The sequence below is a fragment of the Phyllostomus discolor genome, chromosome 2, assembly GCF_004126475.2.
Source record: "Phyllostomus discolor isolate MPI-MPIP mPhyDis1 chromosome 2, mPhyDis1.pri.v3, whole genome shotgun sequence".
Taxonomy (NCBI): domain Eukaryota; kingdom Metazoa; phylum Chordata; class Mammalia; order Chiroptera; family Phyllostomidae; genus Phyllostomus; species Phyllostomus discolor.
Genome location: NC_040904.2, coordinates 63,153,697 through 63,297,875, shown reverse-complemented (window position 1 = coordinate 63,297,875; position 144,179 = coordinate 63,153,697). Strand labels below are relative to the sequence as shown.

The window sequence follows — 144,179 nt, the reverse complement described above, 5'->3', positions numbered from 1 at the left end:
CTGATATTTGCTAAATTTATAATCTGTATTTTTACTACTATTTAAATGTACATTATTCCATATGACTAATAGTATGTGCATTGATTCTACTGAAAAGTATCCAGCAAGGTCCAGGTAGTAAGCACTGACTTCAAAAACACAAGTAGTTACTCCAACACCTGAAAGCAAAACATCTAGATTGCTGCTGTGACCATGACGATTTTAAGTTAGTGTTACCCATAAGAAAGCAGCTTCTAAGCCAAATCACTTCATAATACACTTTAGGAACTTAGCCTCTCACATGTACACACATTAGATTTTAAAAACTGAAGCAAATTTGAAAAATGTTAACTTAAGGAAGTTCTGCAGAAAGTGTCCATGATTTCATTCCCAGAATGTCTTCATCAATCCCTTTCCCCAGAGTCCTTCCAGGAAAGTAAAGTTGCTGTCCTCTTAGCATGAACTCATCATTTCTCACATAGCGTTTTCAGAAGGAGAAATATAGTTCCTGTAAGTCAGACTCTCAAAAGTTGTGCTGTTAAGGAAATGCAGAACAGTATAATTTTGGAACAAAGGATAAGTAAATCAGCACAGCTTTTATTCTGAATTGCTGTCTAGAGAGCCTAAAGTTCCCTGCCTTTTATAGGCTATGGAGGGTACCAAGCAGAACCCCAGATTACACACAGGCAGCGATACCCTCTGGTAAATCAGAGTGAAACAAATACACCTCCCCCCCCCCCCCCCCACTTAGAGGGCAGGCTTGCCCTGTGCAACTCTATACCCAGACTCCCTACTTCTACACCTTTCAAATCCCTTGAGTTGGCTTTCAAGGAGGTGGAAGGACAGAAGGACAAAATGAGCTGACAGAAAAACATATAACTGTCTAGAAAGCACATAAACACATACATGATGTGTATATTTGGGAAACTTCCCTAAAACCCAGTCATGCCAGCTGAATTCCATCTGAATCCCCCCGTCCTTGCTGTGAGAATCACACTACCCACTGCCCATCCTCCCACCCCCAGCCTTTGTAGCCACAGCCAAAATCCCTCAGTACCAGACTTAGGGGGAAAAAATTGCAAAGCCGGCAGCACTTAGGGAGCGAAGCAATCTCACGGATTCAAAACCTTTAGTTAAGACTTTTCAGTACACCTCTCTGTTTAACTCACCTGGACTCAGGTCTAGGTGGCAGCCTCCGCCCAGAGAGACTGGGAAGCAGCCCCAGGAAGCTGAAGCTCAGCAGTGTCTCCCTGAAGAAGGAGGGCAGTGCAGCTGAGCAGCACCCTGGTCCTGCTGCTCTGGCTGCTCCCAGATTTCTTGCACTCCCCACCCGAGCGTCCTTCCTTTTCTCTCCTCTTCCTCCCTCTCCCACTGCTACTGCCTGCGCTCCTCCAGGCGGTGGCGCAGGGAGCCAAATGCTACCGCCTCACTCCTCCAGGCAGCAGAGCTGTCGGAGTATCCTAGCATCCCAAAACGCAGCTCCTGGGCAGGTCGTGCTGTGCGCGCCAGTGCCCGCTGTGACACTGGAGTCCCAGAGCAGAGCTGCTGAAACGCCCTGTGAGGCCACCACCGGAGAAATGGGCTGGAGGAGGCGACCAGCTGGACTCCCTGGCATCTAAAGCTCGTTTGTAGGTTTAAATAATCGATAACCTGACTTATTCCTAAACATCTCCAGTAACTCATAAGTGCCAAAAAAGTAAATGAGGGGCTTGAGGACATACCCGTATTAGCATTATTCTCTGTACAGAGAGAGTAACTCCACTGGATTTTAGGACTGAAAAGTCCAAGAAGTGGCATAGGATTCCTGTTGGTTGTTTTGACACATTTGGGGTTTTCTTGGGGGCTTCTTACCAAACCAGCAATCTCTTCATCATGACAACACAGATTCCTAAGGGAAGGAATCTTCCCTCACTTAGTGAGACACACTTACTGAATGGCAGGTTCTTCATTTAATCCCCTACTCTCAGTTCCTCTTTATCACAATTCTGTGAGGCATTATTAGCAACTCCATTTTATATTTGAGGAATATGAGAGATGGAGTAGCTTGCTCGAGGTCCCAGAGATTCTGCTTCTGAGGCTAAATAACAGCTAAAATCTTATGTCTTGCAGTCCATACCCTGCATTCAATGACTTGCAGCACCTTAGATGACACTGCACGATTGAACCAATAATGACAGTAGAACTATCAACACACTCATACCAGGAGCCTGACGAATACCCAGACCCCTAGTGAGACTTAGGAGTAGTCAAGCACTCTAAATAGCAACAGTGCAGATGCATGCTAACCATGGTGAATAGTTATAAAAGAACAACAATCAGAATTAAGAAAGGCAGATCATATTCAAAATACTCAAAATCAACTTGCAGTCACAGGTGAGCTGAATTTCTTACTCTAAGAAAGAAGTCAGGTAGGTATTGAATTTTCCAGGAAGCCTACCACAGGCACGGTCTTTTTGCAATGGAAGCAGGCTTAGTAAACCAACAACGTTAAGAGTGGTTGATTACTAATTCATATTAAATTTTCAAAAAACCACCAGTGGTCCTTTATTTCAACTAATCTTATATAAAAGTTCACTCACGCAAGTTTCCAGAATGATGTAAAATAGCATTGAAAATCAAATTTATGTAATCTACATAAACATAGACAGTTAATAAGAAGTCAGTCATTGACTTCTTCGCTGATAAGTTATAGTGTAAATTTCTTCCTTAGGGAAAGAGTGAGATTTCCTTCTGTGGTGTAAAATACTATAAGTTTTATATATTTCTTTATAGAGATGAAAGCATTAAAAAAAGAAATACAGTCAGATATCTTGTAATCAAATCTAATCTGATTCTTCATCCTATGGTTCACTCCAGAAATTATTCAAGGAGTGCTTTAATTCTCTTATGTTCAACTCAGTTCAGGAGTTAAAAACAAAAAGAAGTTATTGGTTCCCAAAAGGTGAGCACTTTTCAAGCATCCACATCAATGCCAAATGCTAATTCAGAGTAAATTTTATTTATCAACAATCATAAAAGACTGCATTCAATATATGACTAACTGCATTCAACTCCCTTAACATTACTTCTCCTAAATAAATACACAAAAGTAATGTGTGCATTTACCTTCTTCCTCATTTCTGAAATATTTATTGATTTTGGCATAATATTATCATACCCATCCTCCAATACTCAGTATACATGTACCCATAATTCTTTCTCTGAGTTGCCCAGCCAAAAAAAATGTTTCCTTCTTAGAATGTTTTTATTATTTTGTAAATTCTATTTATTATTCAGAAATATTCAAAATTATTCAAATCTTATATATTTTACATTTCTCCAATACTTTATGTTGTATTCTCCATGTTCACAATTTTATCACCAATTAGTGTTTATTTCTTACAGTTACACAACTTCAAGTTCAAATTGAGTAAAATATTTTTTAATATTTTTGTTGTTCAAGTACAGTTTTCTGCCTTCTCATCCCACCCCTTCCCACCACCCCAGCCCTCCTCACCTGCCTCCCCTATTTCCACCCTCCCTTGTTATTGTCCATGTGTCCTTCTTAGAATGTTATCATTCCATTTGTTCCTTCTTTGCAATGTTCACCCTCAGTTTTTTATATTTCTGTCCACATATAAACTCTCATATCAATTAGCATTGGATGAATAATAGAAATCTCTATAAAATGTGTTTAATACATAGACAAAAGATTCATACTAAGTTTTCATTACTTACAAAGGCCTAATTATTTTTCCTTAAAATTTTATGTGCATATATTTTATCCATCCAGTTGATAATGAGCTTCTAAAGGAGAGTGATTTTTGTCTACAGACTTTATGTTTTTCACATATTATCAGTATAAAGCTCTGGACCAGTGTTGGGAGCCAAGCATTAGGTTAAACTTGATTTATTCATTCTTCATTTTATTTGAAAAATACGAGCCCATGCTCATTTTTTCTAAATCCTGTGCAAGATGTGGAGTACACAATGATGTTCAAACTTAATATTGTTCTTGCTATCATGGAGTTCACAATGCAGTAATGTAGAAAAATGAACAAATAATGGATTTATACATTCTTCCTGAATAAATGAAGCCTATCTAAACTCCGTGGCTGAGGCTATAACGTGAAAGCGAAAGAGCTGTCTGCCTGCAAACACAAAAAGTAACACTCAGAAGGGTCTCTCTTTTGAAATAGTACATCTCATTATAGAATAAAGAGAAAAACTAGAAACTGTGCAGATGGCAGCAGACATGCATCACGCATCTTTGTGGTTTTGGACTTTTTGGCTTCCTTAAACACAAGACCACAAATCTTTTAACACCTTGAATAGTGTTAATCTTGGCAATTCATTCTGTTTTTCTCTACAGTGATCTTAATTTTTAGTTGAGCCCAGTGGATTTTCTGGAAACTATATTGTACTGAACAACTGTCCAGTGAAAGTTGCTGTGCATGAGCCATCCTCCTGCTCTAGCTTGTTTTTCTAATGCCCGCTGGCCTTTAGTTTACAGTGATAACATGCCTTATGTACTTTGAGTGGTAACCATCACATGGTAACACATGCATCCACATTTGATTGCATTCGAGCTTGCAAGTGTCTACTTTTATATCAGGAAAAGGCAGAAGAAATGAGGGGAAAGATGTTTGGAAGATTATCTAAGGGACTATCACAGCATCTCAGAGAAGAGACTGATGGCTAGACTCTAGGATAGCTGAGGCAGCCTACACCTAATCATTTTTCATGATCAAAATTTTCTCCAAAGAACTAAAAATATTGTAATTTTATTGTGTATAGGTGTTCATGAAATGGAGTTAGGGAAGGCAGTATAAACTAGTAAGCAGTTTGAAGAAAGATTCCATAAGTATCAAAAAATTTCCAAAGAAGTAATAAAACAACCTATCTATTGTGAATGGATTTGAAAAAGCTCATAATTCATAACTCTATCCATTGTCCATAGGCTTAATAATGTAAAAATAAAGGTACAGAGAACTTAGAGAAGGATCTCTACTGGATCCAATTCATAAAGTTTTCTACACTATTTTTTAATAAAAGAGGCATGCACTTACTTCTCAGAAAATAAAATTTGTTGTGTTATCAACATGTACAAGAAAGAAAGCACACCTTAGTGCTACAAAAATGAGTGGTCACTAGGACATAGCATGGCCTCCCATCTGCCTCTCTCACAGGCTAACACTTTCACCCCTGCAGTCAGGCCTCTGAATGTGGCAGAGGATTGCTACTAAAGGCGAGTGTGTTTGGCTGAGAAGCAGAGTGACCTTCAGGCTATTATATTATTCATAAAACTTAGCATACATATATTAGTTACAAGTATTCACATTTGTTACATAAAGTAACAAATATATTGGAGGGTCTACTATACACAAGAAAAAAAAGAACCATCTTGCAAAGTAGACATTACTTGAAGAAATGGAACTGAGAGATCAAGTTTGTTGGTGAGAATGAAATCCAAGCAGGACCAGACTTCAAGGAGGACAGGCTGTTAGGAGGTATGACAGTTTTGGAGGGGGTAAACAGGCCTGGTAAGGGCTGATATTTTAGAAATGAGTTAATTTAATAACTCTGATTCTCAGTTTCCTCATCTCTAAAATGAGTGAAATAATGCTAATTATTTCATAGCTCTTTGTGAGGATTAATGTATGTAAATAAAGCACATATAGTTCATGATGTGTAGTATGCACCATTTATTATTATTATATAAAGAAGCTGAAAACTCTCAGAAATACTATGATATTGCAACAAAAATCAAGATATAAGGAAGGCTCATAGTTTACTTTGACATTCGGCTGACAGCTGCCTGGGAAAATCAGCAAAATTATTGTTACATGTAGATATTGTTTGGGATCATTCCCATTTATGCTGAACTCCTCTGGCTCTTTGACTAGAAATTTTATTGAACTTTTAAGTTTCTCTCTTGAATTATGGTTACCTATGTAATTTTTAATTTCCATAAAAATAAGTTTATATTGGGATCTTAAGGAGCTAAGGAGCTATGTCGAAGTAATTTTTCTACCTCCTACAGTAAGTAACCCAATAGCAGTAACCCAATGTTGGTTGTACAACTAAACATAGTAAAATTATTTCAATTGTTTTATTTGCTGATTTATAATCTGAATTATACCATCAGTTCTGTGAAGACATAGAGATTAGTATTTAAATCTATTATTTTGCACTATTTGATAATGACATATTTCCACTTCTAATGAAATCATGACATTGGAGATAAATAGAAAGTAGACAGATGATAGATAGATAGATAGATAGATAAACAGATAGACAGATAAATGTGGCCTGTGTGTGGAGCAACAGCACCAATGTCCCCTGGAGCTTTTCAGAAACCACAGCTACTGAATCAGGCTTTGCATTTTGACAAGGCCAAGGCTCTTCGTATATACATTTAAGCTTGAGAAACACCATTTTATCATCTCCTTTATGTCCACATAACATTATCAATGAAAGAATGTACCATAATTATGATAATAATGATCATAATATTAACAAGTGTAACTAACATTTAATAATCTTATAATTCCTATGATCTTATTCTTCCAGATACTAAGTGAAATCTTCTATAAACGACCTGTTATAATTCTATGAAGTGGCCATTATAGCATCTACTAAACTAAGATTCAGAAATTTTAAGTAACTTTCCCAAAGTCACAAATCTAGTAAATAAATCACAGACAAGATGTTTAAACTACACCTGCCTCACTCCAAAGCCCATGCTCTCCTTTGCATATGGTTAATATATTTGCTTCCACCTCCCATTTTCTGTGGTTTCCTTTCTATTTCATTAAGTTTATTTATACATGATCAACTTTTTAAGCCTCCCCAATAATTTTGGGAACCCAGTGTATTATATAGTAACAGTAATATCCAAATATCATCCAAGAGAAATTATAATGAAGTAGCTCCAAAAATATGCAAGTAGTAAAATGAGTCCGTTTTTTAAAAAATATTGTCGCAAGACATGTAGCATAAAACTGCTACATGTAGGATATTTCTACTTAGAATTTCTATCCTGCATTTCTCAAGTGGAATAAGATTATTAAATGAAAAAATAATTATGTAAACAGCCTAAAAATTAAGAGTAAGAATTGTTATATAAGGGGAAAAATGAGCACCATTATGCCACATGACTGATAGTGGTAAGAATCATGGGAATTCTATTTGGTGTTTAGTATTTAGTCCCATTCTGCAATATGATCAAAAAGTGTGATATTATATACTGTGCATTGTAGGTCAATGAATCACCTCCTTAGGCTCAAAGATATGTAAAGACTTATGGTGTAGGGAAGTCTAGCAGATACTTTCACCTCTAGACCACATCTCTCCCAGCATCTCTCTTTTCCACTGGGAAGGTGCACGTGAAAGCAGTAACTTCAAACCCAGCAGTGAGTGTTGCTTCTGAGCAGCCAGACATTTTAAAGGAAAGATTGGCTTCTAATAGGGTAGTGTGGTGACCTTGGTCTTTTTGTTGGAGAGAAGTATTCTCTAGCCTTGCTGTATTTTTCCCACAGCACCCTTGTGTTGCTATTCCTGTATTCCTAGTTATCACATGCCCTTTCTGAGGAAACTGTAGAAAGCCCCCAAAGGAGACTGAGAAAAACACAAAATATGCTCAGAGCAGCAGAAGTCCATGTTATTAGTTAATATTTTCATATGAAATTCAATCTTTAAATAAAGACACTGCCATTTACCACCTAGAGCACACAGAATCTTAAAAAGCAGAAAGGCCTTAAAAGATGGGATTTGTCAAAGCTGCCTTATCAGAGGTGAAGGTGATAAGATCTGAACACAGGACAGGACTCACCTGAGGTCACCTAGCTAACTGAGCAACAGCAGAATTTTTTCCCCTCTATAACATGTATTATTTCTTTTTAATCATCTCAGTGTATTTCTGGTCCGTAGTGGGAACACAATCTCCAATCCAAAGGCCTCATTTTCTCTGTGAATTCCTTTTATATCTCCAGCTTTTTAATACCACTTTGGAGTATTACAGGAAATAATTAGCATCATTTGAATGAATATTTTGAGATATACTTGAAAAATTACATAAAAATCAATGATTTAGGAACCTCAGAAATTAAAAAATAAATGCCAGATAAAGTAAAATTATATTTAAATTTTCATGTGACATAAATGGCAATTTATAATAGTTATACTTTGTATATTTGCATATACAACAATTGAAAAAATTTCAATACATACAATGTAAATACATAAAGATGAAGAATTTTAAAAAAGTGAAAATCAGGCCAAAAACTAGCACTGTGTCATCCTCAGACCATAAAATGACTTTCACCCTGAAGAAACAGGAGAACTTGAACATGGGAAGAGCAGTCAGCTAGCCATACTGGTAACTGGACATATTTCAAAAGGCTTTTAGAGAGGATGGAAATGTTCTATTATGTATTCAGTAAAGTGCTCCTGTGGTGTTTCTTGACAATCAGCTATTTTTAAAATTCCCATAGTCTGTCTCTAGATGACAGACAAAGCTGCATAAATATGGGGGGAAGTATGTAAGCCTTACAAAGGTGGTAATACAATTCTGTTTTCAACTGCAGATGTTTGTAAGCACACATTCGCTAATCATGTTGACGTGTATTTAATTTCTTTCTCACCTACTCCTGTCAAAGTGGCTGAGGCAATCCTTCACAAGAAGATCAATCTTTTTATTTCAGGCAAAGTTTTTTTTCACATAATACTCTAACATTTTATTTTATTTGAAAAATAGTTCCATGATATGTACATATTTACTAGAACTCTAGCTGTGTATAAAATTAAAATGTATATTATTTTAAAGATGATAATTATTTATAAATATTTTAAAGTTTTGAACTATTAATTACTATTATTTTATCCATAAAGATTTATTTCTACATATTTTTGTTTGGAATGCATTATCTTAGTTTAACTTTTAGTACCTCAATTTCAATATAATTTTAATTGAGTTTTATGTAAAATTCTAATAATGAAAAGTAAAAATATAAACAAATTGTAAATAAAATGTTATTTAGAACTAAGATTAAGGATTAAATAAAATGGCTAAAGTAATCAGAATTACTTTAATAAACAAGGTATTACCCTAATGGGAACATTCTTTTGGCCTGCTAGATGATTTTCAAAGGTGTCTATAGTTTCTGAGCCTTAGTTTGAGATGAGTTTGCTCATCTCTGTAGTGCAAAGATTGGACTAGGTACTGTTTTATGTTCTATTGAATTCTTGAAGCTATTTAATAAAATTGTGTTTATACTTCTCCACTGTATTTCATAGAATAGAATTGTCTTCATTGCTACCATCAGTCCCTTCGCGTGGATGAGCCTCTCCAACTTTCCCAGAGAATTCAGAAACCCCCTGCTGTCCCGCCATGGTCTCACGCAGATTCTCAGCCCCAAACTTTAAGTGCACTTGTTGCCATCTCTTCCTTCACAACCTTCTTATGCATATTCAATCTGTGGCCCTACCATTTCAAATTTGAAAAATTGTGTCTAATGCATCCATCCAGTTCTATTTCCATAGTAAGCACTCTAGTTCAAACCACGGTCTACTTCTAAATTCAATACTCCAGTGGGTCTGTAATGTATCTACATATTTCCACTTTTTCTCCACCATCTATTCTCTAGATAGCAAAGAGTAATCATTTAAGAAAAATGGGAGGGTAATTACATGATGTCACTGTTTTGGTTAAGCATTTCAGAAGTTTCCTGATGCTTGTGGAAGAAAACCCACACCTTACAGCAGAGCCCCTAGCCCTAACCATGCCTACAACCTCATGGCATGCCCCCTTCCTGCTTTATTTTCCTCCAGTTACCCATACAGAAATATCCTCCCGTCACGGAACCTTGGCATCCATTTTTCTCATTCCCTGGAATTCTCATGTCATCTTTTCCTCTTTCAGTCCTCAGTGTACATGTTATTTCCTCAAAGTAGCCTTTCTTGGTCCTACTTTATTTCACTCCATCTTTAACTGCCTATCCTTCACTGTACTTATTTCGACAGGTAAATAACTTGCCTGTTTGTGTGATTCCTGGTTTTCACTTAGGAGAGCCTTTTTAATGACATTTCAATATGTCAGGGCTCTATCCCTTTGTCATCAACACTTAATCACCAGCACTTGGCCCAGAATCTGGAACAATAAATGCTTATTGACTAGACAATGAGCATCACAAAGATAAAATCAAAAAAGCCTTGGGGAATTGCAGGCATGTTCTTTTATACTCTTAGGCTAAAGCTGAAAATAGATTCAGGCTATGTAAGAAAAAATCCAATTATATTAGTACAAAAGAGAACTCTTTTTAAATCCATATTCCAGGTTTGATTGGGTTACCTAAGCATCTGAAATGGAGGTTAGGATACAAGAAGATTATTAGGAAATGTCCTTGAGATTAAAATCTATAAAAGGAAAAAAAAAACAAAAGAAATAATATTGGACAGAGGGAGAAGATGAGGAATGATGAATCCCAACAAAGCCCCCAACCAAATTCACATGAACTTCTGGAGCCGAAATGACATTCATAGGTGTTCAAACTGGAGCTAGAGGAGTGGGCCTTATACCCTACACATGGATCAGTCATTGGATGAAGAATGTTCTGTGAAAAACAACCATGGGTGAGGTGGCAGCTCTCTGTAAAAAGTGAAATTCTAGAGGAATGCTGACAGCTGAGGGTTTTCTGTCTACAACACTCTCAGGAGCTGGGAAGGTAAGTCCTTTATCCATGAAGGGCATCAATGCAGAATATCAAAATTCAGTATAATCAATATACTTTACCTATATTTGTCATAATTAAATCAGAATTATTGTGTGTTTTTTTCTACCAGTCATATTAGCTCACAAGTATGACATTTGAGAAACAACAAAGTGGTAGATAAAATTCTGGGTAATAGTAGGAAAAAACCTTAACACACTCCTGTAGTTGTCATAAAACATTTAGATAATAAATCTAGATCTCTTTGCCCATCTACAAAGTCTAAGAACTCACTCAAGCTGAAGTTTAGTTCCTTGAAGATCTATTTTAAAATACTATTACAGACAGATACCTGTTTGAGATAAATTACCTTTTTAATTATTTTATTGTACATGTAGCAAGCCATCAACTACTAAATGGGAGAATTCTTGAGGAGATGGTGATATTTCTTATGTATAGAGCATCTTTCTCTGAGTAGCACCAAAGTGAAATAAAGTCTTGACCAAATCAAGAAAACAAACTTAATCAGAAACAAGGAAAGAAAATAACCTCATATACACTCCCAAAATAGTGACCAAATACAATCAACTTGGGACAAATGCGAGAATAAAAGTTAGATACTGAAAACTTCCCTTGCCACCTCATTCTTTTCCTAGATGTCTTCATTGCTTTTAAAAATTCTTTCTCTAACCTTGACATATATTTACCAGAATTTTTTACAGTAATTGCTTCTTAGGCTTCATCTCAGTATCCTTATTGCCAAGACAAGTGAAAAGTTTTAATCTAAGAACAAAATATTGTATGCCTAATGCCATTGTCCTTTATGAATTCCCAGATCATAGAAAATCACCGGTCAATAAGAATAAAAATCAGAAAATAAATCACCCACATAGACTTTCCCTTCTAAAGTCCACTTGAGGATGAAAAGCAAACCAAAATGAAGAACTAACAAATAAATGTGTTAGGGTAAAAGTATTGATATTAACATTATCTTAGTAAATAATATTGCCTTTAAAAAATAGTGCACTTAGAGAAATAAAACAGGATGTAGTTTAACATGTCAATAATCTATGGTTAAGATTTCAATATGTTTACCCCCAAGGAATGAACAAAAAGAGGTATATGTGGTGTGAAAGTGTTATTTTACAAAATATTATTTAATTCTTATATTAACATTTTAGACATAAATGTTCAAATATACAATTAAAGTATAAATTTAATCAAAATTATTTTTAAATCTTATTTTCTCTCAAATTATTTGAAAATGACAGAATATTGCATAGCTATATAACAATAGCATAGAATCAAAACAGAAAGCAAGCATTAAAAATAGAAAAAGTGCCCTGGCTGGCATAGCTCCATGGATTGAGTGTGGCCCTGCAAACCAAAGGGTCACTAGTTCAATTCCTAGTCAGGGCACATGCCTGGGTTGCAGGCCAATTCCCCAGTGGGGAGCACTTGAGAGGCAACCATACATTGATGTTTCTCTCCCTCTCTTTCACCTTCCCTTCTCCTCTCTCTAAAAATAAATAAAATCTTTAAAAAAGAGACAATGTAATGCCATAAATTGGACAAAACTACTTATAACAAAAAAATGGAAAGAAAACTTACTTGTAAAAAGAGACATAATTAATATGTGTTATAAAAATATCAATCACCCAAAATGCCTATGCCCTATAAAACCAATAAGAGTAACAAAAGCAAAAACTAAGATGATAGGTAAAGATATAACCTGGGAAATACACAAAGGAAGAAATAGGGGTTGAAATGATAGTCTCAAAAGATAAAATCCATAATACATAATAAGTTTATGTTCCAAATAAGACAGCATTGAAATACATAAAGGAAACATTCCAAAAACACAAGGAGAGATAAAGAAATGTGATACTATAGACAGACTTGGCCTAACTCACTGACAGATAAGACTAAGTGAGGTAGAGAGGACCCCTAAATAATGACATCAGTAAGCAAAATCAAATAGCTCTGTACTAAGCCCTGTGCTTTATAGGACCTACATCTTTTTTCTGAGTACAATAGCATAGTTATAAAAATTACCCCTATGTTGGGCCACAAAGAAGCCTTTAATATGTTCCCTGAATAAGCAAGCACACATGTAAAACATGTAGAATTATGGTACAAACATTAAGAGGATATTTCTGTTTGTGTCCACAATTTACATAGGAGGAGACAGCCTTCTAAGGCTAAAATGCTTTACCCCTTTGAGGGTTACAATTGCTGTAACTTACTTTGATGCCCAGCCAAGGCCAAATGGGAGGAAAAGGCAGTGAGGCTTCTTAAAAAATAAGAAGATTCATTGTGAGAATAAGAAAAGAATGAGTTCACTGATGGCTTCTCAAAACCTAGATGGAGAGAACATTCTCATTTGATGAATGTAAAGCAACTGACACCACAATCTCTTCTAATCCAAACATCCTAGTGGCAGGAGTGTGTGCCTGAGAAATAGATTTCACATGAATTCAAAGAGTTTAAATTAGTTAATGCTGGGATCTCAGCATTAACTAATTAATGTGGTATTGAACTCCCAGCATTAAACATAATGGAGACTGGGGAGTGATAGTGGTGGGGGAAGTGGAGACAACTGTGCTTGAACAGCAAAAAAAATATAGGTAAAAAATAAATAAGGTATCTTTTAAAAACAAAAATACATAAATATACATAACAGTGGAGGAAGGAACATTCTTTGTTTTCTAGAAACAACTGTACCAAGGCAAAAACACTGAACAATAGTATGTAAAGTTACAAGGTGCAGTCATTGTGTGTAGCCCCCAATGGCCCACCTCTTCCAACTCAAACAGTTTTCATAGGCATCAACATCAAGACTTTATTTTTCTGGTGGCTGCTCTAGCAATTTGTGGAAATTATGAGTGCCATGCCTATGTGGGAAAAATTATTTTTAAAACCATGTTTATTACTAGGAAAATTGAGTCTCATTTTTCAAAATTATGCACCACAACAGAAAATCACTAATAATCTGTCTTTTATACTTTACGAAAAGACATTGACAGAAAGTAAGGTAAACAGTCTTTATTGGAATTGAGGAAAAAATAAAACATTTTTTTAGACATTAACCAAGAATAAATTGGGAGAGAAAATGTTACTGTTAGTTTTTAGTTAAATCATAGTGGCTCTGAATACTCACTTTTAACAGAGAAAAGTCAGTGCATGAATATCAAAGGAATTTATTAAGCAAATGTCAGTTTAATTGAATTCCAGAATATCTTCGTGAGCTTCACTTTATAGGGCAGAAAACCTTAGTATTTGGAGGGCATGCTGATGCATGAGGGGAGCAGGAGGAATGCAGTAAGGGATTAAGAATGTATACCAATAGGAATTTATTATTTATTTTAATATTGAAAAACAAAACTGTTGATAATTTGCAAATGATTCATTCATCTATTAAAATCATGTTTCATTTAAAGACATCTTCTCAGTAGTTTATCATGGCTCAGAAGCCTTGATCCCAAGTAGAATTATTAACTCTCCTTGGTAATCTCACAATAACCTCTACAGGCATGTTTTGTATCACCTATAATAGTGTGTAAGTCTTTTTAAGTACACCTGTTTACCCATCAACTGTATTATAAGCTCCATATGAATTTTTCCATCTAGAGTGCTTAATAAAATATCAAAGAATGAATGAATGATTTTACCTAGCTTCCTTGATTCCCATTTCTCTTATCACAAATATACAAAGATTGTGTATGTACACAATAACTTAAAAGTCTGCAGTTCAGAATTTTATTTTACAAATTAATGTGTTGCTACATGAAACACAATTCTTAACACATCTATCAGTGTCTCTTCCTTAACAAAATAGCAAGTAAATGACAAAGGGTGCCCTGACTCAATTTAGCATTGAGATCCTTGTGAAGTTACCCATAAGAGATAAAGAACCAAGAGACAGGAGACTATAAAAAGGACACATAGCATTGATCTTTATTCTCAGGTAGAGACTGTAAGAAAACAGAAGCCACCAGTGTAAATTTCAGCCAGGCCTTCACAGATGATGTCCTAAGTGTGTTTTCATCAGGCGAATGTGACTTTTCATAGGTTTGTCCTGTTGGCAGTTGGGATACACTACTACAGTGAGCAGGATATGGTGGTGGGATAGTGGAGTAAGATTTCTATTAAAGAACATTCATACCCCTTTAAATCAACTTGAGAAAAGACAGATCCCCATATAGGTGATGAGAATAGGGAAGGAAGGACTTCGAAGAACAGGTTTTTAACTCCATGTGAATTCACATTGTAATGCTTCAAGTATTCAAGCCCTCTAGTGGGTGGAGTTAACCTACACCCTGGTAAATGGAGCAATTGTTTAATTAGGTACACAGGTTTGTTATTAAGCATTCTCTGATCTCACTTAATGGGTACTATACTCTTATTAAATAACAACCTCAGTGCAGTGTGTATCTTCCTGCTAAGCTTTGTTCACAGCTTAGTTTGAAAGACTGCTTTACTGAATTTTTTGGACTGTAAGACACACCATACCATAAGACACACCTAGGTTTTAGAGGAGGAAAATAGGAAAAATAAATTTTGAAGCAAAAAAAATGTGGTAAAATATTTAATAACATGAATAACATAGGTGGCTGCCCTCCCACAGTGAACCGGGTAAGCTACATTCAGACTATAAGATGCACCCCCATTTTCCTCCCAAATTCGGTGGGGAAAAAGTGCATCTTACAGTCCAAAAAATACGGTACATTAATGTCTCAGTCCTCATTCAGACTGTAACCAACATGATCGCAGGCATCGTTTCTGTTTTGCATATCATTCATTATATGTCTGGTTCTGACCACATAATAGATTCTCAGTAAATATTTGAAGATACATTGCCACATAATAATATCATAAAACATCAAGAATTTTGTAGACAATTTTCAGAGAAAAAAGTGAAACCTGAAACACTTAAAAAATTCCCATAGCTACCTAATTAATGTGTTATTCTTTGATTATTGCTTGATGAACTATATTTGCAAGGAATACTTATAATTAGCAAAAGGTTTTCATAAATATCTGTTAATTGCACATCTCAGTAACAACGCTGTATCTTTTAAGACCTTCCATTATAGACCAGATATTTTAAATTTAATTGTTTTGCCCATAACTTTGTATCAAACAGATTGTATTGGATCACACTTTTATTTACCTGTTTTTTGCTACCATAGAGAGAAACATCAATTTTAAAAGGCTAAAATTATACATTAATACTATTTCTTTAAAAGTGGCAATATTTCCTGAGAACCAAAGGGTCACTGGTTTGATTCCCAGTCAGGGCACATGCCTGAGTTTCAAGTCAAGTCATGCCCCCATAGGGGGCATGTGAAAGGCAATCATACATTGATATTTCTCTCCCTTCTCTTTCTCCTTCCCTTCCCCTTTCTCTAGAAATAAATATTTTTTAAAAATAGCAATATTTTAATAACATTAAAATAAGAGACTATAACATTAGTAAGAGGCCTTATTAAGGAACTCTACTGTTTTGAGATAATAAAAAATTAAATATCTATCCCTCTCATTTTAGAATAAACAGAATAGAAAATAATCAAGTATGATACTGAAAGATTATTGCATCTTTTATGAAGGTATCAATCAATCTCAGAAAGTTGCTGAATGAATTCTGTTACTAAGTTAGTATGAGCTGATTAACTTATTCATTAATTTATCCTTTTATCAAATATGTTTTTAATTTTTTAACTAATTTGTTTTTTATGGAGAGAGGAAGGGAGGGAGAAAGTGAGGGAGAGAAACAGCTCAGTCGCCTCTCTCACGCACCCTGACAGGGAACTGGTGCAAAATGTCACTGAACTCCACTTTTTCATGTATAAGCAATGTTAAAAATACCTGTGTCTTAGTTTGTGGTGAAGAGTAGATGAACCACATGTAAAATTCTAAATCCTCCAACTTAACATATGGAATTATCTTGATAATTATTAGGGTTTTTTTCTGGTTGCTCATGACTGCATAATAGCCACACTAATCTCAGTGGCATAAAATAGCAAACATTGGTTGATCCTCAGGGTTCTGAGGTTCAGGAGTATGAACAGGACTTCAGGAGAAGAAGGCTTGTCTCTACCCACAAAATCTGGGATCTCAACTGGGAAAACCCAAGTAGCCAGAATCATCTAGTGACTTCATTCACTTGTTTTACAGCCAAGTTGGAATCACTCAAAACTGGATCAACTGGAGAACCGATATGTGTTTTGTCCACATGGGCTGTGCTTCCCATAATGTGACATTGGATCCCAAGAATGCACACACATGACAATACATTCCAAGAACAAGCATTCCAGGAGAATCAGGTAGAAGCTGCAGCCCTTTTTGACCTAGCCCCAGAAGACACATGGTAACACCTACTTCTGAATTGTTACAAGTTCACCAAGATTTCCATGGGTGGGGAATATATACCCTACTTATCAGTGAGAAAAGTTTCAAGGAATTTGTGCCCAATTTATATTGCTGTCACAGTTTCCATTCTCCAGTATAGGTTAAACAAGCTGATTGTTGTTAGTGCTTGCTGAAATTGTAATGGGTACAGAGTGGGGGTCCCCTGAAAATGACAGAGCATATTTCCCACAACCCTTAATTGGGGGAAGGACGAAGTGGATAGTACAGAGTTTAAGATACTTTGCATAACGATGGCAAGATAATAGCTGTGCTTTTCCTGGAGGGAAGAGGACTGCCTCCTAGGGCAGGAAAGGTATACATGACTTTAAAAAAGTGTGTAGTTACTCATGACATAGCCAGAGGAGGTGGATACCCACCCTAAATGTCCAGGCATTGCTGGGAACTTTTTCCCTGACTAAAAATGGCAGTTAAAAGAAGGCAAAATATACCGAGGAACTGGCAAAATGGTGGACACTAACATGTCATAGGAAGGGCCAGATATGAGGCCACGCAGGAATTTCTGGGCTGAGCATTTAAATGAGGGCAGGCTGAAAGGGCGTAGGAGGAGAGGAGAGAGTCTGCCATGAGGTCTGGTGTGTAGGAGAGAGAGGGTCCACCACAAAGAGGTCCCAAGTGAGTGAGAGAGACATGGGGGTCTGCCATGAGGCCTGGGGGGTACAGGAGAGTCCACCATGAAGAGAAGTGGTCCAGAGTCAGTAAGAGCATGTCACAAGGTCTGGAGTAAAAAAGAGGAGGCCTGCTGGAAAGCCTGACCGGAGAAGAATGTGGCAGAGCTGATGGAGCTGCAGGGAACTAAGCTCAGATCCTGGGAGGTGCTTGAAGCTGAACTGTGACTGGGAATGCTGAGTTGCAGACCTCTGCTTCTCTGAAGGAGGTACAGAAAAGTCACTATCTTAGGGCTGTACCTCCCTGTACCCTGCCATGACCCAGTGTCACATGGCATATATTTTCCTGAACCACTGCATGAAGGCTGAGACAGCTCACCCCAAATCCTGAAGGAGAGAGCTGCTGTGAGAGGATGGTGACTCTGAAATGCACAAGTGCACATTCCAGGGGGGATGACAAGCTGTTTGCATGGCCAACTTAAGAACAGATGAGGATATGGGGAACTTCTGGGCATGGTTTTTGCTGGTAGCCTTTTGGAGAACAGGGAAGTGCTGGTTCTTTTGTGGAAAAGGAGGGCTCTGTATAGGCATGTTCTCAGCACCCCCCCCACCACCCCGGCCCTAAGGTTGGAACCCTATTAATAAAAATCTATTTCCTTCAACATTAATGGTTGGGTCATATGTCAGGGCACCACATGGCTGAGCCCCAGTTTGCTCAGTTACAGAGTCACTGCCTACAAGTATTTTGCAACCAGGTGGGGACAACTTCTCAGGTCACAGCTATTAGAAGTCTGACCAAATCAATCCTTGAAAATGTGATTTGTGATCCTGTGCCAGTTAGAAGTGAATGCAAGCTGCTTTAAAAATGGACTTATTTAGTTTTTGAATGGCAATGTTTTAATTTAATTTTTTTCTGTAATTGTTCTTTAATTCCATTTTTCTGTGATTTTACACAGTGAAAATTATGTGTCATTCAGTTTATATACTATAGATAGGGACTTTTGTAATAATGATGATGTGTACTTTTATGAATAAGAACTTGTAAGAAGTTGAATACTGAACTCAGAATTTCACTGAGTTTTCAAAAAATGTCCAACATGTTAGAAAGCTAAATTTATGCTAAACATGGAAGAAATTTTCAAATTTTAACAATTCAGTTAGCACAGTTAAGATTATGAATTCCATGTAGTACATGTAAATATTTTTCATTTCTTAGAGAATATATATGACTTTCACCATGACCAGTGTGGCTCATTTGGTTGGGCATTGTCCTAAAATGTGATAGGTTGCTAGTTCAATTTCTGGTCAGGGCACATGCCTAGATTGTGGGTTCAGTCCCTGATTAGGGTATACACGAAAGGCAACTGATCAATATTTCTTTCTCACATTGATGTTCCCTCCCACTCTTTCTTCCTCCCTTCCCCTCTGTCTAAACATACATACATACATTTTAAAAAGAAAGAAAATATAAGGGTTTTATATTTTGAAATAGTTACTAAAGTTATAGTTTTATAAAATCCTTACAGTATGCATTTTATAAAGTATAGTTTGAGAATTGCTAATATTAACCTCATTATTTTGAACTACTTTCATTTTCTGTTGTGGTAAACTAGATGACTTCTTCTGAAAGGCACATGCCTGTGAAAAAGGCTACTTCTGCCTTCTTCTATAGTGTGAAGAGAAGGCTCAAATGATGAGGGTGAGTCTGTTGGGTGGCTGAGACTATCTGAGACTTGGAATCTAAAGCTGCTGCCATACGATAAGTACCAGCTAAAGAATTCCTTCTCATGACTCAAGCCTTACTCAGTTTTTTAAATCTCTATGTTTTGTGCCTTTTAAAAAGGGTGGTTGTCAATTCTGATATACTGGTAAAAAGCTGTTCTCTTTTTCAAGGACTACAGTTTTCTGACAATTTAGTCACGTAGGCAGCACGAAACTGATGAAATTTTCTAACATGACTTAACTAATCATGGCTTTCTTTTGATCATTAGCTTCTAAGAGCAATGGTACTCTTTATTTTGATTAGAATGTCATATTAACATGCTAAAATGTCCAGCAGCTAATCACTTTGTTGTAGAACTTTGTTGCTGAAGGTGACAGGGGTAAGCAGAGGAGAGTGGTGAAGGGTGCTTAGACCTTAATTAGCTACTAAAGATATTAAAACCGCAAAAAATCTTTCCTTTTTAAGATTTCCTTTTCTAAGATTCAGTGCCTGCCTCTTCAGTGTAGTTGGGTGAGAGTGGGCAACAGGTTTGGAAAGTTACCTACTTGCAGATAAATCCAAAGCCCTGTAGAGGCTAATTTTGTATATCTCAGGTAAACTTTAAGTTTGAGAACAGGAAAAGACAACATCAGACCCTAAAGGTAGAAAGATTATTTTAGAAGCATTGTGTAGTATGTACTGAAGGGAGTTTGCGATGTAGGGAAGGAAATGATTAAGAGGTTTCTAAATTAGTCCTAGGATGGAGTAATATAAGTGACAATCAAGAGTATGGAACTAGAAGTAAATCCTTGAAATGAAAACAGTTTAAGCCCTTGGTAATATTTGAGAACTGGTTATAGAAAGTAATTTTGAAATATTAGACATACAAAGAACTAAGTTTTCCAAAAATGAATTGGACTAAAGATGAAAAGAGATGGAAAGAGATAAAATTTAGACTTTGAAGACTTGAAATTTCTAGTTTTATATCTCACCAAATATGTCATCTCAAAAAAGAAAATTATACCATGGAACAAATGAATTTTAAAAAGATTTTCAGAATATACAGATTGGAAAGAGATCTGAAAGATGTTAAGGTTGCATGAAACACACAGCCAGATGTGGTGGTCCTGAAGGACGAAAAATAAGGGAGAGGAGAAAAGAGAGCTCCAGACAGAGGAAATAAGACACACGATCCAGGGGCAGGTACCACAGCACAAGGTGAGATTGGGGAGCCTTGTCCCTGCGATAAACAGTGATGCCTTTACCCTCCTAGTAAGGGGAAGCCACTGAAGAATTTTGAAGCAGCCATCTCTTTCAGAGGGTGAACAAACCATAAGGAGACCAAAAATGATACTGAGCAACGTAAGAGACTGACTCTCAGTGGTACTCTTGCCACAATGTAAGGTGAAGGAGAAGCAGATGAAGAACTATCAACCTCCATGGACAAAAAGATAATGCAAAATTTATCACTTACATTACTGTAGCTTTCACCATTGTCAGGGATAATTGAACATTATAATAGTCTCAGTGATAGTGTTCAATGTCCAATTTTACATTGTTATAATAATAAAAACAACAGTAGTAGCCCTGGCTCATGTGGCTCACTGGATTGAGTGCCTGCTGAGAACCAAAAGGTCACTGGTTCTCATCAGGGCACATGCCTGGGTTTCAGGCCAGGTCCCTGGCTGGGGGCATTGCAAGAGGCAACCAATCTGTGAAATCCATGTATCTCTTGCATGTTGATGCTTCTTTTCCTCTCTTTCTCCCGCCCTTACCTTCTCTCTAAAAGTAAATAAATAAAATCTTAAAAACAATAGCAATAACAATTACAACTTCATTTATTGAGCAAACACTGTCCAAGATTTATCTAAGTACTTTACATTTCTGTTTTATACCAAGAGAGTGGGGTGAATTTTACTACCTCAGTTTTATAACTGAGGCTAGTGAGGCTCAGAGAGGTATAGAAACTTGGTCAATGTCACACAGATAGAAAGTTGAACAATCTAGGCCCCTCTGAATTACAGGCCCAACTTTTAACAATTGATAACTGTTCCTTGCTGTAAGATTGGCACTATTCTTTCTCCTCAATTGCATCATTCCCCTGCTCTTTTCCAACTCACTTATTTAGCAGATGTCAATTTTTAAAGTTTACAATTTAGCTTATATCTTATTGATTGCTTTTTAGGTTACCTCTTACCTAGGGACCTATGGAGAAGTTCCTTAATTTATTGGCAACATATTAAACTATAGTTTGTATTCGTTTCCACTCATAAAATGTTTTCTTAAAGTCAACAAGTCCCATTCCAAGTGATTGATCCCTATAAAATTAAGATAAAGAGCTGAGTCTGGTATGCTCATATATTCATGTCTTTTTCCTTACACATTGATTTTTTGAAAATCTTAGAATCCATCTACTTCTGGGCCTAAAGAAGTGTACCCATTAACAACAAATTCTACACGGTACATTTTTAATTTAATCTTATATGTTCATATATCATGATATGTATTTAGGTAGATAAAAGGTAAAGATAAATTTAGCTGTAATAGCTTTTTTGTTTATTAGCATTTATTATTGAAGCCTAGCTAGTCTTAAAATGATCTGAAATGGCAAATGAGTCATTTACTTTAAAAGCATAGCTTAGCAATAAATAAGGGCATCCTAACATTATTTTAGTAAAGTCTTATGACTGCAAAATCACTGTTTAAAAAAAATAAAGATGAAGAATACAATGTCATGTTAAATTTATCTTTGTGTACTTTCTAATGGCTTAATTTATTTAGCAGGTACTAATCAAATTGTACTGGGAGTAGAAATTTTACTCAAATAGACTGGGGCCTATTGAGGGTTACCATTTTAATCTGAAAAATATAAACTGTTTCCAAAAAAACTGAAAAAAAATGAGAGGTGCTTTTTTTCTCACATGAAATTTAGTAGTAATTTTCCATTATACATACAATTTGGGAATCAGTCAACTTTTAAATATAGTCTTTGTCTTGGTTGCTTGGACCATAGCACATATTGACTAGCCCAAAGCAGGGTTCCTTCAGTTCATCTGTACTCAAAGCTTCCACATGGTTGTTTTCAAATCCCTGTGATATTACAATGTGAAAATTCCAATGCTCACATATATACACACATGCCTCAGATGATATCTGTGTTGAGGCAAGATTGCTGCCAGAAAAAAGGAAAAGTTATATAAAGATATTTTAGATATTCTTTTTAGGTAAACCTCTAAAAAGTATTAACTACACAAAATTTTCAAAGTTACTTCATAGGTTTGCAAGGCAAACACCCCCACAAAGTATAATATCTATGTAATATAGGCAGCTGTATACAATTACGATCTGTGAAATTTACTCACAGGAGTTTAATACTATTGTAAGGAGTAAAATTTCTAATATATTTTCCTAGGAAGCAGTGTTTTAAAACTGCACATAAATAACTTTGTTAAAATCTGGAATAAATTTATGGTTATAACTTTGACCAAAACACTTAAATGATGTGTGTTAGTATGTTATATAATATTTTAAATGTAGGAAATTACCTATATGGCCTCATCTTAAAATCTTCCAAAGAATCAAGCTTACATTTGTGAAAGGAAAGTAACACATAATGATGTTCTATATTGTTTATCCAATGCCAGACACTGGTCAAAATATTTAGATATCATGTTATTTTTTTAAAAAATTTATTGAATTTATTGGAGTGACAATGGTTAATAAAATCATATAGTCAAGTCTCCTTCCTTCACCATTTACCACCCTGCCTTTACCCTCTTCTACCTTCCCACACTCCTTTTGCCTTTGGTTAATAACCATACTGTTATGTGTCTATGGGTTTGGGGGTGGTTTTCCCCCCTTAATCACCTTTTTCACTGAGACCACCCAAACCCCTCCCCTGTGACAGCTGTCAGTCAGCTCTCTGTATCAATGTCTTTTTTATATTATGTTAGTTTGTTTTTATTAGATTCTACATATGAGTGAAATCATATGGTACATATCTTTCTTTGACTGCCTTATTTCATTTAGCATAATACTCTCCAGGTCTATCCATGCTGCCACAAAAGGTAAGATTTCATTCTTTTTTTTACAACTAAGTAGTGTCCGACTGTGCAAATGTACCACTGCTCTTTTTTTATTATTTCCATTCATCTAATGATGGGCACTTGGACTGCTTTCAAATCCTGACTATTGTAAATAATGCTGCAATGAACATAGGGTGCATACATTCTTTTTAATCAGTGTTTTGGGTTTCTTTGGTTATATTCCCAGAAACAGAATTGCTGGGTCATAAGACAGTTTCATTTTTAATTTTTTGAGGAAACTCCATACTGTTTTCCACGGTGGCTGCTCTGATTTTCATTCCCACCAACAGCACACAAGGGTTCCCCTTTCTCCATATCCTCAACAGCATTTGTTGTTTGTTGGTTTATTGATGACAGCAATTCTGACAGGTGTGAGGTGATATCTCACTGTGGTTTTAATTTTCACTTGTGTGATGATCAGTGATGTTGAGCATCTTTTCATATGTCTGTTAGTCAGCTGTATGTCCTCTTTGGAGAGGTGTCTATCCAGGACCTTGCCCATGTTTTAATTGGACTGTTTGGGTTTTTTTGCTGATGAGTTTTAGAGACAGCTGGATACAAAGATGATCAACATCACTAACCATCAGAGAAATTCAAATATATTAAGTTATTTAACAGAATGAAAAACATAATCTGTTTCAAGATCAGCTAAGTAATTTTAACGACCAAGCAGCTGATATAAAAATAACTGGCTACAGATGGAACTACAGAGTTTACTTAGAAGTAAATGTTCACCAGTTATTGGTGTGGTAAAAACATAGCAGGCGTGATATGACATTTTTATGAAGCAATGAAATGTACTTGCATTTGGAAATGTATTAAATGTGAGGACAGTTTTAGGTTTCATTGAGTTTTTCACTGGCTTAATTTTTTCAAGAATCTGATCATGACATTACATATGCTGCTTTTTATAAGTTTTCTTCTTGCTATATTATCATGCTTAACAGAAGGAGTGTGGGTGAATCTATCTACTGCTATTCAATCAATTGAAAAAGATACATCTTGCTACCTACCACAGTTCTGAAATTCAATAGAAAGAAGCTTAACTTGATGACTCTACCAAAATATCTGTCATAAATAATGACAAAATGGTTTGAAATATCCACTACTGAAAATATAATTAACTCATGATCAGGCTTCTCCTTTCATATCAGTTAAGAAGCATGGTAATTTTTTTTTAAGTAGGACTTGATACAATCAATTATAAATATAAACCAAATCAAAATAAAGTATACATCTAAGAAAAATACAAGATAATTATATTTTCATATGTAAATGGCATACATAGTTTATTTCTAATCATAAGGATGAATGCCTATCAACACAAACCACTGCTAAACCTCCAAACATGTCAACACACGCGTCTACTGTAATAATGAGGGTAAAGCTGTCTCTGTGTGTGCATGTTCCCAATTATCCCACTCGATGTCACATTAAATAGTCTCCATTTTACTCATAATATCATCAACATTGCTTAACATTTTTAATCTGAAAACTGCAAGCTTTGAAAATAATCTAATTTAGTTAAATGTTTTCAGTATGAAATAAGAAGTTAACTTTAATTTAGAATGTTAGAGATAAAATATCTCATCACATTGAGTGTAAAAACATCACAACAGAGTATAAAATATTTATGTCCAGCACTAAGAACAGTATTATAAATAGGTCACTAGTGGATTTTCACTCAGACCAACTTCAGCTGCTGAATAAGAGTTGGCTATGACACAGGCATCAGACAATCAATGCTCCTTAATAGCAACCATTATAGATCTCACATCTTAACCTGAACCATCCATAATGATTGCTAAAGAGGTTTTCAAAAAGCCAAATTGTGGGCTGGTAAAGATCATTTACCAGGACATCAAGAGGCTGTATACAATATAGTGGATCAGAACATGCACTTCAGGGTAGGTTGCTAAGGTTTGAATTTGGCCCTAATTCCTGTCTAAATTATGTGGCTTTTCTATTTCTCTACTTCTCCATCTCTAAAGTGAGCATAGTCCCAGAACCCACCTCTCTGAAACATTGTGATATTACAGTTTTAAAATGCAAGAATTTTTAAGTATTACTAATAAGTTGGCTATTGACTAGTTTAATTTATATTAAAATAACAAAACTCTAAATCGTGGTAGCTTCCCTCAGACTAATTCATTTTAATACAAATGTGGAATCTAATGAACAAACTGAACTAACAAGGACAATGGGGACGGATTCATGGAGAGCAGGATGACAGCAAAGTGGCGGGGGAGAGTAAGGGGAGGGCTTGAGGAAAAAGGACTCAGGGACATGGACAACAGTGTGGTGATTGCTGAGAGAAGGAGGGTATAAGGGGACTAAATGGTAATGGAAACAAAATACAATAAAGATTAAATTAAAAAATAAAAGTGAAAAAATACATTAAGGTGAAAGAGAATCAGACTTAGAAAAAATATTTAATTCAGGTTGAATGCAATCAATAGCTGACTGCTTAATGCAAACTCACTAATAAAAGCCATTGACCTAAGAATCTTATTTCTTTAGTATTATTCCCATCTCCAAATAAAATTTTAAGATACTTTTTTTCTCTATTTGTCTTTCTTACCTCCCTTTCTTTTTCCCCCACTCATGTAATTAGTCTTCATCATATGCCACAATGCCCTGATCTTTGTGAGCTTTTAATGTCTCAATTTCTCATCTAAATAATATAAAAATTATTTTATATAAAATTTTGATAGAGTTTAAGGTGTGCTATTAAGAGAAGTATTAGGGGATTTTTTTGCATTATCTGGTCTTTCATTTTTCAAATGAAGGCCTAGAACTAATAAGACCTTAAGAAACTCACACCAATTAAATATGTGTGCAAATTTGGGAAGATATCTTAATTGCAAAATTATTGATTTCCATTGAGAAATAACTTTCCATAAGAATCAAAAGGACTGAGCACTCTATTCCCTTCCAAATCATAACCACCTAGCTTTGGCCAACACAACATCAAAACACAAAGAATTTTCATCTCTGTAAATACTTTCAGTTTATCAGCCCTCCAAAACAAAAATAAATAACAACATTTGCTTGGGCTTTTAGTATTGATTTAAATTCTTTTCTTGTGTGTCCAAACATAAAACTCCATTAAACTCCTTATGTTTACAGCTCTTGTGGAATTATAAAACAAACTCAATACACATATAACCACATAATCCATAAATTAAAGTAACATAAACTTAATATAATGAGTAATGTTGCTTTGTTGAAACTAATTTGACAATGGTTGATTCAGTGATAAATAATATAGCTATATTTATTTAAAATATTAAAAGTAAAACACACATTTTGAATTTAAACTAAAAATCAATGTCAGGTACTATAAAATTATCATTGAATGTTCTAATAATAATAATGGTATAGAATCCAAAACAAGACCTGTCCAAGTTAACTCCATGATAAAGTGCACTTATATCCATGTTATGTAAGGCAGCATCCTAGAGCAGTAAGAGGTTGACTATTGAATTAGACAGCCCTGATTTTGAATTTGACCTGTGCCACTTACGGACTATAATCTGAAGAACATCACTGACTTTTTATAAATCTGTTTCCTCATCTACAATTGTTGTTACTCAATAAATTGTAAGGTATATAAGATTTAATTGACATGTATAAAGCACCACCATGGTCCTAGTATTTAGTAGATATTCAATAACTGTTAGCCACAACCATTTATTTTCTTTTGGATTAAATATTTAAGTGTTTACCATCTGTTACACTGTACAATTACATTTACATAAAAAGAATTTACCATATTTTGCCATACATAATGTACATGTCTTTGCCCAAATTTTTGAGGGAAAAATAAGGATGCACATTATACATGAGTAGTACTAGTTCCATATCTATATAAATGTTTGTCATTCTTTTATTTATGCTTATGCATTAAAAAAATGTAATTCTAGAAAGCAATAAAAATATCCATATGCAAAATAATACCCTGGAATACAATAATTGGTTTTGTTTCTAAATATAAATTTAAAAATGAATTAAAAATTAAAAAGAAAGATTTTTTTGAAAGTATGGCCAAAAATATGGGTGCATATTATACACAGGAGAATATTACACATGGCAAAATATGGTACTAATTTTGTTTTACAATTTTCCTATACATCTAAAATAAGGAAAGGTAGCTTTTTAGGAACTATGTTAACCTAATAGTCAAATTTTCTGGGTGCATATGTCTGAAGGAGAACATAGAACTTATATGCTACAATTCAATAATTTTAAGTAAGAACCATGATCTAACTTTCTAGTGTTTCAAAAAAGTTATTTCACATATTCACAGTGATTTCTTTGTTTTCTCATGACAGAAACTTTATAATAGAAATATCCCACTCCTTGGTGATTTAAATACATCTTCAGCCCTAGAACTATGGTCAGAGATGAATAATGCAAAAGCAGATTGGATGAGTGCAATAATGCAAAAAGGACTAGATTGTATAATCAGTCTCATATAAATCAGAGCTTATCCATTTCCACATTTACTAATAATTTCAAAGTAACAATCATGAGACAAAGATAAAGCAGAGAGAGGACTAAGGACTCCAAAATAACTGTCTAGGCCTTTTCTTATCACATCAGGATGCATCCTAGCACAGATTAAAATGAGATTTCCCAAATATATATACTGCCATATCAATTACCTAGAAGGAGCCATTTCTGATAATGAAATCTCAACATTTTGTATTCACATAATCATGTCCCATAAATCCATGGATTCCATGTTATTTTTCTATTGACAATTTTAGACAATCGCAATTCTTGCCAAAGCATTTCCAAGATAAGAACTCTCCCACCAGCAAATGCCATCAGTTATTTGCCAGAAGGTCTGCCATTATATTTACAAGTAGGTTTGATTGGGTCACTTTATTTTTCATGTATTTCATTTCCACTGCTTAACTATTTGATTCCTAAGAGGATAGTAGGATAAAAACAAATTTGTCACCCAGCCCTTTAAATGAAGGAAGAGCCTGAAGTGAGGCATATATGGAGACAGTCAGCCCATGGCAGCTATAAATAAGTTGTGACAACTGAAATGATGCCAAGTCAGAATCAATGCACAGAGCAGAGACCAAGACATGGCTGGAGAAATGGCAAGTATGCAACCAGGAATAAAGGTTATACTACAAATGGAAGTTGAGACAAAGAAGTCTCATCTAGTGAGGCAAAAATCGGGATACCTGGAAGGAGATAGTAATGAGAAAGAAAGACCAAGGGTCTATAGAACTCAGAGGGCAGACCAAGGTAGAGCTCAGAAAACACACCATTATCTCGGCATCAAGGGCATTGCAAGGCATAGTCTTCTGCTCTACATATTACTATAGCAAAAGCCTGCATCAAGCAGGTGGGAGCAAGTACTCAGTTGCTCCAACCTGAGAAGGAAACTACATATAAAAACTGTGCCTTTATATCAGGCATTTTAACCATATACCACACAATCAGCAACCAATAAAAATGAGTTTTAGAGAACTTGAAAAACAGAATTTTCCTTGATTTCTCCTTCTCTCCTGTTCTCTACTTTATGCCTGTGTTTAACTACCCTTCCCTTTTGCTAAGATTTCAATCTCATAAATAGCACTTTGCTAATCATTTTATCTTGATTATAGATTCAACTTTTCTAATCTTCACTCTCTGTACCTTCCATAAATAGAGCTTGACACTCACCCAGGATGGTCTGTCTATTCCTATCCACACGGAAAATCTGTCCCATTCTACATGGCCCCAATCCTGAATCCCAATCTGTAAAATATAATTGATGGCATCTCTTCCCTGTGAAATGAGATTTTTCCCAGCTGCACTTGAGGAAACATCAGACAGAATGGGTCAACGTCAAAGTAGGTTTGATATATGTAAAATTATAGTTATACAGTCATAGGTTAGCTGATTCAGACAACATACCTTCATTGAGAATCAACCAAATGCCAGGTTCTAAGATACTGCATTTACATTCATTATGCAGGAACACATCTTCTTTCTTTTAATGAAATAACATTATGTTCCTTTCCTTATTTAATATATACTGTATTTAAGACATCTGCAATACTGTGTGAATTTTGATACCATGGGGAGCCAGGACATGATACTAATTGAATAGATTCCTTAGAGACCTACTGTCAACTGTATAAAGATTTTGTAATGCAGTGTTTCAGTTCATTGCACAAAACATCAAAGCCCCAAGATCAGAGTAAATGCAAATATATTTTAACTGATACTTAAGCAGAAAAAATACATTCAACCCCTCAGAGTATCTTTGAAGAAAAAGGAATTATTCAAAATATGTTCTATCTTCAGGCCCAAACAGTAAAGTTCTGTGGTTAATTATCATTTAAACTAGTCACCTAGCAATTTATTTTGATTCCTTGGTGAATATTTATTTTTCTTGTCACTATTATTATATGATAAAAGCCTAAAGTACATAAATTCACCTATCTACAAAAGCAAACAGAATTGGTAGTATGAACCCAAGGGACTACCTGGGAAAAAAATCATGAAAACTAAATACATTTGCATGCATTTAACTATGCAGTTCAGCAGACCAATTATGCAGTTCCCAAAAGGCAGCTTAGTGATAGAAAATAACTTCAAATGACTTTTTAGTGTATTTGATTGATTATGCATACCCCAGAGATAGCAGTTTGGATTTTAGTGTAGATTGTGGCCTATGGGCCACATGTGGTTCGGGATGGCTATGAATGCAGCCTCACACAAAATGGTAAATTTACTTAAAACAGCCCTGGCTGGTGTGGCTCAGTGGATTGAATGCCGGCCTGTGAACCAAAGGGTTGCTGGTTTCATTCCCAGTCAGGGAGCATGCCTGGGTTGCAGGCCAGGTCCCCAGTATGGGGTGTGCAAGAGGCAATCACACATTGATGTTTTTCTCCCTCTCTTTCTCCTTCCCTTCCCCTCTCTCTATAAATAAATATTTCTACAAACAGAACATTATTAGTTTTGGGGGGAGGATTAAATCACAATGTATTTAATGTGTGACCCAAGACAACTCTTCATTTTCCAGTGTGGCCCAGAGACACCAAAAGACTGGACACCCCTCCCAGGGAGGTATGTTACTCAAAAGAGCAAGTACACAGAGGACTACATGTGCAATTACTTATTCCATAAAGATGAAAATTAGTTTTTGAGCAACCACAAAATGAATTGCTTTATATTTCCAGACATTGATTTCAATCTAAGGAATGAACTGAAATCACCTTGTGTCAGCCTGGAAGACAGATTGAGTAAATAGCATCACAATCACCTTAAAACTCAAAGGAATTTGCCCCCAGAATGACTTAACTTCAAGGATAGGTACTTACATAGTATAAAGAAACGAGTTAATTCCTTTGGTTGCTCTAAGTTATGGACCCAGAAGTAAACTCAGTTGGCTTCCTGGATAGTTTTATGCTGCCATCCTCAGCTTTCATTATCTCTCGGCTCCAGAAATAGATTTTGAGGACCCAGATTCTACATTCTGGATTTCGTTTGTGAGAGAAATTAACCTGACTCCTCTTTATCTCACAGAACCCAACTCCATCACCTGTCTATCCTCTTCCCGTGACTCAGCTTTCCCCTATGCTTTGTTTACCCTGAAGGAGTTAAGGAAATAATAACTATTAAAAAAAACAAAACAAGCAAACAAACCAAAAAGAAAACAGAACCAAAATAGAGTCATTTATGTTAAGCCCAACATCACCAAGCCAAAAATGGAATCTTATACCAGTAAATCAGAAATTGCCTGGTTAGTGCTAGTTAGGTAATCTGCCTGATAGGCCCCAGTGGGACCCTAAAGGAAAGTAACCTTATGATAATTAACCCACTTATTGGCCTCGTACAACTTCCTTGTTCTCACTTCCTTCTGCTTGTGAGTCTTTATTTTTTTCAGCTCCCCAGAGCTTCTTTCTTCCTGCTAAACTGGAGGCTGCCCTTGTCTGGGATGTACATCATCAGATTTTCTGGTTCTCAGGCCATAAACTCAGACAGGAATGACACTACTGGTTTTGCAGTAGCTTCAGTTTGCATACAATACATGGTGGGACTTCTCAGTCTTCATAAACACATGAGCCAATTCCTTATAATAAATCTCTTCATATCCTATTGAAAACCCTAATACATCAGCCGTAATGGGGATATGTGTCTTAAGTACCCTTGTTCTGCTTCCTTTTCATTTTAGAGAGAGGTTTCTAGTAACACATCAGGATGCCACTTTCCTTTAGACATTGCTTATTCATTATTTTTTCAATGATGTGGATAAAGATGTGGACTGCCAACACATGTTGGGTTATTTAATTCAAAACCCAAAAAATAAGGCCCTGGGTGGTGCGGCTCAGTGGATTAAGTGAAAGCCTGTGAACTGAACGATCGATTCCCAGTTAGGGCACATGTCTGAGTTGTAGGCCAGGTCCCTGTTTGGGGGCTTGCAAAAGATAACCGTTTCTCTCACATGTTGATGTTTCTCTCCCTCTCTTTCTCCCTTCCTTTCCCTCTCTCTCTCTCTAAAAAAAAAAAATAATAATAATAAAAAATTTAAAAAAAATAAAAATCTTGTTTAAAAACCCAAAAATAAGATGCTAGAATGTATGAAACCAAATTTGGTAGAAACAAGTATCAAGTTCTATATTTACGGTTATGAAATATAAGTACTTTTTAAGATACCCAGACTCTAAACACATGCCACAGTGCTGTATAGTTTTGGTTCATTTGTTTTGTCCTCCCTATATGATAAGCATAAAAGTTTCATATTTTTCTTAGTATTCTTAGCAGCTATAATAGTACTTATTACTTAGAATTTGTTTAATAATAGATGTTAGATGTATTAATGAATAAACATAGGATGAAAAAGTCAAATATTTTTATTATGCAAAAATCTGAATGAATTTGTTCACTATAAGCTAAATGTCTGCTAATACTAAACACAGTTAAAACTACAGTAAGATTGATAAAAGTATTACACTATAAAAGAATGATTAAAATATTAATGTTTTATATATATGTGTTTATACATAAAGTTTACCAGACCATGATACTAATATTATGATTATATTCTGAGCCTCTAACTACAAGGGAGATGCTAAGAACATCAGGAATATACTACAAGATATGTGAGTGCTTTGAAATTCATGACAAATGTAGATAAATTTAGGATGTTCTATGTTTAATGCAAAAAAAAAAATGGTCCTTGTATATGAAAGCCACTTCATAAAGAATATTAGTAACAATTATATCAGCTACTTCACAATGTTCACAATGTTTTGTTTAATAAGATTTAAGCAGATTGCCTTTCACAAATGTCAGAGGGATCTGTTTTTTACTGAATGACCTCTAAGAGCCTCTGAATTCCAAATTCAAGGTTATGTGATTTGATCTAATCACAAATGTGATTAGTTCAATGATCTAAATAATTATACAGAATCCTAATGTATTCATCCTACAGCCTAAGGTTAATGTTGTTACTTAAATATTGAGAGCTCTACCAAACTCAGGGGTTGACCATTTGGAGATACAGAATCTTATCTTGTATAATAATACCTTAAAGTCAATTTAAAAAAAATTGTTTAAGGAGTTCCTACACTGTGCAGACAATGGCACAAATTGAAGACCTCAGGAAAAATTAACATACATCCATTTTTTAAAGGAGCTTACAACCTGGCAGAGGAGACAGAACAAATGTAACAATTACAATAAAGTACACAATATTAAAATAGAGAACTCAAGGACATTCTATACCTTCATTTGAAGGTATGTAAATGATAATGATTTTTCAGCTGTTTTGAATACATATCATGCAGGTTACTGAGGAAGGGGGATTAGAGATAGGAAGGATATGGAGAAGAAAGGGTATGCTGGCCAAGAATCATGTGTGAAAAGTCGTAGGGGCTTGAGCCAAGTGCAGGAGGAGCATTCAGGCCCCTAAGTAAAGGAGGGTGGGTGTGAAATCTAAGAAAAGACTGAATCAGAGATGTCAAGCTCTTTCTGCATATTTGGACCTTTTGGGTGTTTTAGAAATATGTGTGCGTAAACCCTACTCCAAACCAATTAAATGAGAATTTCAGGGACAGTGTCCTGGGGGCCTGTGTCTTTCAAGTGTCCTAGGTGTATGGGGTACAAAACCAAAGCTGATAACTGCCATTTCTAAAACCTTAACTACCCCCATTTCAAAATAAGAGCTTTGTTTTTTCTGAAAATTTGAAGGACATAGCAGTGTAAAAAAACATAGATTGTAGAGGAGGGAAAAAGGAAAAGGGAAGCGGATCGACTAAGAGATATATAATATAGTCCAGGTGAGAGGCAATGAGGCATGTGCCAACAAGAGAAATGAAAGTAGACAGGAGTGAAAGATTTCAGAAGTAAAATCAAGAGGGTTTGGTGAGTTATGGGATGCAACTGGGACAGGAGGTACAATGAATGGATAGGGGATACAATGAGCTGAAGCATGTGGCTTTGATGGGCAGTGTGTGGGATCTCAATGACCAGCATGGGCAAAGCAGGAAGAGGAGAGGTTGCAGTAGAGGGTGTGGCAGCGGGACAAGAGATGGAGCTGAGTTCAGTAATGGGCATTGTGAGCTTGTGATCACTACAGGACCTCCTGCTGGAGAGACCCAGAGCAGGGCCACTCAGAAGTATGTAGCTAAAAGAGATGTTGAAAACATGGGTTCAGGTTCAAGAGTCATAAAATTAAAAGTGTTTCTGAATTGTGGTTGCAAATCACTCAACAGGAGGTATATATTGTAAGAAAAGAGAATCGAGGGCCAGCTCAGGGACCTGGAGGTGAGGGGGCCTTGAGGCATTTTGTGGGTTACCTTTTGACCAATTAATTGCATTTTTTAGTCTCCTTTACCAATTTGTGTGGGAGTAGTTAACATTCATACCTGTAAACTAGATTTCTTAAAAAGAGAGCACGTTCTACATGTAAAAACACTCTTCATTAATCCATATAAATTGACAAGTTTAAAATAGCAAAGATAAAAATGTAAGAAATAAAGAGATCATTTATTGGCTAAATCTCCTTACAAATAAAACAATAATAAATCCTACACTGTTGTAAAATATATGAACTGGAAAATGCTTCATGTGTGTTGAGTAAAATGGTGCTTCAAATTCAAGGTATAATCCATAACAAAACAATTTTTCCAGATTCAGTTTTTATGGCAGGATGCACTTGCTCATTTATATATTCTGCATTTTCTGATTCAAGATATTTAACAATTCTAAAAAAGAACCAAAATAGAGTAATAATTACAAAATAAAACAAAAAGAAATTGAGGAAGATAATTGAGCAGCTTACTCTCAGCAACCAGATTTTTAAGCAATAAAAAAATTCACTGAAAGTACAGTGTAGTTATTTAATCAAGGCTAAGATATAAGAGTATGCCCTATGTGTGTGTCATAGAGAAAAAAATTCCTTTTGGGAGAGCAGAGTGGTTAAATTTCTAAGATTTATTGTTTAACCTCAGAAGGACTTTCAATTTCTTTGTATAAAATGTATACATTTAATGGAAAGCATGCTATGCTTTTTACAAGAATTTCTTCCAAGTCTTTGTGTATAATTAATGGCATGCCTACATATTTTTTCAATAAAACTATTCATGCAGAATTTTAAGTAGGCATTTTCAATACCAGACTGAATATATCTTTGTGAAGATACCATTTATCTACCATAACATCCGAAGCATAATGAGACTTTGATACACTGCCGATTTAGAACTGACTTGAAAAATAAAGCCCCCAAATACTGTCCTGTCAGCACAAAGTAAATAAATCCATCACATACATTGAGATTTAAATTTATAAACTTATCAGCAATGAAAGTAAAGTGATTTTTAATAATTTTCTTGACTCCAGATCATATGGTTACAGAATTTATTTTGGAATCAGGAAATCAATGTATATAAAACTTGAAATAAAGAGCTTGGCCTTTTAATTAGACATACTATAAGCAAAGAATTACTGACGCAGTGACTGAAAACCATCTTCTTTTGGCTATTCTTTACAAGGACAACCTCTAGAATTTATTTTGTAACAATAGAGAAGGAATTTTCAGATATTTGCTTAATTTAACTCATGATTTTGTGCTTTGACAATATTATCAAAATATGAAAAGAAAAACTTGCTTTCCTACTATATCAGTAAGTAAAAGGTTTTTTATTTATATTATCTGATAGAAAATATGGGATATAAATGTAGATAACTAGTAATTGGAATTGATCATTTATCTGCTAAACCTCTTACAAAATCATACATAAACCTTTAAACAAAATTAACTTTTTATATGGCATGCTCCAGGAAGAAAAGGAAAATGCCATTCAGAGACCCAGGTGCCCTTACTTAGTTACTGAGTTTCACTAAGGAAGTGCAGCGGTTAATACAGCAGTTAAATACCTGACTCCCAAATTTAAAAAGTTAAAATGTTGAGAGTAAATGATCAATTATCATCTGTGAATCATAATGTCTGAGTCCTTTAAATTACAAAGACACATAGAAGGGAAGTTCTTATACAGAGATCCATGGGCAGAACCACAAAATTTTGTCAAAATCTGCATATAAACACTTCTTTTTGTTTGAGGGTTAGAGATTCCAACATATGTTCAAATATATCTGTGACCATTAATAACCATCATCAGTTTTCTGCTGGAGCTGACTCCTGTTGTTGGCCTTTACCTGCTTGGGTCAGCTGATAATTAAATTTTTAGAAATTTTGTGAGCTGTTTGCTAAACTGTTGATAGCTTGAAATTGGCCATGGTGATAGCATTTACATGATAGAAATGGCATGCTTTATAAATCAGGGCTTTTCTCCTTTCCCTGCCTACCTCCCCTAGTTGGTTTGCCAATGCAGGACAGGTTATCTTTATTGTCAGAAGAAGAAAAAAAGATGTCTAATATGAATAGAGCTAAATTATATGCTTTTTTGTTGCATGCTTTCCCATATCCACTTAAGCTTACAGTGCTCTAACATCTCATTGAATATATTAACAGTAAACTAATAACAACATATCTTTGTTCATTAATCCCCCTGAAATATTGTGGCACTGGTTGTGTGGAATGATAAAAGAATGTCAGTTAACTTCCCAGAAATTTAAGAATATTTTTTCAGGAATTTATATACACAAGATTTTAACCTATAACCAAGTTAATTTATCATTTAAAAACTAATTTTTTAAATTATAAATAAACTATTCTATTCACCAAGCTGCTGAGACATTTTACTTTCTGGTATTTTAACATGAAAACAAAACATGAGAACTTGCCGACGAAGCAAGTGAAAATCAAAAGGGTACAGACTTTTGCAAGTATCATGAGCTAAAAATAAAATGAAAGAGTTTGAAGTCTTAAAAACAAATCTGGAACTAAAAGCCGAGGCAGATAGAACCGCAATAAATTATGAAAAGTTAGGGGGGGAAAAGGAAGTGACAAACAATAAAGTAAAAATTCCTGATAAAGCCAAAAAAAAAATTGGATGGCAGTAAAAAAAGAACTGTAAGAAAAAACAAACCTTATAACAAGGCAGAAGTGTAGAAATGTATTTTCTGGAAAATTGTAATAGAGTTGTGAACTAGTGTGGCGGATAGACAATGTTACCCTTTAGATGACTAAAGGCTGTTAATATAATTATAAGAATGGGAATTCTTATAATTAGCTGAACATATCAAGCCTGAAATATATTATGATATAGTAAAATCAAAGTTATTTCTACCATATGTACCTATTTTTCAAGAGGTAATAATGCAAAGTAGAAATTCAGTAGAAACAAGCAAAATAGAGACAGACTCATGATAGCAAGATGACTGCTATCTTGCTATACTGCTATACTGGGGGCATGAGGTTAGGGGATGGAGGGATCCAGCACAAAAGGAAAAGGACTCATGGACATGGACAACAGTGTGGTAATCACAGGGGGGAGGGGGATATAAGCGGGTTAAATGGTAATGGAGACCAATACAATAAAAAATAAAGGTTCAGTAGAAAAAGTTCAAATTTTCCATTTGTCAACCAATCTATTTTTATTAAGTGTTTTGTAGCAATTAAACTAAAGAGCTACCAGAACATAAGACATTCAGAGATTCTGCTTTGCAAAAACTGCACATAAATCTAGAAGCTTTTTCAGGGTATAACCAAAGTCGGAGACTGTATAATATTTTAAGAAACAATTAGGGAAGTTTTTTTAAAATATAGACTATATATATTGATCTCTGAGATAATTTTTCTGAAATTTAGTTCAAAGTCTGGGTTTTAACTAGATGTGCCATTATAAAATGAAATCTAAGCAAAGCCAGAAGCAATATTTATAGTGGTATTGTCACAGAGCACACACATTTGTATAAAGTTATTTATATGTAAAGTTGTCTGACAAAATTTAAATAGATAATTTTAGCATTTTAACAATGTTTTTAGAGACCGGATGGGTACATTTCTCAGGAACAAAGTTTTTTCTTAAACTACTATTAAAAAGAGCATATACATTTTATGATATATTGTTTCAGTAGGTTGAAAAATATGAATGACAATTATCACATAATCATCAGTAGTTCTTGCGTAGTATGGACATTTTATCAAAAAGCTTAAAAAATTTAGGTTTATTTTCTATATCCTCAACCTTTCCTTTCTGAGCCCTTTTCTTCCATGGGGTATAAATTTTTCTTAACAGTAGGCATCTGGGAAAGATCTGGGTTCTCTCCACTGATAAAGATGATGACTGGAGTTACATTTGACCTGTGAAATATGTTTTAAATTAAATGTCCCTAAGTGAAATGTGCCTGGTAAGCCTTTTATTTCTAATTTCTGAGTGAGGGTAATTTTTCACCATCCTTGGTCAACTTTGAAATCTCAAACCCTAGTCAGCTCTCTGGATTGGCAAAATTTGCTCCAAATGAGAATGGTGATGATCCTTTCCAAGGGGCTCATAGTAGTAAAATGCTTCCTCAGTCAGCAGCTTCACCCAGAGTCTGCCCCGCCTTCATTTTCTCCTAAGTCCTCCCTTACCAAATGCACTTTTGAACCCCAGCTCTAGAAACAGACTCTGTAGACCGGAATCTAAGCTATGTTGTAACTCCATTCTCATGACTTTTACCTGTAAAATAAGAATCATCAAATAACGCACAGATAGGAGTCATGTCGTTCATGTATATTAATAAGGAGAGGGCAGCCTGTATGGGTGCACATTTACTAAAGTGGTAATAAATGGTCCTTGGAGTCTGTGAAAGTTCTCTTCCGGTTGAGTCAGTGTTCTCAGCTAAGTAGAACTGCATCCCCTCCCCCCCAAAAAAGTGATTTCCAGGGAGGTGTGGGAAGTATAAGAAGAGACAGGAGAAGCTGTAAAAAACATTAGCCAGGTGAACTATAGAGTGACTACATAGGGACATATATAGTAATCAGCCCTTCTTATCCATGGGTTTCACATCTGCAGATTCCACTAGTCACAGATGAAAACTATTTGGGAAAATAGTTTTACATTGTTGTTGACGTGTCTGTGTGGTAAAGGCTAGAGTGTTCACATTTCTCCTGAACTTTTCTGCCATTTCACAATGTTAGAACTTTCATAATTTTTTCAGTTTTCATATTTTATAATATTGAACAAGCTGAATTGTTATCAGGCTGCCTGAGGAATAGAGTCCTCTGTTCAATATAATTTTCTTACTATTTAGACAAGATCTTTGCTGTTGAGAATCTTAATGTTCCTTTGATAATGCAAGTTTCATAGTCTAATATCAATGATCCATCGAGCTCTTGTGAAGTGCAGCTATGCAATAATTTGGGAATCATGAGGGAGATTTTGGTCAACTACTCACAGCAACCTTATGCCACTATGTCGCTGGACATGTGCCCTAGCTCCCACATTACTACTTTTAAATGTCAACTACTTAAGTGGAGGTTTTGCTGCCTATTTTTGCTTTCAAAGTTTAAAGATAATTCTCTTTTTGTTTGATTGAAAATTTTGGTTTTTAGGTTACAAAAAGTTTAATTTCTTCTCTGTTCAGTATGGAGATACAAAAGCATTTGACTTTTGGAATCTGACAAACGAGTTCTACTGTGGTTTTTTCCTGTTGTAAGCTGTGTAAGCAAGTTAGTGAAGCTTTCAAAGCATAGAAACTATAACACATGGGGAAAGTGATGATTAAAAGAAATAGTGTGAGTATAATCTCTGGAACATAGTGCTTATAAATGTTAACATTCTTTTTTTTAAGATTTTATTTTATTTATTTTTAGAGAGGGAAGGGAGGGAGAAAGAGAGAGAGAGAGGCATCAATGTGCAGTTGCTGGGGGTCATGGCCTGTAACTCAGGCATGTACCCAGACTGGGAATCGAACCTGCGACACTTTGGTTTGCAGCCAGCACTCAATCCCCTGAGCTACGCCAGCCAGGGCAGATTCTAATGATCTGTATCCAGTTCTGATGTATGAATTCTCTTTCCCTATACCAAGCAATGCTTTTACACTAGCTCAGTGTCCTACAATTCAACTTGATTTTGAATTATACAGCAAAGAATGATTCCAGGTTGTCTGATTCCATAGGTTAAGGGCTGAATCCTAGAAGACTGTCCCCACTTCAGATGCTCATCGCAAGTCCAGTTGTTACCTGTGCTTCTGAAAAATTGGCTATAATTCAAAAGCTCCCAAGATTTCCTCCTTTGGTGTGATTAATTGTCTAGAGCAGCTCATAGAACTCAGAAAACCATTTTACTCACTAGACTATGAGTTTATTACAAAGGATACAAATAAATAGCAAGATGAAGAGATTGAGAACAAGGCATGGGAAAGGGGCACTAGCTTCCATGTACTCTGAGTGTGTTGCTCTCCCCAGATCAACACTTGTGCAGCAACACAGAAGCTCACCAAACACACCAAACACCCCTCCTCTTTGGGGTTCTTATGGAAGCTTTATTACAGAGACATAATTTATTAAATCAATGGCCAATGGTGACGTATTAGATCTCCAGACCCTATTCACTCCCCAGAAGTCAGGGCTTAGGACTCTAAGTTTCAACCCTCCATTCTTGGTTGTTGCTCCTGGAAACCAGCCTCCCACCACCTTTAGCAGATTTCCAAGTTAATTCATTGACAAACTCAGGTGTGGTTGAAAGGAACTTGTTGAACAACAAACACTCATTGCACCTGTATAGCTCTGAAATGATTTTCAGAATTGAGGACAAGAGACTAAATATTACAACAAAAAATGTTCCATTTCTCTTATTGCTCAATAAGTTCTGAGGTTTTAGGGAACTGTGAGCTAGGAACTATAGGCAAGGGCCAAAGTATATATTTATGATAAATCACATTACCACAACATCTAAATGGAATCCAGGTGGCAATTGCAAGATATTAATTAGTAAGTTGATAAAAGTTTGTTGACAGACCTTCAACCATTGAGACCTTACTTTATAAGAAGCAAAATTAACCAACATTATTATCAAACCCACACAAACTCTTAAGGAGACAGGAAGGAAGTGTTTCCAACAGAATGGAGACAGAGTTCTGTGTACTCATAAGGAAGAGAAGAATATGAGGGAAGAATAGTTTTACAATCAGGTGCTCTCCTTTTACTGGCAATAACATTTGAAGAACTTAAGGGCATAAGAAATAGACTTTAAATGGACTTAAGTGCTGGGAAATTTTCATAGGGGTGTTTTATTTCTTCTGTGGGAAATCTGGGAACCAACAAAATTGCTTTGGTAATTCATTATGTTCTTTCAAAGTGAAACTATATATATTTTACATTTTATAGCTATGCTATGCTTTGGCATTAATAATTATGATTGAAGATAAATAATCTCCTTAAGGAACTTGGGTGTGAAATGTTGGGGTAGTATTGTACTATGATTAAAAAGAAATCATTTAAAAGTGAGAATAAGGATGTAGTTTATTAACACCTCATTTTGTGGATTGTACCTGCAAAATTAAACCTTTCTTTAGGGGCAAATTGAAGTTGATTGTATATTTGGAAGTTAAATTGGTAGTGTCTGTATTTTACTCTAATTATTTAAAGATTAATATAAATTTGCACTTCAAAATCCTGTAACAAATTAGCTATGTCCAGTGCAGTTACTCAGAAGTGTTAAAATTGTTATCATTAATTAGAAAATAGGCCTTTGGCTCATTTTAAGATATTCCTATGATCCAATGTTGAAAGACAGATTTAGCAATCTTGAATCCTTTGAAAAGGCAGCCATTCTCATAAGGGCACTATTTGCAGAATACTACTTCTGCTTGAGCACATTTTCATTTATAATGTACTTTGTAAATGTGAAAGGAAGTGGAATACGCTATACCAGAATGCACCACTTTGGTATGTGGATTATTTTGAGAAGGCAATCAAGATCCATCAGACTCAAGAAAAACTTTTACCTCTCTCTTAAGAGCCTAAAAGAATTTAGATAAGGGCCTGGTCCAGAAAGAGAGGTTTTTCCAGAGATAACTTTGTGGTCTGAAAATTTTACTGTGTGACCTGGCAAACATCTGATTACCAAATAACTGTTCTTACCTTCTCTGAATTGCCCTTCTCTTCTTTGAAGCCTCTTATCCCCTTCCTTACCTCAGGAAGGCAAATAAGTCTCAATTGCCCAACTCACCCTTGAGTTTCACATCTTTGGGGCTCCCATATGTATGAAATGAAATTTGTTTTTCTCCTGTTAAGCTGTCTCACACCAATGTAATTATGAGAACAGTTAAAGGACATAGAAGGGAAGAAAGGAAAAAATTTTCTACCCCTAGGAAAGTTAACAATGTAAATGCTTCTCACTAGCAGGTGTAGCCATCACAGTAGTGTACAATTATCCAGGGATGAATTAAACATGTCAATGGAAAGAATTTAAGGGTCACAAGAATATATTTTATATCAGGCATTTCTTATTCTGCATTTGGGTATCATTTTTCTGACAATAAAAAAACAAAAATAGGGATATCTAGTTAATTTACTTTATGAATAAGCTATGTGTGAATTAAGAGCATAAAACCTCTACATTTAAAAATGTCTTAGAGAAAAAAAGGAATCAACGTATACAAATAGGCAATAGGCTATGGGTGCCATTGTAAGACTATGAGGGAGGAGACAAAGAACACCTGGAATTATCTTCTGGAGGGTAGTCCCCTTTAATAAAGGCTTCCTCCACTAGATGAGTGTTCTAGGAACCCATCCGAATCAATGTACCAGCTGGAATTGTTGTGAGAGGCTGCATTTGGTTTCAGTGAACTTTTTAATTTGGAAAACTCTTTCAATGCATCTGCCTATTTCATGATGAGTGATTGACCAGCACACATGCCCTCACCACACTGAGTGTGAAGCAGTTTTTGACCAACAATGGCTTGACTTCCACACCCTACCCTCCCTATTCACACAATCTAGCCCCAAGCAATGATAGACTTCTTTTGGTTCTCCAGATGAAAAAGTCCTCAAAGAAAAACGTTGTGCCAATGTGGAAGAGGTGAAACAAAAAATGGCAGAAGCACTAAAAGGCATCAAAATTGATGAGTTCAAAACCTGTTTTGAGCAGTGGAAAAAACTTCTGAATAGGTGTATTGCATCAAATGGAGAGTGACTGAAGTTTAAACATGTGAGAATAAATACACAATTTTTTATATATAAATTCTGGGAGGGGCGGTTTGGTCCTCTATCATACACAGTCTTAATGTAAAAACAAGAGGACCTTGGGTACCAAAAAAAAAAGCCTACTTAGCCACTTACCCCTGAAGGCCATAAACGCTGACATCAGTTTTTACTTACAAAGGCAGCTGGTAAAAGTTGAGAGTGATATAGAATCCCATGCATATTTAAACCAAAGATTACCAATTATCACTTAAAGTCAACTTGGAAGATCTAGAGGTTGAAAAATTTGACCTGCTTCTAGAGAAGTTCCCATTAAAATAGCAGTTCTAAATGGCCTCTGGAGATTTAATTTATTGTTTGAAGTCTTAAGGCAGTTTACTCTTAAATCTTTTGGAAATGATACACATTCTTGAGAGAACAGAAACTATCTCACTTTCTTGGACTAGTCTAGATTTGATATTAAACAGTTCAAATGCCAGGTTGGTTTATCATTATTAATTAACACATCAGATTAGCTATTGTTTCAATATAAATTTTGGGAAAATTCCTGGCAGGTGAAGAAATATTCCATAGTTCGGGATTGGCATTCAAAGTTGATGATGGCACTTTTAGGTAAACTGGTAAGGATGATCCCTTTTACTGACTAACTACACTTTATAAAACACTGTTAAGTCAAAATCAGGGTTGAGTGACTATTTGTAATGATGATAAACTATTACATAGAATGAGAAAAGTATTATGTACAAGAAGAGAATATAAACAAATCTCTTTCACTATAGGATTCTGATTTAAAAAGCTATTTTTATTTTATTTTGGGAGGTTTTCAATTACTTTCTTCTCCTTCACAACCCATATTTTTAGTTTTGATTCTATGATGTGAATATTTCTTATATTTCTTTTTTATTTAATCTTTGTTTTATTTTTCCATTACCATTTAGTCTGCTCATACCCCCCTCACCTTAGCAATCACCGCATTGTTTGCTTCTTTTTTATTTTCAGGAAGCCATAGAAGATCTTTGAGAAACTATCTAGATTATTTAACAAATTAAAAAAAAATTAGGCTTGCATAATTCAGTTACTGATCAAACTTGTAGGTGACACCTTATAAATTTTAAAGCCCTATAAACTTCAATGAAAGGAACACTTTCCTAAAAATGTTAAAATGCTTGAAAATTACCTAGACTGTCCTAAAACATACACACTGTAGTATGTTTTACAGAATTTGAACAGTTTTACATACCATGTACAATTTATACTTACACTGAATTTAAGTAAATAATGAATTACTTATTATTGGAGGAAGATAATAAACTCTCACCAGATCTCATTTGCATAAATACAGCTTAAAATATCATTAATATAGAAATTAAACAACATATTTAACCCCAGATATGCAAAGGACAGAGAAAATTTTCAAAGGAGTTTGGCTGCTAAACTCCTTTCCCCAAAGGTCTTTATGTAAAGAGAGCTCCAGTCATCACCTATCCTCAGAATATCATATCCCAAGTCACATTTCTATTGTATCCCTAAAGTAACCATACATTAAACAAATAAAGATCCACGTAGGTGGTTATGGTGCACAGGGTCCATCCACCGGGGGTTTGCCCATGGCAGTGGTAGGGAGTGAGCCAAATGACAGGCAGGTTATCAGAACAAAGCAAGGTAACAGGTCAATAGCAGAGTTCCATTTATAACTGGAGCCCTGGTATATGACATTGGATCCCTGGTTTTCTTAGTTAGAAGCTAGGGTGTTAATGTCTAGTTGTAGTAGGCAGTTAGATAGGCATGAGGAGAGCAGAAACAACGGGTCAGGTGCAGAGTGTTGCCAGGGCAGAGAGCCCCAGGTGCCTAGCAATGAGCAAACCTTGCATGATCACTCCCATAAATATTAACCCCAGGAGATGACATCTAGGCCCCAGCTGTGTTTTGGCTTCAGGCCCAGACAAGCTATGAACCAGATAGAGCAATGCCATAACTAACATTACGACCAGCTACAATGACCAATGACCCCTCCCCCTGGTACTGATCAATCAGTGGAGAACAGGGCCCTTCAGAGACACACTGGGAACGCTGATGGATAGGCTGTTGAAATCTTCCCCTGAGACCTCAGATAAAAGCCCTCAGCATGTGGGACCCAGCTCTCTAGAAAGCCTACCTGTGCCTTTCCCCACCCTCTTCTTTCCTTAGAGTATGCACTCTCTCTCATTTCCAGAGCAAGCCTGTGCCCCTCCTTTCTGTTTGCTCCCTCAAGGTACATATCTCTTATTCCTCGTTCTCCTAAGCTCCAAGGGCCTTTCCACTACTTCTGTAATTTTCTAAAGAAACTTTCTCTTATAGTTGGAGTCTTGCCTCTGAATTCTTTCAAGCAAAATTCAAGTACTGAAGTTGCTGAACCAAGTTCCAGTCTGACTCTACCTTTCTAACACCTGGTGCCATTTGTCTGCTGCCAACACTATGAGGTAGAGAAAGTGCCCTTAATTCTTTTTTTTAATTTCCTCCATAGTTTAGGACTATGCCTTGAACTTAATATCTATTTCTTAAGTAAATGAATAATTAATGATGACTAAAATCTGTCCACAGGTCATGTATAGTACTGAGAAGGGACTTCAGCTCTTAAGGTATCAATTAGAAGCCTTGATTTCTAAAAAGCTTCTAATGAATTATTGATATGTATTGCTCACAATTTAACTTTCACAAGGTAGAGAAAGCAGTGAGGTTACCTGGCCTCTAGACTCCTCTTGCTTTGCTTTCCTTTCCTCAGCCCTCATGCCTGGTCCACAGAGAAGCATTTTTGTGGCTCTCAATTCCTTTTGTGTTTTTGCTAGAACCTCTTTCCATCCTCCAGTGCTAGCAACTTGCCCTCTGCCCAACATTCACTCACAGAAGAACAGACAGCAAGAAGAAATTGTACTCTAATGACAAAAGAGAGAAAAATATCATTTTGGCAAAAATGAGTATCTTCTACGCTCAAATAGATATTTCTGCTGGATTTCAGTAATGGTTTCCATTTAGTCAATACCCCAAATTGGTTCTCAGTAGAGGAATAAAGAGTGGGAACTTATTTATCCAAAATTTCCCTAACCTAATAAAGCCAAACAAATTAAGTTTTCAACTTACCATTCCTCATTTCTCCCTCTCTGGGTATTTGGTGATGTTGGAAGCTTGACTCCTAATGACCCATGGTTCAAAATCCTAGTAACTTTGCCCTACCTTTTTCTCCCATGTTCTATTTATATCTCAAAGTGCTAACCTTCCAGCACCTCAGCTTTAAGCCCATCTGCCCCATCATGCACCTCAGATGCGCTTTCATCACAGCCAACTTCAATTATGACCTATCAAGACCAAACCAGAGGCTGGAGTTTGACTACCTGACTTGCTGCCATTATGGTGGATGAAAAAAAAAAGTCATCTAGCATCTAGAAAAGCTGTTTTGTAGGCACTACCTGATAGAGATAATTTATTATATAATCAGGACAACATACCTGGGATCAAATAGGTTTATATTTAAGGGGGCTAAGACTATTTGAAGAAACAGTGCTAACTAATTTTACACAGAAACTTTTTTAACATATTGATTCCCATATGTCTTTTAAATTTTACAATTTGTTGATATGATGCTATCTTCCCTAACAAAGTGTGTTTTTTTAAATAAAAAGGGAATGGAAATATACTATAATATTTATATCATCAAAGCCATGGGAAAGAGATCTATATGGCTCAGGAGCCTCCATCATCTGCCTGGTGGCCATTTACCCAAGTTAAAATTAAAATACCAAAAAGATAAATATAATTTGTGTTGTATTGTGCTTCCTTATAAGCTTCCAGGCACAAATCTATAAAGTGAGGAGAAACTTCCTAATTACATGTAATTTCCTCTGTGGAACTGAAACAGATGGGTTATAAAAATGATTCCATGATAAACAACTAAATGTGGTTACTACCTTCTGTGCTTTCTTGGTTCATATTTTTATTGTTTTTTTTCTTTAAAGTAGATAATACTTTTTTCTGTAGCAATGCAAAATTTGCAGCAGCACTGGAAATGTCATAGTCTATTTTTTTCTTCACTGTAGGTGTCTCTTTAAAAAGGTAGAGAAAAACAGAGGAAAGTTCAGTGTTCAATAGAATATAGAAGAAGAAAGAAAAGAAGCTATTTTTAAAAAACTCTTAGGAGAGAAGAGAGTTAATTAGATTAAGTTTCTTTTCTAGTTGTTCCAGCTTGTTAATTTCTTAGAAGAGGCTTATTGGTAGAAGAAACGAAGGGTATAAAAAGGAAATACTGAGGTGCAGTGATTGACAGTCTCATGAAGACATTACTGAAGACGCACCTTCTTCAACATTAGTCCGCATGGTATTACGTATGTGTGCATATGCAAAAAGCGAAAAGAGGTTGACACGCATCGTTAGATGGGGGATCAAACTATGATTTCCAGAACAGAGCCAGACACAAGTTCATTTCCCTCTTGATATTCCATAATCTTAGTGTCAAAAATTAAAAATTCAGATGAGGTTAAATATATATATAATTGTTCCTAAATTAAAAACCAATAGGAGCCTATTATTATAGATAACTGTGGTTGGCATGTGTTTCATTTCACAGTAAATACTATAGAACATCAACTGTTCTATAGAATTAAACCTGCTGTTATAAATTTAAACAGTATGTCCATAGTTAATATAGCCTAATATTGGGTGTATGATATAATATTGCTCTTCAAACATGCTAGCTTGTCTTTAAAGCAATATTATGGGATAATTTTGCAGATACAAAAAATAAATGACATTGTGGGTTAAGGTGAAATATATTTCTGCTCAAAATTGCATGATCCTGAACAAAATTGTTATCTCAGAGACATAGCTGTACTCCCATGAGTACAAAATATGAAAAATAAAATAAAATAAAAAAGAAAGAAAAGAGCATTCTCAAATTAAGATAACTTAACAAAGGTTTATTTACAAAAAAAAGACCACTTATAAAGACCCGTGGGAATAGTAGTAGAAGAACCACAGTAAGTAGCACAGTAACTCTGGGTTAGTAGCAGCAGAGAGGATCATGGGGAAGAAATCACTTTGAAAGGAGAAGGAACCTCTGACCTTATGAGAGGCATAGGTAGGCTGGCCAAGAATACCTAGCAGGGAAGAAGTTTGTGTGATAATCCCTTACCTCCTTTTTTTTTTCCTCTACACCTCCAATCTCCTGAACACTAACAGAAGCCAAGCACGGGGGAGCTACTGACATATCCAGTACAGGTCAACCTACTTGGATAAAAGCAAGGTAAAGGGTGGAGTATGAATGGGGGTGAGGGACAAACGGAAGCTCTCTACAACACGTCACAGTCCCAATCAATCGTAGCAATGATGGGAAGGCATTTTCAGTCTCTGAGCTCTCCGAGAAAATTCACATGCTTTGCTGTATTTGTAGCTTGGCATTTACAATGATTCAAGATATGGGTGCAGGCACAAAAAAATTTATTACTATCCATAGTACATTTAAATATGTAAATGCTTTGATACAAAGCATTTTTTAAAAATATAAACTAATACAAAATTACGCCTCCTTTATATTGGTTGTGGCATTGTAATAATTTTTAACCACTGGAACATATGCACTATGCTTTCACTAGCACTTTAGAGTAGTGAAGAAGCCATTAAAGAATTAGTTATGAATTAGAAATATTGAGAGAGATGGAGCTAAGAACCATTGGCTTAGATTTATCACAACTTATTCTAGGGATGAAGAGGGCCTGTTGAAGCACATGGTGTTCAATCACTATATGAAATGGGAGTTCTATTGACCAGAGAAATAGAGAATGTCTCTTGTGTGGGTAACTAGTGTGTCTTCTATGGCTTAAAACAATAATAATTATATTAATTAACATTCAACTAATTAAAATTTAAAGTCTCTATAATGCGAAAGACATTTGGTAAGTACTTTAAGACAAAAAATATGCTCTGTTTTTTTCAAGTAGTTGGTAGTCTAATTGCTGACATAAGATAATAGGCCTTTTGAAGAACTTTAAGAAGTATAGAATGTAAGAAACGTATCCCTATAACAGTGTTTGCAGTGTGATCCTACTGTGCATCTTGTTAAGGAAACATTCATATGATCTAATATTAACTGAGCATGGAGAAGCATAAAGGATAGCTTAGTATTTTATATATATATATATATATATATATATACTATACTATATATATACTATGTTAGATAGTATATATATATATACTATCTAACATAAATTTCTAGATAAAAAGTCAATTATCTTTTCCTCAGGGATTGGCCCTAGGGAAAGCTGTGGGCAAAGTCACAGGGCGATTAGAATCCCCCACAGTGACTCTTCCCTGGAAATATTCATATTACCTGTGTCTAAAGTCTAATTTTTTCTTATGTCAGGTAACAAGGTCACAGAGGTAAGCTTGGCACGTGTCACCACAGAGAATCCCTGCAGCCAACTTTTTATCCTAAGTGCTCTCAAAGCACCCATTTAATGGTCCTTCCTGGAATGGTCCTGAGGATCAATATAAAGCTTATTGATACAGCATTTTTGGAATTTACCATATGCTCCTTTATTATACCTGGGATAGCTACCTATTTTCAGAGTTATAGGATTTTAACCTCTTTTCATGACTTTCTCTAAACCATCCACATTGCTTCCAACACCATTCTTAGAAGATTTGTTAAGTGTACTATTCTGTCACTTGAACTCTTAGAGAAATGAGAATCTAATACTATCTCCCTCAACCTAAACTTACAATTACACAGTTTATATTGTATTTTTTTATTGAACTTAGTGTGGTGACAATGGTTTGCAAAACCATACAGGTTTCAAGTGTATAACTCAAGAAAACATGATCCACATACTGTATCACATGCCCATCACCCCAAGCAAAGTCTCCAACCCCATTTTACCCCCACTTGCCCTTCTCCACATGTCCCCCAACCCCCTTTTCCTCTGTATATCACCACACTGTAGCCTGTGTATATGTGTTATACATATGTATATATGATTTTTTGCTTAATTCTTTTTTCATAAATCCCCCCAACCCCTCCTCCCCTCTGACAGCTACCAATCTTTTCCCTGTGTCCATGCCTCTTTTTCTGTTTGGTTTGTCAGTTTATTTTGTTCATTAGATTTCACATATGAGTGATATCATATGGTATTTGTCCTTCTCTCTGACTGGCTTATTTCACTCACCATAATACTGTCCATGTCTATTTATGCCGTTGCATAAAGTGAGGTTTCCTTTTTATGGTCCAGCAGTATTCCATTGTGTAAATGAACCCTTTTTATCCTTTGGAGTACTTATCATCCGTATTAGAGATTTCTCCTTTTATAAATTCTAGTCACAGAAATAATTTCTATTAGCATCTATATGAATTTAAGTGAAACCCTTTATTCATATTCTGCTATTGTCAGGATAACATAATATACTGAAGGTTAAAAACTGTCCAATTTTATGATTAGATTACTTTGGAAATTGGAATATGTTATTTTGTATCTTTTCCTAAGTAGGCAAAGATCCTAATTTCTCATGGAAAAATATAGGCAGATTTAAAGCACTCAGCCTCTGAAATTCTGAGAGACTTGATACAACAAGTGGAGTTTATCTGAGTTGTTCCACTTTCTAATTACAGTACAGACATATGAACATAACAGGGGGGAAAATCAACTGATTACTCGCTAAACATTGTCTTTGTGATATCCAAAGGAAGCCATGTGTCCTTATGCTTGGGTTCATGGAGCAGGAGCACTCGGCTTGCTTGGATGGCACCGTTTGAGGCTTGTAATTATGCATCCAATTCTAATCTTGTGAGAAGCACACATGGGGAAAAGAGCACATGTAAAGCTCACTGTTTTTTGATTTGGCATTCTTCTGGATTACATTTAGTACTTTCTTTTAAATTCTCTCCTTTTTGCAGGTCATATGTGATGGATATCCTCCCAACTGTGTAGCTATATATCCAGAGCTACTTCCATAGGAAGAGGTAAAGAGCCCTACACCTAAAAAAAAGTATTTCCTTAATTCTACTCAGCTAGAGCACATTTTAAAGTTGTGTTCAAACAATGTTTGTCTGGATTCAGATAATTGTTCACCCAAATATGCCCTAAAATCTGATCAGCTTATGGCATTTGTAAACTTAAAACAAGAGGTCCCAAGTCCAGCATTCCTAGACTTCAGATTTTGACCAAAAGTAATAACAATAATTCTATGTTGAAACTAAAAGGAGGTTTTGTTTTCTTTTACATGGTCACAACATTGTGTTGCTAACTGCCCTCTGTGAGCAAAGCCATACCAATCATAAGTGCATACCCTTAAAGAGAGATGTTTTTGACTGGGCTATGAATTCTTTAAAGACACTGCAAACTTGAGCCATCTCTATGTCCATGACATTTCTAGCAGGCCCCCAAATAACATTCTATGGGATGTCAAATGCCGTGACTATAAAATAGTAAAAGCTTTAAGGAAATAAAGAAAAGCACAGTACATGTGCAGAAGGTATTAAAACATAAATTTACAGTTATGAAAGCATATAATAAGGAGCATCTTTATTCTGAACTCCAATTAAGTCAGAACCCACCACACAGGGAATAAAAGTGACAATTTAACCATTGTACCAACAATAACAAAACTCTCCCCTACATGGCAGAATTTAGCATTTACTGCCAAACACAAAAATAATATAAAATGCTTATGAGAATCCTTCCACCAGCCTTAAGGAATGCATACACTCTTGAGGAGACTTAAGTCTCTGGCAAAAAAACAAAAAACAAAAAACAGAAAAAACCCAACACACACACACAACACTAACAAGCAAAGTAAATATTAGTCAACAACAACTAAATAACTAAATTTATTTATGTGATATTATGTTGAATACCATTAATTATATTCAATAGTATTATTAATTATTATTTTATTTATTCATTGAGCCAAAACTCACTTAACATCAACCACAGAAAACATTGATGTACTATTGAGAAATTGAGAGCTTGCCATCTTCCATTTCCTTCTATAGTCTTTACATGTGATGTTTCATGAAATCCTTGCAATACATCTATGAGCCATATACTGACTTTATAATCTTACAAAGAAGGAAATTGAGTCATATTGAAAGTAAGTTATAATGACTCCCAGATAATCAGAGGCGTAATTGAGATTTGAAGTTACTGATTGGTAGAGTACAATTTAGAGAAGCAGTACAAATGATTGTTGAGAGCATGGGCTATTGTCAAATTCTACATCATCCCCTTAAAAGCTGTGTGATTCTGAGGAAGTTTCCTTACTTCTTTGAACCTTAGTTTTACATGTGAATCAATTCATGCCTTTCTAATGAGCTGGTGAGCATTACGCTAATTTTTGTTAGTAAGACAATTAGAACAGTAGCTGGCTCTTAATAAATATTAGTCATGTCGTACTATTTGCTTCACCTTGAGTTGTTCATGGCCTGATTAAAACCAGTGTCAACATGGGCAGATGCTCATAAAGACAACAGAGAGAAATACAAAACCATATAAACTGCCCCATTTTGCTGGAAAATGTATTTGAAAGTATGTTAAATTGAGAAGGGGAAGAGAAAGTCTCTAAGGATGAGATCACAATGGTGAATCAGTCAGTGACTGGAAACTGATGAGTGTCTGGAATGTTCTCATGGAGACCCTGTGGATTTAAAAAGTTTTGAGAAAGGGAAATGTTGAGTATGACTCATAGTTCTTGGATGACTCAGGAGCCGGTGGTAACTTTCACTAAGGATTGAGAAGTAACAGACAGAGAGGTAAGAAGAAAATTATTGCAGAGTTATTTTCCTTTTTAGTAGAAACCTAAGTAAAACTTATCAAATACTTGCTCTTTTAACTGACCACTAGTTATTTTTCTCCCTGGATTAACTTTTCTGTCCAAAAAACTGCAACCACTTTTGGTTGGCATGTTTCTTGCTATTATGAGCAGACATTTCTGCTAACACCAGCTGAGTGACAGGTTTACCAGGGGTGCCTGAGTTGTTCCCCACCGCATATACACGATTTCCTCTTATCCTTGTTCACACAGCATTTAATTAAAAATTATGAACACCAATAATTTGAATGTAATTATAAATGCTATAAAGATTAAATTGATGCCTTTTCAAAGGTTGTTATGTCTTCGGTGCTCGGTTTGGAGTATGTGTTTCTAACAAATGAATAGTTTGCTTTAGTCATTCTGACTCATGACTTTAATATAGAGGAGAGGCTTTAATCTTGCCCTGAAACTTAAAAAACATAAGAGGAGGGAATGGTGATTCAGAATTTTCATCATTTCAGCATAAAATACAATTTATCAGAGTCAAACATTGTTACTTTCTGATATTACATTTGTCAATATTTAAAATTTACAATTTTAAAAGAACATTAGTCTCAGAAAGACTAATCTGTGGATGAATTGAGGAATCTGCTTGAGCACAGCAATTCTAATGATTTCTATCATTACTGGTCCCAAAAGCAAGCCCGTGGAAAATCTGCATAGGGTGATTGTAAAGGATGTGCAAAAGTACATATCCCTAGCTCTGTACCCAGAGCTCTAGGAGAAAGGAGGAAATACTGCTCAATTATAGATGATGGATAGATAGGTGATAGATAGATGATAGATGATAGATAGATAGATAGATAGATAGATATCTCTAGTTCTACCTGTATTTCTATACAGTGGTGTCAGTGAAGGATCCTAACAATGCCTCTTCATTGTGCTGGATGTGATAATTAAAATGGTTGGAAGATAGACTTGCATAAATGGCACTTACTATTCATCACATCACAAACTAAAAGAATATTTACCAAACTAAATATCATCTTTTATGGTGAATAGACATAAAATCATGACCTAAGTTCAGTCCATAATAACTGCAAACGTGTAATACAGACAAACGCCCACTCTGTTTAAAGATGAACAAGAAAGCACACGTCCTTATAAGGTAAAATTTTCTTCATTTGCTACCAGGTGATCTTCATTAATCAGTAATCAATAATTCCAGGATTTATCTGAGATTTCATATTCTCAGGAAGCAGCATCATTTTGATACAACACCCATTAGGACAAGAAGGGAGTCAACTTTTATTTCAAGTGATCAGAATTTAGCAAACACAGTTTTTCTTCTGTTAAAATTACAATGGACATTTCAATACTATTACTAATTAATTATTTCCTTATTACATAATACCATGGGAACTTCATGTGGAATAGGCACTATTGCTTCAAACAGAAACAACAAGGTCTTGTGTATGACAAGAACCTCATGAAAGCCCAGGTGCAAGATGACAAAATCTTCCAAATATTTTACTTAGGTCACAAACTGCTTAAAGGGCTTTCTCGAATCCTCACTAGTTCACGTTTGCTGTCATCATTCTATCAGTTGTTACAAAAATGTCTTACATTAGCTTTCCAACTACTGTTTTCTAATATGTCACTATTGCTGTCTTGGGCAACAAAAATAGAGCTCAGGTGACATAGATTCTGGCTTGTGAAGTCTCTATGTACAGCACCATTTTCTACCAGCACTACAGCCACCTAGAGAATATTGAAAACGGAGAGTCCCTGGACAAAACAGCGGTTTTGAGGAGTTGGTGCAGGATCAATGGGATGCCTGGCCTCCTTGTTAGCCTGAGTCCACATAGATTCAACATGGTGGTGCTATTCATGCCTCTTCAATGGTGCCAAATCTATTGATTTCTGGGCTGCACCTTCCACTGTTGAGGCTGCTTAAGGTATGGGAAATATCGCTGAATATTTGTAACCAGCCTTTTTGCCTTTGACTGCCAATGATGTAACTTGTGTGTTCCAATGATCTAACTTGAGGTTGACCCCAAAATTCTACTTACCTTGATAAGGCAGAGCTGTTAAGACTGTTTATTTCTTAAGTATTGTTACACTAATAATTGAGTTACTAAATTCCACAGTGAGGCTAATAAATCTCTTGCTAATAAATACACATGTCTTGTAACCAAGACACATTTTAACAAGGTATGTTTTTTGTCTTACTATGTACAAGAGTGTGGACGCAGAGTGATATGTGGCATTGTAATTGTTGCCCATAAGACTGATGGGAAACCAGACTACTGAGGTTTGCTAACACATGACACATTTCCAACTAGCAGTTTTGGGAAGCTCACCTATCTTTTGATACATGGATTAGCTCTGAGAAAGAGAAAGAAACTCTGAAACGAAACATCAGATATTTGCAACTTTACCTGGAGTTGGACCTGTTCCAAAACTTTCATATAACTTGTTTAATAAGCAACTGTTGTCCATTGACACATATGCTACATAATATACATTATCAAACTTCAACAGAGGGGAATAAAACTTATATGTTGTGTTTAATGAAAGTTAATTTTAAAATTTTTAAGCTTATATTCTCTTAAAAATGCTATTATTTGATTTTTAAACTCTAGGATAAGCCAATTAAGAAATTTGTTCCAATTTTATTAAACCAGCCCCCCGCAGGTGGGATACTTAGTTACCCATCACAGTTACATTGATGACCGTGGATCTCACAGGATGGTCTTGAGAGCATTGCTCCACCAACAAGGCCATAAATGAAAATACTTGTAAAACTCATTCGTTCAGAAGGAAGAACTACAGTGGCCTATTTTTCACTTGTAGGATCCAAATAATGTTTACCATTTCATATTTTATCCTGGTAGGTGCTCATCTTACAAGCTTAAAAGGAAAGTCATAGTTGAATCTTGCTGAAGTCATACTTTGATGGATGGAGCTGTTTGGAGCTGAGCTTTTGCCAACTAGACATTCCTAAAAAATCTGTTGGAGGATTTTTTTTTAGATCACCACACCTCCTAAAATCAGGGTTACTGCTTTTAACATAAATATAAATAATTCATCCACTATCAACCACTTTCAAGACTTTAGTAAACAGCTTTTATTGCCTGATGTGCTGGTGCGATCCACACAAACAGGTGATCTGCCGTCTTCTGTAACATTTAGAAAATGCTACCTGGTAAAGTCAAGTTTTGAAATTAGCTCCCATATGATAATTTTCTCATAAAAACATTTCCACTTAAAGGCTTGTTTCTATTTGTTCCTCACTTTCACCTCCACCCCATCATTTGTCTCTTGCCTGTACCTACTGATCAGTGCCCTGAAGCATTATATATTTCCAAAAATCCTTCAATATGCAGATATCACATATGAAAAAAGTATCGTATGTGTCTAATTACTGTTTATATGATTTCGTATATGCTAGGCACTCTGGAGGCCTGGAGGCTGCTCACATCTTAATGACCAGGTAAATGCAAATGCTCACCCCTTTGACTAGAACAGACACCAGAAATCCTTTAAAAATTAACATTTTCACTGTTATAAAAAATCATATAATCATCAGAGTATGAAGAAAAAGTAAAATAATCAATTTTAACATTTGCAGTATTTTTTAACCAGAATGGGCTTATATCTTTACTTTCTTTGTATCTTTTGAGTTTAAAAAGGAAAATATTTGAAAACTCAGGTAAATAAATTAATGTTGGCATTTATTTGAGGCACTTTTAACCTCCCCAAAAAGAAAACATTTTGAGAATTCACTGGCCATATATCACCATAATGCAGGCTACTAATAAATGGAAACAATTCATTGCAAAGTTTGAACCAATGATAGCATGATTAGAAATGTTTGTTACCCTAGAATGCATAATTAGCTCTAGAGGTGAAATGAAAGACGAAATCACTTCTCATATTAGAAAAAACAAATGAGAACATAATTTTATAAACCACCATGTTCCTTTGCTATTAAGAATCAATGAAATCTCTAATTAGGGAACATTATGGAAAGGTTAAAGATGAGAATGCATGCAGTTTATCTACAGGAAACCTAAGCTGCTTAGGTTAATGAAATGTCTATGAAAGTCATATTAATTAGCAGGTTCACAGGGACCCGAGGTTTATAAATACCACAACAGAAAGTCTGAAGGCTGTGTGCACACAAATGTGCCCCAGCTATATTACCGCTCAGTGCTTACCTCTTTCAAACCATCCATTCTCCCCCTGATGATCTATATTGCATATTTCTGGAAATCCTTCATGAAGTAGAAATTTCATTTAATTACATAGCTTTAAAGATAAAGAAAAACAATAGAAACTTTCTATTTTTTAGAAAAGGGGATTGTTGAATTTCTGAAGTTTTATTAATAAAATGTTATGACATATTTCCCTATTTCCTCCTTGTTGTTATTTCTGTGCAACGTCAACCTAAATCATCCCTTTCATTCAAAACTGAAAACTTTGCCCACTAAAATCCAGTTTAAGCTAGGAAGCAAAAAGTTAGAATCAAATTGTGTATGAGAGATTGTACACTACATAGGTAGTAGGACCAGAAACAGAGGCCAGTTAGAGTTAGCACTTAAATAAAATATACAAACCTAAAATATTATGAGAATCAATCACTACCACCATACCAGTTCCAATCCTATACAATGAAGTTAACCTCTTATCCATAGGGAAAAAAATTCACTGAAAACAGAATTCTCTAGTGAAAGCTTGTTATTGTTGTCCTTCCCTGCGTTGACTAAGATGATACCTGCAGACAGTGCCTTCTCTCACTTTTATTTCTTTCAAATATGTGATCATATCCGAATAGCTCTAAGTTTTACATGCACATCTACCTATAAGGGAAATTGGGAATTTGAGCCTTGATTCTATATAGTAGATTCACAACTAGAAAAATTCTGCAACTATAGAAAGATTTTTTAAAGATAAAGACAAAATATTGAAATTACAATGATGTAGCTGATCTGATTCATACGTAACTAATCCAAATGCAGAAGAAAAAAATACAAACTCTAGTCAGACATTTGAAAGCACATTTTATGTCATGGAAAAAACAACAGAAAATAGAAATATGAAAGTATTTAACCATTAACAAAGTATTCAACTATTAAAAGAAAATAACTGCCCTGGTTAATGGCATTAATACAGCCATACATCTGAAGACACCCTGCAGTCTGTGAAGAGCTGGATGGCTACAATGGAAGCAGCAACTTTTCCAGCTTGAGGAGTAAGAACCCAAGAGCTGAGGAATTCAGTGGAATGAGAGAGAATCCCACACAAATGCCAGAGGAGAGTGTCACAGACAGTGAAGATCTGAAATATGCATCTGAGTAAACAGTCCATTCAGACTATGGGTGACCCCTAAGCTGCACATGCATGCGGGAACTCCAGAGACCCCAACAGAAAGCAAGAGCTAGGGAATTAGAATAGAACACACCACTATACAACACAAAGAAATGAAACTTTGTGTTTGAGTACAGATAGATGGGCAACACCAGAAAAGAGTCACTCTTCAAAGTAAAGTAATGGAACTCAGAGTCCCTACAATGTATCAGCCACAAAATCCAGTATGCAATTAAAAATCACTAAACATTACAAAGAAACAGGAATATGTGACAAAGTCAGGGAAAAAAAAGGAGACAGTAAAAAGAGACATTGAGATGACCTGGATGTTAGAATTAAAATACAAGGACTTTAAGTGAGCTATTATAGAAATGTTAAAAAAGTGAGTAGATGGTCATATATATGAATATGTGTATTTCAAGTGAGAATAAAACTATATTAAAGTAAAACGCAGAAATTCTAGAGCTTAGGAATATAATACTTGGTATGGAAAGTTTACTAGATGAGCTTACCAGAGATGACAAGAAAATATCAGTAAATGTCAAAACATATAAATAGAATTTTTCCAACATGAATACTGCAGAGGGAATAATGATTAAATATGTTCTAAACAATGAAATTTAATTTCTCTAAATTAATTGGGATGTTTATTTTCACATCATGTGCCCTTCCCATTACTTAATCTGATGATTTTCAAATCACCATAGATTTTCTTGAATGTTTAAAAATGGAAGTGAGAACTAAATTAGTATCTTTAGGAGGTACCATGGTGGCTTCTAATTCTGTATTTCTGCCAGTTTCCCCTGTATTTCTGCATGATTCCACTATGCAGTCAGGCTTATGAAGCTCTGCTTTGTTTAACCATATGCTTCTCATTTAACTTCTCCAAACTCAACTTACTTCTGTATCTGAGAGCCAGGTTTAGACTTGACCACTCAGTCACTCTGAGAATACAATATATTCATTTATCCAACCAAAACTCATTAATAACTGATTATATTTTCAGTTACATGTTAGCACCAAGTTCATAGCTGAAAATTCCCTAGGTGACTTTGCTGTTTTCTAAAACACAGAAATAGAAGTGCACTCATTCTAGAATGAAAAAGAAATTTACAAAATGGCACTATATTGTTTCATAAAATTCCCCACTGCTTTATCACTTAGGCTCAAGTCCTGCTAATACACAAGGAATGACTGTACCATGTCACATACAAATGGTGTAAATTTCAGGTTAATGCTTCCCAGGTGTTAAAAACCTATGATCAATGCCTTTGAAAACTATTTAATTTATAGGTATTTCTTTGGGCGTTTGCTTATCTACAAGCCCTTCTGTCATAAATTGATAAATAAATTCATCTGGTTACATTCAATTAATAAAATACTGAGTACTGAGGCATAAAGCTTTGAATTATAAATAAAGTTCACATCATATATTATATATATTAGAATATTTTATTAGTAATTGTCTTCAGTTTTAATCAGACTTTTTCTAGTATGAGAAAAACCATTCTACATGATATTTTGCTAATATACTATCCAAATTCCCTAGCAATTTATAATTTAACTTTTGCTTTTAGTTTTTTTTAAGAACTCAACCAGCTTCTCCCCTGATATAAAATAAGTTAATGAAGCTCAAAATGCATTAACATATTTATATTTTACACTAAAAAGTTAATGAGTTTACTATTATTTTTATTATCAGCAAGTAAATGTAGATTTTTTCTTAAAATATTTTTCAATTACAATTGACATGTAACATTATAACAGCTCCAGATATACAGCATAGTAGTTATACATTTATATAACTTACAAAGCGACCCTCTGACAAGACTCTCTTGGTACCCTCTTGGTACCATACAGAGTTACTACAACATCATTGACTACATTCCCTATGCTGTACTTTACATCTCTGTGACTATTCTGTAACTGCCAGTTTGTACTTCCTAATCCCTTTACCTTTATCACTCAGCCCCCAACCCCATCTGGCAACCATTACTTTGCAGTTATTACTATTTTATTATTCATATTTCTCTCCTCCCCCTCCTCCCCCTCCTCCCCCTCCTTCCCCTCCTCCTTCTCTTCCTCCTCCTTCTCCTTCTCCTTCTTCAAGAAGTCCCTTTAACATTTATTTCTTATAATACTAGTTTGGTAGTGATGGACACCTTTAGTTTTTTTTGCATCAGAACAGCTGCTGCCTGTGCCCAGCCTGGAGCCACCTGCAAGGAGCCACAGAGTGATTTGTGGTGTGTGTGCGTGACTTGGCAGAGTGAGCTGTGTGTGCTGGGCTTGGAGGATCCTGGGAGAGGCTATGCTGTGAACCAAGGCTGGCTGCCACAGGTATAGGGCTAGAGGCCACTTAACAAGAAGTGCTGGGCACACAGAGGCCACCACAGCTTCTTTGGGGTGTGGCATTTCAGGGATTTTAAGGAACTCCACAGCTTGGTGTGAGGCCATCTGCACATAAGTAATAGCCTCTGAGAGAAGTTTGAAGTTTGGGCCTGTGAGTTGAGTGGGGCTGATTCTCCAAGAATCACTGGGGTAGGGTAAGTTTGAGGGAGACTCAGATTTGGTGCCAACTTGCTCCTGCAGGCTGAGATGGGTGAGAGCTCAGCAAAGGGACAGAATGGCAGAGAAAGTTGCCCCATTAGCTGTGCCCTAAAGAGAATTTAGTTCCTTCCCTATGTCCCTGGCACTTTTAGAGATGCTACCCCAGCACTGGACAAGTGCATATGTCAGTGTAAGTACGTTCATCTGTGGGCCTTAAAAATGATGCCTGGGTCTGCAGCAGCCCTCTACCTCACCCAGAGGCAGTCCCTGCTGATTCCCACACCAGGCGTTTTCCCGACACCGGTGGTACAGGCTGGGAACAGAGTGTGGGGCTGTGGCCCTGGCTCTTCAGAGAGGATCTCTGCAGCTGAGATCCCTCCCAATTCTCTTATTTAAGGATTTTTTATTTATTTATTTTTAGGAAAAGGGCAAGGGAGGGAGAAAGAGAGGGAGAGAAACAATGATCAGTTGACTCTTGTTCATGTCCTGACCAAACCTGCAACCCAGGCATGTGCCCTGACTGGGAATCGAACCAGCAACCTTTCGATTTGTGGGATGACACCCAACACACTGAGCCACACCGGGGCCCTCTCAATGCTTAACTGTCACAGGTGGGTGTGAGGCCATCCCATTTTACATCTCAGCCACTCCTACTAGTCTCCACGATGCAGCTTCGTTTACATCCTTAGTTTTAAGAATTCTGTTCAGCTAGTCTTCAGATGTTCCTCCAGGGTGCATATACTTGCTCCTCCATATTGATTGGATGTCCAAAATGTAGATTTTTAAATCTTACTAGTTTAAATAAACTCCACACTGTCTTACACAGATTAGCTGTGAATATGGTATTAATCTCTAGAAATAAAAAATGTATCTTGCTCCTTGTTTACATCTGTATTAACAGATGTGTGACTTTTCCTATCACTTCATAAATTTATAAATGCGAGGATCTCTTTATATTGAGAAAGCTCTTCCCTCCTAGTAACAACTGAGGATTGCTCTAAGTTGCTTCCAAATGGATGGCAGTGGCTGGTGCATGTATGTCACGTATACAGCCACTAGGTGGCGACATTTAATTGTCAGTTCGTGTTCATTCTTTTCCCAGAGTTGCATCTAGTTTCTACGGACCAAGGAGGGGTTTTCTGTGTTGTGGGTATTTTGTAGTGGGTAGGAGGTAGCACAAATGTTAACCATTGAGATAGACTTGCCCCCATTGGGTCTTCCGTCATTAGTTCATGGAGATCACTGCTATGCTCTCTTTGTCCCAAGCACCATCCCGAAGCCTCTTAGATTTGCTGGGTGGGTGGAACGCAGATTTCCCATCTCAGGTCCACGGAAGACGGTGAAGCTTCTTGTCCTTCCACCTATGGAGGAAAGTGCACTCATTTGACTAAGTGCCTTGCTCTTTTTTGAGAGTCATGTCTAGGATGAGGTCACAGAGAGACTCCTGAGACCAACCTGATTCCACAACGTGGCTGCAATTTCTCTTGCCCCTTCTGAAGCTGGCACAAGGAAACCTTAAGATCTTAGTTTTTACTACTTTTTTAAAAACTTCCAAGCCCATATCCAAGCACCTCCTCCATACCAGTCTCACTCGGAGGTAAAGAGAGGCACCCACCACCAATCTCTAAGCTATCTTAGAAAAGGCTACCTCAGCCGCTTCCCCTTTGTCTCCTTCGTCTCCCTCACAGTCCAACCCAGGGAATCAAGGGAAGGATAACTTGTCTATGTCCACAGTTCCAAAATGTCTAGATCTTGACCTAGGGAGGCTTTAAAACCTAGCAAGAATTTAACTGGTTACTTTATTTTTTGCCCCATGTAATGTCATCCATATCCAAATTTAAAAAACATATAAAATTTATAATGTTGCCAATCACCCAACAATTGGTCTCCATAGCGTACTCTCAGTATCTTATTTTGAAAGAAGTCCTGCTTCCTTCTAATAGCATATTTTTAAAATTCGTGGTTAGATAAATTTTAAAAGGGTGTAAATAGTAACATAATTTAGTTTTCTCTCAAGGAACAAATGTTTCATCTGGATTCCTAAGGCAATTCCCAAACTTTTTTTAAGTGCTCAGTTGGTATCAAAATAGAAAGTCCACTTAAAATTCCCACTTGCAACAAGAGAAAGAGAGAGAAATTAGTGAGAAGAATGTTTCTTCACAAATGTTTTAAAAGAGAAAGAACTTTCAAAACCCACTAACCAGTGAGTAAAGCTGAATGCTGAACAATTCGATATTCATCAGAAAAAAATAATTCCTTCCAGCCCCTTTACACTACAATTCCATATTTAAGTCAAGTTTCTGGCACAGTTCTGATCAACCCCAGATGCTGGCCTGACTCATGAGCACAGCCTTAGAACTCTGTGAGGGAGTTCTACTTACTGAGCACCAAGGGGAAGGCCTGGCTCTGACACAGAATCCACATGTGGGGCAGAGAGGGACAGCTGCTGTGACATCCCTTACAGATGTGGCAAAAAAAAGGTCCTTGCTACAGGAAAGTAATACAGGTTAAACTAGTTCAATTACATTTAAGATAAATGGATTGGCAGTACTGTCTAAGATGAAAAAGCATATCGCCCCCAAAAGGAAGTTGAACATAGTCAATACTATGAAATTTAGACAGAAATTGGGCTGCTAGGTACAGTGAATCTAGCAAGAATGAAGCAGATTCAGTTTTAGGTTAAAATGGGCCCCTATGAAAGTTTGTACCTGAAAAGCCAAGGCAGAGGCTGTGCTCTGGGGCTTCCAGGCAGTGAAAATAACTGTACTACTAAACCAGCTAACCAAAACCAAGAATTTAGCATGGATTTTGGGAGGGTGGGCAGGAGCTTACTTACCAAATTACTGAGCTAATTATGAGGAAGACAGTGGTAGAGAAGAAGGCCAAGGGACTGGAAACTAATGGGTGAGCCCATGATCATAACTGGAAAATTCATAACTGTCAGAGATAATGCAGAAACACACTTCAAATGTGAGCTCTTTCAATCCCTCTGCCATAGACATTGGTTCCAGGGGCAGGAATCATAGCCCACAGACGGTGTGTGTGTTAGAGGACAGAGTGGGGGTTGAAGGACCAGACTGTGGATAAGAGAGAGGTAGATGCCATCTTTAAACCACATAAAGTGATTTGGCCTTTGTTGCTGTCTGCCAGTAGCTTCCCCTAGTTCTCAGTCAGAATCTTTTGATGGGATGTGGAAACCACAGTTGGCTTGGAAATTGTCCAGTTCAGTAAGTAGAGAAAGCAAAATTGGAGCAAGGTGGGGCCAGATGGGGCCAGGAATGCACAGAGCCATGGGCTGACCCAAGAAAGGATGCATGGCCTTGGGAGAGGTGACTGTGCCACTATCCTACAGACCAAAACTTGTCGAACACCAGACACCATGCAATTGGTTCTTAAACAATATGCCCAGTAGCACTGAGTTTTTAGACACTTCAAAAACAAAAATCTGAAACATAAAATCCAGTCACAGCCATTTGCCCTTGGCTAATACATCATTCTGGATACTTCCAGCTTGCCCTTGCTTGCTTAGAACTTTGAGTCGATCAGAGAAGTCACATTTGGTACCGTAAAAGTTTAATGCACTCTCCTCAGCCATTGACCTACTGTCCTGGTGTTTAAAAGGCACAGTCTATGTAAACACACCTTTCTACATGGGACGATTTTAGTCCTTGTTTTTCTTAAAGAGTTTAAATAGTTCAGGTATCAGTAGTGCGACGACAACAACAACAACAACAAAACCAGCATACATAACACAAAGTATCTGCTTAAATGTTCTGTGTTGTTTTGTCATCGTTTATTTGCATGGATTAAAGTAACTGTCTGGAATTTTAAGAAATGCCTACAAATTGAAGAACAATTCTTGTTAAAAGGCTGCCCTCTTGTGACAATGTGTTGTATGTTTTCCTGGAAAAACGTGACCCCATACCTTCTACAGTCTAACTCCTAACAGTCCTTAAAAGAAACAAAACCTTATTACAGTTTGAGATTTAAACATATATATTTCGCTTATGTGGCATCTTTGGATAATGAATAGTATTGATTAGATAGATGTTCCAGGAACTGAAAGTCTAACTGCATCTCTGTATTTAACTAACATAACTAATATATTTCCAACATTTACACCCCACTTATCTACTTCTAATAAATTGGTTAAATTTCTCTATAAATTGAAGTGTCAGTGACACATATCATAAAATTTAATAAGTCACGTTGTCATCTACATTACCATAACTACGAATGTCACCCTCAGACTGAACAATCAGTGAAATAATAAACATTAGTGATGAAAATAAATAGTATGTCTTCTGGCTTTGAACAGTTCTTCATCTAATGCAGGAGATAGATGATGTATACAACCAATTAAAAAGAAAAATTGCAAATGCTATAGTACAGATATATATACTAGACCTGAAAGCATAGAAGAGGAAGTACTTTGCTTTGCAGAGCCAGGGGAATTGATTGGGATAAGCTCCCACTAGAACATTATTAAAATTTGAAAAAGCCACACTATTTTATTATATGTTGTGCACCCTCAAGAAGCTGGGATTCATTTATGAAAATATTTAGTCCCTACTTTTAATGAAATAAGATGTAATGGAGAAATCATACCGTAAACAATTTAAATGCAACATGATAAGAGCTACAATGTTCCATAGATTTTCTCTCCTTGGTTCCTCTGGAAACTACCACCATCTCTTTATGTCATCACTACACCATAGAACAAATACAGCAATTATACTGTCTTGTGATGTTAATTGCTTGGGTTCCTTTTTATCTTCCAGCATTTCCCTAGGTCTGCTTCCCAGGTTCTAGAAGCAAAATTACTCTGGACTCACTGATGTAGAGGAACAGAAAGAAAGTGTTTCATGGGAGGGAGTAGTAACCTGGAATTGTTTCTGATTTTTGTCTTCTATAAACTTAAGCCTTTGCGAGAATTTAGAAGGATTATGGTACTGGTGCACATAAGGATTTTGCTGAGTGAGATAGACGGTGTAAATGTGAAAGAAGAAAGACTTTTATCCAGATTAGAAAAAAAAATCACTCCCCATACCTCTTCATGGTTGAGAGGAGAGGAATACAAAGGGATCCCTTGGTGAACGGCAGAGACCTGGGAGTTCTCTAGAAACATCCCAAGAGATGTAAAGATACAGAAAAAAAAAAAAAAACCTAAAAGGATGTCTAGACATCAGGGGCCATGGACAGACCCTTGACAGGAATTTTGTATTCCAAATATGATCAAGAAGCATCAGTGAGTCTAAGTGGGCCTAAATGGGCTGTGCTGAACAAAGGAGAGGCCAGAAGCAGGTACTGTAGGCACAAGGCTAAGCCCTAAATGCCTAACCATCATCCATCCCCTGAGCTCCATCTCTGCTTACCAGGGCTGTGCTCTGCCATCCAGATGCCTTCTCTGGGACTAAAGCATCTTTCTCCCAGCTCCTGGGAGTTTTGACGGCAGTCTCCTTGCAATCACACTGACAGCTGAATAAAATCATCTTACTCAAGTAAGTTGATAACCCCTTCCCATGGACAGCCTTGACCCAAGGACTGGTCAACGTGGGCACATAAAGGCCTGGCTCCTCTACCCCAATGCAGGACAGTTTTAGACACATAAGAGTCAGGCTACAAAAGCAGAGAAAACTAAGTTAGCAAAGACAATAATTATTCCTAGTGGTGTGACATCAAAATTGCATTAAATAAGATATTTAATGATCACTTAAAACTAGTAGTTTAGCCCTGACCAATGTGGCACAGTTGGTTGGGTGATGTTCCACTAAGCAAAGAGTCAGTGGTTCGACTCCCATTCGGGGCACATGCCTGGGTTGCAGGTTCAGTCCTTGTTTGAGGTGCATGTGAGAGGCAACCAATTGATGTTACTCTCTCATATTAATGTTTCTCTCTCCTCTTTCTCCCTCCCTTACCCTATAAACAAACAAACAAATAAACAAAATTAATAGTTTAACTCCAGTGAGATATATAAGAAATTGATAGTAGCTTTGAGTCTAGGGCAGGGAACTCTGGATATAATGTCTGTCCTTTTAGTGCATTTTGATTCTGCATCATATTGAGAGAAACCCTTAAATAAGCAATAGAAAGATCCCTGTGAGGACATTACATATACAGATTCTAAAAGTTATATAACATAGATACCATCAATAGAATAAAGATTATGATCTCGAAAACCCTGTTAGTTAACTCTAAAGGAAGTTCAACTGATAAAAAGGCGTTGATATAAATATGCATTTGAAGAGTTTAATTAAATTGTTTCATGAAATGTGAGAATTTTTAAATCATCTTAAATAATAGGTATAATTAATAAATGTAAGTAGATAACTGACATTTATCCACACCATAACTTATACATTCAATTTTATTCACATTTAAAGCTAGATTTTTCTCAATAGGAAAACTTGGGAGATCACTACCCTTCTTCCCTTTCCCCATCCAGAGTCATAAGTAGTCAATGATTTCTTTTAAGATTCCCAGGAATTAAGAAAAAATAAAATAACATATAAGATCCTTTATCATGATCTATCTTTAAAAAAAGCTGAATAATGGAAAAATACCCTGATTCTGGAGAAGGAATGGCAGAGATATGATGAAGTTTGGGCCTAGAGAGTACGGATCTAACTCATTTAGGATATATATGATCGGCAGGTATGAATTTGCAAATCACATATTAGTGGTCCTTCAAGTAGCAGGCACCGTGTCCTGTTAAAATAAACCCAATACAATTTTCATGTAGGTGGTATGCACAATCCTTAATCATTTCTCTTGTATTGTCCATTCCATTTGAGCCCACTTACAGGTTTTCTGCTAGCTTTTCCCTTTGATGGAGCTGGAAAGGGGTTAAGGGGGGTCTTAATGTGTTCCAGAGAAGGGATGAAGACAATTACGTCACATTAGAGGACTACATTTTCACAAAACATGAACTTGTCTTTTGCTCTTGCCAAGCTATTGTGGCAAAGCTGTACTGCAGCCCCTGTTGAATCTCTCCATCTTTATTGCCCTGGCTTATGTGAATCTTTTTCATCCTACTTCAGTATGTCAGGACCCCAGCAAAGAAGTTATTAATAAGCTTTCCAGTAAGGCATGTGGGAGATCTATATCTTATTAAAAAAGAAACACATATATGCGCATGTCCTGTCCTTACCCAAGAATGTTAAATAGCCCCTGACTAGAATAACTCCACTTCTGTGATAATACAACACTTCACAGAACCTGACCACCTGACCTGCCTGCATCACATCTGTCTTCCCTTTCTGCCTCATAGTCTGCAAAGCACCAAGGCACATTTTCTTCTAAATAGTTCTCTCTGCATATACCAATCTTTAAACTTTCATCAAGAACCAATGTAATCATTTCTATTATCAACCAAGCCTTCCCTAACATCCTCAGTGCTGCTCATACTGAACCTTGTCCCATACCACACCTTGGAATTATCGTTATTTCTGCAAGCATCATATGGCATTGCAACATGTTTATATAGGTAGCTTTCCTAATACAATATAAGTTCCCTGAGTCTAAAAATTTGAACTTTTCCTTTGTTGAAATGATTGATTGGGATAATTAAGTACACAATAACTGTACTTCTTTCAAAGAGATGCATTAGAAATACTTGGGTGTTTGCAAAATATGTTAATGCTGCAAATGCAGGTCTTCAGAGATACACTCTAAAAAATGAACCAAGGAATGGCCAACACAATACAGAAAAAAAATGAACAAAGTTGAAAGACTGACACTACCCCAACTTAGACTTACTATAAAGCTACAATAAGAAGATGGTGTGGCCAAAGAACAGACTAATAGCTCAATGGAACAGAATAGGGAATCCAGAAAGAGACACATAGTCAACTAATCTTTGACAAGGGAGCAAAGGCAATAAAATGGAGCTATTATCTTTTCCACAATGGTGCTGGCACCACTGGAACCCACATGCAAAAAAAGAAATCTAGACAAAGACCTCACCCTTCACAAAAATCAAATCAAAGTGGATCATGGACCTAAATATAAAATTGTTAAACTCCTAGAAGATGACAGACAAAAACTCTTAGGTAACCTTTGATATGCCATTACTTTTTAGATACAACATCAAAGACATGAACCAGTAAAGTGCTAATTGATAAACTGAACTTAATTAAAATAAAAAAAACTTCTCTTTCAAAGGCGATATACCAGGGGAATGAGACAAGCCACAGACTTGAATAACATATTTGTAAAAGACACATCTGATAAAGTACACATTTAAACAAATAATTCTTAAAATTCAACAATAAGAGAACAACTGAAAAATGTTTGAAGACCCTAGCAGACACCTCATCAAAGAAGATGTTAGGATGGAAAATAAGCATCTGAAAAGATGATGAACATCATATGTCATTAGGAAAATGCAAATTAAAACAACAGTGAGATTCTACTACACATCCATTAGAATCCAAATTACAGAACCAACACCACCAAACGTGAGGGAAGACGTGGAACAACAGGAACTGTCGTTCATTGCTGGTGACAATGCAAATGGCACAACCATTTTGTAAGACAGCTTGGTGGTTACTTTAAACTAAACACACCCTTACTATATGATTCAACAGTCATGCTCCTTGGTATTTATCCAAAGAAATTGAAAACTTGTGTCTACACAAAAATCTACACATGGATGTTTATGATAGTTTTATTTATAATTTCCCAAACTTGGAATCAGCCAAAATGTCCTTCAGTGGGTGAGTATATAAATCAACTGTGATATAACTGGACAATGAAATATTATTCAGTGCTAAAAAGAAACATCTATTTTCTTGACTTGCTCATTGGGAAGGGATATAATGGTGATCAGCACTGTTGGTTGCCATCATCATATCCCCAGAGTATCTTCCAAATAATTTTTCTTTCTTTGTATTAAAAGCTGTGTGTGTGTGTGTGTGTGTATGTGTGTAGATAGATAGATGATAGATAGATAGATAGATAGATAGATGATAGATAGATAGATAGATAGATAGATAAATAGATGAAGTATTATTTTGGGGTACAGGATAAGAGGAAAAGTGTTGAAATAAGATTGTTCCTATGTTCAACAACTCATTATTTAACAGAAACTGTATGTTTTCTTTTAGAATAAAAGTTTGGGGGGGACAGTGTCCTAGGTCATGTGGTTCTGAGAATATGTTTAGTTTGATAACTAACAGAAAATATCCTTAATAAACTCTAATTCCCTCTTTTTCTTTGTCTCTGTCTCTCTCTCATCCCATATCTCCCTACTTAAAGAGTGAACCCACTTTCTAGTTCATTTGTCATTCACTTTGAGAATCCTCATCTTGAAAGACATTTTCCCAATTAAACATCTCTATCAAGGGTTACAGGGTAATGCAACACAACAAATATTGGAGAGTAAAAGAATCCTTTGAAAACCATGACAAGTTCAGCTAGCAAATCCAGTAATTTCAGAAACTATACCTGCAGTCAACTTAAAAAAAACAACAACAAACTTCAAATGGTCTCTTTACCGAGAATTATTGAGGAAATACCTGAAATTTATAATTCTGTGCATTTAGAGTGTTAATTAATATTTAATGCTTTAGTGATATATATAGATTTTTTAAAATTCAGTTCTAAATGAAAATAATTCTTAAACGCTATATTTGTCTTGACTAACATCATCTAATATTAAAATCTGGACTTAATACATTCTTAGAAAAGAGCTTAAGACATGGATAATTTTTAAATTTGTTTTGCTAGGAGAGCCCTTTGATCTCTAACCAGAACCACTTGTAACATTTTGTTTGTTCTTCTGAATAGCCTGCACAAACCATTCTCTGCCCACTCTTCCCCAAGTAAGCTAAAAATTTACTGCTTCATTTATTTAATTTTGCATTTACCATTCAAAAAATATTTATGGAGCCCCTGAAATAGGCCAGTCATTCACCTGGACCCCGAAAATACAAATTTGTATAATACAAAATTTCCTAGTCTTGGGAAAATCACATTCTAGTGATGAATACAGACAAGTAAGCAAAGAGCTTTATACCCAGTGCTGTAAAAGATATGAAATGCTATTTCTGGGAAACAGAAGAGGAGACAAAGGCAAAGAAAGAAGTGACCCTGGGAGAGGTAACACATTAACCATGAAAAAATCCCAAGAAAGGGTCCAAGTAAAAAGAAAGGTGTAAGGGCAAATTATGAGTTAAGAACTGGAAGGGGCGTGTGGGGAGAAAGCAGGAAAGCTGGAAGAATATTCTGTAGGGTCTTAGTCAATCTGGGTGAATGATCTGTTGCTTTGAATCTTCAAACACTTTCTGTAATATTATGTTACATTTAAAGCACTTTAATCATTACTGCTAGTCTACATGCAAACACATTCTTCCATGTCCCTGGGAGATATAATTCAAATCCCAGCCAAGAGCCTAGGATTCCAGAAACTTAAGCCATAATACAGAAATCCACATTCAATTCATCAACACCATCTGCATAACCAGCTGTTCACCTCCCCTCCCATATTTTTTTTTCTCTTTTCATGTACCACATGTTCCTAGGGACAAAAATTATGAATAAAAGTGTTATCTGTGATTTGAAGTCCTGCATTTCCTATCCTCAATTTCATCCCCCTATTGATTCTGACAATGCTGTTTATGCCCCCTGGAGAAGCAGCTTGTATTGTCAGAGGTAGGACTCAAGTATTCGGTAACTTCTAGCAGTTTCTTTACCCTAAAATCTTAAAAGCACATGTCAGAACCCAGCACCTGCATCTGGAGATTTGACAGAATGGTCACATTCAGCAAGCTCCATGGCATTCGACTGGCACTCACCAGCCATATCACCGTGTGGGAGCCAGGCTTCCCCTTCTTCCCTATGCTGCTTCTCCAGAGGGTTTGACTTCCTGCCGGCCCACCCATCCATCTACCTGTCCTGAGAAACTCACATAATGCCTGTTACATACTCAGCAGGTAATCAAACCATATCAACATGTATCTTTCAAGTCCTTTCAATTGCCCAAAGGACTCATTTCTCTTTTTCTCCTCTCAGACACTGAGAATGATAAAAGTTCATAATTATATGACATTTGTAAGGAATAAATGAAATATTGCAAGTCAGACTTGCAGATAGTATTGTGAGTCACTGTGCGCTTGCTATTACTATATTAATGTGAAAAAACAGGATTTATGTGTAAACCCTAAGTGTTATGACTCACAAAAACATTTTTATGAATATAACTAATAGTAAGGTTTACATAATTGTGCCTCATCTGTACTGGACATGCACACACAATGAAACAATTATCCAACAGATTAGAACAATATTACAGCCTCTCTGGAAGTACAATTTGTTTTTTAAGGATAGTTCATTGAAACAAACAGAATCCGTTTGGCCTTTGATTATTTCCACTCATCATATCAGTGAATACTGTGGGTAACAAAGGTGAGATTTATTGCTTTGTTAGTGATTTATTTTTCATGTATAGTTTATTATTCAATGGAAACTCAAAGAAGGCATATTAATAGAATAGGTCATATTATTTAATTAGATAAAATCCTAAAATTAACTTAAAAATAAACTGCACTGATATTTTTATTTTTAAAAAGTTATTTCAATTACCATTGATATTTAATATTACATTAGTTTTAAGTGTACAGCCTAGTGGTGAGACATTTGTATATCTTACAAAGTGGTCCCTGAGTCAGTCTTGCGCCCCCTGACGCCATATTGTTACTACAATATTACTGACTCCCAAACTGTCCTCTACATCCCTGTGACTATTTCGTTAATTACCAATATGTACTTCTTAATCCTTTAGCCTTTTTCATCCAGCCGTCCAACCCCCTGCCATCTGGCAACCATCAGTTTGTTCTCTGTACCTGTGAGTCTGTTTTGTTTATTTATTTTGTTCACTAGATCCCACATGCAAGTGAAATCATACGGTATTTGTCTTTCTCTATCTGACTTATTGCACTTAGCATAATACCCTCTAGGTCATTCATGCCACAAATGATTATATTTCATTTGTTTTTATGGATGAGTAATATTTTATTATATATATTTAATATATATGCCACTTCTTTATTTATTTATCTTTTGATTTGAGCATTTAATCCATTCACATTTAAAGTAATTATTGGCAGGTATGTAGTCATTGCCATTTTATTAATTGTTTTCTGATTTTTTTTATTTCTCTGTTTCTTTCTTATTTCCTTGCTCTCTTCTCTTGGATGTTGCTTGATGACTTTCTGCAGTGTTGTGTTTGGATTCCTTTCTTTCTGTTTCTTGCAAATTTCTTGTAGATTTTTGGTTTGTGGTTACCATGTGCTTTGTATATAATGAGCTATGTTTATGGCAGTCTATTTCAAGTTGATGGTAGCTTACATTTAAACACATTCTAAAGTTACTACCATTTTACTTACCCCACCACATTTGTAGTTTTGTCATTCCTTTTTACTTCTTGTGTGTGAGCATGTTTGTGTGTCTCATCTGTCACTGTTGTAACTGCACATGATCTTCCTACATTTGTCTTCTAACCTTCACACTAGCTTTCAATGTTGGTTGCTCTACTACTTTTATTATGTGTTTGCCTTTGTCAATTAGAATTTTCCCCTTTATTATATTTTCTCATTCACATTTTTAATTTTCTCATCTTCTTAAAGAATTCCTTTAACATTCTTGTAATACTGGTTTAGGAACAATGAACTTCATTTTTTGGGGGGGTCTGGAAAGTTCTTTAACAGTCCTTTGATTCTAAATGATAGACTTACTGTCTATCTTGGTTGTAGGGCCTTGCTTTTCATTATTTTTAATACTAAATACCAATCTCTTCTAGCCTGGAAAACTTGTGTCGAAAATCAACTGATGGTTTTATTTTTCTCTTGCTGCTTTTAAGATTCTCTCTGTCTTCAACCTTTGCTATTTTAATTATGTTGTGTCTTGGTGTGTACCTCTTTGGGTCCATCTTGTTTGGGACTGTCTGCACTTCCTGGATTTGTGTGTCTATTCTTTTTTACCAGATTAGGGATGTTTTCAGTCAATGTTTCTTCAAATAGATATTCAGTCTCTTCTGTTTTCTTTCTGGTCATGCTATAATGCAAATGCTCATATACTTGATGTTGTCCCAGAAGTCCCTTAAACTGTCCTTATTTTGTAAAATTTAATTTTTTTGAAGCTCTGATGGTGTGGTTTTTGCTACCTTGTCTTCCAAACCTCTGATTTGATACTTCATTTCAGTTGTTATATTCTTCATTTCTGACTGGTTCTTTTTAATAACTTCTATCTTCTTCTTAATGTTACCTATCTTTTTGTTGAAAAGAACAGAGATTATCTGTTCTTCCCCTAAGTTTACTGAGCAGCCTTATAACCTGTGTTTTGAACTCTACATCTGGTAGGTTGCTTACCTCCATTTTGTTTAGATCTTTTTCTGGAGTTTTGTTCCATTCTTTCACTTGGGTCATTTTTCTTTGTCTCCTCACTTCAGCAGCTTCTCTGTGATTGTTTCCATGTAATTAACAGATCTGCTACATCTCCCAGTCTTGGTCTTATGTAGTAGGTATCCTGTTTGGCCCAGGGGCTCAGTCTCCCTCGTCACCTGAGCTGGGTGCTCCGTAGGTGCCTCTTGTGTAGGTTGCAAATGCTCTTCTGTTGTTGTTGAGCCTTGATTGATGTTGGCAAATCAGTACACGGGATTGATCCTCAGGTTGACTGGTTATGAGGACTGGCTGTGACTACAGCAGACAAGCTATTGTTTGTGAGATAACCCCAAGAAGTAGGGTTTGCTTTAGTAGGCCTGTGTTGCCTGCAAAGCCCACCTTTGGGGCATGTTGTTTGTGAAGCTTACTGGCTGGTACTCTGGTGTGGTCTGAAGCTGGCCACCAGGTATTTGTTCTGTGGCCTCTTGGGAAGGGCTCTGGTGCAGGGTAACATTAACTACTGTGTCTGTGCTGGGGCCATCTGGTAGGACCTGTAAATTGATCTTCGGTTGGAGATACCTGTGCTGGACTTGGAGGTGCCCGGGTGTGGTTATGCTGCAATCTGTGGCTGGTTGCCACTAGTGCCAATATTGGGGTCACTTGGCAAGTGTTACGAGACTGCTTGCTTGGGGTTTGTGAACCTTTAAGAGATTTGAGGAAGGTCTGCAGTGCAGGCCCAGTCCTGCCACTTGTGTGCACTAGCTTCTGAGAAAGGTTTGGGCCAGGTGGGTGAGTTGGATGAGTATCACCAGGGTGGGGTGGGAGCAGTGTTAGCCAGCTTAATGGAGAATCCAACTGGGTGTTCCCCTGCCCCTGCCATCCATGTGTGTAAGACAGGATCAACAAGAAACAATGGTACCTGCCTGCTCTTTAGTTCAGAGAGAGCTGTGCCTCCAGCCCTTGCCCAAGCCAAAGAGTTCAATTTCTCACCTTGTGTTCCTGGTGCTTTTTGAGCTGCTGCCCCTTCTCTGGAGTTTAGAGCTAGTATTTGAAGACACTTTGGTCTACAGTATCCTTCCATCTCACCTGGACAGAATCCAGAATCCCCACTGACTTTCACAGTCGGCTGCTGTGGGGACTTTGCCTGACACTGGTGCTCCAGGCTAGGGAACTTAGTTTGTGGCTAGTACCCCTTTCTCCTCAGTGAGGACCGCTCTAACCAAGGTATCTCTCCTGCTTCTTAATCACCACACACGCATGTGGGACTAGCCCGTTTTGGATCTCCACCCCTCCTACCAATCCCAACATGGCTTCACCTTTTTAATCTTAGATATAGAAGTTCTGTTCAGCTAGTCTTTAGGTGGTTCTCAAGAGTGATTGTTCTATAATTTAGTTTCAATGTCATGTGGTCATGTGAGGAGGATAGCACAGCATTTGCCCATTCCACTCTCTTGACCTAAAGTCCTCAAAATACATTGTGGGTGGAACTTTTAAAAACAATGAGTCCAATTCTGTGACCCGTATCAAGCAGCCATTCTGAAGGTTAGATAATTTAAATACCTCACTTCTGTTTTTTATGTATCTGATCTGGGACGGCATGTCTTCAGAGCAGCCTGGCATAACATATTTTGTGCATAATAGCTATTTGTTCTTTTTTTCGGACCAGATTATTGCTACAGAATACCTGGGCTTCCTCATGATCCACTGAAAAATACATATTTTCTTCTTCAGTTTTGATATATGATTTCCACAAATTTGAAAAAAATAAATATGATTAAAATACTCCTTGAAGACTATAAACTTGAGTGTCAGTGGAGTTTATTTCCCTCACCACCAAGATGAGCTCCAGAGGCTCCCTTTCCCCATTAACCTTGATCTTGACAAAAGATGTGTAAGGAATTAGGATACTAGGGAAGATGTAAAAACCTAAAGACATGTTATAAGGGTATGTGTTTGTGTTATCCTTGAAAGATTCTATCACCTATGGCAAGGAAGTTTTTTTACAAGGGTTAGGGGACATTTACTTTGCTATGAGGCAAGTCAGCTGCTGTTCCTCCTCCACCCAGAGGCCCTAAGCAGTCAGACAGACGGCAACCGGGTTTCTGCTCCTGGAAACACATGTATAGTGCATTTTATTTAATTTTAAATGTCATCAAAGCCACCAACTGAGATTCAAAAGTTTCTGGAGATATTTGCCAAATTAATTAGGTGGGACTGGAAAAGTCAAGTTATACAAAGGTTTATGGTTTTGTTTAGGAATGCAGGAAGTTTGTGAGCAAATGCCAAAGTGACAGAAGAAAAGCCATCCTTGTGGACTGGAGTCAGAGGTCTGTGGAGTGACAGGCTGTGGCCAAAACTGAAGGAGTTGTTTTTTATTTATTTTATTTTTTAAAGATTTTATTTGTATTTATTTATTTATTTTTAGAGCGAGGGGAAGGGAAAGAGAAAGAGAGGGAGAGAAACATCAATGTGTGGTTGTCTCATGCACACCCCCTACTGGGGACCTGGCCTGTAACCCAGACATGTGCCCTGACTGGGAATCAAACCAGTGACCCTTTGGTTTGCAGGCCAGCACTCAATCCACTGAGCTACACCAGCTAGGGAAGAAGTTGGTTTTTAAAAATGACTGTCAGACAGTAGAGGGGCAGGCAGCCCTGCTTTCCTCCATAAACAAAGAAAGAAGCTGCTTCTACTTATCTCTACACAAGTAGGACACACATCCAATATATCAAGGGTATTCACACATTAGTGTTCCCCAGGTAGGCACCAACAAGGACTCCCATTTACCTTCAAATGGCTTATTAGGAAAAGCTCATCATTGTGAAGCTAAGGAGTTGAGACAGGCATTATGAACTGAACTGTGTTTCCCCAAAATTCTTATGCTAAGGCCCTAACCCCCAGTACTTCAAACGTGACTATATTTGGAGATAGGCCTTGAAAGAGGTGACTAAATTAAAATGAGTTCATTAGGGTGGGCCCTATTCTAAACTGACTCATGTCCTTATACGAGAAAATGTGGATACAACGGAGACACAATATACAGGGGAAAGACCATATGAGAACACAGTAGGGAAGGAAGCTTTAGAAAAGTCCAAACCTGCTGACATTGTGATCCTGGACTTCTAGCCACCAGAACATTGAGAAAATAAATTTATGTTATTTAGGCCACCCTATCTGTGGTATTTTGTTAAGGCAGCCCAAGCAATGCCTCCTGATACAGAAGGAATTCAAAAGCATAGAGGCTGACTCAGTTAACAGATTGGTTTAGAAACATATATAAAGCAAACCTTGCAAACATTCAGATATAAGTTAGAGAGACCTACAGCCCAGGAACTCCTGGGCTGAACAGGTAAATAGGACAATGCCAAGGACATGTAGATTATCATTTTGAATGCAGTATTTGTAAATACAGATACTGGCATGTGTTGAACTGTGGAGGACACGTTATAGGGGTTAAAAACATGGACACAAGGGCCAGGCAACTTTGATTTTGATTATGGTTTTGAGCATGGTCCTAGATAAGTTACTTAACATTTCTGTGCCTCAGTTTCTTCATCAGTGGTGATAACAAGGTCAACCTCATAGGGGTTTTATAATGATTAAATGAATAGAAATACAGTGATTTATGTGTTAACTATCATCATTTTTGCCATTAGCATTACAGGCAGACACTAGCCAAAGCACTAAATCAATCTTCACAAAAATTCTAACTGACTGAAACAGAATGAGATAAATCTGGTTACTTAGGATAACACCATGAGTAGCAGCGGACCCAGGATCTGACCTTGAGCACCATGGACCTGTAGATTATTATGCTCCTAAAGATTTTAGAAAGAAAATCTTTATTTACAAAGCATTACAAAAATGCTAAATAGGTCACTAAACAGAAAGTGCATTTATGTTTATAAGATTTACATTAGTCCAAGTGGCTTCTCCAAGTGACAAATTTACAATTAAAAAATATTCATATATTTTGCCATTGGAGTCTGAGACATGGAGAATGTTTAGACAGTGTATTGAAGCAGTAAGATTCTCTTTTTTCTAAAGACATATTATCTATTAATAATAAACAAGGGAAACATTCTATGATAAATGGTTGGTTGAGGTAAACAGAAATAAATAGCTTTTAGAATGAACTCAGAATGCTTGTCACATATATTTTTAAATTTTATATATTTTTGATTTTTAAAAGTTTATTTAAAAAAGTAGAAATATCTGAATTCCAAATTGAACAATGCATTCTAAAAGAAATATTGGTTACATTGTTCCCAGTTACAACTTCTTTAATTCACAAGTTGTTACAATTAATGAAAGAAGGCATGTCATATTTCCTCTGGTTTGCAAGTACATGGATTGAGAAATACTTCTTTGCTTTCTTTAAGTACAAAGTCATACCTGCAGAGTGGTGGTCTATGAGAGAGAAAAAGAGAAGGAAAAAAAACTATTAATAAAACAACAAAGTTTCTTTTTCTCATAAATATTAGAATATGTTATGCTTTTAACTAACTAGTTTTCCAAATGCAGGGAGTGGGAACAAACCTATACAAAGGTTTCCACTCTCTTATTGGGCTATGCTGGGATGAAGCAGACACAATGTTTATGAAAAAAAAAAGAACAGAATAATTTCTGTGTTTCACCTTCTCTCCTTGCTGCTCCACTGAAATATGTACAACGCATGGAGATGCTGCCGGACACCGAAATAAATGAAACCTGAACTCAACTCAGTGGCTAGGCTGCCTCTCCTACCACTGAACTGCACAGACAAGTGCTGATGAAGTGATTTAATCAATTATCTTTGCCACCTACTAAAATGGAAGTAAGAACATGTGAAGTATTCTATATCTGGGAGGGATTGTGTAGTTGGCAATTGAAGATTTTTGAGAAGTCATCACTGTGGTAAACCAAGCATCTTGCTTAGTTATCATCCTCTTGATATCTTGAAAATCTTCAAAAACACAATTAACTAGAATTAAAAAAAAAGATTGGGAAACATTCAGGAATGGAGGCTAAAGAAAAAAATGGTAGTGATAAATAGAAATTTCCTATGTCAGCCACAGGAACAATCAAGAAAAAGGGTACAACTCAACGTCACAGGGGCTGGTCATTCGCCATTATTTGTCTCATGCACTTCACTGGTTCAAGGGACACAAGATCCCGGCCTTCTAGCTTGGCTGAGATGTCACTGAATACGTTTTTAAAATATTCAACAGAATTTTCAGGTTAAATTATTCAATTTTTAAATAAACCACTTTTTCTGCTAATGTATCTGAAAGTAATAAAATGTAGACATTCACCTTTAATTATAAAAACTGATATAAAATACTATAGTATTTTACATTTAAAATAATAAAGACATGTTAAAATTTTAATGTTAAAACTATAGCAGTAAATGTACAATAAAATGATAATACTTTAATCTCTTAAGACTTTTTAGATGTTAGCAAAATATCTTTTTATTACATTATTAGAGATCAGAATATAATTGAAAAATCAAACTCATCTTTCTCTATTATTAAGATGTAAGTAGAGGAATGACTTTGCCACTCCTCACCCAAATGAATGCATATTTATATCAATTATTTATCCCACTACATCCCTTATTCCCTGAATGTGACTTCAGTGTTCCGGGTCTCCCTCTGCCTCCTTGTTGAACTTGCCCTGGTAGGACAAGTCATTAAACTTATCAATGGATAAATGACCTCATCCATTAAATAATACTGCTGTTCACATATTGTAATATACAATATTAAGATAAGTTTTTTCAATTCTTACACAAGAATATTTTATTATTGATCTGAGAGAAGAGAGGAAGAGGGGTGAAGGGGGGAGAGAGAGAGGGATGTGAGAGAGAAACATCAGTCAGTTGCCTCCCCCACACTCCCCACCCAGGGATGAACCCAGAACATAGGTGTGCACTCTGACCAGGAATTGAACCCACAACATTTTGATGTCATTTTGTTGTCCCTGACAACACTCCAACCAACTGAGCAACACCCCAGGGCTAGCTTTTCATTTTTTAAATCCTCACCAAGGATATGTTTTTCTTCCATTGATTCTGGAGAGAAGGGAAGGGAGTAAAAGAGAGGGTGAAAGATGGAGAGAGAGAGACAGAGAGAAACATGGGGGTGGGGCAGAAACAGTGATGTGAGAGAAACATAGATCAGTTGCCTCCTGTATGCACTCTGACTGGGCTTCCAACCTGCAACTGTGGTATGTAGCCTTACTGGGGGTCAAACCTGCAGCCTTCTGGTGCATGGAATGATGGCCCAACCAACTGAGTAACTGGCCAGGGATGGTTTTCTTTTCTACAATAATATAAAACCTCTGAACCCTGCTACTAATTGAAATACCGTCAATTAGTAATATACTAAATGTATACTTATAAGTAAGTATTCCACAGGGTACAAAGCCTCTACAAGCATTACACACAGTTTAGGCAGGTTCCTAATGGTTACAATGTTAAATTTCACCAACACATATGAGGAAAACCAAGCTTATGTGTCGTTACGTTGTGAAAAGCCTATCCAGTCCTACTGTCATGTCTTTCATTTTGACATAATTTATTCTGTTACTAATCATTCCTCCCTAGGCAATAAAAAAGGTTTTTTAAAAACCTATATTTTATTTTAAAAATCTGTGGTACATGTTGAGTTACCATGGGACAAAAATATTATGCTTTCTTCAATTGCTGAAAGAAATTACTATGGTATTTTAGTGCTTTGCTTACCACATGTTAGCAGAAATGAACACACTGCATTGATAAATTATAAACTTTAATAAAATAATCCAGTGATAATCTCTCTAAAATTCAATTACGATTAGTTTTTTAATGCAATCCATATATATTATGACAAATTACAAGAAATATACATTCTTTCTCATTTCAAAATTCACCTTATGGCTTTTGCACAACATATCAGCACATCTGTGCACCTAATATTCTCTTAAAATGTTACCTAAGATTAGGTTTCCAGCACTAGCACATGTGCCTGTCCCCACTGGTCAGATGGGGAAAACCTGTAACTCAACAGGTCTCTGATAAAATGAGTGAAGAGGTCTTTCCTCAGTAGTAAGAATAATGAACCTTGAACTGAACACTACTCCAGTATGCCTAATAAATCTTAAAAGCAGGACTTGAAAGAATCAATTTGTTTGTAGGTAACTAAACAGCATCTTGAGAATAAACCTGAAGAATATTCATAGAGGCTGGTTGTTCACCATTATTTGTCACATGCACTTCATGGGTTCAAGGGGCACAAGCTCCCGGCCTTCTAGCTTGGTTAAGACGTCACTGAATACATCACTGAATACATCCGTGAATAAGCACTCCATGTGATAAAATACACAATGTCTGGCATGTAATCGAGAATTTCCAGGTGTGCAAAGAAGTAGGAAAACAGACCCAACATGATGGTCAATCAATTGAAACCAACCCAGAACTAGCAGAGATGTAAGAATCAGCAGGCAAGGATATTAAAAGAACTATATAACTGTATTCCATGCATTCAAATAGGTAAGTAGAGACATGAGAGATACAAACAAATTCAAATCAAACTTCCAGAAGTGAAAACTACAATGTCTGTTATGAAAAGTGCCCTGGCCCTGGTTAGTGTGGCTCAGTTGGTTGGGCATTGTCCTGCAAACCAAAAGGCTCCAGGTCTGATCCCGGTCAGGGCACATATGAGAGGCAACTGATCTATGCTTCTCTTTTACATCGATGTTTCTCTCCTTGTCCTTCTCCCTCCCTTCCCCTCTCTCTAGAATCAACAAAAGTAAAATATATATATATTTTTTAAGTACCCTGAATGAGATTCATATCACATTAGACAATATAGAAGAAAAAATGGTGACCTTAAATACATCGCAATAAAATATATTCAACATGAAATAAAAGAGGAAAATAAATTAAAAAATTAAGAGACCATCAGTAAACAGTGGGAAAATTTCAAGCAGCCTAATAAACTTGACATTAGAATCCTCAAAGGGAGAGCAGATAAAAAGGAACACAAAAAATGATATTTTAAAAAATAGTTAAAATTTTAAATAAAATTTGATAAAATGTATGAGCCCATGGGCCCCAGAATGTCAACAAGCTCCAAACACAAGAAGTATGAATAAAATTATAAGTTATAGCATTATCAAACTGTTTAATGTCACTAATGACAAAATCTTCAAACCAGTCAGAGAAAAATGGCATATTTTCTTCACAGGAACAAAGGAAGGATAGTAACAGATTTCTCATTAGGATAAAGGCATAGTAGAAGACAGTACAACAACATCTTTAAAGTAGTCAACATAAAAAAAAAATTAAAAGCTGTCAAACTGGAATTTTATAACCTGATAAATTATCTTTTAAAATGAGGTATTAGAAAGCTTTTTCAGACAAAAAAGTATGAAAAAATTCACAACCAGCAGACCTACACTACAAAAAAATCTTCAAAGAACTTATTAGTCAAAAGATAAATTATACCACATGAAAATATGCATCTAATAAGGTTTAGAAGTCTACTAGGAATGGTAACTAAGTAGATAAATACATTAATTTTCCTAAGTATTATAATCTCTTTCATAGCTTGACTCTTTAAAAATGATAGATTACATCATGGAATTTTTAGCATATATAAAAGTAAAATGTATGCCTACAACAAAATAGAATCTTGGAAGAAATGTAATTATATTACTATATAGGTTTTTTGTTATATGGTAAAATTCACTTGAAGGTAGATTATGATAAATTAAAGATTATAATATCAATCCCCCAAAAAACATCTAAAATATTTTTAAAAGAGTTATAGATAATAAACCACAAAAGAAATAAAGTGGACGCATAAGACTACTCAGTTTATATAGAAGAATGCAGACAATGAGGAAAAAGGAAACAAAGAACAGAGGGGACAAACAGAAGACAAAACAGCAAGATGACAAATGTAAACCCAACCACATTAATAACCACGTTAAATTAAAAGATGGGAATACCCTTAATCAAATGGCAGAGGTCATCAACATAATGTGTCAAGTTAAACCTAACACTTACAAGATGATTCAGCAATCTCACTCACAGGTACTTTTCCAAGGGAAATAAAAACTTACATTTACATAAAAATATGCATGCAAAAACATGCAAATATTTATGTTGGTTTTATTTAGAGACAGATATCAAAAACTGTGAACAAACCATGTCTTCCAACTGGTGACTAGACCAACAAACTGGGATATACCATACATAGAATACTATTCATCCATAACATTCCAGTGATATAAGAGAGAACATGGATAAATTTTAAATGCCCAGAGCTAAGTGAAAGGACCCATATTTAAAAGGCTACATACTATATGATTCCATTTATATAACATTTTGAAAAAAGGCAAAACTCCTACAGTGGAAGTAGAAGTGGGGAATGTGGTTGAAAATGAAGGTGACAGCACCAGGCAGTTTCTGTGACTGATGGAAATGATCTGGATCTTGGTTGTGGTGGCTACATGAATTTATCAAAACTCCTAGACCTATATGCCTAGAAGAATAATTTTACTGTAATGTTTTTAAAGGCAGCTTTAGTCCAACTTTTCTCAGGATAGAATCTTGGAAGAAATGTAGTTGTGATAATACCCAATCACCAACACTGTAAATATATCTTTCTGTTCCCAAATTCCAAGGCCCTGCTCTCTGGGAAAACCCTAGAATAGAAGTACATCACAGTCTTTACTGCAGTTTGTTACAAAGAAATAATCACTGGTTGAGCACTTACACAATTCAACCTGGACCATAAGGCATCACATTTTAATAACTCATGTTCCCAATAATTTGGCAGTGCTAATTCTCATTAATTGCACATCATCTGTATGGATAGATCTAAATAGGAAAATCAACTAAATGGTTATGACAATTATCTAGGTAATTAAACCTAAGGCATACATTTCATCCAAGCATCTATTAGCATCTCCATCCAGCAGGGGATGTTCAGAGTTTTGCTAAACACCCACAGGGTATTTTAGTTTTTTTTTTTCCCCTGAGTAGAAAATTTGGTAAATTTGGTAAATTTTCAGTGTATCCACTAAATTTTACATAAAGGTTAGTTACATTCATGCTTACTTTTTGTTCTGTAACATATCCCTATGACTTCACCCTATTCCTTACTTAACTAATGAATGAGTTGCATAAAACATTTCTCTATGTAAATCATAATTAAGAGCATAATGAGTCAAACATAACAGTAGTCACATCTGTCTGCCCTTCCTTTCTCCTTAAAATAAGTCACTCGGAAATGCACGAAGGGAGAGCACTGGCTGTCAGTAGGCTCACCAATACTCTGTGTCAAGGTGTAAACATCATGTGGTGAGGTGGAAGATTTGAAAATGTGTCTTCCCCTTGAAATGTCTTCTATGAATATAAAACAAGGGAACTGTTCAAAGTGCAGATAGTTGTCTATGTGTAACCAGTGTTGATGATAAGCAAACACTGAGGACAAATGAAGTATCTGACAAGAGAAAAACTAAGTTGATCATTCCACAAAAGACAGTAGCCACTAACTTATGACTGGAAAGAGTAAACTGCTTATAACCAAATTCAGGATGTTGCAAAGCTTCCAGTACATTATGATGGTACTGTTATCTATGTGAACAGTGACCCTTGAAACTATTGCAGGGAATAACCTAAATGATTCTACAAAGTTTAAACAGTGAGAAGTGAATCTAGCCTTGGCATTTGCCCATATACATACACATAGGGCAGATTATCCTTGGTTCCTTTTACTGTTTACATGTATGGAACTAAATTTATCTTTCTCATTTTAAGCTCCTGCACTGTTATATGCACAAAGATTCTAACTAAATTTTTGGTGCCTGGACAAGATTTACTTTGTGTACTTCTTCTACACTATGGAGGTATTGCTTTTGTTTTTCTTTCTATTTATGGTATATAGGAAGAAGACTTTATTCCTGGATAATATGCATCTAAATGCCAGAAACAGAATGTAAGCTAAAGCCTCCTACTTCACTGTTTATACTTACTTTTCTTATGCTCACAGAGGTATTAATGGGGGAAGAGAGATTTAAGGAAATATGATGGTGGAACAACCCTGGCCCTTTAAAACCTAGCTTTTGGGGATGGCAAAAATACAGTTGTCCCTTGAACAATGCAGGGATTAGGAGTACAGATCGCCCACACAGTCAAAAATCTGTGTTTAACTTTTGACTCCCCCAAAACTTAATTACTAATAACCTACTGTTGTCTGGAAGCCTTACTAATAACATAAGTAGTCAACTAACACATATTTTGTATACTATATGTATTATACTGTATTCTTGCAATAAGGTAAGCCAGAGAAAAGAAAATATTAGGAAAATCATAAGGAACAGAAAATACACACATATAGTTTATGATTCATGACATACCTAGCTTTTAAATTTTTAAAATTTCAATGCTACATGATTCCTCTATAGCTTTTGTCAAACTGTCACAAATCTTCAAAAACTTTTTAAATATATTTATTTTTTAAAAACTATCCATGTATAAGTGGGTCCATGCCATTTAAATCAGTCTTCAGTCCTTCAAACATGACCTCATAACTCCCCGAATATACTTTGTCAAGGAATAATGTTGCTAATATTCTTAACTAAAAGTATCCATATATTTTCATATTTCAAAGGAAAAGGACAGTAAAACTGTCCCAGTATTTTTCCATTATGACATCTTCCTTATTGGCTTTTGAATGACTAAATATTCTTTATACCAAGTTACAAAATAACTAATACTTTCAAGAATTGTCCCCACTCCCTCTATTGATATGTATGTCATCTAAATAAATATTATTACTTACTATTTTTATTATTTTATTCTCCAAAAATCCTTATTTACTAAGTTCAACATTCATAGATAGGCAAATAGGAAATCAAATATATTAATACAGAGACATAGAAAAATAAAAATTAAGTGTTGCCCCAACTAAAGAACAGAGATTTCTAGCAATCCAGAAACCTATTGCTGTTGGCACACAGTTGATGCTCCCTGTGAGAACACCTCATATTCAAACTGACAGATGATCAACTCACTAAAGACCTCTGAGTGGTTCTTAGTGCTTTAAAACAGGAGCGTTTTTGCGGAAATATGGGTTCTGCCATGGTGAACGTGTATTGATACATCAAGACCATGAGGACAAGGATGTTGGGAAAAACCTCCTTGGTTGTGAGAACATGAAACCAAGAACAGCATATCAAATGGGCTTAGGAAAATGCTATTAAGAGTCTATTGTCTTTAAAAAAACCATACTCACACAGTAATGCTGGTGTTATAATTTTTGGAATAGAGATATTTGTGATGTTACTGACAAACCAAAACAGGGGACTGGAAAATTGCAGAGGGGAGCAGAGTATAGGGGGACTAAATGGTAATGGAAAAAATACAGTAAAAATTTTCTTTAAAAGTGTAGAGTCAGATTCTCCTCATGTTGTTATTGTATATATGCTAAAGTCTGAATCCTGTCAGCATACTCTCAGGGTTGAATCTCTAACACTTTGTAGAATCTTAGCTACAGCGGATGAAAATGGACATTATTCTCTTCTCAGATAAAGAGTAATAAAGTTAGGCAAAAGAAAAGATCACTGAAAATCATGATTTATAACTTCTGCAATTATATTTCCTACTATAGTCCTTTGGACCTCATCTAAAGGTTTGTATAAATGGACAATAAACCACTCTGTAAATATATATGTATATATAGAAATTATTGATAAACTTCTAAGGCAGACATTTGTCTTACTCTTTTCATTTTTGTTGTATCTCATGCAATAATTGTGTGTGTTTTTCTTTGGTTGTATGATGTGGTTCTAAATGAATCTTCTCCAAACAAAAAACAAAATGCATTTTGTACCTTTTAGATATTCTAATAAAATATAATTTGAAATACATAAAAAACAGATATTTGAGTACTTGAATTCTTAAACCATTTTATAGCAAACCAATATTCTCAAGTTTAAAGGACAACATATTTAAATCAAAATTTATTTTCTTACCTGTCTGGATATGTAAGGGATTTTAACATGAGACGCTGGATTCTATATTGGCATGTGGAACATCGCTGTTTTGAGCTCTGATAATATGCCAAACCAATGCTTGAAACATTTACGACATCATTTAAAAACTGAGCAAGAATCTTGACTTCTTGAACTTTATAAAGTGATTTATTATTCCTAAACAGAAAATTTGACATACTCAGAATATCAGTACTTTGAAATATAATTTAACTCTAAAATCAATATAATATGAACAATGCAGGATAGAGACCAATGATATAGGAAAAGGCCAAACAATAAACATTATTTAAGTAATTATTTAAATAATTTTAAGTAATTATTTAAATAATTTTATTTAAGTAATTAATTAAATAATTTAAGCAGCAATTTAAAACAATATATATAAAATAATAATATTTCCACCCCTATACATGATATTTGGAGAATACTTTTTGAAAAAAAGTGGGACATCTTATCTGTCTGACTAGATGTTTAGATTATTCCTCTGTCTAAAATTAGATAAGTCATCTTATGCTCCTTTTTTTAGACCCCTAAACAACTATCAGAGTTCCTTGAATAGAATGGGTGCTCAAACAATAATCCTTTGTTGTTCTATGCCACTTTATTAAATATTTGTGAATTAAAGACACAATTGTAAAAGCCTGAGTTTCTAAAGAAAAAAATAAATTCAGTATTTAATAAACACAATTTTCTGATCATTTCCAATGTACCAAGAACTACAATAAAGCTTTATATACCTTGATCTTATTTAGTAATCTCCACAACTCCTTTTATTAGGTACTATTTGTGTTACCATTTTACAGGTGAGGAAACTGAGTACCAGAGAATATAAATGCCTTTCCTAAGTAAGTGAATGCAAAATTGAATGCAAACACAGCCACATCAACACTCTTTACCACTTTGCTCAATTCCTTATCCATATGTGTCAGAAATGTGGGGCCCTGGGGTCATTTATGTCAATATGGGTCTGCTGACTCCAAATGGAACTCTGAGGAAAATGAAAATGAGAAAAAAGAGGAAGAGGGGGAGGAGGAGGAGAAGGAAAAAAGGGAAGGAGGGAAGGGAAGAACAGGAAAGAAGGGGAGGGGAGGAGAGAAAGGAGATAAAGAGAATGTTTTTTAAAACTGTTAAAATAATTTCCTTCTTTGATTCAACGTCTTGCTTGTGCAAAAGTCTCGATCACACATAGAACAGCCCGAGTGCAACCAGCTGGCTCACAGCACTAGTGCCATCTTATGTTTATTTCTCCTCTCCTTTTGAATCTCCACAGCAAGTCAGCCCCAGATGGTTATCACTCCCTCAAAGTTTATCTCTGTACCCTCCTGGCTGAGTCACTACGTCCTCTTTCACAGAATATGTCATTGGTCACACCTCTAATTTTTGGCCAAGAGCTTATCTAGATTTCTCAGAGATATTTCAAAGTAAGCACATCCAGGTGGGGATGTGTTGTCTTACTCCACAAATTTACATCCACTCCAATGGTTTCAAATACCTTGGTTTGTGACCACCAAATCTCTGCCTCCAGCCTGGTCCTGTCTACTGGATTCAGACATATATATCCACTGTTATTCACCATGTCCACCTGGATATACATCTTGAGGGTCCCTAAAGCTCAGTAGGCTAAATCTAAATGACACTGTCCCCAACACCTACCTCACAAAACAAACAAACAAACAAAACAGCTAAAATCCACAAATTTCCTTACCATTTAAAATTGCAACCCCTGCCTATTCCCCAAACCAGACAACTAGCGTTCACCCTTCATAGTATCCTCTCTTTCATTCGCCACACCCAGTCAATCATAAATTCCTACTGGCTTTACTGTGAAATTCCTCAAATATGCTTTGAATTCATCCTCATTTCTCCATTACCACTGCAAACACTCTTATCTCAGGACCATTTCTTGTCCATATTCTTACAACACTACCCTGTCTTTCCTGCTTCCAATCCACTGTGATCAAACTGTTTTTCCAAAATAACAATCCAGTCCTGCCCCAACCAGATAGCCTGAGCTAAAACATGTCAGTGGTTTCCATTTTCCCTGTGAATAAAATATAAATCCTGGAACATGCCCTACAAACTCTAGTCCCTACAGAACCTAGGTGCTCTCCACCTCTCCCAGGTCTCTCTTGCTTTCCCTGCCTGTATTTTCAGATGTAATGCTCTTTGTTCAGCTCCTGAAATCAACTCTGCTTCAGGATCTTTGCCTGTATTGGCCTCTCTGCTTGGAATACAGCAAAGCAGACTAACTGCAGCTCATAATTTAGGTCCCAATCAATGAGTATAAAACATCCTTGAAGAAATTTGTAGTGGCCCCACTAATTCTCATCTCCTCACCCCAATTTTATGTTTACTTTCACACCATTGTGTGCCTCAAGACACATTATGGTGTGTGTGTGTGTGTGTGTGTATGTATATATATATAATATATATATATATATATATATATATAATATATATATAATGGACAGATTTTATTTACATATTTTTATAATCATTTAATTACCTTTATATCTTTCATTAGGGTAGAAGCTTAATGAGAGTAGGACCATGTCTATTTTTTCTTATAGCAGCATCCTCAGAACTTAGCACAGTACCTACTTCCATGTGGAGAGTCATTAAAAATTGTTTGAACAGAAAAATGACAAACATCATTTTATTTGTATTATATACTTGTAAAGTCTCTCTGCTGCACTAGACAATATAAGGATGAACATCTAGTTAATCCAAAATTTTATCCCCAATTTTTAGTGCAGTTACTGGCTTATAGAAGCTTTCAAGAATTTTATTGAATGATTAAATTGATTCCTCTCCAGGTTATCTTTTGTCTCAGAGAATGGCACCATAATTTAAGTAGTCATAAAGATTAACACTTGAAGTCACTCTAGATTGTTTTATTTCATTCATTTTCACATGGTTAATTATAAAAATAGATCTACCCTAAATCTTAAAAACCCACTTTCACTTACTTGGTTAACATCCCCATCATCTTTCATATCAATTATTACAATAGTCACCTTCCTATTCTTGTTCCTCTGATTGCCCCATTACCCATCCATCTGGGGAATCATTCTCACCTGAATATCCATTATTGATATCCTGTTCAAAATCCTAGATTGGCATATTAATATATTTAGTATCCTATTTTAATGTATATGACTTTAATGACATAGAGAAAAGCGATCACAGTATAGCATTTACATAAAAATCAAGATACAGAACAACGTGCAACAAGATACTAATTTTACTAAATAAAAAAGTAATATTTGTGTGCACAGGGGCATGTACTAAAAGAAAATATAGGACAAAAAGAGGAGGTAAAAAAAGGAAAAGAAGGAGGAATTGTTATAAATCAAACGGTAAAACTAAACATCCCTAAATAATATAATTATAGATGATGCTCATTTTCTACTGTATAATGTGACATGTTTTTTATAGCAAGCAAATATTCCTATTTGAATTTTGAAAAGGGAAATACAAACTCATTTAAATGTCTCTAACTTCCCTGGCATCTAGCATAGTTTACATCCCAAAGCATGACTAAATTTTGGTTGAGATATTAATGGAAATATAATAAATTCACTGGCCAGACTTAGATGGACAGATTTACCATAGATAAGTAGTCCATTTTTTATATTCCTTTATTAAAAATGCACTAATTCAAGTATTTGAATAAAACACCAAAGTATTTCAGGGTGCTCTGCACAGGACGTGATGTTTGTAAAAGAAATGAAGACTCAAAACCTTCTTGCCTTCTCAGCCAGTTTGCAGAACCTGTTCTGGGGCTGCAGTCTCAGTGGTATTATTGAAATCGGGCACATTCCTACCGCTATACTTTTGAAAGCAGCCTGGTGAAAAAGGTTTACATGGTTTGAATTATCTTCCAAAGTGGATGCTCAAGAAATCAAATATTTTATTTCTGAAGAAAAATAATACTAAATTATACTTACGCATAGAGCCTTGGTGCTTCAACTCTTCCAAGCTGGTTTAATAATCTAAATGTAATAATGCCATCCTTCATAGTGTCATCCAAAACAACAATGCTGAGCACAAAATAATAGGCTACAAAACAAAAATATAGAATGCAGTTCACATTTTTAAAAAATTGTTTTGGTACATATGCAGATGTATATGTGTATAATCTAGGCACATATTATGAATACAAATAACATCAAGAGGCACTTATTTGGTACATGGGTAATATATTTTACTTCTCGTCAATTTTTACGTGGACTTGGAAACAAAGAAGGACAAAGTCTGCCAGACAATGAAGGGTATGCTGAAGAGGTGAACAAATAATTAGTGAATACTAGCTGTTCTACAAACCAAAAAATCTCAGAATTTAGGTAAATTAAAGAATCTTTTTTTAAAATAGCACATCTAAAGTAAATATGAGGTTCTTTAATTATTGATTAATAGTCCTAGATAAGCTTGTTTGACAAATATAATTCCTAATTTCACTGGTTGTTTATGAATGACTATGAAATTAAATACTCCTAGATAAAGTAAGCTCACAGTAGTTCTCATTCAAAATGCTCTTATTAATAATTGATAAATTATATCTTTCAGAGGTTGGGCTAAACAGAAAGTTCAGACTTTCTGTGAGTTTTCCCAAGTACTGAACAACATGTCCTAAAGACAATGCATATAAACCAAACACTGAACACATGAAATTTTCTTGTGAGAAATATATGTACTAAAATTGTACATGCTAGCTGTTAAATGTTGCTGCTAAACAGCCAACAGTAACTTGTCTTTTGCCTGATGCTCAGCACTATCTCAGATAACATAATGGATGCCTGACTGGACCTCATCAATTTCTGACACAAGAGATATATAGATATGCCTCTTTCTTTGAAGTGACTGCTCAGTGTTACACAAAATACTTCAGTGCACCTCACCCATAAAAGGTGGGAGGGAGTTCAGACTTGCTCAGGTGATTTCTGGCAGCACAACATGTGGAGATGTTACAGAATAAGCCCTCTTCCTGCTAAAGCACATAGACATTCTGGATGTACAATCCATAAGTCAAATACACAACCAAGCTCAGATGAAGAAGGGAACTATCAGGAGGCATGAATGAAATTAAAGACAATTCTAAAACTATAAGAAGAACTGACACCCTAGATCCCTACAGAACTTAAGAACTGGGTGTAGCATGGAGACAAAGCCTTAAGTGTCAACTTCTGCTGGAACAGAAGATGTGATGTTAAGTGACAGAGCTAAAATAAAAATCCCTGCACAATATCAGGGTTCTTATATTTTTGTTTTGACACTGAAAGAGGAACATGGAAAATTCCCCCCATTGGTTGTACATGGGTATTAGGCAAAAAAAGTTATCTGAGATTAAATAAAACTCCACATTACATGGAATTTAAGTTTACATTCATCACTGGTGAAAATGTCCCTCCCCTAATCTATATGGAAAATGCTCCATGATTATGTTACCTAAGTTCTGGGCATGGAGGAAGGGAATCCAACTTTCTCTGATGTGAAAATTTTGAAGAAGAGTGACTGTTAAGAATTTTCTATATTAAAAGAAGACATGGATTTTTATTTTGATAACACAAATATTTTATCTTTAGTTATTAATTGAAAGTTGGACTGACCATTAAGACTAGAAAATGATAATAAATCATTCCTAGAGAGGTAGACAGGTAGATAGACAGACAGATAGACAGGCAGATAGACAGACAGATAGATAAATAAATAAATTTAACCAGAAGAAAACTACACATTTCTGTATGGAACAATTAAATTGACAATAAATGAAAAAAAAGGACTTTATCTGAAAAAGAAGAGAATAAATACCTTCAAATTGCTAAGTGACTATAACTCTCAATGTAGAACTCTATCCAGAACTAACTTTACATTCCAAAATAAGGAAAAAATAAGGTCACTAAGGGTATATTTCAGCAAGGTAGAAGTTAGACCCAAAAGAAAGAAGTAGGACATGGCAACACAAAAGTGTAAAAAACTGAAGATCCAAAAGAAGGCACATTAATTCAAAGGCTTCATGAGGCAAATTCTTGTGACAAAATCTAGTTAATTATCTTTGAGGCAAGATGCATTCTTATATGTAAAACAAAAAAGAAGCAAGTCACCAAGAAAATAGAACAACCCCCCTGGCTGGCGTAGCTCAGTGGATTGAGCATGGGCTGCGAACTAAAGTGTCGCAGGTTCGATTCCCAGCCAGGGTACATGCTTGGGTTGCAGGCCATGACCCCCCCAGCAACCACACATTGATGATTCTCTCTCTCTCTCTCTCTGTCTCCCTCCCTTCCCTCTCTAAAAAAAAAAGGGAATAAATAAAAGATCTTTAAAAAAAAAAGAAAGAAAATAGAACAACCCTGAACTGTTATATATCAAAAAAATTACAACCTCAGAATACATAGGCAAAAACCTAAATAATGTGACTGACTACCTGCTAAAAGTAAATATTTAAAATCCAACTCAAATTCTAAACATAATAGACAAAATGTCCAGGATATGGTTGAAAATTACTCACTGTACTAAGAAAAAGAGAAAATCACAACTTTGGTGAGAAAAGACAATCAACTATTGTGGCGGATACTGGGCAACAGTATCCATCTCTGCTGCGGATGCTCATCGAAACATGAGAAAAACATACACAGAGACAACCAGGTCCTGTGGGGAAATAGGGACAGAACAGCCACTCTCTCTAGTGGAGAGTGCCCCATTTCTATTCCCAAGCAGATTTTTATTAAGAATACAGACTTAGTTTGTGGATTCACAGTCCGGCAGAAAAGACCAAAAGAAGTAGGTGACTTACAAATGTTCAGACAGAACCCCTGCTGTGATTCTGGGCAGAGTTTGGGGTTTTATCACTACAGGACCTAAAAGCTAGTCTCGTTTCCTGCCCGTGCCTTCATATTCTAATCTAATAACATCCTCCAGCAAGCAGGTCTCACAGGACCTTGCATTTTCTATGTTCCAGGCCTGATTACCCCAGGGGTCCACTGTCTCTGGTCTGGGCTGCACTGCCCCTGTTATTTCCGCAGGCCTGAGTCAACAGAGGAGACAAAGGCAGCCAGGAGACTTGGATTACTCACTTCTAAGAACAAGGACTCAGGCTTTGACAAAGCCGAGGGGGCAGGGGTTGATGTCCATCACCCCTTCATTTCCACAGCCCTGAGTCTCTTCCCAGAGGCCTCCTTGTGATCATGCCTGTCTTAGACAATTCCCTCCATGGGAAATCTTACCCATCATTGGCTAACTGATCAAGCTTAGGAGGTCAGGCACAGAACAGGCAGTGTTCATGCCAGGGAAATAAGGTTTGTCTCCTTAGTGGCTCCTTGTCTGGACGTCTCTCACTCAGCCTAAGTTACAGGGGGTTACAGCTTCCTGAGACCAGGCAGGGTGGTCCCCAACAAACTATGACTAACACTGAGATGAAAACTGAGAATTATCTGACAAAGATTTTAAAGAAGCCATCATAAAAAAAACTTCAAAGTCAGAGTCTGTTAAAAAAAATAAATAGAAAAATCTCAGCAAAGAAATAGAAGCTATAAAAAAGTAGAAATTACATAAGTAAAAAATATAACAGATGCAAAATTCACTGGATATGCTCAATAGTAGAGTGGGGATGACAGAGCACAGAAATCAGTGAACTTGAGGAAAGATTAATCTGCAACCCAATCTGTACAACAGAGGAAAAACAGACTGAGAAAGAAAATGAACAGAGTCTTAGGGACCTGGGAAACTATAAGAAAGATATAATACATGTGTTAGCAGAGTGCCAATAGGACAGAAAAGAGAGTGGAACTGTAAGAACATTCAAAGAAATAATTGCTGATTTTTTTTAATTTAGTGATGGAAAAAAAAAAACACACACAGATTCAAGAAGCTGAGGAGAACAGGATAAACCTGAAACAATCTTCACCAAGACATATCATAATTAAACTTCAGAAAACTAAAAATAAAGAATAAAATATTGAAAGCAGCCAATGAGAAATGAGGCATTATCTACAGAACACCAATCTGAGTCACAATAGATTCCTTATCTAAAACCACAAAAAGCAAAGGTAAGTGGCTCCCCGTCTTTCAAGGGCTAAAAGGAGGAACTAACTCTGATTCTTATATCCAGCAAAACAATCCTTTGAGGAAAAAGGAGGAATAAAGATATTCTCAGACAAAGAAAAACTACAAGAATTTCTCATTAGCAGACCCATTCTTAATTATTGTAAGGTGGAATTTCTTTACACAGAAAGGAACTGATGAAGTAAATAATCCTGGAGCATAGGAAACAAAGGGGGAACAATAAAAAAGAGAAGATATATTGGTACATACCATAAATTAATCCTTTTCCTCATGAATTTTGTAAATCTTATTAGATGATTAAAACAAATTATCATACAATCTGATACCCAAGAAAATAATATTTAAAAGTGGAGAACATAAAGGGAACCAAGTGGAAGTGAGGTTGCCACATTTCACTGAAGTGGTAAAATGTGGATACTCAGTGGCCTGTGAAAAATCACACAAGCATATTGTAATTGTGGTATACCTCCCCAAATATGTCATATACTAATCTCTGGAACCTGTTAATATGCAGAATATTAATTATTTATTTATCCTTTGATATTAATTAGCAGAATTATGTCCTAATATGTAGAAAGCAGAAATTATAAATTAAAAATATTGGACATTTAGCTCAGGAGATTTCTAGGCAAAGGGTTGAAAGTGTGGCCTTATTTGTTATTGGTGTTTATGGTTAAATATAAGAGAAAACACATAGATTGAGATAAAAGTTTTAAAACAAAGCAAATCTTACCCTGATGATCTGAAAAATCCTTATCTTACCAAGTTTGTAAAAAATGCTACAACGACAAGATTCACCATCAGAACATCATGCTCTAGAGAAAGAGCTAGAACTGTGGCTGGGCAATCTTTCACCCTTAGAAAGATCCAAGTCAGAAACTCAGTAACACAAAAGCGTCTTGGAAAAGATGAAATGTGTGACTTATAAACTCCCTTAGCCATCTCAGCAGAAGCCAAAAATACAGAAAAGATATTTCAAGGAGCCTTTTGTCTAATGGGTCTCTGTACCATATATGCAGAGCTACAAGGTTTTTTAAAATGTAGCAGCATGAATACTACTGGCTTGGACTGATAGAGACATAGAGAGTACAAAATGAAAGAAGATATGGGGCCTCCACAGTTCTACAGGCAAGAAACAAGCTGATAAAACTATTCGGCTGCTAGCACAGGCTTCCATTCATATAAAAGTAAAAAAAAATAAGGAAAAAAGATGACTCTGAGAACTGAGAATATGAAGTTGGGAACCTGAAGGAAAGAACCCAGGGTGAATGAACCACAGGGGATTATTCCCAGACCTTGAAACCCAATGAAATTTGCCTCACTGGATTGCAGATATGCTTGGGACTATTTTCTCCATCTGCCTTTCATTTCCTCCCTTGTGAACAGCAATATCTGTAATGGGTATCCTTTGCCTATTTCAATACTCTTATTTTTAGAACGTACTGTAACTTAACTCTTCAGTTTCATAGGCTCACAAATAAGACAAACTGTGCCCAAATTCCATCTAGAGTCTCACCCAAATCTGACTGACATTTAGAATTAAATGACATGATTTGGAAAATTTTATCTGATGAGATTAGATAAGATTTTTAACTTTGAGTCAGTAATACCTGGGACAGACCAACAAAATCTTATTGACATGTATAGAACACTCCTCCCAATAAACACAGAATACACATTTATTTTAGGTGCTTATGAAGCATTCACTCAAATAGAGCATATCCTAGACTATAAAAAATACTTCCATGATTAAAAAAAGTAAAATTATATAGTTTATCATCTATCCATGACACCAAATGAGAAATTAATAACAGAAAGATAGGAAAATCTCTAAACTGTGAAATTAAATAACATGCCTAAAAAATGGCCAAAAGTGTCAAAAAGAAATATATAGAACTAATTAAAAATGAAAATACAATGTATCAAAGCATGTGGGACACAGCTACAGCAGCACTAACAGAGAAATTCATAGGATTAGAAATGAAGAAATATCTCAAACCAACCATCTAATATCCTGCCTTAAGAGAAAAAAATAAATACAAAAAAAATAGGAAGAAAGATGTAAGAAAGAGCAGAACATAAATCATTGAAATTTAATCATGGAAAAACAATAGAAAATCAGTGAAATAGAAAGCTGATTCTTGGGGGAGAAAGAGTAATAAGATTAATAAACTTCTCAACATAGACAAAAGTAAAAATAAAGAGAAGACAAAAGTCACCACTATAACCAGTAAATTAGAAGATATTACTACAGATCCTATAGTCATTTAAAAAATAATAAAGAAGTAGTACAAACAACTTTATGACATAAATTTGCCACTTCAAAATAATGGACTAAGTCTGAAAATTACAAACCACAAAAATTCGACCAAGGTGCAATTGATAATCTGAGTAGTCCCATGTCCATCAAAGAAACTGAATTTGTAATTAAAAAGCTCTCAAGAAATAAAAAGAAATTTTGAGGTCCAAGTGGCTTTCCTAAAAAATTCTACCAAACACCTAAAAGAGAATTAGCACAAGTTTTTCACAATATATTCCAGAAAATAATAGAAGAGAGAACACTTACCAACTCATTTTATGAGGTTGTATTACTCTTGTATGATGACAAGAATAATCAACTTAGACTCAAAGTCCTCAACAAAACATTAACAAATGGAATCCAACAACGTATAAAAATACTCACTATAGCCAATTTGGATTTATGACAGGAACACAAGACTGGTTCACATTCCAGAAACATCAATATAATACAATATTTCAACAAAGTGAAGAAAAAAAAATGTATGATTACCTTAGTAATCTAGAAAAGCATTTGGCAAAATCCAAAACACATTGATAAGAAAAAAGTCTTCACAAGTTAGGTACACAAAGGAATCACTTCAACTTTATAAAGACCAGACACACAAATAGTTCAGGTAAACACATACTTCATGGTGAAACACTGAATGGTTTCTCTCTAACACTGGGAAGAAGGCAAGATGTCTGCTCTCACCACTCATTCAACACAGAATTGGGAGTTTGAGCCACTGAAGTAAGTAAAGAAAAACAAATAGGTAAAAGACAGATTAGAAAGTAAGAAAAAAGTTTCTCCATTTGTAGGTGACATGATTGCCACATAAAAAATTCCAAAAACTCTATTTTTAAAATCCAAGAAATAACAAGCAAATTCTGAAAGATCCCAGAAAACAAGTTCAATAGAAAAGATTCAGTTCCATTTCTTTATACTAACAATGCACATGAAAATCACAAAAAATTTAAATATCATTGACCATCACTCAAAAAATAAAATACTTAGGTGTGGATGTAACAAAAAAGGCAGGAGATCTGTATGCTAAAATGTATAATGTGTTAATGAAAGAAATCAAAGATTCAAAACAAATGGAAAGGGGACATAACATGTTCGTGAGTCAGAAGATTCAACATTGTAAAGACGTCAGCTTTCTTCAAACTGACCTATAGGTTTAACGTAATTCCTACGAAAGTCCTAGTTAAGTTTTTGTAGACATATACAGTGTTATTTTAACAGTATATTAAAAGGCACATACCTTAGAATATCTAAAATAATCAAGATGAAGGCAAATAAAAAAGAAATAATCATTCTACCTGATAATAAGGCTTACTATACTACACTCTAGTAATTAATACTGTGTGGTCTTAGAAAAAGGATAAACTCATACATCACTGAAACAGAATAGAGAACATGGTATAGACAGAATAGAAAGAGACCTAAAGAACTATGTTCAACTTATTTTTGATAAAGGTACAAAAGCATTTCAATAAAGTAAGAATAGACTTTTCAACAAATGGTGCTAGAAAAAATGAGCATCCATAGGGGAAAAATGAACTTCAACCTCAAATATGATATAAAAACTAAACTAAAATGGATTACAGATTTAAATGTAACACATAAAACTATAAAACCTTTAGAAAAAAATTGTAGAAGAAAATCTTCAAAATCTAGGGCTCAGCAAAGGTTTCTTAGACACCAAAAGCATGGTCCATTAAAGGAAAAAAAAAGATAAATTAGACTTTATCAAAAGTAAATACATTTGACCTTGCAAAAGCCCTTGCAAAGAGATAAAAAGATAGTCAAGTTATAGACAGGGAGAAAATGTTTGCATATGAAGTAACCAAAAAGGCTACTATCAAAAACAGATAAAGGGGCTTGGCCAGGTGGCTGGGTTTGTTGGAGCGTTGTCCCATACACTGAAAGGTTTCCGGTTTGACCCCTGGTCAACGCTCCTTCAGGAGGTAACTGGTCGATGGATCTCTCTCCCATCAATGTTTCTCTCTCTTTCTCTCTGTCTCAAGTCAATAAACATATCCTTGGATGAAGATTAAAAATATATATCTAAAATGAACTCTCAAAACTCAGCAGTTTAAAAAATCCAATTGGAAAATGAGCAACAGACACAAACACACATTACACTAAAGAGAATGTATTGAAATGGTATACAACATCATAAGTATTTGGGGCAAAAAAATCAAAAACTGCAACACGGTTATCACCATGTGTTTATCACAATGAATATTTTTTTTTAAACAATGATAACACCAAATGCTAACAAGAAATCAGAGGAACTGGATCACTCATACTTTGCTGAGTGGAATGCAAAATGGTACCACCACTCTAAAATCATCTTATCAATTTCTTATAAGGCTAAATCTGCAATTAGCTTTGGACCCAGCAATTGCATTCCTAGATCTTTATGACAGATGAATGAAAATTTACATTCACACAAAAACTTGTACACAAATATTCACAGCAGCTATGTTGATAAGGGCCAACAACTAAAAACATTCTAATGCCCTTCCACAGATGAATAATGAAACAAACTGTAGTACATATACACCATGGAATACTACTCAGCTATAAAAAGGAATGAATTATTGATACACGCCGCAACATGGATAAACCTCCAGAGAATTATGCTGAGTAAAGAAAAAAGCCACATACTGAATTACACCCTTCATGTAATATTTTCAAAATAAAATGTTAGAAATTTATTAATGGATTACAAGGATTAGAAACAACAGTGCCACCCAATGGATACTTGTGGTAATAAAATTGTTAATATCTTGACTGCAGTGATAGATACATAGCCCTATGCATATGATTAAATTGTGCAGAGCTAAACACACACACACACACACACACACACACACACACACAAAAGCACAAGTCTATGAGGAAGTATGAATAAGATGTATGGATTGTATCAAAGTCAATATCTTGCTCTGGCTGGTGTAGCTCAGTGGATTTAGAGTGGGCCTGTGAACCACTCTCAGTGGGGCTGAGAGTGGTCACTGGTTCAATTCCCAGTCAGGGCACATGACTGGGTTCTGGGCCAGGTCCCTAACTGGGGGCACTTGAGGGGCAACCACACATTGATATCTCTCTCTCTCTCTCTCTTTCTCCTTCCCTTCCCTTCTCTCTAAAAAATAAATAAATAAAATCTTTTTAAAAAAGCAAAGTCAATATCTTAGTAGTGATACTATATTTTATAGTATGAAATTTTACTACTTAGGAAAACTGAATAAAGTGTACACAGGGTCTCTCTGTATTATTTCTTATATATGTGTGTAAATTTAAATTTAACTCAATAAAAAAATGAATTTAGAAAATGGACAGGTCAATTCTGGATAAACAAAAACATCACTAAAGTTTAAAGAATTATACTATCTTATAATTGATAGAGATTGTGACTATAAAACATTGACAATGACTGATCTAAATATTTTTTAAATATGATCATCTATTTTAAATATTTATCTCCCAAGGTCAATGACAGTGACTGGAAACTTTTCTCACAAGATTCTTCATGTAATATAATAGGATCTACTGTTATTCATAAACCACTTTGAGCTTTTCATCTCTAAACAGAATAACTTTGCTTTCTTAACTAGCCCTTCATAAATCTAATTATTTAATATATTTCTAAAAGATTCTTGTTTTTCAATTATTTTCTTCTTGTCTAACTCTAAATATGTTAGAAAAATTATTATTTGCATTTTTTGCATTTATATAGTTTGGTTTTAGTTCCCAAAAATGTGGTAATAATGTTGATAGGTGTCTTAAGCTCTGCCTGTTTTATGCTGACATAACTATAAGGGTGGGAAGGATAATCATGTAAATTTTGGGGAAAAGAACAAGGACTTGATTGTTTCTTTGGGAAAATGTTACCCAAAACATATGTTCATTTTATCTAAAAATCAAGTCCTTATTTAAAAATTTACAATTGGCTCTAACAAGTTTTAAACTTTCTGGAAGGTGCATGATGAATTTGAGTGGGTAGAAGAACATTTTAGATAAAATATAAATTAGTCCATAAAAGCAATCATTCATTTATTTGCTAAAAATGTTAACTTACTACAGAATGGATTTGTGCCAGTAGTATCCAAAAACACAGTGGTCCTAAGAGATCTTCTTTTTCTTTCTTTTAAAACATCTTTCCATAGCTCAGCTTGATAACCTGAGATTTGAGAAACAGCATTAGAAATCAGACTTCCATCAAATAGCATGCAAAATCTTCTGATTCTTAGAGAAACTAAAGCAAAATAATAAGCAAAGTATAATAATAACAACAGCAATAATAATCAAATATTTTATAACATCACAATTTTCAAATAATTTTAAATTTTATTTAATTACAATGATAATACAATCTCTGGAAATCTTATCAGGGCTTAGTGTACTCCATATGGCTACAGTCCATCTATAGACATTTTTACAATTGTATTACATGTTCAGAATTTTACTTGTAACTCTTTTTAGTAAATTCAGTGGAATAAATTTATTAGATAAAACTTGAACACTAAATTTAGCTTGATGAATACAGCCCCCAATACTTCTATACTTTACATACATTCATATAAATATAGTATGCATATGTATACATTATATACAATATACATTATAGATAGCATCTACATACACTGTATTATTATATGTAATATATATTTTAGATATGTAAGTTATATGTACTTAAGAAATATGTATTATACATACACACATATTTAAGATGTTTTCAATTCATGTATTTGTCTATTTCCACATTGCTACCTCCAAATTTGAGATCTGAATATACACTTAACTGGGAATTCAGAGGTCTAAGTGAGTTCAGAACTCACTAACATGAGTTCTCACTTGGGCCCTTAAGAAATCCATATGTTCATATGAAGTCACAATTTTCCTATGTATATGGAAAAGCAGTGGGAGCAGAAAAGCAATCCCCAGCATGAGGTCTGAAGAAAACCAATTCTACAAAATGACTTGTGAACTGACAGGTCTATAAGAAAATAAGTCTGGCAAGCCTGCTTATTTCCTATTTCTCCTTAGCAATTCTGTCCTTTAGTATAAATCTCCTGCTGAAGAAAACTGCAGGAGGCTGTTTAATTCAGCCTTTGCAATTGCTACCAATTTCACTGAGCCCCTTGGGCTTTGGAAACATTTCTGGCAGATCTTGCCATGATACTGATCAGATATTTACGTGCTCATGACATGCTTGGGGTCTACTATCCTCTTTAGAAAACGCTGAACAAACAGCCTTGAGATTCTTCCCAGCTCTAACATTTTATTTTTATGCAGAATCTTTTTTCACTAAATTTCTCACTGGCAAGCTTTTGTTTTCAGAAATGACAATACTTAACTGCTCTTAACCAAGCTTTATCAATTTCGAAAGTGTGAAGAACCATGCATGAGTCATGTCTACTTGTTAATAGCAAATGAAAAGCTAACTATGCTTCATACCTTTTCACTTACTCCTAACACTTCACATTAAAAAAAAAAAAATCAGTGCCAGTAAGATCGCACAAGTCTGTTTCTTTAGTGGAGTTAGAGAAGGATTACAAATAGATAACAAGATTCTTTTGGATACCAAGAACAAGGATCATCATGAAACCACCAAATTTGTCCATTACATATACCACAGAAAGGCAGTTGCTCAAGTTCCCCTCACTAAATATGCTAAAAATATTTAGTAGGAAATAAACTATTTTTTCTGGTTGTTCTACTGATAATTTATCCATAAATGTTGACATATAAATAATGAAAGCATCAAGCAGAAAATACTAACAATTATATTATATTACTCATTTCCTACAAAAATTATAGTAATTATAACAATCGCTCTTACCTAGCCTAGGGCATGATTTTTTCTCAAAGTCATCACAATCCACACATGAACCAGTCTGGTAATCTTTGTATGAATGACAAGGAAATGAAATAAAATTGCAGTTTGTTTCCAGAGCTGCCAAGAACAAGTGAACTGCTCTCTGGTGGCCGCATTTAATAAATTTTAATCCTTAAGTGTTAAAAATCAAGCAAAAGAATTGTAGGTGTATTAATCTAAGTTCAAGGAAATTAGAGAAAAATTAAAGATTAAGTTCCACTCAATACCGTGTTTTATGAATATTAAAGTGTTGACTATAATGCTGTGTTATCTTAAGCAACTAAATAAATCATACCATTAAAAACTTAAATTTAGTATGTATTTTACATGATATTTATAAGAAATTTTTCTAAAGTAATATTAAAATAAAATTTAAAAATAAAGTAATAATTAACACAGCAAACAAATGCTTAATTTCAATAATTTAATAAATTCTGCAAACATGTTTTCACCATGCTTAATAACTAGTGAATAGATCTATCCATTCTAAACCCACATCCTTAACATATCTACTGTGTCAGAGATGACTATGAAAGCAGGTGATTTTAAAACTTTATCAAGTCCCTTTCCTTTCCCAATGTCTCATATCCTTATCCCTTTAACCAGACTTCTCTAGCTGCAGTGGCACTTAGCAACGTGTTACTTGACCAGATGCCACCATAGGACCCAGAACATTTCTAAGGCTCTGGAGTTAGCCACATTCCACACCTGGAGCAGCTGCTCAGCCATTTATGCAGAGAACACCCAAGTGCAAGAGTTTGTAAATTTGTGTCTGCACAGTACTATGGCGACGGTAGAGATGAAATCCTGAGCAGCCTTACATTGTTATATGATACCTGGTTGGTAAAATGTGCTCCTTCAATGACTTATAACTTTCCCTAAGGTTAAAATTATAAGCTAAAACTGCTGAAACTATAATGTACTAGGTCTCATCCATGACCATAGGAGATGTCTCCTGGTAACCTTTACAAACTGAGAAGGATAAAACTAAACCATTTTCCACCAATAACTCCTGATTCATGGGCAATGGTGATCAAAATCGTGCCTACAGATTAAGAGAGAACAAAGTCTATTGATTGTCTTTCATCATTTTGAATCATGTGTACTTCATTTGGAAATGCTATTAGTATACCTGAAAATATTGATTTAGGACAGCCAGGCTGCTTTTTTCCTCCATTTGGATAAAAATCTATATGTCCCAAGGGTTCTTTAATGCCTAAACCTGAGAAGAAGAGCACCCAAGAATCACAAAGTGCATATAATCAGATCAGCAACACTTGTATAAAATAAAATACCCTATAAAATCTATTGAAAGAGACTTTCACATTTTGAATTGAAAAAATAAATGCAATTTTTTAAAAAGATGTTTTTCTGGTACTAATGCCTCAAATTAGGTCCTCATAAAAATATGGCTAATTAATTTAACACATTTACCGTCACCAGTTTACTGTGGGTCCATCACAGTTCTATGTGCTATGACTATAGCGAAAAAGAAAAGGGGAGCAGAAGAATTTCTTGTCATGGAAATTGCATTCAGTGGAAGTAAGACATAATAAACAAGTAAAAACAGAGGATTTCAGATAAGCGCTATAGGAAAACATTAGCATAAGAGAGCAGTAAGAGATTAATGGAGGTGGTAGTCTGCACTTTTAAGTAATTTAGTTGGAGAATTTCCTACTAACATGGTGAGAGCTGAGCAAAGATGGGAAAGATGTGCATGAGGCAGTGAATCAAGTATTATGTGTAACTGTGAGCATGCCTCAGGTATTCAAAGAAACCAGGTTAGATAGAGTACAATATGCAAGAGGGGGCATTGGAAGAAATGAAGGCAAATCATACAGGACATTTTAAGGAAGTGTGATGACTTGTTCTCATTCTGGATAATAATGTCTAGGACTTGGTGCTAGATTCACAAATAGAAAATATCTAATTACGTGTTTCTGTTGGAACAGATCAGGCCAGAGTGACATGAAATACGTAGCTGCTGTTTAAAGGCTGCTCTACATCTATGGATCCTTAGGGTACTGGAAAAAGTGCAAATCTGGGTCCATTACCAAAATAGGGTCTATCACCCAGGAGATCCATAGGAGTGAAAGAGGGTAGCAAGCTCAGAATATTCAGGACTGTGATCAGATAAAAATCTTGCTGTTCAATAAGACTGCAATGCTTTGGCTTCAAGCAGAAGAAATATCTGACCTACAACATAATGAACTTTTAGAGAGATCAGTAATAAATTTAGCAAAACAAAGATAAATACTTAGATCAACAGTAAGGATTAAGATACAACAACTTGATTTAATTCTAGCATGTCACAGAACAAGTGAACAGCTAGTGAGGCGAGGGCATAAGAACTGGGCATGGGCATTATAGGGGAGTGGATTTGGCACATAAGGAAAGACAAAGCATAATTTAGAAACCCCTAGAATTCAGAGAAGCATGCATGAATTGATTGTGGCAGTGGAAAGTATGCTAACCAATCTCATTTTACATTCCATCATCCTCTTAGTTTGTAGAATTTAAGCAAGGATGAACAAATCTTCTGAAAATGATAAAAAAATAAATAATTTTTAAGATCTTTAAAATTTCCTCACATCTGAACTCAACCCAAAGTTTCAAGGCTAAGGGTTCTAGGTTTAGAGCCATCACTTTCTCCAATCTCCCACTGGAGTAGAATCAAACCAAGATGAATTCTCAGGAATCATGGGGAAGCAAAAGATATTTATTATTAACCTATAAGCAGTCAATTCATGCACATTATTTCCCTTTTATCACATGAAGGGGACAGGGCAGCTTGGTCTGTTTAGGACATTCATTTCCTTGGTTTCAAGAAGAGTATAGAGAGTAGATATGGGTTTTTAATTCTTTTTTATTATAGATGTGACACATAGATGTGGAAAGAACATAAAGCATGATGCTAGTAGTTACAATGTAGCCAGTAGCCACTTCGCCACTCAACACCCATGTTAAGAAATAGTAACTTAGAAGCACCTCATGTGCCCTTAACCAATCACTGTTTTCTTTCTTTTTCTAAAAATAAACACACATCTTTTTTCCTAATAAAACCACTTTTTTTACTTTCTAATCATATCTCCCAAATCATTACAGTTTTGACTTCTTCACTTTGTAAATACACATAAGTTGTCATAAAAAGATCAAAGAGATCTTTTGATCTCTGATATCCAGTGGCCACTTAGATCTGACAGGCTGTCATCAAAAGATGTTGAAAGTACAGTTGGTCCTGCATATCTTTGGATTCTGCATCCATAGCTTTAACCAAGAGCAGATTGAAAATATTCAGAAAAAAATGTTATATTGTTTCTGACATGTACAATGTAGATAGGCCTGTGATGGCTGCATCTGTACTGAATATATACAGACTTGTTTTTGTCATTATTCCCTAAACAATATAGTATCACAAGTACTTATATAGTATTTACATGATATTGGATATTATAAGTAATTTGGAGATTATTTAAAATAAATGGGAGGATGTGTGTAGGTCATAGGCATGCACTATGCTATTTTATATAAGGGACTTGAACAGCTGTGGATTTTGGTGTCTGTGGGGGTCTTGGAACAAATCCCCTACTGATACAGAGAGATGACTGTATAAGTCAATCTAAAAGAGTTTACTAGGAAAAATAAAAAAATGTGAACAAAAATAAGAAAAAGGTATAAAGAGCTAATTCAAAAGGCCATAGGCAGCATAGAAATTGGAATTTCAGAAAGAAAATTTCAGACAAAGAACTTGAGAGTAACTGGTCAGCAGGTGTGCTGTGTGTGGTAATGTTAAGCTGATACAAAGAACTAGAGATAAAAGAAACTTGAGATGTTGGGGTTCTCATGCTAGGAATGTGAAACTTTGGGCACTGTAGGTTAACTTAGATTTAAAATAAGGAGCAGAACTGTTCCCATTATAGGCCCAGCCCATCGGCATATAGACATAGAAGTTGAAAAATTGTCATCTATGGCACTTATACTCCTAACAAAATCACTGGTATGGATCACCACAAAGTGAATTCAGAGGAATATGAGAGCAAATAAATGACCTGGACCAAAGAGAAAAGAAACCTGAGGAGACAGAGAAATAGGGGCAGTCTAAGTGTCACTTCCTCTTGTCCCTGTCTTAGCACCACACCCTCCCCATGCCCACAGCCACAGCACATCTTGGTCAGAGTGACACATTGGTGAAGTATAGACTCAATAATAAAAAGGTGTAATTTCAAATTCTGCCTCTGTCACTTACTGGCCTTTTGACCTTATCCTAGCTTGCCCATTGGTAAAAAGTGGATGATAATGTTCACTTATTTCATAGAAACGTAGAATTCTATAATTAATTCACAAAAAGAAATTAAAACATTGCCTGATGTATAGGAAGTGCTCAATAAATATTAGTATAATCAGTTTCAAAAGGGATCAGGGTCACCTAAATTATTCTATGAAAGTATCGGCAATGTACTCTTGTCAAAATTATCAATAGTCTGTTAGACACTTTCATGAAGATAATTAAAAACGACAGAGAAAATGTTTCCCTACCTGGAGGGAAAGGTATTCTCCATCTGTGCCTAAATTGCTGTGCTCAGTTCTAGCTGCTACACATCACAGTGAGAAAATGAGTGGAGAGAATGGTAACCTGAATGCATTAAACATGGGGGACATTATGATCAAATCAATAAAACTGTCCATAAAATGAACAGGATAAAGTATTATGTTTATAAATTTCAATTTTTTGATAACATGATGTTTCTTGAAATCTAAAGGGGGAAGCTGAAGGCAGAGTGTCATTTGACACCACAGGGGTTCACTAAATCCAAAAAATATTCTTGTGGGAAATACAGTCACTACATAGATACAGGTTTATCATCACATTTCCACTATTCTTACTCCTCTTATGTTCTCCTTTTCAAGAGTCTACATCCCTCTTTTTCATTTGCAAAGAATTAAGCAATAAATCCTGCTTTGGTACCATTAGTATCAGAGTGGATGACATCCACAAACTTTGCATCAGTATAATCTAATCTGCCATTTGATGGTTTTCCAGAGAATTTTGGCCCAGCAGGGTCAAGACCTGAAATACAAAAAAGGAATAATCAATCTAGTAGTTAAATCCTACTGTACTATTGATTAGATAATATGTTTGCATTATGACATGATAAACATAAGCCTGCAAAGTTTTAGCTTAAACCTGTCTAAAGGCAAATTTAAAGATAAATAAAATTGGATGAATAGCAAATATCTTTAGTATTTGAAAAACGCTTTTTACCAATCTTTAGAGTTTATCAATAATATAGTATTAAGCCACACTAGAGACACCTGACAAAACACTGAAGGGGCTTCTTTAGCACTTTTATTTAAGGAGTAATTAGAAAAAAATGGTACAAGTTTAATAATAAATAAGTTCTCCAACTTCTAAGGGGAAAAATTCAGTGGCTTTCTGGTCCTAGCTTGACCCTTGTGACTTAGTAGTTCATTCTGGGTCTATCTATATATAGGTCTAAAAGGATTTTTAAGTGTCAGATGCAATATGGGCTATGGGATAAAACATATTTATTACTGTTTTATATCTAAATAAATATGTTTAGCATTCATTTCTCACAAAAGTTTACCACACACACAAGAAAAAAATATACATTATTTTTTAGACTATAAGACACCCCCCCCAAATTTGGGAGGAAAATGGGGGTGCATTTTACAGTCCGAATGTAGCTTACCTGGCTCACTGTGGGGGGGCAGCAGTGGATTGGGGTCACAGGTTATTAAATATTTTACCACATTTTTTGCTTAAAATTTTTTTTTCCTATTTTCCTCCTCTAAAACCTAGGTGAGTCTTAGGGTCTGATGCATCTTATAGTCCTAAAAATATGGTATTAAAAGTTCCATGCAATATGAATACATTTCTGATGTACTTGAAATTCTAAATACATATTCTAGGCTCATGACCTACTGGAGAGTATCAATAAAAGGAGGGAGGACATAAAAGTCAATGCCTAGGATGGGAGGTGGGGATGGTTGGGGTGGGGTGGAGTGGTGGGAGGGAAATGGAGACAGCTGTACTTGAATAACAATAAATAAAAAAAGAGAGAGGAAAAAAATGCCTTGAGGAGATCTATGCAATGGAAGACACAATCACCGTAAAAAGATATTTTAAAAAGTAAAATATAATGTTGCTTATATCAGGCCCTTCTATTATTCCTTTAGCTATTATTCTAAATAATATCCTATTATTCTAAATAAATAGAATATTTATTCTATTTATTTAGCCCACTTACTGAATGAAACAGAAATTTCTCTCTTCCTATAAGTTATTCTGATGTGGAAGCACCACATCTTCTGGCCTTGTCAACTTTCATACTTGCTTGGCATGTGAGGCCTTTCAAACTGGTCTAATATGTGTGTAAATACACCTTAAAATAAAGTAGGCTTACCGCCAGTTTAAACTGAGCTAGCATGGTGATTGAAAGAAAATGGTGGTTAGAGACTGTCATGTAAATCCTGGCTTAGCCGTTGCTAACTTTTTAACCCTCTCACACTCATCTGATTAACCTCAGTTTTCACATCTGTATAATGAGAATGATATTAAAACTGATCAGAGTAAGGTATACTAAAGGCCTGTAAACACCCTAACAGTCTGTAAAAGTTACCCACATCTCCCCTCCTCCTTTGTTTCACTTCATTAAAAATCCTATTACCTTTTATTTACAATTGAAATTATTACAAATCTTCTATGGACATGTATCTCCATAGTTTTTTAAAAGCTAAATTGGTTGGGAGGGATATTATCACCATTCTGGGGCCAGGTAGGCACTAGAATTATTGAATGCAGTCACTTTGTAGATTATGTAGTTGTCTAACCACTATGCTGAATACCTGAAACTAATATAAAATAATATGGAATGTCAGCTCTAACTTAAAAATAAAAGTTACAAAATAATAATAGTAAATTAAAACAAAACATTCACTGATTGGTACTTAGGCCAAATGGGAGGTTCAGGAAACCCTTTGGACCCCAGGACCACTGGGTGCTGGGAAATAGAACCTTACTGGCTGGAATGTCATCACAGGCAGTGAGGGAAGATGGCTACCACCTTCCTGTGACAACCCCACACTGAAGAAGTGGAAGCATGCTTGCTGTGTCTATCTAAGCCACTTCTGTCTCTGTCCCCAGAAAATGAAAACATGCTCCAAGAAGACAGAAGGCAGAAAAAAAGAAGGCCTGTGCTCCAATTTGGGTTCTCTCACTAATTAGATTGCATCTCAGAAACAGGAAGAGCAGATGGCCATGATTTTCCCAGGATGGGCTGCTGTGCTGGGTGTTGTAGACTAGAGAACTCAGGGGAGCACCACTTCCATCATATCCCCAGAGATGTACACAGTTCCACCTGGGCAGCCATGCTCTGCAGCCTTAGAGCCAATCCATCCCTACCATGGATGGAAGTGTTTCAATACAAAGGAAATCTATAGTTCTAAAACAAAAACACCAGCACTCCTAAAGGGAAGCATGAAAATCCATATCAGCATTATTTGACTACCAAGTTTACTGGATGAGATAATTTTGTGAAGGAAACATGAGGGGCATTGGGATCCAGAATCCCTTATGCTTGAATACCAACTCTTGATTCTCCTGTCATTCCAGTAAAATTTTTAAAAGAATTTAAATATATCAAAGTTTGCAAAAATTAGATATAATACTTATTTATATTTTTAGTTAATACATGAAAATGTTTTACATTAAACGGATCAAATTTCTCTCTAGATTGTCATAATAATGTGTCCTTAGAGAATTGAAAGTAACACATGGGCTACAGAAGTTATTTTCAATGTGATTATTTTCAATTTTATAAGGGTAACTTAAGCTCAGTTAAGACTAACTAAAAGAAAGACTAGTATTTCAATATAATACAAAAAATATTGTGTATCATTTTTATTGCTTAAATATTATATCTTTTAAAATGTAAATAGCTATTTCTAATGTTTAAAATTATGCTAAAACATTGATTTTATCAAAAATATTTTACCTGTTATTCTTCCAAGTTGACCTTGAAATAGCTTTCCCACAAATCCACTAATATGAGCTCCTAAGCTCATACCTATGAAATGAAAATTATCAAGAGATGCTCCATGCTTCTGCAATTGAAAGTATAGTGTTACCATTTACATTTCAGAAAATCACAAATTATGCCCTTTGCCTTAATATTTTAAAAGTTGTTATTCTTTCCAGTTTAGTTCATTTCTGAAAGATAGGGAATAAGTTTTATAATTTCAAAACACCTACGCCTTTATTCAACTTCTTCTATAAAATATCTTATTTTTCTCTATACATTTTTAATAATTACATTAAAAATTTACTTAAAATTTAAAAACCTTTCTCATATATTATGTAGAATAGTATATGCAAAGCAATACATTTAGTTAAAAAAGCATTTGTAACAATAATAATTAAAGATTACTGGGCACTTACTTTGTACTAGCTACCTTGACAAGTGCCTTATAAATCTCATATTGAATATTCACAATAGCACTGAGTTATTTATTTTTATCCCATTGCTTAAAACTCTTCTTGGAACTTGTTTTTTAAAGATTTTATTTATTTATTTTTAGAGAGGGGAAGGGAGGAATAAGGACAGGAGGAGAAACATCAATGTGTAGTTGCCTCTCGCACACCCCCTAGGGGACCCAACCTGCAACCCAGCCATATGCCCCGACTAGGAATCGAACCAGGGACCCTTTGTTTCACCCACTGGCACTCTATCCACTGAGCCACACCAGTCAGGGCTGTTCCTGGAACTTTTAAAATGTTGAGTAAATATGGTTTGATAATGAGTTGTCCAAATCCACATACTTGTATACTTATAAGGGCAAAAGATAGACTTCAAGTCCAGGTCTGTTTAACTCCAAAATATATGCTAATCAGATTATGCCAAAACTTCTTGGAAAACTGAACAGTATGAATAATCATCCTCAGTTCAGAGATGATAAAATGAGACTCATGGATGTTAAATGAGTGTTTCCCCAGATCACCAGCTGGAAAGTGACAAAATGTGATCTTTTCAAGCCTAAATTTTAAACACCTCTCAAGAGTTCCAGACACTCCTTCCCAGTAGGGCTGGGAGTGGGGGCAAATTAAGAGCTTAAAGGAGGGAGAATTTCTTCCCCCATGCTCTCAAGGAGCAAGCCATGGTCCAGTTTACACACACACACACATCTGATGACTTGTAAAAGATGTGGAGCGTTTACTTCTAATGAGAAATTGGACACAGGCTCCCCAACTACAGGGTGGTAATTTTCTTCAAATTTTTCAGAGCAGTGCCCGGAAACCTGAGGGAGTATTACTTTCAACTTTAGCGTTACTGATCTTTTTTTAACTTCTCAAAATGAAGCCTTTGCAAACAAAGCCACTCTTAGAAATTTATCTAACACTACAAATTTTCATAAATGTTTATATTTAACATTCACAACTCCCACACTTTGAGGTGCATGTTAATTAGTTAAAGACCACTGGTATAAGAAAATGTCAATTGTGCAATGTAGAGACTTTCAGTAAGAGCAGAGTTGCATCATTTACCTCTCTTTCTACAAGGATGATTTGGTTTAGTTCAAATTTGAGGATGTAAAAATAATTATAATAGCTGATTTTATTCAATGATTATAATATGAAAGGCACTGGTTAAGAGTTAATTTCATTTAACACTTAAATAACAATTTAATACTTAAATTGTTATAAAGTTTTGCTATTCCAGGTGGATAGCTAAGGAAATAAGGCAGAATGGTTAAGCAATTGCTCAAAGTTACGCAGATAATGAGCTGGATTTAGTCTTTGAAAAGAGCCCGTCGGACCCCTAACCACTTCACTACATGTAACTACTTGTTGGATGTTTTCTGCTTGCTCAATTTCAGCAGAGACTTGGAAGATAAGCACAACACAACTCAAAGGTATATTTCAAGCCCATGATTGCCCCCCAAATCAGACATCACCCTTTTTCTCTAAAGTTCCCATCATAGGATTTCTCTCCAGACAAGATATGGATCCCCATTTGGGTTGATTTAATAAACAGATGATTTAAAACTGTCCTCAATTTATTTCACCTGTCCCAACCTTAGACCTAAATGCTGGACAGATATGAAAAAAACTGAGACCTGCTGCCAAGGTTGGCAGAAATAAGCTACTTTTCAAGTTGTTTTTCCCTCATTTTTACCAATTCACACTTGACTGACCAAAAACATATTAGCTATAACTTAGAAAAAATATCTAAAGTATCTAATGATTATGTAGTTTATTTCCTATGTCCACATAAAATCAATACTTTATCCTGAAATCTGTATAGGTAAAACAAAAAACTTAAAACCTTAAAATATTATAAGATAAAACAGTGACTTAAACTTTAAGATAATTTTATAAAAATTAGATTATGTCTAGGCATAAAATGATCCATTCACACAAATAAAAAAAAAAGCTGGCTGCACACATTACCACATCAAAGCAGTAAATCTGTGTGTTTATGAGAAAAAAAGCATTAAGTATTAAAGTATTAAAAAACATTATTTCCTTGGCCATGTAGCTCATTCGGTTAGAGCATAGGTGCGAGAACTCGATTCCTAATTAGGGTACATACAAGAATCAATCAACAAATGCATAAATAAGTGGAACAACAAATCGATGTTTCTCTCTCAACAAATAAAAACTTTAAAAAATGATTAACACTTTGTAGTGTTGCATAACACACTGTAGATTGTATAACACATAAAAATACATAACCCTCCAGACTTACCAAAAGCTTCTGAATGCACTTACTCAAACTCACAGCAACTTTTCTGGCATTGTTAACTGCTCTATCATAAATAAAAGTTGTAGCACCCTGGTTCCAGTCTACTACAACTATGTTCATATCATCTTGATTCAGCAAAACCCTTAGAAGCTTCTGAAGCCATGATGGAACGGAGCCCATTGGCCTGTATCCATGAATGAGCCAGACTGTTTTCTTGCTTACGTTGAAATTAACGTTAAGTGAATCATCCTGCTCCAACAGTGGCTCAGCACAGTTGAGGTTGTTCCTTGTATACATTATCAGAAACATCTGCATTTTGGGATTAAATAAATCTCTGAAAGAATCCTTTATACTTAGGTGAGAGAATTCAAGGCATGGTCTTTTATTCTCTGAAATTAAAAAAAAAAATTCAGTTAAGCTCAGTACTGAGCTAGTATTCGATTCCATTCCTGATGCTCTTGCAAAAAATAAAATTGAACTCAAAGGGCAGGGAATTTAATTTCATTAGCACTTCTACATAATTTACTAAGTAACTACAATGTTGATTTGTTGATTATTTAAAAAGAACTTTTGAACAAAAAACATTTAAGATTTACAATAAAATGTACAAGTAAATGTGGTTAAAAAATTTTTATCTGTGAAAAATAGCATCAATGTAAAATCATTAATATTATTAATAAAGAATTATGTGTATCAATAAAAGTAGACAAATCATCAACTTTAACAGAAAATCTGCAGAAAATACTTATATATGGGTAATAAGCATTAGAAAAATATATTTTACCTGACTAGTGATCAAATAAGTACAAATCAAAACAATGGTATCATTTCTCCTATCAAATTAAACAATAGAAGAATCCTTTTAATACTATTTGTGAGGGTAATGGAACAACTATTCATATACATGGATGCTGAGACATAAGTTAATACAACATCCTTTTGACATTTTGTGTGTGTGTATCACACACACATGATCTTAAAATATTTATTCTTCCTGATTTTTTTCTAGGATATATATTAATGAAATAAACAATTATATTAAATGTAAAGACATTAATCACAAGGTTATGTATAATCACACAAAAATTTAAAACACCTTAAATATCATTTTATGTTTTCTCATCCTTGTGTGTATTTTACCTGTGTATCTATGTATCTATCTATATATCTATGAATCCATCTGTCTGTATCTTCCTACCTACCTACCCATTCATCCATCTATCCTAGAAGGAAGTAGGGCAGAATATAAATAACTAAGCCAAATCAGTAGTCATTTGCTAATCATTGCTTGGGATTTGCAGTTAATTGCTAGGCATTGACATAATGGCTGCTTTATATTTTCTTTTTCATAGTTTTTCAGAATTTTACTTTTTTTTCAAAACAAGTATATAATACCAAAATTTTAAATGAATATATACTTGTGCTACTGCTGAAAGTTTAACTTAGTAAAAAAAATTGAGAAAACAATTTCTCAATATATTAAAAATTCACAGAAGGGTTGGTATACTCTGTACTAGTAATTCCACTTTCAATAGTTTATCCCAAGTAAATGGCCCCTGAACACATTTAAAAATGAACTAAAATAAGTTATTTCATTACTAGAGAAATAAAAAGAATTTAAATGCCCAGAAATATTAACTTAAGTTACATATTTGATAAAGATATACTAATATATAAATAGATAATATATATTGGTAAGCCATAATAGTATCTGTTAATATTTATTCATTAAAATCATCCTAGTTTGGAAACTATATATGTGATATTGTAACAGTTATTTAGAAAATATAAGAGGAAGGCAATAAAGGAGAAGCAAGACCTGCATTTAATTCCCAAGTTAACCGTGGAGAGATACTTGGGCAAGTGAAAATCTTTGATTCTTCATTTTTTCTAAGCACCAGGGAATAAGGAAATTAAGAAAAGGAATGAATTAAACCATAGTGCAGTATCAGATATTGCACTGTACAAATTGTGTAAGGAATTGTACGTATCCACTTTCCCACCATCTTGAACCATGAGAAGGCCGAATGCAACTGATGCATCCAAACTGCTGGTTCATTCCAAACCAAGTGAGATTTCACTTGGCCTTAGAATGAGTAATGAGGAATAAACCAGTAAGATCCCTGTTAAAATATAAAATAAATCACCCAAAACAATCAATGGAGAAATCTATGATATATTATCTATTATCTATTATCTATTACCAGATGCAGAAGTAATTGCAAAAAGCTATAGTATTCTTATTAGGCTACAAGAAAATCATGAAAAAACCCCACAGTAACTTATATTAATCTAGTTTGTACTGCTTTATAATTGACCAAATCACACACATATGTCATTTCCTTGGAACTTCACAAGGCAGTAAAAAGTATTCATGGAAAAGGACAAGAGCGTGGTGATTGCCAGGGGGAGGGGAGAATAAGGGAACTAAATGGTAATGGAAAAAATACCATAAAAACATTTTATAAATGAATGAATGAATGAATAAATAAATAAATTAAAAATGAGGTTCAGGGAGGTTAAGTGGTTTGGCTTGGGATAACAAGCCACTAGTACTTGAATCTGGGTCTTTCATTCATAAATCCCATGTTCTTTCAGGTTTTCCTAATTTTAAATAAATGGTAAAATAAATAAATTAAAATAATAAATTATAGTTGCTGATTGTATCTGATTTTAGTAAATCAATAAAAATAAGTTACTGGTCACATCAGAAATATTTTTACACAATTTAGAGAAAAATAATGATGAATTTGTTGAGGCAATGGGCTTAGAATTGCATGCATTTTGAAAAAATCATTGCCCTACAAACAGCCTACTAAGTAAGGTTCTACAAATTTCTATACTCTTTCTACTCAAAGTATAGCTTGCAAACCCATGGGCATCACCTGGAAGTTTATTAGAACTGCAGAATCTTTGGTTTCACCTCCACCCAGTGCATAAACATCTCCATTTTAAATAAGATTCTCAGGTGTCTTATAAGATATACTGTAAATCTATCATCTTAAAAAATGAATCAACTTTTCTGAATTTCACTTTCTTCAACAGTGAAATGAGAATGAACTACTCTCTTTAACATGTCTTCCAGCCTACTGAAAACATGAGTTGGCTAACTACAGCCTGTGAGTCAAATTTTGCTGGCAAGCTAAGAATGGTTTTTCACTTTCAAATGGTTGAAAAGTTAAAATAATATTTTACAACATGTGAAAATTATAAAAATCAAATTTTAGTGTCCATAAATAAATCTTTAGGGCACAGTCACAGTCATTTCTTTACAAGTTGTCTATGGGTGTTTTCACACTTATGATGGCAGAGTTTAACAGATGCAAGAGACCAAATAGCCCTCTAGGCCTAAAATATTTACCATCTAGCCCGTTACAGAAATATTGCTGACCCTTACTATAATAATAATGTAGCAATCACAACTGCCAATTAAGCAGTTTATATGAATCATAAACTGAACTGAGTATACATACATATGCATATAATTTGAATGTATATTCCTATATATTTATATATATTTTGTTCAGCTAGCTGTCCACTCCCATTTTATTCTATTAAATTCTTAGAAAACATTTGACTAATATGTTTTTCAGAAAATTTTTTGTTTATTGAAGGAAGATATAGTCACATAATCATTTTTATATTGAAGAGTTTGAGACGTGACCTCCAAGAGGTATGTATCAGATCTTTAGTGCAGAAAGGAGAGGGGTGTGTAATTTGAATAAAGCATTCTTATATAAATAAATTATATAAGTTTATATATAATTCAACAAAAATTGCAACAAAATTCAATAAAAATTTCCTAGGCATGTGAGGATTCAAGGAAAATGTGAGCAAGCATTTGTGTGCTTTAAGAATGATTTTGAGAGTCACTGAGACCTTCAGTTTCCTTATTTCCTATTTACTGTCAATATGTAAAAGGTCTATTATTTTAGTCAACAGAGACAGAAACATTCTTACTAACCATATATGAGTTTTCCCAATTAAGAATATAGGCAACTGCCTAACTAGTAACAAAAACTAATAACAATCTCAGAAAGCCAGCTCTTTAATGTGGAGGATAAACTGTGATGTCAGAAAGATGTAAACCATGATTTGACACAAAGCTTAGGAGCCTAGACTTCAAATTCCTCTGTCTTTCAAGTTGAGGAATTATTATTATACACTACAGAAACATAACATGCCTATAAAGAAACTTCTAAATAAGTAAGATATAAATGATAAACTGTATATTAGTACCATTTAAATTCAATATTGGAATTGTGAGGGTTCAGAACAAATCACCCTAAGATGTGGCTCTGTGGTTTTCAGATTGAGCTAAACACAACAAAGACTCTGTAGGCTCAAGAGAAATTTCTATTCTCACCCCTTAACTATACAGACAAATTTGAATTAGGAGCCTTGCCCATATTTAGAGATTACCTAAATATACTCTTTTTTGATCTATATATAGGGCATGGGAGACTTCTAATTGTTGAACAGCTGCTATTGTCATCCTGGAAATGACCTTTCCCCCTCTGACACCCCAAGTATCTTACCTCATCCTTAGCTTAGACTTTCAAATATCCCATTTTCACTTTCTGTCTCTCAATCTTTCATGTATGTGGGGTTCTCATGCATACATATGTACTAAATTTGGTTATTTTCTCTTGTTAATCTTTCTCATGACAATTTGATTATTAGACCAGTTGAAAGAACCTTGAGGTTATAGAAAAACTTCTTCCTCCTCCATAGAATATAAAACTCAAATATTTCCAAAATTTACAATTGGATCAAATATCTAGTGGAAGAGAAACAAAAATAATTTGAATTTCCCAGTTATATTTTTAAGGTTATTCAAGTATGCAGTCAAGAATTTTAAATAAATCAAAGCAAAGAAAAAATCTTTTTGCAACACCCCTACAAAAAATGATTCATTATGAATTTTAAATGTTACTTTTCTTATTATCATAAAGTAGAACAAGTAGTTCTACTTTCTACTTTACTGACATAAAGTAATGAATAACATTATTAAAATTAGTAAACTGTATTATCATAAACTAGAAAACCAGGAGAAGAAAGTTCTACTTTATTACCACAAACCAGTTTTGGTTTTGCTTTTGCTTTAGCATAATAGGAGAAAGAAAGAAAGGAGGAAAGGAAGAAAGAAAGAAATTGAAAGTTGTAATATATGTTTAGTTTGTTCACTTTGCAATTGATAATATACTTATGTAAAATATCCTTAAAAGCAGGGCTATTTAAACAAATGCAACTGAAACAAGATGTTTATTATGTCATAATTTTCAAATGCTGAATTTCTTTATTACTGAATTATTCTAATTTCTCTTGAATATTTCTATTTGTTCCCTATATCTTCTAATTACAAACTATCTGGAAAGGAAACACAGAATATAAAAATTACTAAATGTATATATAGATATACACATATGTATACAAACTTTCTTCATAGTAATCTGTTTCATTAGTATCCATAATTATATTTTTTATACCATGTCAGCATTCTCTATCCCACAATACAGACCATATTGACTGTTTTATACACAATTTTGAAAGATAAATCAAATTATCAAATTCTTACCAGATCTTGCCCAGCACATCAAACATAGAAATATGTAAACTCTCATTTGGAATCTGATGAAATTTTAAAAAAAGTACTCAGATTCACCAAAAAAGAAATTCTGAAATTCAGCGAGGTTTCTCTTTGGTAGGATTGTCACAGTCTGGTAGGTTTTAATGAAAACGATCCTTGAACTGTGGCTCCACCCTGTTTGTTGAAAAGGTGAGGTAGTTTGTTTTCTCCCAATTAGCTTGTGGTTGTGAGGCAGATTTTTAAGTCTAAGACTTTGTAATAAGTCACAAACATTCAACTATACAAGTTGAATTTAAGGGAAAGAAAAAGCTAATTATATCTTCTTTTATTCCTCTTAGCCTCAGGATTTCAGAAGTGGTTGGGAAGAACATATTTGTTCAAAGCCTAGAGCAAATGTGATGTTGGCAAATGCTAGAAATGGAAAGAGTCAGAAAAAGTTGTGGTTTATGTTCATTTTGATTATAAACTAAGTTGTCTTTATACATCATAAAATCAATAATGAAATCCATGTCCATCAAGCTGTCAAGTATAAAATATGGCTTTTTCATGTTTATGACATTTTGCAACCCAAACTCAGTGGCTATTTTAACATCCAAAATGCTAGCTTCTCTCTTGAAGCCTACAATTTTAAAATAAAAATAAATTGTTTTTAGTATAATGAACATTTTTTAAAATTATTATAGGTTTTCTTTACACATTTACTTAATTTTTCTCTTATTTCCTTCCAGCAATGGGCTTTAGTAGGCAAGGAAAACAGATACCTACTCTAACTACATGCCTTATAAGTTCAAAGTTAAACTTGGTTTTTAGAATTTTAAGTCTGTATACTTCCAAAGATACTTTAACAACAGACATGATTAATTTAAATCATTGATTATCAAAAGCCAGTCTGATGAAGCCTCATCATTATTTTGTCCCTCTTGATCTCTGTAGATTTTATATGAGACTTCAATTTTAAAAGGGTGCCACCATAAAAATTAGACTGAAGACCACCAAATAACCTAGGTCCTTCCACATTATTTAGCTATAATAACTGTCCTTCTCTAACAAAGATATAAGTAGACGACATCATTTCAAAATTTGGGAAGAAAATATAACTGTCATACATGTTAAAAGTGATCTTTCTTAAAATTTTATGCTCAAATTAAAAGATAAATCTTTCTTATTTAACATAAATTTTCCTTTTGCTTTGCACTTTTGATGTGACAGTGTAAAATGTATCTTACACATTGTTTTCATCTTTTCCATTCTAAAGAACTCATATTGAAAATATCAATTGGACATTTAAGACAGCATAATACATAGCAGTTTCAAAATATTAAATTGCCTTTTTATATTTTTTACTTACTATCAATAGTGAGAAAGTTGGGATTATCAATTTCCATTGCATTAAATAACAAAATAGTCAGGAATGGTGAAATATTATATAAAATGCCTATAATTTAGGAAGACAATATTTATGTACTTATTTAGTTCTCCTTGGATTAAAAAAATGATTTTAAGAAGCTTATATACATGCATACAATGTAAACAATACTATAAAAGTAATAATGAGGATGGTGATGATTTAAAATTGATTGACCTACGTACCAAGCATGCTTTTAAGCACTTTATAGGCAAATATAATAGGTAGTTGAGTACTGTTTATTGAGATGGGGTAGTCATTAGTTATCAGAATATATTTTGGCATGATCTTTTATATAACTTAGCAGTGTCAAAATGTTTAATGATCTTCCTCTTTGATTCAGCAATTAAACATCCAAGATTCTTTCCTACAGAAATATTTACACATGTACACAAAGATATATAAGCAAAGATGTTTATCACAGCATTTTATAATAGCCAAAATATAGCAATAATGTAAATGTCTAACAGTGAGGGATTAATCTAATTATGCACATACTGCTGATTACAATTAGTGATGTAGATAAAGCAAGTCAATATTATTGGTGAAGAAGGCCTCCATAAAAGATTTAAGGGGAGAAAAGGTAATCTAAAAGACAATATGTTTAGTAAACTTTATTTTCCTGAAATATGTTTTATGTATACATGCACAGATCAAAGTTAACAAGGTTCTCCTTTAAAATGTTTATCTGTGTATGATAGACATTAATGGTTTTCACTTTCTTATTTATTTCTTTAAATACTAAAAATATTTCTTTAAAATAAATGTCTAATACAAGTAAAACAAAAAATATTATGTTTACTTAAGACAAATATGATTAGAAAAAATCAGAATAATAACAAAATGAGTCAAATAAAAGTGAGGTCAATTTTAAAAATTCATCCACTACAGTCTCTTTTTAAAAAGTATATATTTATTTATTTTAGAGAGAGGGAAGGGAGGGAAAAAGAGAGGAAGAGAAATATCAATGTGTGCTTGCCTCTCGAGTGCCCCCTACTGGGGACCCGCAACCCAGTACCTGCAACCCAAGTATGTTCCCTGACTGGTAATCAAACTGGCGACCCTTCGGTTTGCAGGTCTACACTCAGTCCACTGAGCCACACCAGCCAGAGCCCACTAGAGTCTCTTAACACTAACTTACCAAGTTTCTCCATACATTCATTCATTTGTACATTCATTTATGCAATTTTTTAAAAGATTTCATTTATTTATTTTTAGAGAGGGAAGGGAGGGAGAAAGAGAGAGAGAGAGAAACATCAGTGTGGGGTTGCTGGGGGCCGTGGCCTGCAACCCAGGCATGTGCCCTGACTGGGAATCTAACCTGCGATGCTTTGGTTTGCAGCCTGTGCTCAATCCACTGAGCTACACCAGCCAGGGCACAACTTTTATTAAGCATCTACTAATATTCTGGCATATCAGATAACTGATATCCAGGGGTAACTTATTCAAACTGTATTATTTTCAGAACTGCTTATAATACATTCACAGACGAGTCAGGGATTGTGCTGGTACTGATATTTATACTTTAGTACTTCATAGTGAGAAGGGCTTGAAAATGCATGTCTAGAAAAACTACAGAACATACAGATGGGGCAGCCAGCTAATTTAGAGTGTAAAGTTTAGGGAAACCTAGATGGAGGTGCAACCTGTGCTGAACTACAAAAGAAAATAAGAGTCAACTGAACAAGGAATGAGAGAAAGGAGGTCTAACTGATATATAAAATATATAAAACATATAAATTATATAAAATATAAATACACAAATTTATATTATATAAATATATCTTTATAGGAACATCATTTATATTTTTATCAAGGCTATATTACATATTAGTAAACATTTTCATTTTTGATGTGTTCATACAGTTAAAGGTTGAAAATATCCTGATATTTTGAAGAATATCATATCATATCCTGATATGAATAAAGAAAAGCTAATTCTTTGTAGTGTGTTCCATGCACTTAACCCATAAACCTAATCTGTGACTAATGGTCCCGCAAATACTGAGAGTAAACTGAATTATTTTTCAGCTTCTACTATGTTTGTGACTATGCATGCATTCAATATGTTAAGAAATATAGTATGCTTACATAGAAAAATGATATATCGATATCAACTTTCGAACAAAAAGCTAACTGCATGATTTTCGGAACTTATAACATTAAGTATTCTTAGAATTATAAGCACTATAAACTTATGTACTACCAGAAGAGTATGTACTAGGAACTCCAAAATCATATACATTTGTAAACAAAGATTAATGCAAATTTCACTAGAGCAAGATAATATGATAATTACTTATAAATATAAAGGTTTTAGCATTTGGTCATATATATATATGCTACATGTTTTACAATAAAACCTGAAGATTCACCTACCAGATAAGCAGTGTCTGAGAGAATCTAAAGAAGAACTATGTTGGTTTAGGTAAGATTTATGAGATGAATGAATTTTAAAAAAATAAAGAAACACACACATAATAGAAACTTGCAAGTATGCATTCATTTGATCAACATATATTTGTTATATACCTACACTGTGCTAGTTTCCTTAACCACTTTCTAACTTACTACAACAATGTTAATAAAGGAAAGAAAGAAAAAATAAAGACAGGATTTATAGACTCATCATATATCAACTGAAGGTGATTATTAAAGTTATTGACACATTATTTTGTATTTACATGCAAAGAAAGTCACTCTCCCATTATGCTGTAAGCTTTAGAAAGGCAGAATTTTATACTTATTTTTGTTTCCCAAGGATTAAAGATAGTGCCTGGACCATAACAAGCACTCAGAAAATAGCTTTTAAAAGAAGTAATGATAGTAGCCCAATCCATTTCTTAAGAAATAGAACTTTAATTCCAAAAAGTGAAATTTACTTACCTAAAATCATAACACTAAGTAATGTCAGGTTTCAATTAGAAATCAGGGTTCCAAAGTTGTGTCCCTTTTCATTACAAGAGGTAGGTGATTTTTTTTCACCAACCAAGTAAAAGCATGCCTCAGTTCAACGTGAATTATCACAGGGGCCTACCTAAAGGTCAGATGGTGCCCTGATTACTTGAATGATATCTGCACAATGATTTTAAGTTTCTATGTAGACATACATTATATTCAGAAAGGACGCCAAGTTAAAAGTTGACAGTTAATTTACCAAAGTACTGAAATTCTAAATCTCTTTCTTTAAATTATCTTTATTGTTTTTAAGATTTTTAAAAACCCTCAGGTAAGAATAAATTTTTCACACTGGTACACTGTATACAAAATGCAATCCTAATGTAAAGTGCGCATATTGGAACCTGCTACAGCGCCCAGGAGCCATCTTCAAAAATTCTAGTATCAGTCACAAAACTTGCTATATACTCTTTCCAATATTCCTTGGTATAGGCTTTTTCTCGGCTTCAAATGCCTTCTAGGTCCCCCTAAAAACTCTGCAGCCATTTTCAGACTCCTCTCTAGAAGTGTTTCCTAGGTGAATAAACTTTAGTTTTAGCAGTCCTTTTTTTTTTAAAGATTTTATTGATTAGTTTTTAGGGAGGGAAGGGAGGGAGAAAGAGAGAGAGAGAAACATCAATGTTCCGTTGCTGGGGGCGGTGACCTGCAACCCAGGCATGTGCCCTTACTGGGAATCGAACCTGCGATACTGGTTCGCAGCCCGCGCTCAACCCACTGAGCTACGCCAGCCAGGGCTAGTGTTAGCAGTCTTGTATCCATATTCATGCATACATTCTTTCAAAAAATAATTTTATAAAGAGTATAATTTTAAAATCCTAATGATTTTATTCACTCTTTGCAAACTGATCTCCCTTTAGCCTGGGAGCTTTTGTAATGCAATGAGGATAACTCGATTTCTGTAGAAAATGTATTTAAAATGTTGGTTGAATAAATTCAGAATCAATTAACAACGTCCTGCCCAGAACCAGGGCAACGCCTCTTTTACACAGACGATCCTTACTCTGACTCACTTCTCCAAGGTCCCAGTGGGGTCTCCGGGTGTGCGGTGGGCGTGGCCCGAGGGGCGCCGAGGGCGGGGCCCGCAGTCTCGCTCCGCCCTCCTCGCGGCGCCTTGGTTGTCGGCCCCACCCCCTCGGTACGGCGGCGCCGTGAGGAAGTGAAAGGGGTGGGTAGCTGCATCTCCTCCTCAGTCCTTGGGCGAGACCGGAGGGATGTTCCCAGCTGTGGAGGAGGCCGAGAGGACGGTGTTTGTGGGGAATTTAGAGGCCCGCGTGCGGGAAGAGATCCTTTACGAACTGTTCCTTCAGGTACCGTCGGTGGGGAAGGGGCGGCCTAGGGGCCGGGCGCTTCGAGGCTAAAACGCAGTCTGAGGGGCGGGGTGCACCTGACCTTTCGGAGCCCGGCCCCCTTCCCGCCCCAACCTTGGGCCCTGGTGTTAACTGGGTCCTGCATTGCTCCGGTGTCCAGGTGAGCGGTTGGGTGGTGATGTGACCCAGTGTGCGCCCCCGTCCCATCCCCAGTGCGGGAGCCCTGGGATGGGGCAGTGATTGGGCTCCGCCCTGAGAAACAGCTTGGAGGAGGCTGCCTGGGGCCGCGGACGTGCTCCGTAAAAACAGAAAATAGCCGTGTCATTGTCTTCCTTCAGACGATAAAATAAGCACCCTCGGAATTAGCGGTATGGGTTTTTAAATGTTCCCCTATTTGTTAATTTTTCTCTAACCCCTTTTATGAGGCGGGTGTATGATAAATGAGATTTGAGCTGATTTGCTCAGCAAATGACTGTGACCAATTAACCCGGCCAGTCCCTTTTATTTTATACCAAGAAGACTTGGAAACTTTCCAGACCTGCCACCTCCAGAATTAAGCCTCTTGTCTCCTGGAAACATTCACCTATTGTACACACCTAGGTCTCACTTGCTGAAGAGATACCCTCATTCAGCCATTCATCTAACCGGTTAATGGTCCAGAATTCCGTTTTAAACAGTAAGGAAGGTACTGGGCATACAAATTTGTGAGAGAGATTTTGGCCTTTCTAAAAGCGAAAACTTAAAATTAATTACCATGGCCTAGGATAATCTATAAAATAGAGGGATGCACAATATAGCGAAGTTTTTTACAGTGTGAGTTCTGATGTCAGCAGTGTGACCTGGGCTGAACAGCAATAAAAGTACAACAGTTTCCTCATATGTTGCATGATGTGTGAAGGTTAAATAAACTAATCCAGGTAAAACAGAACTGAGCCTGCCCCTTCCTGTTTTTACTGCTGCCACTGCTACCAATAGTACTGCCAGTATTAACATCAAGAGAAATCAGGAAAGAGTGACTTGCCCCTGTCAGAATAAGTGCCAGTTTCAAGTGAGAGGCTAGCAAATCTAAATTTCCAGGAGTAAGTATGAGTACCAGCCAATTGGTTTTTGAAAGGCCCTACCTGTGTCTCTGAACTAAAGCACTCCAGTTAATTGTAGGTACCCACAAATTGGTCGAAACAATCCCTTCCAGGAACACGTTTCCTGTCCTGGACATAAAACTTTTTAGTATTTGAGAAATAGTGTTTAAGTATAAGACATTCATGTTTATTCTTCTAATAACTTGCCATCTTTTTAAACTTGCTTTTTTAAAATCTGCTCTAATAGTTGTTTTCCCCCAGTGTCGCTTAAAACTTGTCATTCTAACTAAAAAGCAGTAGAAAGAAGGGAGATGAAGGGAGGGAGAGAAGGAAAGAAGGAAGGACGGACTTAAATCATTCTTTTTCTCTAGAAGATGTGTTTTATGTTGAGCCTCCAGAAATGAAGGAAGGTTGGATAAGTCATGAAGGCCCCCTATACATACATTATTTTTAATCAGGGGGACTGGATCTATAAGACTATATAATATATATAATTCTCATTTTTTATGATTTCTACCTAAATTAAATGTTCATCCTTTCTAATAGTCAGGCAACCAAGCATATTTTACCTAGGTCCTTCTAAATTCTAGAACAGTGATTTTTAACTGGTGTGCTACAAGAATTTTTAAAACATGCAGTACCTGATTATTAGGGTCACTGACTGCTTTTCCCTTAGATTGTCAAATAAAAAGCTGACAACAGCCAACACAACAATAGCTGTCCGATGTAAAGGAATCAAAATTACACCTATTTTTTGTCAGATTGGCAAAAATATGTATTTTGGGTGTGCTGTAGTATTTTAGTAATTAATTTACATGTGTCATGAGATGAAAAAGAAGTTGCTAAACTTGTTTTGCTAAGTCTAACTGAAGGGGAACAACTTTCCTTTCAAGATTTGGACCTACCACATAGAATTTCCTATTCTTAACACCATGAATGTTTCTTGTAAGCCAGAAAGTACCAAGAACGCATATGAAGTGTAATATGTATTGTTAGGAAAATATGCTATTAGCAGAGCTACATAAAGCTGTTATTAGTAACAGATTTTTTAAAATCTAAAGTTAAATATACTTGATTTATCTAACTGTAAAAAATCTTTAGATTTATGAGAAAATAATTTTTAAGTTTTTTATAGGCTGGGCCATTAACCAAAGTGACCATATGCAAAGACAGAGAAGGCAAACCGAAGTCTTTTGGATTTGTCTGCTTTAAACATCCAGAATCGGTGTCTTATGCCATAGCTTTGCTGAATGGAATTCGTTTATACGGAAGACCAATCCACGTGCAGTATCGATTTGGTAGGTCTATCCAAGTGAGTTTTTTTGGTGGTGATGTTCTCAGGGGTGTATTTTGTTTTTATATAGCATAAGACCAAAAAATTCCCCCATAGCCTCTATTAGTTTTCTCAGAACACATGTCTAATTCATAATGGTATGTAGTTAGTGTTGCCGGTTACATTGTCAACCATATTGCATCTGTTTTGTATTAACAGTTTTAATGTTCTATTTTAGTGTCAGCCAGCAAGTATCTATGATAGTTGCTATTAGCTGTTATAAGTTAAACAAATTTAAATGAACTGGGGACACACAACTATAGCTTTTATATAGCAAGACTATGCTTATCTTTTTGTCATTGCTAATATGTGGTATCAAATACCTACTATTTGGAAGATGGGGTGGGTGACTTAGTCCTCCTGGGAAACCATGATATATATATATCCATCCCTGGATTTAAGCCCCTATAAGAGCCGCTGACCAAAGGCAGCTGCCTAGTGACACTTCATAGTGGTGGAGCAATGCCTTCTGAAAAGAATGGCCTCAAGTGACTTCTCCTCGCACACATGCTAAGAACTGATTATCTTTGATTCCTATCCAGAGGACATGGTACTAAAACTCTAGCCCTTTCCAGTTTAGAGGGACTGATAGAAGCAATGCTTATGTTTATGTTTCAGTGCTTCGAATGCTTTTGTTGCTTCCCTCCCTCAATGAAGTTGCTTCCCTCCCTCAAATGATTCAGGCTTATTGATATATCCCTTGTTTGTTTTTTTATTACTCTTGCTAAACAAAAACACATAATAATAACAAAACAATGTCTTCTTGCAAAGGAAAAGTGCTTCTCTTTAATTTTATATTTTTAATGTCTTTGTAAAGAAAATTGGCTGCATGATGCTTTCAAATACTACTCAGTTATGTTCTGACACTTACCTAGTCAGTTGCTTAGCGTCCTCTGCAATGTTGCTTTGTTAGTGCAGTTTAAAGAACTCATGCCTTATACACAGGAGGTAAATAACACTGATTGTTTCGCCATTTTTAGTTTAAAGGTGTGTAGAACAAAACACCATGTATCTTATGTGGTCCCATGTCAATGTAATTCTTTTGTAGAGCCATTGCTTTGAATAAAGTTTGATTATAAGTCATTTATAATAATATAAACAATCTGTAAATTACTTGGGAGACCAGAGACATATGCATGTATTGTATATAAGTATAGAATTTTAATTAATACTATATCCACTTGAGGTTGGAGGTTTTGATCGTTTAATGTTAGAACTTAAATTGTACCATGAAGTAATCCATTATTCTATTTACTTTAAAGGGAGTTCCCGCTCTTCTGAACCAGCTAACCAAAGTTTTGAGAGCTGTGTTAAGATAAATTCACACAGCTACAGGTAATAAAAATATTTTTCATGAAGGCAAAGAAAATAAACATGTTCTTATACCAGGAAGAATTTTTATATATTCTGCATTATTGTAAACCTTATCATTTAGGCATGATAAAATTAAGGAATTCATTTTTTTTCCGAAGCCATTAAAAATGACAGAAAATGCTTTCATTTAAGTTCAGGCATATTATCTTCAGCAGTACATGGGTTTTATATTTGTTATGTTATTTATAGTTTATTGTATTCTTTTCATACCTATTAAATTATTTAAGCTTTCAAGGTCTCATTGTAATGAATCATTTAGGCTTCTCTGATACTACTCTCAACACTCACTAATGGGATATCCAGCTATTCACCTGACTGCTTCCTGTTGTTTTCCTGCTCTCATCTTTGCCTCTGCCCACCCATGTTAATTTTGCTCTTCCCACAGTACACCTTCTGTCCTAAGGGTTAACAGTAGTAGCATTAAGACTGTGGAATACTGTGGAGCAAGTGGAGTAATGAGGACTAGCTATAGATCTAGCCAGTATTTGTAACTGCAATTTATTGAACATCCTCATAGAAGAAAATACAAGGTGTTACACTTTTAAATGAAATTTTAGAACACCACAGTTTTTAAATTAGTGATATTTATAATCTTAATATGTAGAAGAAATCAGCAAATATTCTTGGGAACATCAGCAGTCCATTTAGAAAAGAGCATAATTTACATAAACAATGAATATATATATATATTGAAAAATGAAAAAAATTGCTACCTTTCTCTTTTCAATAACTATAAAAGACTGAATATGTCTTTGGTAATTATTAATGACTTGCTCTGCTGTGTTAATATCTAAGTGTTCTTTATAAAATAATATTGCTTAACATTTTCTTATCAAAAAACCAAATGTGTCTCAAAATTGAGATTTCAGTGTAGTAATAAATAAGACTTGAGGTATTGCTATGTCAGTACATTATCAATATAATAACTGATTATTTGTAGGTGAATGTTTAAAGTTAATCTTAACTGAGCTGTCTTAGAGAAACTTTTTTTTTAATTTCAAAGAGTTGTCTCTATTTTTTTTGTAAAGAAAACAGAACATTCGAGGGTAGGAATTTTAACTTTCTATTATTTTCTTTTACCTTTCCAAAGAAATGAAGAAGTCATGGGTAGAGCTTCCTTTCCCATGCAGTTTTTTCCAACTAGTAATGCAGCTTTACCTCAAGAATATTTTTTCTTTCCAAAGATGGTAAGTTTGATACACCATTGGTTCAATATGTAATATGATGCAAATAGTGAAGAATATGAAAACTATTTGGAACTGACAGTGTTCAACTCTAAACTTGGGACAAGGCAGAAGCTTCTTGGAGCACTTTTCCCTGTGGCAGTCAGCTCTAACACAGTCATCTTAAATCCAACACACAGTATCTCAGCAAACAACCAGCATGTCTCTAGAAGGGGGACAGGTGGCAGTGATGACGCACTGTGGTCCAAGTAAAATATGAGTACAGAGTTGTCATTTAAATGACCATTTCAAAAGATACTTTTAGATTTGAATAATTTTATTTAGTGAATCATTTTTACATAATGCAAACATTAATCAAAAATGCATTGCTTTTGGATATGGATTTTTTTAAGTAATTTTTTTCCTGAAGGCAAAGATTTTCAATGTATTAAACTATATTATTTCTAAAGACTCTCAGAAATATGGTTCTGAACTAGAAATCATAATTACAATCTTTATTATTAAAGGGGAACTTAGGAAATTATTTTTTTCAGCTCCTTATTTTATTTTCATTTATTTATTTATTTTTTCCTCACCCAAAGACATGCTTATTGATTTTAGAGAAGGGAAAGGAAGGGAAGGGAAGGGGAGGGGAGGGGAGGGGAGGGGAGAGAGAAAGACAGAGAGACAGAGACATTGATTGGTTGCCTCTTGTACACAGCCTGACATGGGACAACCCACAACTATGCATGTGCCCTAAGAGAGTATCAAACCCGCGACCCTTTGGCTTATGGGATGATGCCCCAACCAACAGAGCCACACCAGCCAGAGCTCAACTCATTTTATACATAATAAAATTGAGGTCCAGTAATACTAATCAGCAAGTTTGATTGTACTTGTTAGTGACACATGTGGGACTATAACACAGGTATTCTGATTCATAGGGTGGGATTTTTTACAAATGTCTAGCATACATGTGAGCTTCAGATTTTTTAAAAAGCCATTTTTACTTTTGTAAAGATAAGGAAAGTTGGTAATTTAACTTTTGGAGAAAACTTTTCTTCGTTACACTGAGATATTAGTAAACCACCAGTTCACATCTAAAACTGTCAACGTCTTCTTCCTAGCATTTTTAAATTTTGGTAGATATGAGGAAAAAACCACACACACCCTCACTTACTCAGTCATTCTAAATTTATCTCCATTTGCTATTTAATGTGCTTTGAATAGTTAGAAACTTTAATTAAAAATTACTTTAAAAAAAGAATTATGTATCATAACTACTAACCATGCTGTACAAAATGGTGGCCATTAGCCACATGTGAAGCTAAAAAACTGAGTTTTTAATTTTAATTTAAATTAAAATTTGAAACATGATTCAGTTATTAGAAAACTTTTACATACATTTAAAAGAACTTGGATATATATATTTACTTTTTCATGCGTAAATTTTATGTAATTAAAATTTAGATCAAGTATTTTCTATGAAAATTTACCATCAGAATTGAAATATTCTGTAAAATATAAAATATATCCCAGAATTTGAAGACTTAGCATGAAAAAAGAAAGTAAAATATGTCATAATAATTTTTATATTGGTTACATGTTGAAATATTTTGAGATAAAATACATTATTTAATTGTACCTCTTTCCTTATTTTTTTATTGTGCCTACTCAAAGATTTAAAATTACATATGTGACTAGTATTTTATTTCTCCAGGAAAGCACTAAGTTGTGTTGTAGTAAGCTATACATTACCTTGAATCTTTGTGTTAACTATTTAAGGAAACTACCACATTCCTACTTAGCAAAGGCATGGCCTTTCTTATATCAATACACGGCTTGGTTTGCATGTAGTTATTTGTATAATGCATTTAAACTGTACACTTCTTTTTTAACTTTGGGCTTGTTGTGGCAGATGAATGTTTTTGGTTTTGTTTTTTTCACAGCAGTGGCATGCATATAACCCAGTGCTGCAGCTTCCTTACTGTGAGATGACAGCACCACTTCCTAATAGCACATCTGTGCCTTCACTAAATCATGTTCCAAATCTAGAGGCTGGACCGAGCTCTTATGAATGGACTCACCAACAACCTTGTGACTCTGACCTTTACCAGATGAATAAGCGAAAGCGGCACAAACAAACAAGTGATAGTGATAGTAGCACAGAAAACAATAGAGGTGAATATAGGCAAAAGTTCCAAAAGTGTAAGAAGAAGAAAAGACACTAGTATTACCTTCAAATGAATTTATCTACCCTTGTCTTAATACTATCGAAAGATAAAAAAACCCTGTATTCTACTAAATAACCAATTTAATGGTTTTCTTGTCTTTTCAAAATATACAATAATATGACATCTGATTTGCTATTGTTTTTTGTTTTGAATGACAAAAACTTAATATAATGGACTACTTTTTGTTTTTGTAATGGTATTGTTGACACAGTGGTCAACAAGAAATATATTTTGAGTGATATATTTTAGTACTGATGATGAAATTGCACAGCACTGTCAATCAAAAGTCACTTACTGAACACATGGATAAGGCACCATGCCTTCCTAAATCCTCGCTTATATGGAGTGGCAGATTTTCTGAGGGAAACTAGTGCAAATATTTAAGAGTTACATGTAGTTCCTAACATAAGAGGAATAAGCAGGCTTTAGTTTCCTTTGTTAATAACATTGTTTATTCCTCCATATGTTATTTCTGAGCCTTCTGTTCCTACAGGTTTATTTCATAAAATGTTGATACATGACAGTGATACCCAAGGAAAGATGATTACTATTGAGCTAGTTTTGGTGTCATTCCCTTTTTATGCAATTGAATATAAATATGAATATGCGTCTTCACACTCATTTATTGTATTTCACGAAAATTAGTTGGCTGTGTCAGAATTTATTATCAACTTTTATCAACTGAGTTTGAGAGGGTATATTTGACATTAAGTAACTCTTGATAATGGATAAATAGAATATTTCATTAATGTATAATTAATATTGATTGTCAAATCAAGTTTCCTGTTTCTTGTTCATTTATTTTTGGAAGATAAATAGATTACATGTAAAATTAATGGTATTTAGCTTACCATAGACTGAAATAATGACAATATGTGTTGACTAAAGCCAGTTGAAAGAATCATTGGGAGGACCCACCCAATTTGTAGGACAAGCCATGCTTGGGTGTTTCTTTTGCATGTTGCATAGCACTTTATAGGTCTTTATTATGTAAAATAATAAATATGTTTTTAGAAAAGTGAGTAACTGAATGTAACTTTTGGTTATAAATGTACATTGCACAGTATTAGCCCAGTTTTAAATGTAGACATTAGTCTTCCCATCTAATCAACATGAAAAACTAAATTACAGTTGATGTAGCTTGACCTGTATGCTTTCATCTTCCTAACTATTCAAACTAAAAAAGATGGCACTTTATTTTTAAATCACATTTTTACAATTTAGAATTATGCCAAAGGCATGTAAATAGGAAAAAAAGAAAGAAAAAACACCTTAGCCCTGAATTATTTTTCAGTGTGATTGGCACTATAAGAAATATGTACATGAGAAATGTCTCTTAGCAAGTAAAAGTGACATATTCATAAGATAAGACAATTATCTTGAAATACTGTTAACAAACTAAAAATCTGAAAACTGCAAGGAATTCTTGCATCTTCTTTCGTCACAAGCAGGAATTACCTCAATGGCAACTTCAGCATGTTGGCTGAACAAACCAAAAGGCAAATTCATCTGTTTACCTAGTGCCTTTTATTAGTATATATAAAATTCTCTTTAAATGTTAATAACATGTACAATCCTGTGTAATTTTAAATTATCAGTTTTCCCAATACTATGTTTTTGAGTTAAAATGTATTTAAATTATTTATTTGCCTTAGAGAGTTTTGTTTTTACAATTTTAATTCTCTGCTCTCAAAATCTATTTGTTTATTTTTTTAAAGATTTTTATTTATTTTTAGAGAGGGAAGGGAGGGAGAAAGGGAGAGAGAGAGAAAGAGAGAAACATCAACGTGCGGTTGCTGGGAGCAGTGGCCTGCAACCCAGGCATGTGCCCTGACTGGGAATCGAACCTGCGACACTTTGATTCGCAGCCTGAGCTCAATCCACTGAGCTATATGCCAGCCAGGGCTAAAATCTATTTATTTTTAAGTGTGTACATATTCAACTCCAAATGTTAGATGAAACTTGGAATTTGAGAACAAAATCAGTCCTTTTATTCTCATATTCACTAATTTATTTTTTAAAAATGAGTTTGTGTACTGCAGTGGAAAAACAAGAGAAAAATTGCTTAAAGTTGATCCAAAAGATGAGTGCAAAACACATCCTTGAAATCTGTAAGTGTGCATATTCTACCTGTTTTCCATTTCCATACATCTTAGTAAAGCCCGTTACATCAGAATTAAGAGTCTGTCTCATTAATTTATTTCCTGTTGAGCAAAGTGAATTAATAGCCAGGGTCTGATTTTTGTGAACATGAGCACTATTATATAAATCTCTATAGAAATCATATTTTATTACAAAAAGCTCAAAAAAAAATCTTTTAATCTTTAAAAAGAATGATACCTGCCTTTACACTTCAAGTCCAAGGAAGCTGAGTGAGCACAGCCCTTACTGTTTCACTAAGCAGTATTTGATTAGTGGTGATGGTATTATGCCTGATCAGAATGAGTTTTACAAGATTACATGGTGCCTCCTCTGTGGGCTGTTTCTTTTTTCCAAATCATGACCAACCTGCAAGAATTATTTGATGTGCATGAAAAAACTCAGCAAGTAAGGACCAGTTGATCTAGTACCTGGTTCTTTATTATCTGATTCCTGGCAAAATTTTCTTATTTTTATTATCCTCACCAGAGGACTTTTTTTTGTCATTGAGTTTTTATAGAGAGGAAGAGAGAGAAACATCAATACAAGAAAGAAGCATCAATTGGTTTCTTTCCACACACACTCGGACTGTGGATAGAACCTGCAACAGGCGTGTGCCCAGACCAGGAATCAAACCTGGAACCTTTCAGTTGTGGGATGATGCTCTAAACTGAGCCACTCTGGCCAGTGTCATAAAATTTTCTTTGGAGTTTCCAATGCCATCTTGTTATATCATCAACAGATTAGATAAAGATTAAGAAAAACACCTGCTACTGGCATTGTATTTAGAGACTATAACCAGTATAAAAAGATACAAACTAAGATATTTCCTGAGTTTTAAACCCTGAGAAGGATCAAGCCCAACAAACTTACATAATAGCATCTACAGCAAGGAACCCATACCTAACAATAATAGGCTCAACTACTTAACCTTACTGGGGGAGCTTAATGAAAACATTCTTTAAATGAATAATGCTGATCAGTCCAAAACCAGTTGAATCCTAATTACTGTCTTTGCTTCTATATAACAAAAATAGTAATATCCTGGATAGGAAAATAACCCTCACCCCAGCTACTAACCCCAGGCTAACAACATCCTCACTGATTTTATCCAGCCTCCAGATTAATCACAAGGGAACCATTTCAGACTCTCCTGTTTACTACCAAACCCTATAAGTTGTTCTAGACAATTCCCTCTTCATGTTTTTAAGTGGTCATTAGTTCCTCACTATGACCTTGTTCAGGTTCTCTTCATTTTCTGCTTGGAGTATGTATTAAGCATCTCAGTCAACAATGAATATCATTCTAAACACAGATTTTGTTGCTGGTACCCATCACTGAAAAAGCGCGGTCCCAACATTTGAGGAGCTTATCGCCTAATGGCATAGATGGACATTTAAAAAGTTAATTTCAGAAAATGTTAACAGAGGTAAGTAAACACAGTGCAGTGGGAGGAGGGAGCCAATCACCTGAATAAAGATTTTCTCTATGGACTCTCATCTGTTTGCACACCCCTGCTGTCCACCCCTCCTTGGAAGTATAGCTCCAAGTTTTGAGCTAGTGGTTTGCCTCATATTGGTATTACCCCACCATCCTCTTAAGTATACAGGAGCTTGGGATATGGAAATGAATGAAAAAGGTAAAACTCCCTGATCTCATGAAGCATTCTAGTAGAAAGATAAGATAAATAAAGCTATGTTAAGGAAATAAAAAACCAAAGCAGGAGAGGAAGTAAGTGGCTTGGATATCTGAGGGAAGAGCTTAGAATAAACAGAAGGAAGCCAGTGTGGTGGATGACAGGAAAACATGGGATCAGAAGACAATGGGAACTTAATAGCCACTGCAAGCACTTGACATTTAGTGGGGATGTTTTATAAAGGGGTGGGAGTGAGGGTGTGACAAGGGCAGGAATATTGAGACTGTTGAAGTTATCCAGGCAAGGAAAAATGGTTGCTTATATCAAAGTTGTAGCAATAGATGCGGTAAGTGGTAAGATTCTGCATATCTTGGGTTGGACCAGAAGATGGCTCTAATAGTGTTTAGTTGTCTTTAATTTCATTCAAAACAATTTTGTTAGATTGTATTGTGACAGCTGTCATATCAACATACATTTAAAAACAACTTACCAAAATTGGTGAATTTTTGTATAACCATTTTAATGTTGAAGATGGGAGAAAATATACAACATTTTGGCATATTATGCTTTATTATTTCAAGAAAGGTAAAAATGCAACTGAAACACACACAAAAAAGATTTGTGCAGAATATGAAGGCAAAACTTTTTCCCTTAAGATCAGAAATAAGAAAGGGTATCTGCTTTCACTTTTATTCAACATAGTATTGGAAGTTTTAGCCATAGTGATCAGACAAGAAAAATAAATAAAATGCATACAAATTGGAAAAGAGGAAGTAAAACTGTCATTATTTGCAGGAGACATGATAATGTACATAGAAAAGTCTATAATCTCCACCAAAAAATACTTGACCTAATCAATGAATTAGCAAAATAGTGGAATGCAAAGTCAATATTCAGAAATTGATGGCATTTTGGTACACCAACAATGAACTGTCAGAAAAAAAAAATCTAGGAAAAAAATCCCATTTACTATAGCAAGTACCTAGGAATAAATTTAACCAAGGAGGTGAAAGAACTGTACTCCAAAAAACTATAGAACACCAAAGAAAGAATTTGAGGAAGACACAAATAAGTGGAAGCATATACTATGTCCATGGTTTGGAAGAATTCACATCATCAAAATGTCTGTACTATCCAAAACAATCTATACATTCAATGCAATTTCTAATAAAACACCAATGGCATATTTCACATATTTGGAACAAATATTTCAAAAATTTATATGGAACCAAAAAGATCTCAAAAAACCTCAGTAATATTGGGAAAAAAAGGATAAAGTAGGAGGGATCATAATACTTGATATCAAACTATACTACAAAGCTACTATAATTCAAAGTCTGGTACTGGTATAAGACAGACACATAGATGAATTGAGCAGAATAGAGCACCCAAAAATAAACCCATCTCTATGGTCAATATTTGACAAAAGGGGAATGAGGATATAGTACAGTAAAAATGGCTTCTTCAATAAATGGTGTTGGGAGAACTGGACTGGTACATGCCAAAAAAAAAAAAAAAATGAAACTACACCACTAACATATACCACACACCAGAATATAAACTCAAAATAGATAAAAGACTTAAACACAAATTGTGATCATAAAAGTCCTAGAGGAAAACATAGACAGTATAAAATTTCAGGTATTCTACATGGCAATATTTTTGCCATTTTATCTCCTAGGGCAAGGAAAGTAAAGGAAAAAATAAACAAATGGGACTACCTCAAATTAAAAGGCTTCTGCATGGCTAAGAAACCATCATCAAAATGAAAAGAGATCTGACCATGTGGGATAACATATTTACCAGTGATACACTGGACAAGTGTTTAATCTCCAAAATATATCAAGAACTCATACAACTCAACACCAGGTAGGCAATCCAATTAAAAATTGGGCAAAGGGCCTGAATAGACACTTCTCCTAGGAGGACATACAGGTGGATCATAGACATATGAAAAAATGCTCAACATCATTAGCCATCAAAGAGATGCAAATTAAAATTGCAATGAGATAAAATCTCACACCTGTCAGAATGGTTATCATTAATAAATCAACAAACAAGTGCTGGCAAGGATGTTGAGAAAAGGGAACCTTAGTGCACTATTGGTGGGAATGCAGACTGGTGCAACCACTGTGGGAAACAATATAAAATTTCCTCAAAAAATAAAAATGGAACTGCTTTTTGATCCAGTGATTCCACTGAATTAATGAATTTAAGAAAAGTTAAATTCACATGCATAAGAGTACTCTACAAGGAGTAGCTTCCCAAACAGCTAAGAAATTAGGTGGATATGCCAGCTTAAAAAGAGGCCAGGAAAAGAGTTTTGTGGGTGTATCTGAGAGGAAGGCAAAATATTAAAGGTTTGATAAGGGCAGCAAGATTGGAAATCTATCCTTAAAAACAGCCAACTGCCCCAAAGAATTTGCACAAGTGTTTCTTTGTCTTTGGAAGAGAGATGGACACTATATTGACTTAAAGCATTTGACAGTGAGTATTTGACTGCACTGAGATATTTCATGACCTAAAGAGGCAACAGTTGTTTACACCAATAGAAGTTTAAATCTGGGGGCTTTATGACCTCAATCAGCTGGTGCCTTCAAGAGCACTCTGTTCAGATTGATTACAAAGTAGGAGGTCATCAACATCTTGGACAAGAGTGAAGCCTTGGGTAAAAGTTATAGTGTATAAATCAGCTATAGGGACTTGGGAAAATATTGAGTGGGACTCACATTATCCTGAGGGACACAAGTTCACATTAACTATCTTCCTATAAATGTGAATATAAAAAAATTATGAGCTCATGTGCAATGGTATTGAGAAGGGAGCTAAGTAGAAGTCAACTGCTGTAAGCCACATTGCATTAGCAGAGGTTGAAGTAAGGACAATGGATGAGTTAGGGAATGTGGCATAGCATGGGATCATATGAAGTTAATTGCTCTTAAACCTTATAGAAATCAGTAAATTTTATTTCTTCTCAAATCAATTTTTCTTTCTTTCTTTACTGGCAAGATTAGGGTAATGTGTGGTGAGATGAAGATAAGGACAACTTGTAAAAAGGAGTCTATCATAGGGTTAGTTCCTCATTCTGCACCTCAGTAGAGGGAGTTTGGGGCTACAGATGGGAAAGGTCTGCTTTTCCCCAGGTAAGGTACATGGATTCTGAATTTAGTATTAATGCAACCTCATCAACCCCAGACAAGGTCCAGCTAATTTTGACACCTTTTATGATCGAACCCTTTTCAGAGGATTTTGAATCAAAATGGGTTTCTATTAAGGACAGTAGGAAGTTTGAAATTCTTGTCTGAAGGTAGGCAAATAAAAATGCCTTTTTAGTTGCAAAGTAGTTTACCCTTGAACTTACATAATCTCTACGTAGAAGAGATTATGGTGAGTAGTCAGAGACCAAAGATGGGTGGTGAGTCTTAAGAGGCCGTGTGGTATCAGTAGCCTAGGATATGGCAGCAAAATAAGTTTTCCAGAGACTCCAACTGCTTGAATGGAATTAGAGGTAACAGATAAAAATAAATCATCTGATGGTAGAGAAAGTCACATCAATTTAAATATCCTGTTCATTTAAATGATTGGTTCTAGGGGTGTGACTGAGGATTAGCTGATCCTAAATCAGTGGTCAGTTGGTGGGTTTATGGGAAATTGACCCATGAAAGGGAAAAAACAGACCCCCTGAAGATGCCAAGGTCTAGCGGAATTACTATTTAAATTGTGTTTTCTTTTAAGCATAGGACATCCTTTTTCAAAGGTCCTAGCATCATATTGTATCTGTAAGTGTCCTGAGATAAAAAGAAAAAAAGCAAGACTCTGTTGTTGGTAAGAAATATAGGTGGGTTTGGGGTTTCTAATAAAGTCACGATTTTGTTTTTGTAAAAACTTCAGTTATAAAGCAAGGACTATTGTCTTCATTTCTTTCTTTCTCTCGCTTTCCACATGCTGTTTTCAAAGAATTAAGTGGCAGCCTCAATGATAGGTTAGCACTAAAGCAGTGGTGTCAAACTCATCTTCACTGAGGACCACATCAACTTCCCTGTTGCCCTGAAAGGGGCTGAATGTAATTTTAGGACTGTATAAATGTAACTACTCCTTAACTAGAGGCAAGGAGCTCAGTGCTGCTGCTGGGTAAACAAAGTGCTGGGCTGGATAAAACAAGGTGGAGGCTGGATTTGGCCAATGGACTTTCTGTTTGCCACCTACGCACTAAGGGATTGGCCTGCCCATCCAACTACATTATTTTAGATTTGCCTTTTCACATCAGAGATATTTCCAATTAAGACAGAAATCAAATGCTTCCTATGTTCTAAGGCCTCTAGATTGAGGACAGTTGTGTCTTTAGAATGTTTTAGGCTGTGTTCTACAAAGGCTTTAGAATATTCTCCTTCCTTCTGAGCACACAGCTGTACTTATTGCCCTATTCACTTCTGAAGGGAAGGCTTCACTAATGGCTCTATCAGGCCTGAATATCAGCCTTCAGTTGGCCCATTTCTTGATCATTTTTAGAATGGCCTGGGAGGGTGTCTCGTCATCTGTATCCTCAGTGAAGAGGATTTTTCTCCAAGGGCCATCTGTCATGTCCTATAACTGTAATATAGTTTGAAGAGGGAAGGAATACCCACCCACTGACAGTTGAGGTCTCTATGAGTGGGATTGTGGAAGGCCACTCATCTTGACAGTTCTTCTCTAAATGCGTTAGGATCTCCAGGAATTGGGGGATATAGGGGTTTTGTAACTTAGGTCAACTGCTGTGCAGGGTTCATGAGTTCTTTGTGATGGGGATACATAATGGGCATTTCATGTGACACAAGAAGCTTGTGGGGCCTGATTGTTTGGAACCAGATTAGAGTCACAGTAAGTATGCTCTGCATCTCCAAGCCTTAAGCTAGAGCTCTTTCTTGGTGGACAGCAGTAACATGAGTGACTAGACTGCCCTATGTTTTGAAGTCAGGTAGATGAGACTCTCGTAATTGTTGTAAGGAAAGGGAGACATTTAAGTGGTCAAGAGATTTTCTGGGGAAGCTGGAAATGTTTTGAGGGTTCAAAGAATTGGTTGAGGAAATGGGTCTGGATTGGGGGTGAGTGTATTTGGCTGCAGTCCAAAAATCTAAAAGATCTTCTGGGGGCTCAGTGATAGGTAGTTGAGAGTAAAGGGGACTAAAGGAGAGAAGTTGAGGAAAATTTAGGTTGAATTATTGTTCTAAGTCTGACCTCTGACATGTTTCCTACTTTTTTACCTGTTCAAACTCCTGTGCAATATTTGGTATGAAAAATTGTCATTTTATTTAAACCAGAGATTGTTAAGTTAGTAAACATATTGCTTTAAAATTCAATTGAAATCTTCTGAGCTTAAAACCTCACCCCTCAGTGATAGTGAAGCTCAGGGCCATGCCACAAGATTTTAGATGGCAAAACAAACCAGCTATTTACCCCAATTTCCTCCCTCAGATTACATACACACAGGTAAAATCTGATTACATAAACTTCATATTCAGAAAATAAGAAACTCCAAAATGTCAGCCTGTAGGTTGTATGTCAAAATGGGAAAGAGGCTGTTATAAGCCATTACTTTGATGAAAATCTGGTACCACCTCCACTTTCTACCCACAGATTATCCAGCAGTCCACAGAGCAATTTCTTTTCTCTTTGTCTGGATCAAAGCAATATGAAGATACTCATTCTGATCCACGCTACCCCAGAAGTAATTGGGAACCTTTTCAAAGAATTGTGCAAGATACCATAATGTACTTTTCTGAAGAACACTGAAGATAAATTCACTGAACTGCTTCAAAGAACTAAATTTTCAGGTAACAATAAAAGAGGTGATTAATCAATTTTCTTTGTTTACTGCTAGATGTTCATTACTTGATTTTCAAAGTAGGAATGAATGAATGTATGAATAAATGAGTGAATGGAGGGCTGGGGCTGTGAGAGGATAATCATACTAACTACTATGGCTACTGCATGCCAAACATTAGTCCTGAGAAAAACAACATAAAAATAAATGAGGAGGCTGAGTTCAGTTGCCCAAAAATACACATCTTTTTTCAGCAGAGAAAAGTTAGAATAGAAGTCTCAGGGTACCTGTGCCAGTGCTCTAGATATATTACTACACTGTGGGTACTAAAGAGGCACTTGCTAGACCTGTAATAATCAGATGGTGCACTTGAATGGAAATTTGTATAATATCAAGTTCCTCTTCCTGGAGTTGATTTCATTATCACTTCTAGCTATAAACCTGGGCCTAGTAGTGTGACTGAAAATGAGACCCTGTACAGAGACTCTTATTTAAGTAATTATAAATTTCAAATGCATTAAGCTTATTTTGGATAAATAAAATGTAGGTTGTCCTACAATATTCTGTGTTAAGAACCATTTTGTGAAAAGACTGATATTTCCCCTAATCACTTAATCATCCTATTTCAGTTCCTTATTTCCCCAAGTTTCAATGGTATTTTCTCCAAATAATATGACTATTTAGGAAATGTAAACAAGAGAAATTTAAAAGGACTATTGAAGTGTGCATGAGGGCGTGTGTGTGTATGTGTGTGTGTATAAGAGACAGTAGTAGCAAAACAAAAAAACTAACACTAAAGCAGAATTTAAAAGAATTTTTAAGTGCAATAAACCACCTTCTACATAGATGACTGACAATGGATCATTCTTAATGATATTTAAATACTTCACTTTTCCTTTTGCTTCATTACATTTTTATGTCACTTGCTTAAAAAAAATCCCTGAAACTCAATGTGAAGAATCCATGAAGACTTTAGTTCTCTATTTTGAAGTTTAGAACCTGATTATGCCTGCACAGTTATTGTGGATCATCTTACATTTCATCTCATTTGGAGACCAGCCCCCCCTCACCATGATCCATGTTATAAACACCATTTTTATAAAAAGACACTTAGTCAGAGATGCCCGAAAGAGCTAAATGTACAAAAGCCAGGTCAAACCCATTACAGTTTCCTTTTTGCAAACTCCCACTTCAGAACAAAAGCGCTTGGCTGAAATTGGTATCCGATCCAATGTGGTGTAATCATGGTCTATTCTGCTGGAAATACAAAAGGGAAAAAATAGTGGCTTTATTAGAAAATGTAAATTCAGGGGCTGTCAGAAGCAATTTTTTAAAGGACTTTATTTATTTATTTTTAGAGAGGGAAGGGAGGGAGAAAGAGAGAGAGAGAGAGAAACATCAATGTGCGGTTGCTGGGGGCCGTGGCCACAACCCAGGCATGTGCCCTGACTGGGAATTGAACCTACGACACTTTGGTTCGCAGCCCGCGCTCAATCCACTGAGCTACGCCAGCCAGGAGAAGCCATTTTTCATCTTGTGGATAAATAAACTCAATGAAGTCCTTCACAGAATAGAATAACATAGATATGCTGAGAAAAGCAGAAACAAAAGAGAATAGTAGAGATATTTGAAACCTTACATCAAGAATCTACCTAAGATTGTATAGTTTTATAATAAAGTTCCTCCTTTTTGTTTAGCTCTTTGATGTAGATTCTGAATAATACACTCTTTAAATCCAAGCATTTATTGTAAAGTGAAGAACATAGGTTGAACTCGTAGTGATCTCTGTGTTAAAATCTAAGTTCTGTCACTTCCAATCTGTTACTTAGGGTAAATTGCTTACAATCCTTGATCTGGTTTTCTCTTCAGCAAGATTAGGGTAATTTCTATTCTATCAGCAGCATATGTTGCTTAATCATTTCAGGCTGCTAAAACAAAGTACCACAGATGGGCAGCATCTAAACAAAATAAATTTATTCCTCACAGTTTTGGAGGCTGAATGTTCAAGATCAGAGTGGCAGCAT

General features: G+C 35.3%; 2 protein-coding genes across 3 annotated transcripts; one reads left to right on the top strand and one right to left on the bottom strand.

Moving 5' to 3' along the window:
* Window positions 1–78,091: 78,091 nt before the first annotated feature.
* On the bottom strand, window positions 78,092–124,613 carry LIPI (lipase I). 2 transcript variants are annotated; one of them, XM_036017924.1, is made up of 10 exons: window positions 124,170–124,613; window positions 114,141–114,526; window positions 111,390–111,498; window positions 108,341–108,442; window positions 104,507–104,596; window positions 103,339–103,506; window positions 101,575–101,676; window positions 91,093–91,204; window positions 87,122–87,298; window positions 78,092–78,523 (listed from the first exon to the last, which is right to left on the bottom strand). In XM_036017924.1, exons 2-10 carry the CDS (start codon window positions 114,450–114,452, stop codon window positions 78,436–78,438), a joined length of 1,260 nt encoding a protein of 419 aa, XP_035873817.1. In that variant the 5' UTR covers window positions 114,453–114,526; window positions 124,170–124,613; the 3' UTR covers window positions 78,092–78,435. The 2 variants fall into 2 exon arrangements, with proteins under 2 accessions (XP_035873817.1, XP_028360871.2); XM_028505070.2 differs by lacking the exon at window positions 124,170–124,613 and having other exon boundaries at window positions 114,141–114,671.
* Window positions 124,614–125,237: 624 nt separating this feature from the next.
* RBM11 (RNA binding motif protein 11) lies at window positions 125,238–134,271 on the top strand. Its single transcript, XM_028504745.2, has 5 exons — window positions 125,238–125,397; window positions 127,612–127,774; window positions 129,072–129,144; window positions 130,274–130,370; window positions 132,296–134,271. Exons 1-5 carry the CDS (start codon window positions 125,302–125,304, stop codon window positions 132,575–132,577), a joined length of 711 nt encoding a protein of 236 aa, XP_028360546.1. The 5' UTR covers window positions 125,238–125,301; the 3' UTR covers window positions 132,578–134,271.
* Window positions 134,272–144,179: the final 9,908 nt, after the last annotated feature.

Excerpts from the sequence above, each read along its gene's own strand:
- LIPI (XM_028505070.2), bottom strand. The coding sequence starts at position 114,584 with ATGGAATCGAATACTAGCTCAGTACTGAGCTTAACTGAATTTTTTTTT. Across the intron at positions 108,443-111,389 it reads TCAACTTGGAAGAATAACAG|GTCTTGACCCTGCTGGGCCA; the intron begins GTAAAATATTTT and ends TTTGTATTTCAG. Across the intron at positions 78,524-87,121 it reads TCCCTTACATATCCAGACAG|ACCACCACTCTGCAGGTATG; the intron begins GTAAGAAAATAA and ends TCTCTCTCATAG.
- RBM11 (XM_028504745.2), top strand. The coding sequence starts at position 125,302 with ATGTTCCCAGCTGTGGAGGAGGCCGAGAGGACGGTGTTTGTGGGGAAT. Across the intron at positions 127,775-129,071 it reads CCACGTGCAGTATCGATTTG|GGAGTTCCCGCTCTTCTGAA; the intron begins GTAGGTCTATCC and ends TTTACTTTAAAG. Across the intron at positions 129,145-130,273 it reads ATAAATTCACACAGCTACAG|AAATGAAGAAGTCATGGGTA; the intron begins GTAATAAAAATA and ends ACCTTTCCAAAG.